Genomic DNA, 144,179 nt, shown 5'->3' with positions numbered 1-144,179 from the left:
GCGTGGTATTATGGAGTATTCTTGGAGGAGGCAGACCCAGCCTTGGCACTGCTCTGTCCAGTAGGCTGGGTCTGCCTCCTCCAAGAATACTCCATAATACCTCCGCGCTTACGTAGACAGGACGTAGTGTTTCAGGACCTCAGATCAGCTCTTTGTCTGTTTTGGTGGGAAGCTGAAAGGGAAGGCTCTCTCAAAGCAAAGGTTGTCTCATTGGATAGTGGACACCATTGTTTTGGCTTACCAGCAGCAGGGGCGCCCATGCCCCCTTGGGGTTAGGGCACACTCCACTCAGAGTGTGGCCTCCTCTTGGGCTTTAACGCATGGCGCTCCGCTGACAGACATCTGTAGAGCTACAGGCTGGTCGACACCAAACACATTCGCCAGATTTTACAATCTCCGAGTGGAGCCTGTATCCGACTATGTACTCGCCTCTACAAGTGGCCGGTAATGGATTGGCTCAGGTGTCTTCACTTGCAAGCCATTCCACTCCACGGACTGGATATGTACGGTATTCTTCTCAGGTGAGCTCCCCGAGAGCCCTGAGCTCCTCCAGCACTGACGACGCCGACGCCAGTATGTCTGCCCTTAGCCCAGACACTCGTGTCCAGCCAGGTGCCCCATGTGCATGGTTCCCCTCCGGCGACCCCCACATGTGTATTTCCATCGTAAGCCTCCCTGAGCGAGTGTTTTTCCTTGACAACCTTGCCACCCAGTGGTTAAAAATCCACCTGCGGCTGGTACCCAGTGTTTTCCGTATGCAGCCCTCAGGTCATATATGTATCCTTAAGTCCTCCCTACGGGTAGGCATTTTGGCGCATATCTTCAACTGGAATATGCCTACCAGTGTACCTTGGTATTCCTGCGTTAAGTAGAGGCCTATGACCGTTCTATCTTGCATCAGGGCACTCATGCTTGCGCAGGGCACTGGAAGACAGCTGAGTGGCATGATTACATTGGGACCCCCATTCGTCAGTCACTGACGTTATGTCAGAGTGACTGAACGTCTCGGTTACGTATATAACCAACGTTCCCTGAAGAGGGAACGGAGACGTAACGTCCTGTTGCCACATCTGTTGTACTGCTGGAACAGAGTTCAACTTGGCTCCTCAGCTGGTAAAACATAATGCGATTATGCCAGCTACTTCCTTATATACCCACGTGGGTAGGCGAAGTTACGCATGCAAATCTCGCATGCCCATGGCATTGGCACTGCCATTGGGCGTTTTCTAGTCTCGGAGATGATAGGCTTCTAAGCGAAACCCCCATTCGTCAGTCACTGACGTTACGTCTCCGTTCCCTCCTCAGGGAACGAGGGTTACATACGTAACCGAGACGTTCTCCTGGCAACCGCCAAACCCAGACTTGTCCATCGGATTGCCCGACAGAAAAGGCTGATTGGTTATTCTAGAGAACACGTCTTCACTGCTCTAGAGTCTGGTGGTGGCATGCTTTACACTATGGCAGCTGATGCTTTGCATTGCACTTGGTGATGTAAGGCTTGGATGCAGCTGCTCGGCCATGGAAACCCATTCCATGAAGCTCTCTGCACACTTGTCTTGACCTAGTCTGGCTTCACAAAGTTTGGAGGTCTGTAACTATTGACTCTGCAAAAACTTGGTGACTTCTGCGCACTGTGCGCCTCAACATGGGCTGACCCAGCTCTGTGAATTTATGTGTTATGTGATTTTAGTTGCTGTTTTTCCCAATTGTTTCCAGTGGATATAATACCACTAGTTACTAGTTATAATACCACACTTGACATCACTGAGCTCCTGAAAGAGACCCATTATTTCACAAATGTTTGTAGAAGCAGTATGCATGCATAGATGCTTGATTGTATACACTTTTGGCCATGAAAGTGATTGGAACACCTGAGTTCAATGATTTGGAAGTGCAGCATCACATGATTCCATGGCTTCCATTCAATGACATGGCATGAAACTAGGACAGAGATCTCAGCAAAATTTGAAAAGACATCAAAGAAAATCAAAAGAAATCTCAGGTCCGAGCTTAAACCAATATCCTGAGCCTCCCCCTGCTCTCTGCGACGCAAACTCACCCCTTTCAAAAACGCTGATTAAATATTTTGATGCAAAAACACATTTAAGCTGATTAGAGATTAGTGTCTCTCCATAAAATACGTCAGGTGGGGGCGGAGGCGATAGCTGGTGATGAGTGACGGAGGAGGTATGTGCGTGAGAGAAAAGAGAGTGAGTAAGAGTGAAAGAGAGATGGGGTTGATGCTGAGGCTGGTTTAGGAATACATAAGCCCTAGAGAAAGAGAAGGATTGGCAGAGAGGAAGCTGTATGTCAGTCTAAAACTGCACATGATGCACTTCCCACACCAAAAACAGCCTTGATCAAATGATTTTGCAGAGTAAACGTTTCAAAATAAAAAGTATTGGGACATTTTTAAAAATTATTCATTAAAATATAAAATCAAATGGTATTATTTTCTACAGAAATAAAATATGATCATACATTCAGTTGTGTGTGTTAGCAGCTGACAAATGAAGGTTAATTGTAAATTGAAATATGCACATTTCTTAATTGTTTTTCTTGAAGAACAAAAAAAAAAGCTTATTTATAACTTAAAGAATTATAAACACTGTAGAGTGAAAATGATTAATGTAATTTTGTACCATTCATTTTTTTTTCTCTCCAAAGGGATTAAAAACAAATCTCAATAAAGAGTTCAATGCTAAAACCAACTGTGAGTGAGATGTATCACAACATAACGCTTTGATTTTAAGCAAAACCAGTACTTATTAAATCAAAGAAAAAGACAACATTAAGAATTTGCATTGATATTGTTTTGATGAAACAAGACAACATAATAAAAAAGGTACAGCATAAAGCAATTGTTTTAATGTCATTGTTTAGTAGTACAACAACAGTGCAACAATACATTAAAAAAAAGAAGTTATTATTAGCCTAATAAATACTCATACTATTTCTCCTGTTTATCTTTTTTTGGGTGCGCTTCCCCTTTTTAGACATACACTCACAAAATTCCCTAATCAAGTGAGTACCACTTTGTCAAGTATAGACGAGGGAAGTTTATGTGGGCTAGACCCTTGTCCTCTCGTTTAAATTTTATACATCATATCTTCTTGTGTTGTGGCTTGATTTATTCATGTTGTAACTTGATTTTGTTGTGTTTGACCGCAACACGTTTGTAAGTGATGAGGTTGTGATGTAACTTGATTTTGTTGTGTTTTGAGTTGATTTCTTTGTGTTGGGACGATTTTGTTGTGTTGTGACTTGATTTCTTTGTGTTGTGTTGTGATTTGATTTTGTTGTGTTTTGACTTGATTTTGTTGTGGCTTGATTTTGTTTTGTTGTGACTTAATACTGTTGGTGCTCGATTTCTTTGTGTTTTGACTTGTTTTTGTTTTGTTTTGAGCTGATTTCTTTGTGTTTTGACTTGTTTTTGTTTTGTTTTGACCTGATGTATTTGTGTTTTGACTTGTTTTTGTTTTGTTTTGACCTGATTTCTTTGTGTTTTTACTTGTTTTTGTTTTGTTTTGACCTGATATCTTTGTGTTTTATCTTGTTTTTCTTTTATTTTGACCTGGTTTCTTTGTGTTGCGACTTGATTTTGTTGTGTTGTGGATTGATTTTGTTGTGTTTTGACTCGATTTCTTTGTGTTGTGACTTGATTTTGTTGTGTTGTGGATTGATTTTGTTGTGTTTTGACTTAATTTCTTTGTGTTGTGGCTTGATTTTGTTGTGTTGTGAAATGAAAGCTTTAGCATAAATTCTGCTGGGAAGACTCAATTACTACGTCACTTATTGCCTTCACTCTAATCCAATGATGTTCTCATGCTCACGGTATAAAAGCTCTGTACTTAGATGTTTGAATTCGCAGATACTCAAGCGACGATTACCCCCATCCTCCCCACCACCACCAGGATGGCCCTGTCCATACCCTGCCAGGGGGTCGGCTGCGCCCCTCCCCTCGTCTACAGGCAGGTATTAGAGATCCGATACCCTCAGATTATGCTCTACGGACGTGGCCTACGCCAAATGACTTTGTACATTATCAGCTTGCTGAGCTATTAATAAATGCACTATTGTCAAAATATTTCTCCCAAGTCTTTCTGGTAGAAGTAATGTTTTCTTTTTAAATTTTGTTGTGTTGTACAGTACTGGGCCATCGTAGCATACGCATTTAATAATAATAATAATAATAATAATAATAATAATAATAATAATAATAATAATAATAATAAATTTTATTTATAATGCACTTTATATTAAACAAAATCTCAAAGTGCTACAGTATTAAAAAAACAAAAAAACAATGAACAACACTAAATAAATAAAACCGAAAAATAAATTTAAAATAAATTAAACAAGTAGCAAGTCAATTAAAAGCTCTGCTAAAAAGGTGGGTTTTAAGACCACGCTTAAAAGTATCTATAGTCTGTGGAGTCCGCAGGTGGTCAGGGAGAGCATTCCACAGACTGGGGGCTGCAGAGCAGAAGGCCCGATCCCCCATAGTACGGAGATTGGCTGTGGGAGTTTTGAGGCGATACAGCGAAACAGAGCGGAGGTTACGAGTGGCTGTTTGTGTGGTGAGGAGTTCCTTAAGATAGGAGGGAGCATCACCATGGATGCACTGGTGGGTAAGGAGAGAGATCTTGTACTCGATCCTGAGTGACACAGGAAGCCAGTGGAGTGATTTTAGAATGGGGGTGATATGGTCGTATTTGTGCACCCTCATGAGGATCCTAGCAGCGCTGTTCTGAATACACTGCAGCCTCTGGAGATTTTTGCTAGGGATGCCAATAAGGAGCGCATTGCAGTAGTCCAGCCTGGAGGAGATAAAGGCATGGACAAGCTTCTCCGCATCAGCCAGTGATAGAATGGGACAAAGTTTGGCAATGTTTCTGAGGTGGAAGAAGGAGGTCTTACACAGGTGTTTGATGTGCGCTTCAAAAGTAAGCTGTGATTCCATTCTGACCCCCAGATTCGTGACTGAAGTGGAAAGAGGAATGACCTGATCAGAGAAAGCAATGCTGGTGATAACGGACTTCTGGACCTGAAGTGGAGTGCCGACTAGGATAGCTTCAGTTTTGGAGCTGTTTAGCTGCAGAAAGTTTTGCTTCATCCACGCCTTTATCTCATCCAGGCAAGTGATCAAAGTGGATGGTGTGAGGTCAGCAGAGGGAGATGAACTTGTCCTAAAGTAAAGTTGAGTGTCATCAGCATAGCAGTGGAAAGAAATCCCATGCCGGTTGATGAGACGGCCAAGGGGGAGCATGTAGAGTATGAACAGGGTGGGTCCGAGCACAGAGCCTTGAGGGACACCACAGGTGACATTGTGTGACAGGGATGTAGCTTCTCCTAACGCAACATATTCAGTTCTCCCAGTGAGATAAGAAGAAAACCAGTTGTGGACCGAGTCAGAGAGACCAATGGTGGAATGTAAACGGTGAAGGAGGATGTTATGGTCAACTGTATCGAAAGCTGCAGTTAAGTCCAGGAGGATGAGAAGGGATGGGGAACCAGCATCTGCCGCCATCAAAAGATCGTTTGTGACCCTGACCAAAGCTGTTTCTGTGCTGTGTCCTGAGCGGAAACCAGACTGAAATTTCTCATAAAGATGGTTATGCTCCAAATGGACCTGAAGCTGTGCAGCAACAACTTTTTCCAGCACCTTAGAGAGGTATGGGAGGTTGGAGATGGGCCTGTAGTTGTCATTAACATCTGGGTCTAAAGTAGGTTTTTTCAGAAGTGGTCTGATGATAGCAGTTTTAAGAGATGAAGGAACATGGCCAGCCTGGAGGGGATTATTAATAATCTTGATAATGAATGGACTTAAGACACTGAGGCTGTAGGAAAAGGATCCAGTGCACAGGTGGATGGTTTCATTTTTCTGATGATGTCCTCAACCTCGAGCTGGGGGATGATGGAGAAGCAGCAGAGATGTTGGAAGGTCCCTGGCTGTGGATCAACAGACGGGACAGGCAGAGCGGAGGTGCTAGATAGGAGCAAGTGGATGTTGTCTACTTTGTTCCTAAAAAAGGTCATGAACTTATTGCACCTCTCTTCTGTGGCTTTTGAAAAAGAGTGAGTTTGCGGTTTGAGGATGTGATTTATAGTGGAGAAAAGCTTCTTGGAGTTTCCAGGGTTATTGTTGATGATGCTAGAGTAGAACTGTGACTGAGCATCTCTTAAAGACCTTGCGTAGGCCTTCTGATGAACTCTATATGCTTGCCTATGAACAGTGAGTCCTGAGAGCTTGAGACGCCTCTCAAGTACGCGCCCAACCGTCTTCATCTTCCGCAGTTCGCTGGTGTACCAGGGTGCTGAGCGCGAGAAGGTGACCATTCTAGTTATGACAGGTGCGTGAAGATCTAGAAGGCTGCTCAGAGACTTGTTGTAGAAGTCAACCGACTCAGAGACTGAGGAGAGATCAACAGAGGAGAATTGCTGAAGGTCTGTAGTTAAAGAGTCTTGGTTAATCTTTTTCAGGTTCCTGAAGCAAATTTGACAGGAATCTTTGGTAAGGGAAGAGGGGCGTGGCAGCTCCAATGAGATGGCCTGGTGGTCAGACACACCCAGATCATACACCAAGAGGTTTCTAATATGAGGAGAGTTGGAAATGACCAAGTCCAGAGTGTGCCCCCTAGAATGAGTGGGTCCATCCACATGCTGTTGGAGATTGAGGCAGTCCAATAATTGCAGAAACTCAGCTTCCAGGTGGCAGGAATTTACCAGAAATGCATGAGTTAACCAGGTTAACTTATTCCACAGTCCTTGATGAGTCAGACATCAGCTCAAGTCACCTAGCAAAAAGAACAAAAAAAAAAACAAAAAACAGATGCATTTACAGGTAGGCCACACAGCTGCTCACTCATATGAAGGCATAGACTGAGGGAGTCCCTCCTGCTGCAGCAATTTCATTTTAAAACTGCTCTTTCCTCACATGAAAGAGAAAATCACAGGTTTCATTTCTTTAATTTGCATTTTTTCACTCCCCGAACCATTTTTAATCACTCCCTTGTGCGCACGATAATTAATGTATTCATTCAGTGACACCCCCTCATCCTGTCCTCTCCTCACCTTGCCTTTCAAAAAAATGTCATGCAGTTCTGGTCTGCAAAAGAGTCTGCCACAGTACTTTACCTGAGCACGGACCCCCGATAGTTTTCACGCTTCCAAAGTTATCCAGTTACCTGAAAGAACCCGCTAAAAAAATAATAGACGCCCTCAGACCTGTGGATGTTTTCCATTACAGTAAACGAAATTAATCACAGCATGACAATCACAAACCTACGAGCCGGCCCACCCCATCTCTTTTCTTCTGTTTATTGTGTTCATCCCTTGCTTTACTTTATGTATGCAAGAAATTGGATGTTAAGATAAACATTTACAGACCTACTGTGGCCGGATATGGTGGTTTGTCAGTTGCAGATGACCTCACCTTGACCTGATAAATAGCATGACGCAATAGTCAATACAATGTATTTGTATATGAATGACAGTGCATAAATTAAATATGAGAAAAACAATGACATATACACTGTCACCTGTATACATCCTCCTACGCTCTTCAAAACGGCAAAAACTGCAGTTAGAATATAACCCTTAGCTGTCACCTTTCCACAGGTGGTACGCTTGGTGCTTTTTTGTGATGTTGTTTTGTTTCGTATCCTATATTTTAGTTATCATCATAAATAAGGTATCATTCGAATGCTCACAAACTCAAAATTCATCCTATAAAAAACGTTTTGAAATTGGGTGTTACGTTACCATGGAAACGGTACTCAAATATCTTCTAGCAGGCTCCTCCCCTAGTGGGTGGTGTCAGGTTTCATTTTACAACATTTATTTTAGCTACTTTATAATCAAAATCTTTTCTAATCTCGACCTAAAACGTCGTCGGAAAGAGTCTCACGTTTCTATATTTGGTGATTGTTTTGTGATGGAAGTGATATTTGGACAGAAATTTACAGGAAAATGCATCAAAAAAAAAAAAAAAAAAAAACAATCAATGAAATGTGGATGACACCCGGTGGCTATTTTTGGTATAGTGCCTAAACACAATTTTGATGGGGACTTCAATTTTTGTGATATCAACTTAAAATTTGGAACACAACTTGGCTTTGATTAAATAGCAATTTTATAGTAAACTTGTTTTGTAAAATATATATTCTATATAAAATAAAAAATAGTACAGTATTTTCCATTTACAGTTAATTTAAACTTCCATAACTTTGTCATACTTTCATATTTTAAATTGGTTTTGAATTGCTCATGTCAGCAATACTCTGCTGAGTGTTTTATTTAAAACAAAACCAAACTGAGGTTTATATTCCAATGCATTCTTGAATTACAGCCATTTTAGTTTGATTAGTGCATTTTTATGTCTATTCTAAAAAAAGGAGGTGGGGTGTGTGTGGTGTGTGTGGGGGGTAGGCATGTGCCGATATCAAATTTTCATGTTGCGATTAATTGCTGAAGCTTTTATCACTGTATACGATATTATCAAGATATTATAATAAGCTGCAAAAAAAGTGTTGTCATAGCTTTAAGAACTATTTTTGTAATAACAAAAATAACTGAAGGTTTAAATACAATAATACAGTGCACCAAAAATATATACAGCTCTGGAAAAAATTAAGAGACCACTTAACATTGAGAAATCAATATTAAGTGGTCTCTTAATTTTTTCCAGAGCTGTAAAAGTACAATTTGGAATAAAATAATTAGGCTATAAAGAACAACAGGTAACATTACAATAATGACTCATTATTTAATGCATTTACTAAGATTGAGCAATAGCTACATTGGTTACATAACGTATAATGTTTTTGGTAATGTTAGTTAAGAAATACTAATCATTGTTAGTTTTATCTTAGGTCCATTAAAAAGTTATTTTGATTTTAATGTTATTAAACAGTAACTAAGAAATTAACATTACTTACAATAATTATTTCTTTATAAGTATTTTTCATTGTCAGTTTGGTAAAAAAATGAATTAACATGTTAACTAATGAAGTCGTATGTCTCAAATTTTTACATAATCAAAAAATTCTAATCATTTAGACATGTTGTAGTCCAGATTAAAACATAAAAATGTTTAAGTTTGATAATAAATAGCCTATTAAGTCTTTGAGTATTAAATTTGGTGCTGTGATGAACAAAATAGAGATTACAAAAAACGAATGGCTGTTTTAAAAACTTCACTAGCGGGTTGCTTTTGTTGCGGGTTTCCGGGGTAAAGGCTGCATTCTGCAGTTCATCAGCGCCCTCTGCTGTCATTGAGCGGCACTTCAGCAGCGTGTCTCCTTCACCTGTTCATGTGCTTCTCATTTACATCTGAGCGCGTCCCTTTGATGCAGATTACAGCGGTGTTGAGCATTTATACGGTTGATGGGCAACGTATTCTTGAGTGCATTATAAAAAAATTAATAATTGTTACTAAATTATTATTTACGATATTTTGTGCCAATGATAACAATATTGTGCATATTCATTATTGTAATATGGGGGGGGGGGGGTCACAGTTATAGGTTTAAAAAAAATAGTCCAAGTGAAAAGAAAAAAAACTGAGAAAAAAGAAAAATGATTGATCTTTGCCACTGTTGCTGCTTGTTTCCTATAAATTATTTTGACTAGTTAATAAAATGAACAAAACAATTGCACAGTATTTCATTTATAATGGAAGTTGAACAGGCAAGCAAACCGTAGGGCAGGCATTTGAAACCCTGGTCCTTGAGAGCAACTGTCCTGCAGAGTTAGGGCGTTTTCACACCTGAAAGTCCGCACCAAGGTCCGAACCAAAGTTTGTGTTTGGACATTTGGTTCTTTTTGGTTTGCTTTCACATTGCAGTTATCTCAGCGCACCAAAGAACTTTACATGACGCACTGGCGTCCTGTCGTCATCATCTATGTGGGCTGCATCTTAACATTGATTGGTTTGTTAGCGGACGTGCGTCTGACGTCAGTGTGTTGTCAATTCAGCGGCTAACTTTGACAAGAATGAATGAACAGACGCATCGTTGCCAATACTGTTAATATTATGGCATTACTATCTGCAGCACCAACTATACTCGAGGCAAATTCACCAAATGAACGTCCTCGTTATGCAAACATTTTATCGGCGCCGACATGAAAGGAGAAGCTCCTAGAAGATAGGCTTTTTAGCCAAACAATGTGTTTTATTTTATAGTTATGTTTAAATATTATAATGTTATTTTTAAATTTCATCCAGGCTATATTGATTATGAAACGTGCACAGATGTGCAATATATGTCAAAGACATCGAGTCAGAAATAATTTTGACCACTTCATTAAGATTTGTTTTGTAGAAAGCTTTATTTTATATCTTAATTTTAATAAATGTTTCATCGTTTGCCTGAATTTAATAAATAAGCTTAAATAAATAATATAAAATCCCGTGACGGAGTGATCATTTGCGTTGCACATGAACTGGAGCGGTCTCATAAATAAACCGAAACTCATATAGTCAGAGCACGCTGTTCACGCGAGCTGACATGAGTAGCCTACACAAGCGGTTCTGGATAAAATGCTGCGCGATCACTGCTGCTTACATGTGCTGTGAGTTTAATCTGTGTTTTTTCCACTAATCCTACACCAGAACTTCCTGTGAATGGTCTGAAAGTCCGAACTATATAGAAAATGCTTTCACACAAGAAACGAACCGAACCTTTGTTCTGTTTGGTCCGGACCGAGACTACCTCTTTTCGTCGGACCAAATTTCGTCTGTTTGGTCCGGACCATGGTCCGAGGGAGGTTTCACACCTGTAATTTTGGTTCGTACCAAACTGAAAAGGTAGGTGTGAAAGCACCCTTAAGCTCCAACCCTAACCAAATACACCTGAACCAGCTAATTAAGCCTTTCAGCACTACTAGAAAGCTACAGGCAGGGGAGTTTGATCAAGTTTGGATCTTAGCCCTGCAGGACAGTGGCCCTCGAGGACCAGGGTTGAGAACCACTGCCGAAGGAGTTTACAGTGGAAATGAAAATCTACATATGAACAAGTAACCAGTTTTAAGTTTTACCTGGTTTGCAAATTATTTATGGGATATACATAAGAGGGTTAGCAAATGATTCAACCACTTTCATGCTAATACAAGCTAAAGCAACAAGGTTGTACATTTGCATTGTATTTAATGTTTATCTATTAGACTTCCAATACCTCTTGGTTTTTGCTACTGAGCCCCTAAAGGGACATGGTGAAGAAAAAAGAAAAGGAAGATGAACTGGGAGGAAAAAGTAGGTGGCAATGCTTTTGTATTCTCTCACAAATGTTCCCCAAAGGAACGTTGCGTTCACTCGTTCACTTAAAAGTTTTGCGAGGGAACGCAAACGGTTTTGCATAGGAATGCAAAGATTTTGCACGCAAAATATTTGTCCCACCACCATGTTCCTTTAGGGCAGTATAAACAGATATTGTCAACAAAACTTAAAGATGCGTGTGATTTTTAACCACTAGTCTCAAGAAGTATAATAATAAAAAAAGGTAACACTACAAAATAAAGGTTCCACTTGTTAACATTTGTTAACCCCTAAATGCAAACCTCAGGTCGTTAGTGACATGAGGCCTGTTGCACGAAGCTTGCTGAACAAACTCTGAGTTTCAGAGTAGGTTTAGAGTTGACAAATACAGAGAAATCCAACCTGGTTTAGATCAAGTTCAATCGTTTCTCAAAGCTTAGTATAAACTTTCTCTGTCAACTCAGGTTTAATCCAGAGTTAGCGTTCATCTCTAAAGAGCATGCACCTCAAAATTCATCATTTTGAAAATTACTATGAAAATAAATGTGTTTACAAGGCAGTAATAAACACTGCTGCTGCATAGGGTCGCTAATGACCCGAGGTGTGTAGGATTGTACGTTTATTTATTTATTTTGCACAATGATAAATTAATCTATAATGACGAAATAGGGCGCAGTTCACCTTTATTCCACAAGGTGGCAATGTCTGATACACAATGATGAAGTGACGTTTCACTCATAGATACATCTGACAGAAAACAAAACAATAATAGTCATAATCTACAAAACTTGAAATGGCTCAGTGATTTACAGCAGAGAGCAAGTACTAAACACAATCAAATATTAGTGTCACTGTCTCTTGATGATGGATGTTGTCAAGAAGCTGTCAGTGATCAAAATATTAATTTTGAAGACCTTGAAAATGAGTTTGGAGAATACGTATGCTCGAGATCGCGAATATGAGGCAGATACTGAATATACTGGTAAACAAACTCTGACGAGGACAGTGATATCGGTATTAAACATCTGCTCAAACTGAATCCTTCCAAGCTCCAAAAGGTAACGAAATAGGAGTTTTATATATTATCGCGACAGGTAGAGGTCAGTCAATGTTAAATATAGATCCGGGTCGCTAACGACCCGAATATGTAAGAATGTTTGGCGAAACAGTCATGCATTTAAGGGTTAAAAGGACATTTATTTTCTCTTAATAAGGACAGTGGCATAACTTTAACCTAGTAATGACGGAGCCCGGTGCAACCACAAATAATATATAGGCCTACTGTAATTAAGACATATATTCAAGAAATGTATTAAAGCAGAAAGAGCTATAGCTTCAGCCTTACTCAAAGGCCTAATTGATGAAATATCGATTAAAATAGAAAATACAATTTATACAAAACTAAATAATTTTTTTAAGAAAGACTTTCTAGAAAATAAAACTCGAAGTGGTCAAAATCATATGACTCCCCATCTCAAACATATTGCTAAATCTTATATCTTACTCTGCTCACTTTTCATAATCAACATATAAATTAAAATAATAATATTACAAGCTAATGTTTAGGCCTTAACATAGCCTATTTAGTTTCGTAGTAAGGCTGTTTTGTTTAACCCACCGCCAATAAAAGCGCTGACGTTTTCTAATTTTTTCCTTCCTCCTTTAAGACAGCGAAAGAACTTGCTATACTCTGTCATTTTTAGCTATACAGATAAGTTCAAGACATAATTATAAACTATAAACTGTCTACTTTTATTTGTGGACTCAGGAAACTAATTATTTTGCATGCACTCACTCCAAATGCTGTCTTCATTTAAAAAAAAAAAAAAAAAAAAAAAAAAAAAAAAAAAGTTTATTAAATGCCAATTTTTTATTTTCCATTTTTTTTTAAATTCAGTTAATATGTACAACAAATGAAATGCCCAGCCAAAATAACGAAAGTAGTAAAAAAAAAAAAAACATTTGAGTTACCATGCAAATTCCAACATTTCGCTCTTCTCTATATGCGTCAACCTTGCGCACGTAAAAGTCGATCATTCTTTACAGATGACGGTTTGTTTGGAGAGAAGACGGGAAAGAATTCTTTATTAAACTCATAAAAGACAATAGAATTACAGGAATACTGGATTCTAAACACAGAAATGCCACATTATCATGAAGACCTTCAAGCAGATCTGACACACACACACACACACACACACACACACACACACACACACACACACACACACACACACACAGACCTCTGTGCCGCTAAGTAACAAGGGGCTTTCCTTGCCATAAATGCTTGGATAACACACACGTCTCCTTCCAATAAAAATAATGGCTAGTGCGGTGGATGGGATATACAAACCTACCAAGTGCCATCATTTTGGAATGACATATCACGAGAGGAAAATAAGACGTTTTAGTCCCATAACTGCAGCTATGGAAACGCTGTCATTTCGCAATAGTTTTTTATCGACATTTAAGAAATATCGCAAAAGTTTTTCGCAAATCTGTAATGGAAACGCAGCTAGTGTCACTCCATGGTGTCTCTGGTGAAGAAGCAGTCAGAGATCAAAACTTTGATTTTGAAAATGCTGAAAATGATAGTTTTGAGAATATGTTTAAGATCCTGAATATGAGCCAGATGCTGAATGTACTGAGAAATGAGATCTGATGAGGACAGTGACGGTGGTATAAAACGTCTACTCAAACTAAACACTTCCAAGCTACAAAAGGAAACAAAATATGCTTTATGTTATTCTTCTGCAATAGTTACTCTAATATTAGGAGAGTTTTATATTATTGCAACAAGCAGAGGTCCATCTGTGTTAGATATAGATCCGGGTCTATATAATAATGATTGGTGAAACATTCTTGATTTTAAGGGTTAACTTAAAAAATAAAAAAAATACTAATAACAATACTTTGCTAATACTTTAACAAATGTACTGCTCATTATTGTTAATTAACATATTAACTAATGTTATTTAACCAAAATAACAACATTTTAGTCACTACCATGATGTTGGAGTGGTTGCTTAGGACATTGCAACCAACATCACTTCTATAACTGTCTGGTTTGGATCAGCTAACAAATCAGACATAAGAAGTCTACAACGGACAGTCTGGAATGCTGAGAGGATAATTGGTGCTCCTCTTCCCACCCTCCAAGACCTGTAACTCCTCCAGAGTGAGGAAGAGGGCAGGTAAAATAATCACGGTCTCCACCCAATTTGGACACCACCTGTTTGAACGGATTCAGGTCACTGGGCGCTAGAACATTTAGGCACAGGAACAGTTTCTTCCCACAAGGCTGCTACCCTCTTGTACAGTTAAATGCCTTCCAGTGCATATGTCTGTGAGTGAAATATGTGAAATTACTATGCCTCTTGTTGTTGTATTTTTGCAGTGGACACTTCAGTGCCAAGAAAATTAATTGTATCACACTTTCACACTTGGCAATAAAGCTATTTCTGATATTAACTTCTAACTAAACTTGATGTTGAGTTTGGAACAAAACAAGGAACTTTAGAACCATTTTTGAGGAAAGCTGAGTGCAGTTTATCACTTGTATTTTTCACTTGAGATATTTTATATAATATATTTTTTAATCATGTATGGCGAAACCAGAGTAAAAACAGATATTTAAATTTGACATTTAAACATAAAAGAGCCATATAATTAAGGGCAAATGAACAGACAAAGTCAAAAAATTATGTTTGGCTGCTGAACCATTTTAGCATTAAAAATGACACAATTAAGTCAATTAGAAATATCCATGTATTGTAATGTACTACCACCATCTCTGAATCAGCATCCCTTAATACTCTGAAACACTCGTGCGAGTGTGTGGGAAGGCAGTTATGGGCGATAATCTTTCTTACAGCTGGCAGTGGCACGCCGCCTCTCGAGCGCAACAAAACCCTCTCATCAACCCAATCATACGGGTCCTCCAGCAAGACCCCCAAGCGCTCAACGCTGCCCTGCAAATGATGAGGTGCGCGGCCCGCCGAGGAGGACTCTCTCCTCTCCACTTCCACAATCACTGCCTACACTCCTCCTCCTTGATTACCAGCCATTTCTCCTCTACCTTCTTCTTCCTAGGACGAGTTCCTTGAGAATGCAGGAATTCTGCTTATAATCCATGCATTATCTCTTCTGTCAATGTATGTGTGTGCTTGCAAATGTGTGACCTCCATCCTGCGTGTTACAGCACATGCGTGTTTGCTAATGGGTTTAATGAAGTGCAGATCAGAGTCAATCAATGGAAGTGCACAGCTTATACGGATGCCTCATCTCATGAGATGATCAATATATGGAACACAAGAAGACCTACAAGGTTCATATCATAATTTGTCATAATCAAAAACATAATTTAGGGTTTCAAGGCCATCTTACTTTCTCTCTCTAACCTGTTCATTATGCAAGGAAAACAACATTACTTCACAATACAATAAAACTACGCTTAATGTGATCTACATTTTTGTGAGTTTTAGCCCATGTCATGGGGTACTTTTTATCCCTGTTTGCACCTAACCCATCTGGTGGGTTTGCTGCTAATAAGTTCTTTTTTTAGTTTTATCTGAGCACAGAAACCTTTAGAGGTCAGAAAGCCTAAAGAAATGTTGTATCAGTTTGTACTGATACAAAGTCATGCTAAATTGCTGAAGTAACTCTTTAGGACAATATATCCTCGTCCAGGCAGATTCGTTATATCTTCAGTTGATTGGAACTTCTTAATTATTGCCATCATGGTGAAAATGGGGATTTTCAATGCTTTAACTATTCTTTTTATATACTTCTTACATCCACTTTGTATTTTGTGAAGCTCAACAATCCCCCAGTGGGGTCTTCTGCTGTTGTAGCCCATCCACCTCAAGGTTGTGCGTGTTGTGGCTTGTTCGTGTTGTGGCTTCACAAATGCATACCTCAGTTGTAATGAGTGGTTATTTCAGTCAAAGTTGCTCTTCTATCAGATTGATCAGTCGACCCATTCTCCTCTGGCCTCTAGCATCAAAAAGGCATTTTTGCCCACAGGACTGCTGCATACTGGATGTTTTTCCCTTTTCAGAAATCCTTTTCTTTGTAAACCCTAGAAATGGTTGTGCATGAAAATCCAGGAAACTGAGCAGAATGTGAAATACTGAGACCGGCCCGTCTGGCACCAACAACCATGCCACACTCAAAATTGCTTAAATCACCTTTCTTTCCCATTCTGACATTCAGTTTGGAGTACAGGAGATTGTCTTGACCAGGACCACACCCCCAAATGCATTGAAGCAACTGCCATGTGATTGGTTGATTTGATAACTGCTTCTCAGCATTCACTTCTTGCAAAAACAGATTCACAAACGAGTTGAGTAAAAAACAACAGGCCGGAACCATAATATTTTAAAACAGATAGTTCTGACTCTAAATTCAGAATGATTGAGCCACCTTAGAAAACATTCTAAGTTGTAAAGCTGCTTGACTGCCACAAACAACTTAACACCGCTCGTTTTGCATTTTGCCAAAAAACAACCCCTTAATATTTTTTTCTCTTCTTGCTCTGTGTACTCTGTAAAAAAATAAAACAAATAATGTAGTGCTACCCAATCCACAGCTGTGTAAATATATCGACTATAGTTGCAGAATTACTAATGGTTGATACCATCATACCAACCAATCTATGTATGCAGCTCCTTTGGCCTAGTTTTGGCCTACAGCTCTTTCTCTCTAATACAACATTCATATGCTTTAGAAATCAGAAAATGAGAGACAGAGAGAGAGAGAGAGAGAGAGAGAGAGAGAGAGAGAGAGAGAGAGAGAGAGAGAGAGAGAGAGAGAGAGAGAGAGAGAGAGAGAGAGAGAGAGAGAGAGAGAGAAATAGTAAAAGACACAGTGTCAGGCCAAGAGGCAGACAAACAGAAAGAAAAAAGTAAACCGAGCCGGAGAGAGTTATAAGACACCCACTCATACATAGGGGAATGCCGCATGAATTAATCTCCCTACGTACACAAAAGCAATAACATTTGCTGTACCAATTCAAACAATTATCACCAAGTGAAGAACAGACAATGAATGAATAAATACATGAGCTTAGAGAATTGCCACAAGTTGTTCAATGTACCTTAAACAATCACATTAGAGTCCTCCTGATTTCTTTTTCTCCAGCGCCATATGTTTCCACATCCCAGCTTGGCTGAAGCTGAAGATAAACCCGTCGCTTTCTCTCGGCTGATGTGTATCTTTCATTTGATGTGACATTGAATGGCCCGTGACAGTGGAGGTCAGCTTTTAATGTATGTTGCCATGGCATTTCTGCAGTATTTTCTTTTCCTGCTTTTTTCTGATACATCTTGATGTCTGTGCAATGGATTGTCGGGTTCATGGGTGAGGAAAGCTCTCCTTTGGCTTGGAAAAACCTCAGACAGCATGAAGAGCCTCTCACAAAAGCAAACGGAAGTCATGCATTTTCAATGAGAGACAGTGATTTGGGGCAACATAAGTGGCAGTTGGCGGTCTGACAGACCACTAACCTTAACCATAATCCTTCAGAAATCCTTCTAATATGCTGATTTGGTGCTCATTTTTAAAGAGGTCATGAATTGCGATCTAAATATTTTATTCAGCCTTTTATATATAAAAGTTCATCGTGATATAAGAATATCCTGTAAGTTTCAGAGTTGAAAACTTCCTTGTTAGTCAAATAGAAGCTTTTATAGATCAACGCCTACTTCATCACTGCCTGTTTAGCCCCACCCATCGATTTGCAAATGTTACATAGGCCTAGTGTTAAACCAGATCGAGCTACCAAGCAATATACATATACTATTGAGGATTGCGAAATATTGTGCAGTGCCTGGGCTCGACAGTAATGCAACATAATTAACTTTTTGAATTCTAATGCCTGATCGGAAATGTAATGATTCATGTACTGTCAGATTTTCTTTGTCTGTGAGTCAGTAAATCCAACCAGTGACTAAATGTCAACTTGTTTCTCTTAGTAGGATAAGATAATAAAATAAGTTAATAAATGATGATTCAATTCTATAAAGAAAGTGATCAAAGAAAGCTCCCTTTGCAATCGTTGTAGCAGCTCACGCTGAAGCAGTCAATCAAACAGCGAGAGTTTAACAGTGACTCCCATTTTATTTAATGAATCTCTTATCTATATCATGTTTGCACTATTAGTGGAGATGAAAGCATTCGTTAGTGTACAGAAACTGAGTTGCAATGAAAGGATCACTGCTTTCATGTGCTCAACCTGTGTCTGTAATCGGCTACAATGATCATCACTGCAACCTTTCATGCCAATATATAAATATAACGCCATAGATCTAAATAGAGCCAGACTGATAAAGGATGATTAAGGTCGATACCAAAAACAAATATTTGGTAATTATTTACTTATTTACTTATGTAACCCTCATTTCCTGAAGGAGGGAACAGAGACATACGTCGGAACTGACAGACGAATTGGGATCTGATTTTAGAGACCAATCCTACTTCGAGTGTGTAAAAACGAGCCAATGAAATTTGGCATGCAATCCACACATTCCACGCTCCGCCCCGCAGCGGGTATAAATAGGAAGTGGAATGGTAGATCAGCGTTTTTTTCTGCTGAGGAGCCGACTAGTGACTCTGCCTCCTAGCGGAAGCACAGCGCCTGGCGATGGGACGTACGTCTTCGTTCCCTCCTTCAGGGAACGAGGGTTACATACGTAACCGAGACGTTCCCTTTCAGTCAGTCACGTTCGACGTACGTCGGAACTGACCGATGAATTGGGATCCCTATTGAAAATGCCAGGAGGACAGTCACTGCTGTTTCTGCAAGACCCACTCAGTATGACTATTGGATAACACAGGGAAAGCGTACCCATCTCGGGAGATGGAACGCTGTGGAGCCACGGCCCACGGAGGGCATGGTGGTGGAATATAGTGTAACATATGGCAGTCTCTGGGGTGGTTCCCACCTAATTGTAGGGGGGAAAGAACACGCCCAGAGACGATAGAACGAGCTCTGTCCAGGGAAAGACACAGGGCTAGCCGGTTAGGGTAGCTGGTACCGTGGAAGAATACACATATGGGGCTGCCAAGAGGGAACCGCTACATATGGAACCCAGCCTACAACTACGTTCCACAAGCATACGGGTGCAGGCCTAGCGTCAGATGGAGGGGTGTCAGAGGAGCTCACAGGGTTAGCCATTTCCGGGGAACACAACTGGAGACAATAGACGCACGTATGCGGCCCAGAGGGCGGGAGTGGCGTTTGCAAGCCAACACTAGAACGGGTACTTAGCGCTACTGGCCACTGGGGGCAAGGATGCGGGAAGATACCAGCTCTACACGGAGGCTATAAAATCCAGCGAACGTGTTAGGTGTCGCCCAGCCAGCAGCTCTACATATGTCTGTCAGCGAGGCGCCTTGAGCCAGCGCCCAGGAAGAAGCAACACTCCTTGTGGAGTGTGCTCTTACCCCGAACGGGCAAGGTACGTCTTGGGACTGGTAAGCCAAGACTATGGCATCCACTATCCAGTGGGCTTACCTCTGCTTGGAGACAGCCTTTCCCTTCTGCTGGCCTCCGTAACAGACAAAGAGTTGCTCTGAGGTCCGAAAGCTTTCAGTCCGGTTAATGTAAGCGCGAAGAGCGCGAACCGGACACAATAAAGCTAGGGCTGGGAAGGGAGTGGTAGGAACCTTGGGCACGTATCCAGGCCGGGGTCTCAGGACAACGTGAGAGTTACCGGGGCCAAATTCTAGGCACGATTCGTTGACCAAAAGTGCGTGCAGGTCCCCTACCCTCTTAATAGAGGCCAATGCGGTCAGGAGCACTGTCTTCATTGACAAAATTTTTACTTTTTTCTTGGGCGGCCTGCGAGCAAACTGAATCGCGTAGCCGAGTCTGATGGTACGGATGAGCCAGCGAGATGGCCTGGGGAGACCTAGCCAGGCTCACAGGAATCGAGCAAGCAGGACCAACGGCACCACAGATGTGCCCGGGGTGGGCAACGAAGTGGAGTGCTCTGGCCCGACTCGGGAGGCCCGGAGGCGGCCCGAAGTGGTGCGCGAGCACTCCTGGTTTGGACAGAGCATGAGTGAGAAGGCCCAGGGGCGTCCTCGAAGCCCTCTCTGCTGCCCACTGCCCGGAGGCAGGGAAGTGGAGTACTCAGCCCCGACTCCGGAGGCCCGGATTGTTGACTGAGTAGTCCAGTGTGAGGCAGCGTGTGGGGGAGAAGGCCCGGAGGCGTCCTCGAGACCCACACTGCTGCCCCCTGGTGAAGGGAGGGGAGGAAAGGAGTGAAAAGGCCCACGGACGTCGCACACTGCCAACCTAAACCTCTTGGGGCCCAGAGAGAGAGGAAACTGCTCTTTTTGTGAGAATGTGGGTATCACCAGTCGGTCAGTCCTCCTCCGAGGGGTGGGGGAGGGATGCGGACATCATCTCCCTCAGAGCAGCTCCTCTTCTCTCTGGGCTGTCCGTCTCAGGGCCGCTTCCCCTTGCGCTTGCCAGCCGGCTAAGCAGGACCCTGGACGGGTTGGGCAGCCCCCTTGCGTCCGGCACCGCGGGTGGAGGCTGCTGCTTTTGCTTGGCAGGTGACGAGCAGACTGGGGTGCTGCCACCGGCAGCTGGGTGGAGGCAGCAGCGGGTCGCTGGGGCAGGATGTTCTTGATAGCCTCAGTCTGCTTCTTGGCCACCGAGAACTGCTGGGCAAAGTCCTCGATGGCGTCGCCAAAGAGGCCAGCCTGACAGACAGGGCACTTGTCCGAATCACGCATGTCTGTCAGGTTTAGCCACAGGTGGCGTTAGGTTTAGCCACCAAGGTGGACATCGGCCGACCCAGGGAGCGTGCAGTGACTTTCGTTGCCCAGAGGGCGAGGTCCGTCGCCGCACACAGTTCCTGCATAACGCCCTGGTCGGAACTCCCCTCGTGCACTTCCATGAGCACTTTGGCCTGGTGGACCTGCAGGAGCGCCATGGCATGCAAAGCTGATGCGGCTTCTCAGCAGGCTGTGTAAGCCTTGCCCGTTAGACCGGACGAGAACTTACACGCCTGGGAGGGGAGATGTGATGAGATACAGTAATCAAAAATTAACACGATGGGAAAGTTATCCAGTAATCCAGTAACAGTGGCTCTGGGAGTGGCCTTGTAGGGCAGCGAAGCAAGTGCATTCTGGGAGTTGTTGTCTTTCATCCCTATGAGACAAAAACACATTTTATGCCTTTTCTTAGTGTAGAAGGCACCAAATTAAAAAATAAATAAAAAAAGTTCCAATTTCTACTATGGCCCAGTATAAATACAAAGCTTAATGCTAAAAAGGGGTCACTAAAGTAACCCTATACGGCCTTTTTACGAAGATCTTAAGTTTTCTCTGAAGAGCCTGTCCCTAGTGGCTTACACATTTCGACGTTTTACCGTGAAACAGGAAGTTGCTGTAACTCAGGCAAACAATTTCTAATCTGCCTTAAACTTCATATTTGTGATGAGACTTCTGTCATGAACACATGTCCATGTACACATTCAGTAATAGTCATAGAAGCACCTGTCGGCAACAGGAAGTGACATATTTAACACCTTTATGGACCCCTAGAATAATTTTAAAAAATATCAGCAAGTGTAAAAGCATGCCATTTATGCAATTAAACAGTAAGGCTGTAACTCAGGCTAGCAATGTCCAATCCGCCCCAAAATTAAAAATGTTTGATAGGAGTCCTGCCCACATCTACATATTAATATTTTGTTACAGTAATAGAGACAAAGGCCACACCCATCCAGGCCACACCCATCCGGGGGGGAAACCCAACACTCTCCATTGTCTTTGTATTGCGTGAAGTGGTCGCCTTGTCTTTTCTTATAACAAAAAAGAACAATGTCTAAAAGCTGCTATGTGACAAGGTGTACTGCAAACAAGCTAAAAAACGCAGACCTTTTTATAAGCTGTCGACCGCAGAAAAACGAGCATTTAAGGAGACAAAAGTGGATATAGGCAATAAGACATGAAGCTTTAGCAGGAAGAATGGGTCAATTTTGGAATCCTGACACTCAGTATGCCTATGTGTGCACTAAACATTTTGTCAAATATCCAAATGTCAGTTTTATATATTATATTTCCTGTCGCAGACAGTCGTTCCCCTCCAGTGGGCGTAGTTCTCAGTGTAATGTAAATATAACATGTCGCACTCTCTAAATTGCCTGTATCCACTTTTGTGGCCTTAAACGTTTTTTGGGTCAACAGCTTATACAAACTTCTGGGTTTTTGTTTCTGGGTTTTTGGCTCGTTTTCTGTACACCTTGTCACAAATTTCACAATTTCAGTGGTGGTCCCGAGTGAAAGGGCCCTTTCATCACTGCTTGCAGCGTTAATTGTTTACTGTAATTTAAATACATGCAGCCTTCTTTCAAAAACATAACATCTTAATTATTCCAAACATTTTTACTGGTAGTGTATATCAAAAAGAACCTATAGAGACATTTTTACAGGGAGTCATTCACTAAATTAGTTTCTTCACCAGGTCCAAAGCTCGACCTAATTGCTGGTGGGTTCTCCAGAGACATGTTTAGAACAAAACGGGAGGGGGGAAAAACTCCATCCTAATCCATTCCCTCTTTGGATTGCAATTAACACTGTAATTAGAAACACAGCAGTGGTTTTGTCCGTATTGTGTGGTGCTGGGTCTCTGTGGAAATCTGCAAACACAACGTGCTTCTGCTCCAAGGGTGGGAGATGCAGGTGTGTGTATGTTTGTGACTGATCAGATGGAGGAAATGCGCTCAGGAGAATCATGAACATATTGACCTAATGAAGATCATAACACTTTTCTCATTATTATAATCGGGTTCAAAAATTAAGTGTAAATTACAATAAAAATTGGCTCACCAATTGGTCGGTGAATTCAAAAATGATTGTAAACTATATATTGAAGACTGTAAATCAGAACTGTGCCGATGAAAGAATCACAAGTGTTTCAAATGACACATAAACACAAATTAAATCCGGGATAATATCTATATATATACTCTGTGATTAATTAATCTAAATTAATCACATACATAATTTTTACTGTGAAAGTATATTAAATATTTAAATTCAAATGAATCAAGGAATTATTAACATTAGTAACATTAAAGTTAAAAAAATATTTTATTATTATTTTCACTGTTCAAATCATAGCCATACCAATCAAAAAAATATGACCTAGTATGCTGAGGAAATAAATTCAAAAGTGCTTCCCTGTAACTTACACACAAGAAAACTGGTCTGCAGGACATTGCGATCCATTTAGCAAGGGAATTGCTCAGTCAGTCACATCCAGATCTGCTAAACGTTTGCATTTCAGTAGATGCATTTACATGTAGCACTGTAATCTGTTTAAAAGTCCAATCCAAATGAAAATGCTTCATATAAACACCTCAATCAAAAAAAAAAAAAAAAAAAAAAATGCCCAAACCGAAATTGTAATTGGCTTGAGAGAGGTTGGATGGGATAAATCTTTCCATGACCCGATCAGACAAAATATTCAACCATATAAACGACCTGGTCCGTTTACTGTGTACGTCCTTCTGTAATGTGATCATAGACCATAATATATGCATAGACAGTAATATATAAAATATATACGGCGCAATAGTGATATTAGTAATATACAGTAATATATAAGTTAGTAATATACAGTGCGCACCGCGCTAACACTAGGCTAATTAACAAGAGAGGAAAGTTCATTTTTTGATGTGTCAAAATTTTTATTCCGTAAAAAGACATGAAGATAATGTTGGCATAATGACACAGACATAGCCCGGCAACATCTCATCTTGACAGCGTTTGTCACAGGCAGTTTTTACTTACACTTTGTTATTGAAGATGATGTTGACTGCTAGAGATGTTATCCCGGGACGGTAGGTCGTATCTCTGGATTAACGTTAACTCCTTGATGCGTTGCATTGGGTACTTTTATCAACACTTCCATCAAGCCGTTTTTTTTTTCTTCTATAAGTAAATGTTCCAATCAATGATCCAGACAGCACCTTCTCATCTCCTTCCTTCATTTTACAGTTGAATGCTAGGGAGAACTGTTCAGGGTTAAAGTTCAATACGGAATGGATTAATCTGTTTCTAATAATGTTTGGCAAAACATTCATGCACTGGGTTACAACAGGTATAACATGCATTTTAGGCTATGTTAACATGACAAAGATATGCTTAAAACAAAATACGTTTTTCCCTTCCTCCATTCAGACCACACATTGTCAAAACGATCCCCATTCACGAGGATCCACAAAAAAGACCAAGGCAGGTTTTACTCCGCACACATTAGCAGAGTGTAAGCACCGCATCTTTTTTTCGTCATCCATGTTAAGAGATTAGAGCATTCACACTGCACACAGAGGCAGTGCGTAGCAGGAGCCGAGTCAATTTTTGCTGTGCTGCTCGCGCCGCAGTGCATTGTTCTTCATGAAAATTGACCTGATTAACATGAAAAATAATGCATTTTACCACCTAGCACTGTAAAAAATAACATAAAATACAAAAATATTTCTATATCCTTTGTCCAAACTTCAAAGGCCTGTTTACATTTTTTAAACTAGAGGCATATCTTAACTTAAAAGTTACTTTTATCATGCAATCTACTAGGGGTGACACATAATAGTCGAAGATTCGGTGCATCAATATGCAGGACCGGATTCGATCACTGATCTCATGGTCGAATCTTCATGGGTGTTATGAAACGAGGATCATACCATTTTGGCAATATGGGGGTGCTCAATATTAGTGTTATAAAGACGTGTTGCGACGCTGAGTGATCGCCCCTTTAAGGGCACTGAGCTTCGCACTGGACGCGCTGCGCCTTTAAAATTCGAACACATATACACCGACGGCGGCATTCGGCGCCTCTCCGCGGCGATTAAATGTATATTTCCCTCAAATCGTGAATGTACGTGCTGATTTCACCCTGTGCTACAAGATACACTCATTGTGCAGCTCTTCTGTCAGAAGTCGATTCAAAATTGAGCTTGCGTGTATATAATGTTCACGTCTGCCTGAAGTGAGATAACGTTACCTGAGAGACGGCGCTGAGCTTCAGTCCGGTGTGAGACCCCCTTCAGACACAATCGGCTTAAGAACGTGCATATAAACACACTCAAACTTTTCTTTTCCTCTCTAGGCAGGTATTTTTCTAGGTTTATTTATCAAAATGTTCTTTTATATATTTGTGTGATGTTCTGTGTTTCGATCGCGGCTTGAGAGAATGTTATGAGATGTTATGAGAGAATGGTTAATTTTACGAATGTGTAGTGTAGCCTAGTTTTGATCACTTTATTAAAAGTGGTGGCTGTGTGCCGTGTGTAAAGTAAAATAAAAATAGTCTTAGCCTCCTAATGACTAGTGTCCCGCCTTTCCCAACCCGTTTATACCATTTTTTTTTTTCAGTCTATGGTTAACACACACGTAGATGATTCGACTATTGGTCGACTATAGAGTGATTTGAAAATTCTGATTCGAATGTGTAAATCCCTTAGTCGGGGATACCCCTACAATCTACTTACAGCATGTTATATGCATATGTGCGTGGGACAGAGGGAAACGCGGCCGTATTAAAAGCAGATAAATACTGACCATCATGAATCAAACCACGACACATACAGGGGTCGGAGGAGAGCACCTGAAAAGGTGACAGAATGGACGATACTCATCTGTATTTGCAATACACAAGCCGTGGTCCAGCTGCGCACAACAATCGCAGCCAGTGAGAAATGCTGTGAACTGCTTGCGCGTGCGTGCATGATGCTATTGTTTTCACAGATTTGGGATTTTGCTGTTTACAGAGGCCGCTTTCAAAAACTTGCACTTTGAAAAAAGTGTGCGTTTCATAAGGCACCCAAAACACTGTCACCATATAAATGAACAAGCAAATCCCATAAAAACGTTTTAGTTCAACGGTGTGTTGTGTAAATGATCCCTAGTCTGGGACTAGGCTGAAGCCTTGTAAACTAGGGATATAAATTTACAATAAAATAATCCTGGCAGAATTTAATTGTCAGCCAACTGGTCTTAATCAACATTTCCTTTTTTTAAAATATATTACACATTTTAACACTTGTCACTTGCGTAACAAAACAACATTTCCATAATTTGCTGTGGTAACGCGGAAATGATAAAACACTAAGATAAAACATAAATTTTACATCTAATGCATCCTTTGCTCTTCATTCTGTCGCACTAGTGCTAACAATCTTGCTTTCTTTGTCAGGAAGTGAAAAAAGGAGAAATACTGCATGAAATGTTCCAAAGTGTGCATTTTACTCAAATTAAAATCACTTGAAAGCATGTCACATCATAATAACTCCGAACCTGTAACTAGGAACTTCCCCAGAGAACAGGAAGGCACATGAGTGTTCGCTGAATCTCTTCAACACTTCTCATAAGTAGTGTTAATTGTGTGGCACAAGAGTGACAGTAACTGGAGTTCCTGATCATGAAGACTTTTTCAAATTGGTCACTTCCATCAGGACATAGCCTTAGAAGACAGCAGACTATGTAGAAAGCGAGTGGTGAGGCACATCACAAGGGTTTGGAACAGAATACATTCCTACAAGTATCTATCTAGACAACCTCTGACAAAATGCTTAAGTCTCAACAAGTCTGCTAAATATCACCCGTGCTTTTCATAATCTTCAAAATAGTGTCCCACTATTGAGAACGCTGTTCCTTTTTTTTTTTTTTTAAATGCCAAATATTTTCAGCACTTGCTAATAGGACACAGTGCTTTTTTTGTCTTGATTTGGGAACTCTTTGGAACCAAATGCTTTAGAAAAGGTCAGTCAAGTAGCGTCTTTAAATGATTAGTGCATAAATGAAAAACGATGGCATTTAAGATCCCAAACTCCATCTGCTCGACTGTTAAACCCTCAGCGCTATACACGCCAAACGCTTGTGGCTTCTTCATATTATCTGCAGGAAGGGTGAGTTCAAGGACACACAGCAAAAATACAAACTAGCAATGGCTCACACGCCGCACAACACAAAACGACGTGATCAGATTAGTTTGTTTCATAAGTACACACATTTATTTCAGCACTGTGATCTTTGAATAATCAGACAGTGAGAAGTGACACTTGATGTGAGTGCTGATGTCACAATAGCTCTGCGGGCACATCAAAATACAATCTGCAACTAGAAGTGAAGGTTTCTTTGCAAACTTTAAGCTGGCTTGGCAAAAACGTCAGCTTGGTGATCAAGGGGGATCAAAAAGGAAAAAGAGGAAGAGGCTTTTAAGAGCAGGGACAATAGATGAAACTCCATTGAAGGTTTGGTGGTTGGTTGGAGTAGGAGTTTAACTGTAACTAGGCCAATATAGGGCAGAAGAAGAAAAAATAGGAACAAAAACTAAAAATGTGATGTTGGAATTGACTACTTCCAGCAATTGAGAAATGTGCATCTAAAATGTCTTCATCTCAATTTCAATATGTCTTGCACATATATTTAACTGAATATAATGCAGAACAAATATACTGACCCGCCACTTTATTAGGTACACTTGTTTTTGCTCATTCATGCACATAATCAGCCAATCGCATGACAGAAAATCAATGCATATGGGCATGTTCACATGTTCAAGACAATCTGGTGAAGTTTAAACTGAGCATCAGAATGGGAAACTGATAATGAGCCTGTATTTCAAAAACTTTTTTAAAATTTTAAAATTTCTGTTTTATCCAATGAGCGGCAGTCTTGTGGACGCAAATGCTTTGTTGCTGCCAGATAATGGCCAGACATGTTTGAGCTGATTACAACCAGCACTTTTTACCACCAAGGTCTGTAGAAGAGCAACCCGTTCTCACTCCCAAGACGTTGAAATCTGAAGCATGGTACTGAAGCAGGGTACTCCCTTCATTTCATCTGTTTACCCAATGCCTCAGATCAAGACGTATTTAATTATTTGTATTTGTAAAAGCAGACATGATTTTACTAGTATTTAAAGGCTATTGTTTTATATTTTGGAGAAAGTAACCCAACTCCTACCCTAAACCTACCCATTTCTAAACAATATAAACACATAACAGACAAAAAAAAGTATAGTGGCAGAGTTTCATTGCAAAAACCAGTGGTGGAGGAATACTGAATCTCAGTACTTAAGTAAAAGTACAAATAACCAGAGCCATATTTACTTAAGTAAATGTAGAAGTACTACAACGACAATCCTACTTAAGTAAAAGTAAAAAAGTAGTTGATTTTAAAATAAAAGTACTTGTATGACAATTTATTCTCTTAATTTCTATATTCTAATAATTAAAAAGAAGAAAACAGTATGGGCTGTGGCGTTTTATTTAAGGTAGTTTTGGGTTAATGTCGGCTAATTGTGCATATCATCTGTTGCTCAGTTTACATTCTGACTCACACTATCAGGGCGATCTGCAGAGTTAAATATCAATATTCAGAAGAACATTTTCATCAGCTTTGATGTATTTAAATCTTCATATTTATGAGGATTAAACTTAAATATAGGATATGCTTCAGCTTTCCTTTTATATTCTTAAATTTGATCAATAAATTAAATTAGAATAATGCTATATGGTTGTTAAATTAAATAATTTAAACTGATAAATTACAACTGCATTAAATAATGTTATGAGATTGTTTTAACTATATATTTTTAATACAATAAGAAACGTTGGAAAGAATGTTTAAACATGAAACTAAACTACCAGTAGGTGGCGGCAGGTCTTACTGAGTGAGTCATTGAGTCGGTTTGCTCAAACGGCTGATTCATGAATGAGGCAGTCATTTAAGAACAGGTCGTTTAATCTTTGATTCAACCGATTCATTCAAACGCTGAATCATTCATTAACACACTACAGTATTGCTGTGAGATGCGTTGTGGTTCTGATGTGGAAATATGATCTGATCTTGGAAATATTTTCGCTACTGTAATAGACCAAAAGCAGTTTATATTGCATCTAAAATGTAAGTGACTAATTTTAATGAATTGTTTATGGAACTGTCATGAAATCAGTGTCACATTTTCAGTCGTGATGGTATTCAGGAAAACAGCACTCTTGGTCATGTCATGTGATTTTTTTTAACTGTATTATGCGTTATGAAATATAAAAACCTTCACATTTTGAATATTTACTGTAATCTGTTACTGAGTTTCTCTATACGAGTGGCGTTGTTTTTGTTTTTTTCCATTTCTCCTCGAGAGGCTGTGCGATTGTCAACAGCGCAACCATCAGTTCATAAATTAGCCTATTATTATCCATTAATTATCTAAACAAACCTTAATCTTTAGCCCTGAAATTGATCAGAAAATGTAACGAAAATGTAAAGAAACGTTGTAGAAATGTAGTGGAGTAGAAAGTTAAATATTTGCTGTAAAATGTAATGAAGTAAAAGTAGAAAGTATGCACTATTGATTCTACTTATGTACTTAATTAAAGTAACAAAGTATTTGTACTTCGTTACATTCAACCACTGGCAAAAACTGACCAAAACAGTATCAAAGTATTAACTCATGTTGCGTTCCAAGTCTTCTGAAGTCATGATATGTTCATGCACTGTAAAAAAAAAAAAAAAAGTTGTTTAACTTAAAAAAGTAAGTAACCTGGTTGCCTTAAAATGTTGTGTTTATTGAACTTAAAAATTTGAGTTAATACAATGAAGGAAATTTGTTTAATAAATAGAAACTCAAAATATTTGTGTATCTGAACCACATTAAAAAATTATAAATCAGGAAAATAGCACTATTTGGCATGTTTCACTGTGTCATTAGAAATAACACACACACACAATTACCCAATATGCTTACAAAATCTTTTAATAATATTTTAATAAAGGTTGTAGAATCTCAAAAAAAATGTTCATTGTATTAACTAAAAATTTTAATTTCAATGAACTCAAAATTTTAAGGCAACCAGGTAACTTTTTTTCGAAATAATTTTTTTACAGTGCGTAAAGAACAGAGTTGATCTTGAAAGGGTAAATAATTGAGAAATCAACTTTTGATATATAAAATGTCATGGTAATATAAGAATATCTTGTAAGTTTTGGAGCTGAAAACTTCCTTGTTAGTAACAGAACAGCTTTTATAGACGCCAGGCCCAGAAAATGAGGATCGCTAATCAATGACGTATAGAAGTGGGAAACACCGCCTCTTCAGATAAATGTGTACGCTGCTTCTGTAGCCTCACCCATCGACTCATGGAGCTGAACGAGGAATAAACATGGTGAAGATAGCGAGATTATCGTTTGTAAACAAGACACACAGGTCAACACTGGATTTGCAGACATATTGAGATTAAAACACAATGCTGTGCCTTCAATATTGGATACAACAGGAATGGTGCAACACACTTAAGAGTAAAACATGTTTTGCTTTTTTTTTGCTTTTTTATGCGATAGTATTGCATTGTTACAGATTGTATTGATTATGTGTACGTGTCTAACAGAGTATACCAGCACGCTGTCACAGGCTAGAGAATCCCTTATTTGTTGGTTCATTGCGATTCGGGATCAGACTCCTAGGGCTCACAAAGCCCAACGTCCCAGGGCTATGTGTGTTCCAGACGGGCTACCAAAACGTAACTACGTCCGCAGGCCGGTGAATCTTAAATAGTGAAATAACATTAATTTCTTGATCTTCGTTGTTCACTCTCTTGACTTGATGTTTGAAGAGCATGCGCAAGTGTGTGTGTGTGTGTGTGTGTGTGTGTGTGTGTGTGTGTGTGTGTGTGTGTGTGAGCCTGTTTATGTGGTTTATGAGAACACAAATTTGTATAACTACATGGGTATTAAACTGGTTTTACACTATAAATGTGGTTTATGAGGACATATCAAATGTCCTCATAATTCAAATGGCCTTAAAAACATACTAAATGATGTTTTTTTGAGAAAGTAAAAATGCAGAATGTTTCCTGTGATGGGTAGGTTTAGGGGCAGGGGCAGTGTAAGGGGATAGACAATACGGTTTGTACAGTATAAAAACCATTACGCCTATGGAGAGTCCCTGTAAACCAAATAGACCAACATGTGTGTGTGTGTGTGTCTGTGTGTGTGTGTGTGTGTTGTTCGCACTTATATCCACCGATCGAGCAAGCCAAGTAATAAAAAAAAAAATCAATCACAGGTGGATGAGAAATATATCATTGTGTTTGTTTGATAAATATATTTTGAGACTGAGCCGAGTCAGAGAATTATTCTGGTTACTTTCAAAACAATCCCCCTCTCATGTGAACTGACAAGGGAGCGGAAGCTCATTAAATATGCAAATCTCCAATCCTAGCTGTGGGCATTTACTTAAAAGTATTCAGTGCATCACACCTATCAAAACCCAGCATTTTGGAAAGAGCCTCATAACCTGTGTAAAAAATAGCCTATTACTTATTATTCATGATGTTTTTGAATGTAAAAACATGCAAACATCATAAGTTGACCTCAGACAACAGTATAACATTTAATTAAAAAAGCCAGTTCATGGTACCTTAAATGTTTTAATCGCTGAAATTCTAATCCTACCACTCTGAGAACTAACTCATTTATATTTCATTCAAGTGATACACACGACTCTTAAGCATGGCGAGTCACGAGACATACGAGAGCCAATGCAATTTCACTATGAAATCTGACGTAATGGGCGACAATATTTGAAATGTGATGCATGCATGATCTTCCAACTATCTCATATGTCATAGTGGCAAAATCATAAACCAATAAAATTTCATCATGACGATAACGTTCCCATGCCCAACATGTCTGTGTATGAATGAATGGAGCTCCTTACATGTCGAAACAGGACTCCTAGTGGTACCTTTAGCGTATTCATTGTGGAAGGCACTTGACCATGCTTCGTATTTTGACGCCTTGGGAGTCAGAACGGGTTGCGAAGAGCATCTCTGAAAGCACAGAAGCATATGAGATACAGCAGCAGAAGAACAAACTTGTGACACTCCTGTCAGGTAAGAACAGCAAACTGAGGCTACAATATGCACAGGCTCACCAAAATTGAATAGAAGATTGGGATAAAACATGGCCTGGTCTGCTGAGTCTCGATTTCTGCTGCAACATTCATATCAGAATTTGGCGTGAACGACATGAAGGCATGGATCCATCCTGCCTTGCATCAATGGTTCAGGCCTGTACGGTGGGGTAGTGGTGTAAGGGATATTTTTCTTGGCACACTTAGTATTTGAGCATCGTTCAAATGCCACAGCTTACCTCAGTATTGTTGATGGTCATGTCCATCCATTTATGACCCCAGTGTACCCATCCTCTGATGACTACTTCCCTGAGCCATGTCACAATGCTCAACTCTGACTGGTTTGGTAACACTTTGTAATAGGGTTCCATTAGTTAAAGAAGCTGTATGTAAGAAATGTATTTCAATTCATCATAAAATGGTCCTGATATGTCACTAGACATTAAGAAATCATGTTAATTTTAAATACTTATATCACTGACAACAGTAGCCAGGATATTGTCACTTAAAAGTTGTTGCAGCCCTCAACTGATGTTGATGTTGACATGTTGTGTTTTGGCCTTGATCTCCGCCCTCCACCTATCGACCAATCACATAGTCTGTAGTGTTTCCGCATCCGGGTTTCAAGATCTGCTCTAGTTACCGCAGCTGTAGTTACAAATGTTCCTGCTGGATCCTGCAGCCTATCTGGCAACCTCGTGTTGGCGGGAGAGGGAGAGGGGATAGTGATTGCAGTACCAGTTTTGGCCACAATCTTACATAAACTTCCTTTAACTACTTCAGTCAACATAAACTAAGGATAAAAATACTTCTACAACATTTAGCGTAAACGACATCATACCTATTAAGCTCACCAAAATCTATATTGAGACATTTTAGTGCACATGATATTGGTTTGAGTACAATTTATGTTAAAGGTGCCATGTGTAAAAATTGAGGTAAAAATATCCAAAAAATGACCTACAGGCATCAAAAGAATGAGAAGAAATAAGGGCGATGATGTCATTAAAAAAAATTCAAGTTATAGTGCTGCAGAGATATCAGCCTAAATTAGCAGTAGTATTACTAGCCCTGCCCCGTCAGGTATCGTAATACCAATCTCGGCCATGGGAGGCGGTATGCAGGCAACATAATCACCAGCCAACCTGCCGTACTTGAATCTGATGTCAATCGTATGGAAAGTACAGTCCACTACCTCATTTCAGTTCAGGGAAGAGAGTGGACGGATGGTCGAAGCCCTTGGCCCCTTAAATGTGTCTGATATGATAAAAATAGCTGTTTTTACCTGACAGGAAAAAGCGGAAGTGCGTTGGGCCGGCGACTGTGTTCCGTCCCGTCATAATAAAAGTCCCGGTACTCGCGAGCCGTTAGGAATAGGCGCCCTCCAGTGGACGAAAAGTTGCATAGTGCACCTTTAAAGGAACTGTATGTAAGAAATGTATTTCAATGAATCATAAAATGGCCCTGATATGTCACTAGACATTAAGAGATCAAGTTAATTTCAAACACTTATATCACTATCATCAGTGGTCCGGCCAGGATATTGTCATTTAAAAGTTGTTGTTGCAGCCCTCAACTGATGTTGATGTTGACATGTTGTGTTTTGGCCTGAAGCTCCACCCTGCACCTATCGACCAATCAGGAAGTCAGTAGTGTTTCGGCATCCGGGTTGCCAGCTCTGCTCTAGTTACCACAGCTGCAGCTACAAACGTTCCTGCTGGATCCTGCAGCCTATCTGGCAACCTCTAGTCACGGGGAGGGTGAGAGGGGAGAGTGATTGCAGTACCAGTTTTGGCCACAATCTTACATGCACTTCCTTTAAAATAAAATATTTATCTCACACACAATAATATGTTTTTATTATTTTATTTTAAATGACAAAAGCGTTTAAATTAAGATATACATCATTAAAAGCAAGAAGTCTGGCTGTTCTTAATGGGTACATGTTTGAACCCTTTAAGCACACACCTGTTCCCATTAAGCTCACATGTTTTTTTTTTGTGGAAAAATTCTTTTTTATTTTAAACATTTTTAAAGAAAATATTTCTAACGATTAAGTTGAAGTGACAACCCTAATTTAATATTTAAAGTCTGGGCTATTTACATAGACGTTCACTGTGAATGAGCTTAAAGGGAGCACACTGAGCTTTATTCAACCCAGGCTCATTGGAAATGTGCGACTACATTTTTGCAACACCCAAATTATGTACCTCCAGGTACGTTTACCTGCACTCTTTGGATGAACCGTCCACCGGTGGCGCTCCGCAAAGTCATTCCAAGTCTTCTGAAGTCATACGATATCTTCATGTGAAGAACAGAGTTGATCTTAATGTTTTAGTTGTTGAAATGATGATCGCGCTCCTTTGCGAACAGAACACACACACACACACACACTCGTTCATTCATATTTCTAATTCAAATGATACACACGGAAAGTGACGCAATCAGTCACATGACACACGAGAGCCAATGGCATTTTACAATCAAAGCTGACGTAATGACGCAATTGGTCACGAGACACATGACAGCCAATGCTGTCAAAGCTGATGTGACGTTTCTTCCGGCGGCAATATTTGAAATGTATTATTAATATTCGGCGGATGGACTCGACGTTACTGATCGCTTTTAGGGATTTTCTTCACACAAATCAATCGTTTGGCCTCGGAACACTTAGGATATTTGTACTTTCTGAATAAATTGTGCCTGCAGTCGTATCTGCCTGTTATGTCCTGTTTTTGATAATACACAAATGGCGTGACATTGATGACATTGGCATGTCATACATACGCCATTTCATGAGATCAGTCTGTGAATGGAGAAAAAATATTATCACTTAGCGCCTCCGGTTTATGTTTCACCCAAAAAGTGCAGGTAAACGTACCTGAAGGTACATATTTCGGGTGTAGCAAAAATTGTAGGCAGAGTCACGTATTTCCAATGAGCCTGGGTTGGCTTTTTTGGAACAGCAAACTTTTTTTTTAATTAATACATATTAAATGTTTACATTTAGAGGACAATTTTGCTAAATAAATAATCTAACTCATGTATTAAGATCATACATATTTTAATATGAACAGCTATTACAGAAAATATCTATGAAATTATATTTTTTCTTATTGATGTCACACTGAAGCTGTGATTTTCATAGTAGCACACCCTTTAAGCTCACCTTACAATAATATGAAATCCTTAAAAAAAAAATACAGAAGTGTAAAACCACAGAACATCAATAAACTGTACATTTATAATATAATGGATTTAAATGTAAAAGCCAGTAATGCCTGTAAAGTAATATATTCGTGTAGCACACAATCTTATACAGCTAGTAAGCAATGTTCTGTAGCACCTGCGCTATGTTGCAAAAATTTCTGAAACTTTTGGATCTAACTGTAATTATTTTCTACATCCAGGTTCCAGGTTATAATATGCAAAAGCCCAAATATGCATCTATTAACATAAGAAGTTATCAAAAAAGTGCTAAGTGCTACCTGGTAACCATTGTTGGTATTTCAAATCATGAAAAACAAACACGCCTCTACCCCCAAAAGGGTCTCGCCCCTATTTTGATAGCGCCGCCCCACACATATGTAAACCCAGACGCATCAACGGCTATGGCAGATTCTTTGTGTATGTAATCCAGGTCAAATATTCAATGAAAAAGTCATCCCTTCTATCACAAAAACACAAACTGTTCTTGTGAACAACTCGATAGTACACAAGCAAGACAGTTCAACTAACAAACATATTACAATTATGACAAGATTAGAGTTACAGCAATCACAAAAACACACACAAACCGTTCTAATGAACAACTCGATAGTACACAAGCACACAGTCCAGCTAACGACATATTACAATTATGACAAGATTAGAGTCATAGTGATCACAAAATCACAAACTGTTCTCATGAACAACTCTATAGCACGAGCATGACAGTCCAACTCACGACATATTACAATTATGACTGGATTAAGGGTATATAGATCATGAAAAGAGTAAGCAAACATATATTAGATACAAACAATAGCCTCTTTGGCTAATGTACTTTAAAGATGGAGGGGCAACATGGCGACCGGCATTCGAACCCCTCACCCGTATGTATTTTCAATGGCATATCATAAACTTACAAGAATACTTTATCACTTGAAAGAAGTAAATATACATTAATGAGCACATATATTTTTGAAAAAACTAAGTGTTTTTAGCTAAGAATAAACTAAAAAAGTTACACAGTGTAGCTTTGTGATAGATGTGGCCAGTAAACGGATAAAGAACATGGAGGCAGCAGGCTAATACTAGCGTTTAGGGGTTTATTGCAACAGAATAGGATTAACAAAATACAAAGCAAATGTTAACCTAACTGAGCTAAACCAAAATATAAGAGAAAAAAACAACCAAACAAACAACTTATACAATAAACATAAGTCTCTGTATCTGCCTCTAAAAAGAAATACAACAGAGGTCTAAGAACTACAGGACCCGTTCCCTCACAGAACAACACCCATACTTACAAACACCAGACATACCTTTATACATTGGTGGCCAGCACCAATTAACACAAAAAGGGGAAAACAGATACACAAATAATGGCCATTACACAAAATACAAACATATGAAAACATCAAACAAAACTGGAAACAAATACATTAAATAACACTTCGTCACATTACTCCACTTTATGAATTTACTTCCTATATATATCAAAACAAGAGGAAGAGTTCTTGGAGTCCTCCCCCCCAGGCAGAACCAGGAATGGTGCGGCTAGATTACGGGCCGGAACAGTATATATATGTCCAGTGTTTCCGCCCGAACCCCTTTAGACGGCGCACCAGCTCACGGGACTCAGCCATAACAAAACAGACAAACAAAAGAAGGGTAAGAATAAACTCCAACTACTCGTTAAAGAGTGTGCGCACTTAACTCCAAACGAAAGTTTAAATAAAGTCTATTAAACCCAAAATAATATTGTTGTGAGTTTTATTTCCTTACTGCAAACAAAAAACTGATTTAAATTAAAATAGAATACACAAACTAACCTGACTGAGACTCAGCCCCAATCCATCACACACTCCCCCACTTCTGGTTTCACGCCGGCAGGCGGGAAAGAAAGTCCGCCATCACATTGTCTCGGCCTGGGACATGCTGAATGGAAAACCGATATGGCTGGATAGACAGATACCAGCGTGTAATCCTGGCATTCGAATCTTTCATCTGGTTCATCCACTGCAATGCTTTATGGTCAGTCTCAATCACAAACTCACGTCCAAGAAGATAATACTTGAATGTATCAAGGGCCCATTTTACTGCCAAACATTCCTTTTCCACTGTAGAGTACCGCACTTCTCTGGGGAATAACTTGCGACTGATATAAGCTACAGGATGTCGATCTTCTTGCGTCCCCTGAAGAAGAACGGCTCCTACTCCAACATCTGATGCATCAGTTTGCAATACAAAGGACTGATCAAAATCAGGACAACTTAAGACTGGCCCCAGACACAGCGCATTCTTAATATCCTGAAAAGCCCGCTCTGCTTCCTCCGTCCACCGAATCTGGTTCGGACAGTTTTTCCTTGTCAAATCTGTAAGGAGAGCTGCTCTCACAGAGAAGTTGGGTACGAACCGCCTGTACCAATTTGCCATTCCCAGAAAAGATCTTATCTGCGACTTTGTCTGAGGCTTGGGGCAATTCTGTATTGCCTGGATTCTTTGAACTTGAGGTCTCATAACCCCACGGCCAATCACATACCCCAAGTACTCAGTCTCTGCTCTTGCGATGGAACACTTGGAAGGATTGATGGTGAGCCCAGCCGATCGAATCTGGTTAATAACCACTTCCATATGCTGCAGATGCTCTTCCCAAGTTGAACTGTAAACAACAATGTCGTCCAAGTAAGCAGCTGTAAAGTCAGTCAAACCAGCAAGTACCTGATCAATTAGCCGCTGGAAAGTTGCAGCAGCCCCATGAAGACCAAAGGGCATCTTGCAAAAATGATAAAGACCCCAGGGGGTCCGGAATGCCGTGAGTTCCCGGGACCTTGCACTCAACGGGACCTGCCAGTAACCTTTAGCCAAGTCTATAGTGGTTAAATAGTTGGCTTTACCCAAACGGTCAATGAGGTCATCGATTCTTGGGGTCGGATAAGAATCAAACTTTGACACTGAGTTAAGATACCTAAAGTCAATGCAAAACCGTAGGCTGCCATCCTTTTTGGGCACCAACACCACTGGGCTGCACCACTCACTTCTTGAGGGTTCCACAATGTCCATGGCTAGCATTTCATCTAACTCCTTGCGCAAAGCTTCCAAGAGGCGCTCGGGTATTCTATAGCTCAGGCGTTTTGGACTCGCTCCTTCTCGAAGCACAATATCATGCTCAACTAAGCTGGTATGGCCCGGCCTCTTCTGGAACACTTGGGAATCACACAGTCTTTGGATTTCAAACTGTTGACTTTGGGTCAGGTGACTCAGGGATAGACTAGAAGGAGATGGAACTGGTAGCTACTGAGCCTCCACCTCTTCCTCATCTTCTACCTTCCGGATCAGGAACACCCCTGCTGCATCCCTTGGTCTAGCAAACCACTCTTTGAGTAGGTTAACATGTAAAGTCCACTTCGAACGCTTCTGACCAGGGGTGGCAACTTCATATGTAACCGGCCCTAACTTCCTCACCACTTCAAACGGACCACGCCATTTGGCAGTTAACCTGCTCGCATCAGTGGGCAGCATCACCAATACCTGATTGCCTGGCTCAAAGTTCCGTGTTCTGGCTTTCTGGTCATACCAGGTCTTTTGTCGTTTCTGTGCCTCTGCCATATGCTCATGGGCCAACACACTCATGGCTTCCAGCTTCTCCCGCATCTGAACAACATAGTCAACAACATTAGTGTGACTTACACAGTCTTGTTCCCCATTCCACATGTCCTTCAACAGCATCAACGGTCCCCGGACCTCCCGTCCATACAATAATTCAAACGGGGAAAATCCAGTTGAGATCTGGGGAACTTCCCTGTAGGCAAAAAGCAGATATGGGAGCCACTGATCCCAGTCATCACTTTTGTCTGTGACAAACTTGCGCAGCATTTGTTTCAGCGTTTGGTTAAAGCGTTCGGTTAAGCCATCAGTCTGTGGGTGATACGGGGTGGTTCTTATTCCTTTTATACCCAATAGTTTATACACCTGTTTCAACAGTTCTGACATAAAGTTAGACCCTTGGTCTGTAAGAATAGCTTTAGGAAACCCCACTCTGGAGAATAATTGTATGAGGGAACATGCTACTACTCTCGCCTTGATGGATTTGAGGGGGAAAACTTCAGGATATTTTGTGGCGTAGTCTGTAACGACCAACATGTAACGGTTGCCTGCTTTGGTCTTCTCTAAGGGTCCTACAATATCCATGCCCAACTGATCAAAGGGTACCCCTATAATGGGGAGAGGCTCAAGAGGTGCTCTAGGAGGAACCCTTAGGGAGGTCTGTTGACATTGCGGACAAGTTCTACAGTAGACAGCTATGTCCCTTCTCATGCCTGGCCAATAAAAGTGCCGAAGGATACGTGCAGTTGTCTTATGCCTACCTAAATGACCTGACCAAGGTACCGAATGACCCAAAGAAAGGACTAGTTCTCTACCCTCCCTGGGGACTACCAACTGATGCTCTGAACTACGTTTCCGAAACAAAACACCCTTGCAGGAAAAAAAAATTCCCTGACTGACTCTCACCTCTGCCTGTCCAGCCAGTGTTCCCTTCTCTACCAACTTGTACAGGGGACCAATTGTGTCGTCATGTTTCTGCAACTGTACTATGTCTCGAGGTACTTTATATCCCAAAGTATTCTCAGGGGCAGACTCCCTTTCACTCACCACAACCCGTCGAAACTTTTCACACTTCCTCTGACTCCGGGACTTCCGAGACTTTCCTGGCTTTCCTTCAAGGTCTGCCTCAAAAAAAGGTAAGGACCCAAGTACTCCTACCTCCTCCTCACTAGTCTTAGCCATGGCCCGTGTCACAGCTGCATTACAAGCCTGCAAAGGAAGGAGATCACATAAAACCGGAAGATCCTGACCCAGAACCATCGGATAAGACAACTCAGGTGATAGGCCCACTTCCAGCAGATAAGTCTGTCCCTGCACAGTCACATAAACATCAGCTGTAGGATAATACCTTTCATCACCATGAACACACTTAATCGCAACCGGAGATGTGTGTTTCCACAGATGGGCTGGAACTAATTCCGACTTGACCAGTGTCTGCATACTCCCAGTATCCACTAAAGCACTCACTTCCTGCCCATTCAAACACACAGTCACATGATGCAAAGAAACATTCACCCTACAAGTAGGGTCTTCAGGTCTAGGTACCCCACAGAGATTTGCATGCGTTGACGGCTTGTTAGGGCACCTAGGCTTAGTATGTCCCTCCTGCCCACACTGATAGCACACAATAACCTTGGTGTTAAATCTTGGGTTCCCACTAATAAGACCACCATTATCACCCACAGACTTACCTGCCACTGCATTCGTCTTCATTGGTGATACAGATCTCTTACTGGGTCGCTTGGGGTCTTTGAATGCTTTCCATTGGTTGTAAGTCCAGGGTTGACCTCTTCGTCGTGCTGCAACAAACACATCTGCCAGTTCTGCAGCCTTTGCCGCCGAATCCGGGTTATGCTCCTTAACCCATGTTTGCAGCTCTGGGGCAAGCACACGGAGATATTGCTCCATAATGATTACCTCCGTAACTTCCTCCTTACTCCGATCCTGGGGCTGAACCCACTTGTTAAAAGTGTCCTTAAGACGCACATAGAGCTCCTTAGGGGTCTCATCAGCTCCAACATCTGCAGACCGAAACCTCAAACGATAGGTCTCTGGGTTAATGTCATATTTCTTTAGAACTGCTGATTTCACACAATCATAGACAAGAGATTCATTAATATCCATGTTCACATAAGCACTACGAGCTTTGCCAGTAAGCAGCGGTACTAACCTCACGGCCCAATCCGTTCTCGGCCAGCGACATGCTGTGGCTATCCGCTCGAAGGTAGTAAGGAAATGCTCCACGTCATCATCCTCATTAAGTGGCTGTAGACGAGGTTCAGTCATAGCCCTTGCCTGTTCTACAACTTGACTCCCAACGGCTGATGACCCCCGCACATCTCCCTGCTCACTCTCTTGATTCAAAGGGGTGTACTGAAGACCCGGGGGAGAAATTGGTGTCGTTCTTGTGTGCACTTCGTCCTGAAGCTGCCTGAACTGATGTTGCAAAGCCTTCCATCTATTCTCTTGCCGTGCAGTTTCCTGGTCTAGTCGTTCATCTCTATCTCGCTGCATTTTCATATGTGCCCGGAACATGTCTCGTAACTCTTCTACGGTAACATTCTGTGAGTCACCTAAAACTAGCGGAACTTCAGCCTCAACACCTCCCGTTGCGGATACGGCCATCTCGTCGCCCTTCACGGCTTTCTTCGGCCCCATTTTGTCCAATGAAAGGAGAGGGGAAACCCACTTACTGCTGCCCCCTACTGGCACATCCCACCGCTGCCACCAATTGTGATAGATGTGGCCAGTAAACGGATAAAGAACATGGAGGCAGCAGGCTAATACTAGCGTTTAGGGGTTTATTGCAACAGAATAGGATTAACAAAATACAAAGCAAATGTTAACCTAACTGAGCTAAACCAAAATATAAGAGAAAAAAACAACCAAACAAACAACTTATACAATAAACATAAGTCTCTGTATCTGCCTCTAAAAAGAAATACAACAGAGGTCTAAGAACTACAGGACCCGTTCCCTCACAGAACAACACCCATACTTACAAACACCAGACATACCTTTATACATTGGTGGCCAGCACCAATTAACACAAAAAGGGGAAAACAGATACACAAATAATGGCCATTACACAAAATACAAACATATGAAAACATCAAACAAAACTGGAAACAAATACATTAAATAACACTTCGTCACATTACTCCACTTTATGAATTTACTTCCTATATATATCAAAACAAGAGGAAGAGTTCTTGGAGTCCTCCCCCCCAGGCAGAACCAGGAATGGTGCGGCTAGATTACGGGCCGGAACAGTATATATATGTCCAGTGTTTCCGCCCGAACCCCTTTAGACGGCGCACCAGCTCACGGGACTCAGCCATAACAAAACAGACAAACAAAAGAAGGGTAAGAATAAACTCCAACTACTCGTTAAAGAGTGTGCGCACTTAACTCCAAACGAAAGTTTAAATAAAGTCTATTAAACCCAAAATAATATTGTTGTGAGTTTTATTTCCTTACTGCAAACAAAAAACTGATTTAAATTAAAATAGAATACACAAACTAACCTGACTGAGACTCAGCCCCAATCCATCACAAGCTTTAACAAATTAGACCTTTTTTTTTTAAGTGTTGCCACTGGTTTCTTGCGCATGTCAATGAGTTCACTATTCTCAAATGGCCTCCACAATCACACCAGATCCCAATGCCATGAAGAATTAAAGGGATAGTTCACCCAAAGCATTAAATTCTGTCATAATTTACTCAGAAGCCAATTGCTACCGTCGTCAGCTGTCTGGTTAACAAAATTCTTTAAAATATCTGCATTAGTGTTCAGCAAAATAAATAAATTCATTCAAAAATGTTGAATATTCCGATCTAATATGATTTCTGACCTGTAAGGTTGCATGAATAACAATCATACACTGTTTGATAATAGGCCAGAGGAAAACTGGCACCCCGACTGAGTCTGGTTTCTCCCAAGGTTTATTTTTCTCCATCATGACCTGATGGAGTTTTGGTTCCTTACCACTGTCGCCTTTGGCTTGCTCAGTTGGGGACACTGAAATTATGATCCAAATTATTCAACTAAATATACAAATAAAATTAATTAATTAGGTCTTATTTAATTCTATAAACTATAATACTGATCTGCCAACACTGTCGTTATATATTTAAAATAAGCTGATAACATCACAACCAAGCTGATAACGTACAGCCAAATCTAATTTTGTTGCAATATTGTCCTGTTTAACACTGTGAAGCTGCTTTGAAACAATCGTCATTGTAAAAGCGCTATATAAATAAAGTTGATTGATTGATTGATTGATTGCTATACATGTTTGGAACAACTTGAGAGGGGGGCAAATAGAGACATATTTAGGCCACACCCACATCTGGGGGGGGGGGGGGTAACAATCCAATACTCTTCATTGACTTTGTATTGCGTGAGGCTGCCTTCTTGTCATTTCAGGTGTATTACAAAAAACAAAACAATGTCTAAAAGCTGATATGTGACATGGTGTAAAGCAAACAAGCTAAAAACACAGAACTAAGATTTCATAAGCTGTCGACCCCCCAAAAAAAACAAGCGTTTAAGGAGACAAAAGTGGACAAAGGCAATAAGACGTGAAGCTTTAGCAGGAAGATTGGGTTAATTTGGGGATCCTGAGACTCAGTATACTGACGTGTGCAGTAAACATTTTGTCAGATATCCAAATGTCAGTTTTATATATTATATTTCCTGTCGCTGATTACTTTCCCCTCCATTGGGCGTAGGTCTCTGTCTCTATTGCATGTATGCACTTTTATGTCTTTAAACGCTCGTTTTTTGCATCAGCAGCTTATAAACACTTCTTGTTTTCTGTACACCTTGTCACATATCAGCTTTTACACATTTTTCATTTATTTAGTTTTTGTTATAAGTCAGAAATAACAAGGAGTGCGCTTCCCGCAATAGAAAGTCAATGGAGACGGTTGGTTTGTGGGCCTACCTAATAAAGTGGCTGGTGAGTGTATTTTATGGGGGGAAAACATGACAGGGTTTTTGGTTCTGTTTTTTATTTTTAGATAATGCAATGACAATGACCTGCCGCACAATATATTTTTTTTATTATTATCATTATTATTATTATTATTATTATTATTATTTTTGCTTGCACATTTGCGCAGCAGGTCATTGTGTCACAGCATCATACATGAGATGAGTCAGCCTCCGTCAGTGAAAATGCACCCGTCACAACAACCTGATGCCCCATTGTGTTTTGCTTCTCATATTTTTGCTTTGAAAAGCTTAATAAGAGAGATATTTGCCACATGGAGTTTCAGAAAATTGCTTTAGGCATGCCAGATATGCATCTAAATGTAAATTTACACAAGGTAAAAGTCTTGAGAAGACACCTGAGTCACGACAGATGTTTCCTTTAGTAGTCGGAAACCTTAAATAGAGCGTGTCATTTAAATCTGCAAGAGGACGATTATCATTCTTACAATTTATTTCAAAATAAACAATGTATTACTGTATGTTGAAGTTTCCAATAAAGTTATCAACTTGAGTGAGAGTGACATTTTCCAAAGTCTTATAAGAGTTTGGTGAGTGTTCAATTCAAACCCTGGTTAGAGGTAAAATAATATTTGTAGGGTGACAGTTGGAAAATTTAAAGTTATGAGTAGAATGAAAGTAAGATGATTACATTGTGTCATGCCAGCGTATTAACCCTCTGGGGTTCTTCATTTATGGGTCACACTCAGGACCTTCGGGTCTAAAAGGACCCGGAGGTCGGGATTAAAAAAAAAAAAAAATTGAGTAAAATCAATGAAATATATTTTTGTTCAATAATATTTTTTCTTTTCTTTTTTGGTGTTTTGAGATAATTTTATGATTTATAAATAATATTTATGCAATAATTATGACCCATTTTTCCCATTGAATATAATAGAATTTTATTTTATTTTTTTTTCCTTTTTTTATTAAAGCTGTATTTCATTTTACAGTCAAGCCTAGGCCTCATGAAAGCATTTTTTTTTATTTGATTGGTGCCATCTGGTGGACACAGTGAGCATTTTTATCACGCAATAGCACATTTTTACCACTAGAGTGCATTACAGAACCTGTGTGTGTGTGTGTGTGTGTGAGTTTTTGTTTGTCTGTTTTGCACTCTTGATGTTATAGAGATTCACCCCTTCACTGTTGAGTCCTTTTTTTCTGCATCCTGGCTGATTTGTAGATTATATGCACAAAAAACTCTGTATTTTCATATTTTTGCCAATTTCCCATTCATTTCCTATGGGGGTCTTTTTTGACCCGAAGGCCCCGAGTGTGACTATTTTTTTTACGACCACTTAGACTTTTCCAATCCTGTCCCCAATTTTTTTTTCTGTCCATATACCAAGTACCAATACCCTCACCAAGTTTCGTACCATTCAGATGAAGCTACGATTTTTAACATTTCTTTCAAAAAAAAATTCGGGTCAGAAATGACCGAAGAACCCCAGAGGGTTAAAGAAGAAAAAAACAAACAGACAGCCAGTGTCATTAGTAGAGCTCACATCCTCAGTGATAAGTTTCCCCCATAAAACAGAAGCACTGTTTTTAGCATCAACACAGAAACAAAAGGGGAAAAAAAATAAAAATAAAATAAAATTAATAACTGTCTGGGGGCAGTTTTTTTGAGTGATTAATCAAGTAATAGTAGCATCATGTTGTTCAAATAAGAAGAATCTGTATTTGTGTTATAGAATTACTTAAAGCACCACCATAAACACTGCTGTCTATTACTCTTTGAAGTAAAACCTTTGTGTTAAAAACACTCCATTAATCCTCAATTTCATCATAAAAAGCAGAATTTCCACTTTCATTCATATTTAATTCTATATATTCACTCAACTACATTAATTAGAATGGAGCATATTAAAGTTCACAGTTGACAACAAAACAAGGAACAAGCCTCAAGCAAATCATGAAAAAAATATTCCACATTATAAATAGTTTAAAAAAATGGCACTCAGTTACACACATTACCACACCAAATCAAACAGAGTTCATTTTTTGGCCATTAAGGATGTGAATCTCACAACAACAACAACAACAACAACAAAAAACATGTGACGTGTATAATACGTCTGGACCTTTTACCATTGAGGTTGCTATAATGATCATTCCCATTATATATTTTTTCTCAATTAAAACTAGCAGTACAACAAATACTACCATGAACAATTACTGCTTATAAAGAATATTGTTCTTGTGTCAAGCAAAAACACTTAAGCCCCTTTCACACTGCACGTCGGACCCACAATATTCCCGGAACATTGCCGGGTCGCCTTCTGTGTGAAAGCAACCACGTCCCGGAATTGATTACCGAATTCGACACGGGTCGGGGACCTAGTAATATTGTGGTATTCGACCCGGGACGAGCGCTGTGTGAACAAAAGCCGAAACTAATGCCGCAACGTGTACGTAGTTATTGTGCGACTCATAGAGCTTGTTTTTTTCAATAATACAACCCTGCAATGCCAGAAGAGCTAGTCAGTGTTTTAAACGCAGAGAGTGTTCGTATACAAAAGAAACTAAAATTAAACAAGCAGAAATGTGCGCAAACTGGACACAAGTCAAGACCACGGAGCTCCTTACTATCCGCGCTGAAGCTGAGATCGCTCGCCATTATACGTCACATCCGGATGTCACGTGTCAACTCGACCCGGGACCGTTAAGCGTTGTGTGTGAAAGCGCACATATTACGGTATTTCGCTGGCTGTGTGAATCGACCAAATCTAGCGGTCCGGGAACAAATGCCGCGTCGCATTATCCGTGTATTTGCCGGAATCGCAGTGTGAAAGGGGCTTTACTCAAATACTGTGATATGATGGACCCATTTTTGGAGTTCCCAAAATAGCAATTATCTTCCATAAAATGACTTAAAGGGATAGTTCAACCAAAAATGTAAAGTTTAAATTTTACCTGCTTACACCCAGGGCATCTGAGATGTAGGTGACTTTGTTTCTTCAGTAGAACACAAAGATTTTTAACTCCAACCGTTGCAGTCTGTCAGTCATATATAATGCATGTGAATGGTAAAACATGAGAGTATAAGTATAAAACTCAATCTGATGTACATCCGCGCCAGAGAGCACGTGTTTAAACTATGCCAGATCGTGAACACCAGCTGTTGAACATAGTAGCATATTAGAGGTTCAAAAAATTAATCCAAAAATACCGTAAATACTGTTTGGTTTCTTGCACAACCCCATCATTTCATGTCTTAAGACATCAATGTGTCATCTCTAGCCGCAGGGTTCAATATAAACTCCTATGCGCATGCTTTTTTTACTCTCATAATTCTCATACTCATGGGTTACCATTTACATACATTATTCGACTGGCACACTGCAGCGGTTGGAGTTAAAAATCTTCATTTGTGTTCTTTTGAAGAAACAAAGTCACCTATATATTGGATGCCCTGGGGGTATGCAGATAAACATCACATTTTCATTTTTGGGTGAACTATCGCTTTAAGGAGGAAGCAACAAGGCACCATGTTGAGAAGATATAGAATCCACAGAAGCTCTTTCCTCTTTTTATACATATGGGCTCTGGCTTTCTAAAGCTTTCTGAAGTAGTAAAGTGCACTGCATGGGCTGCTTTTGGGGAAATGTAGTCAGACATTAAAGGTTTTCACACTGTTGCTTTTTGACAGAGGCATAGTCGTTAAATTGATTCTTCCAGTCCAGCATGTAAGAAAGCCAGCGGTGGAACTGAGACTTCCACTGGAACTCCACTTCATCAATACTCACTACAGAAGAGAGAGATAGAGAGAGAGAGAGAGAGAGAGAGAGAGAGAGAGAGAGAGAGAGAGAGAGAGAGAGAGAGAGAGAGAGAGAGAGAGAGAGAGAGAGAGAGAGAGAGAGAGAGGCAGGTCAAGTTTGAGATACAAGGATATTGGATTCAAAATGCAAATGAGTGAAGCCATTTAGGCCAGACAAACATTTAGAAGTCCGAAACAGTACCCGCATCATTTGAGTTTTTGCAGGGGTGCATACGTGCATTATCGTGGTGACAGCCCTAATGAGAAAGTTATAAATTGCTTTACATTTTTCTCATCATGAAGCTGTATATTGTACTTCGATTGAGCATAACCAAAACCTCAATCAAACATGCAAAGCTCTGCTCGGTGCTTTGGCCTGTTGAATATATGCACGAGAGCTGCACGATTAATCATTAAGTAATCGAGGGCGACAATATACGAGCTCTGTAAAAAAGGTTTTGCCACAAACTCAACTGACAGGCTTCTATACTCTATGATTTCACACGAGTCTCTTCAGACCTTACTGTACATTAATTATGAGCTTCCAGCACTTCTGTGTGTGACCTCCTAATTAAACTTCTCTCCACAGATTGAACATAGAAATAAAAACAGTATAAATAACAATAAATAAATGTTGTTTTTTTGTTTTGTTTTTAACACAACGTTGTTGTGACGTCTTATTAAGTGCATATAGACTTGAATTGAACGATACACAGAGTACTTAACCAACATAATCATCATTTTTGAGAGAAATTGTGAAGGTTCTCTCCATTTAGGATTCGAACAAATATAATCCAAGCCCCTTTGATGACGTGCATGATAATGTTACTGTTTATCATCTGTACGTCATCGTCTAAAGCCCCGCCCTGATGATCTCATTGGTCCAAACTGTTTCGGTTACTGTTACTGGATAAATTACTCCTCTATGGATCGAGGCCAGACTGAACTGCCCGACCTAAAAATGTTGTTGGCGGGGATAAGTTCGGCTGGCATCCAGGCTAACCCTCATGCCCTGTCATGGTGAAATCGCGAGACAATTTTCATCTCGTCAAGAAATAACGTAAAATTTTAATATCACAAGATACCGTAGCATTAGATCTTGTAACAACTCTACTATTAAACGTTTGACAAAAATCACAGGGGGACATTCATATAAGCAACGCAATGCACTGACACTGATCCAGAGAGAACAGTTGTCATGTATAAGTATGAAACAACTTCACAAACAGTCAAAACAGTCAACCACACAGTATCGTTAGTTCTGTGTTACAAATATTCATATTAAATTATAGAAGAACTGTGATAACGGTTTATAGTTCAGATTTAAACAATGAGATCTACGATAGCGCAGGCCAAAATAACACGATCAAAATCTCCTTTTGAAAGAAACATGCCACTTCAAATGACGATTGTATCGATTACATTGTTACACCTCCAGGTGGTGACAAGTGACTGTTAAAGAATGTATTTGTCATTGAATTATTCAAGATTCGTTCAAAAATTGCAGATTCATCCTGCAATGAAACAAGTGAAGTTGGCTATTGATGAATGCGTCATTGAATCGTTCATTCAAACCATTTTTATTTTATTTTATTAAAGGTGCACTATGTAGTATTTTTGCAAATATCCAAAAAACACTAGGCCAGTGTTATATATTTTGTTCAGTTGAGTACTTACAATTTCCCAAATGTTTCCAACTATTTGTAAATTGTGAGAAAATTGCTATTTTAACCAAGGACCCGGGACGTTTCAGCGTAGCGTTTGAGGGAGTCGCCTGTCAATCGCGTCCTATCTGCGTTACCCTCGGTTTTATTTGGCAGAAGCTCTTTTCTCTTAGCAGTGTGAACATGTCACAGAAGCGCTGAGCGAACACACAGAGTAACGTCATAACATCATTTTAAACACACTTAAATGTATCTAATATGATAAACAGAGCTGCTTGACCTCATGAAAAGCGGAAATACTGCAGGCGCCCGGCGACTGTGTCCCGTCATAATAAAAGTCCCGGTGCTCACGAGCCGTGTCTGCATAACAATTGCTCCAGCGGCCGTGCTCAGCTCCACAACACTCTGTCCTGCTCTGCTTCATACTACAGTAACATTAATAACCGCATCCAAGAACATGATTTCTGCCCGAGTCCTGTTTTCCACCGGCTGTGAGATGAAGACCACATGTCCCAAGATTCTGCGCTCAAACTTGGCGTCATCAAACTACGCCTTTGTTTAGAATAGGCGCCCTCTAGCGGACGGAAAGTTGCATAGTGCACCTTAAATTCACATTCATTAAACATTGTAATTGTAATTAACATTTGTCAGGAACCCTAGTAAATTACGTTTGGGTTTAGCTTGTTCGGAATCATAGGATAATAGTGATCTCTGAAACAAAGCAAAATAATTTTGATTCTCAATTTATCCAGAATTGTGCAGCTCCAATATGCACACTATCAACTGTCCTTAATAACAGAAAACCAAAATAAACAATGTTGGAAATATTCGCTGATGGTGAATACTTCTTCATCTTCAATGTAAAACGTATGACACCATAAAACACAATTTGTATATGTACAATTTTATGGCACATTTTCTCATATATTTACAAAAACCTGTCGTATTGCATCTGAAATGTTCAGATGCAAAATCAAAACAATTGTTGTGTTTCACATCATGCAAAATTTTTAGTAGAACTATCCCTTTAAAGACTAACTTCTCTAAGCAGCATACCACAATAATCATTATTCAAGCAGAATGACATTTTAAATTGAACAGCCTTGATAATTTATTTAAATTGAAATAAAAAAAAATTATTAGCATAAATTACTTATCGCATTTTTACAGATCATTCAGCGCTGCTGAAAATGCTATTAAAAAGTGACTATTTTAGCTTCCTTACTTTCAAGCACAAGTGCTCTACACACACACATATACATATATATATATATATATATATATATATATATATATATATACATATATATATATATATATATATATATATATATATATATATATATATATATATATATATATATATATATATATATATATATAAAGCGTAAGCAACATATAATTCATTCCTGTTATGCAGTAACTGTTCAACTCAATAACTTTAAACAGAAAATAGGGCTTTCATCTTTTATTTATTTCTATAAAAGAGTATACCTGACTTTCAGAAATATGAACTTAAACATTATTACTTGATTATATGCAATGGCAAGAAAACATGAAATCCATTAATACATTTGTGATGTTTTCAATCCAAATGTAATGTCACTTACTAAAGGATGATGTCATTGTGGAATTGGCTTATGTTAATTAAAGGAATTTTACAAAAGACTGACTGACAGGACGGAAAGTGGTTTAGACTCAAAAACAAAAACCAATTATAAAGCGATTAAATGTTTAGTTTTTAACATTTTTATTTACCCTGTCTAGACTTGTTTGTGATATTGTGAAAAAAAAAAAGAAAAAAAAAAACTTAGTTTAATATTTTATCTAATATGCTAAGGCATGATGGGGACATAAAATGTACTGCATATGACCCAAATAACAAGCTGTTTTCAAATACCTGCATTTCCTTCCTGCTATATTGCTAATGTTCAGAGCTGGCTGCCGGTTCAATCCCTGCAAGTGCCGTGCCATGAGCTATCAGCGTTGTGCTCTTGATTAAGACACTTAATCCCAGGATGCTCCAGGGTGATTGTATCTGAAATAAGTTTATGGCGTCGACTTGGCTCAGACTCCATAAATCACTGTTTACTCTCCAGACTAGCGTTTGGTATAAAAGCAGGAGCCAAATGGGGTTTACCATGTAGACCTGATCCCACTCACAGGCCTTTCAGCAAATCAGCTACTACGACTGGATGCTGTGTCACCAATTAATATTCATGAGCTGAGTTGATCAAGTTTCTTCATTTGTATGACATAAAAAAAAAAAAACCTTGTTTGTGCACAAGCGTTGCAGTCTCAAAAGAGTAGGCGAGGTAGCGAATCCTCTGGGAATGGCTTTGCCGTCACAAGCGCCAGGGAGACTGCACACTGCCCGCAGTGACAATAATTCAATTTGCACATATGTGCATTTGTATGCGCAGTCACTGGCGCCTGACCTCTAGTACATAAACAAGACAAGGCTACTTCTTCACCTAGACTCAAATCAGAATCGATTCATTCCATTTCAGTGTCAAATTCAATTCTGCTCCCTACGGTCGCACTACCTGGAACTCCAATTCTCTTCCGTTTTCTACCACCGATGATACTGACAGCCAGCCAGAACTTCGAGAGTTTACAGATGCAAGACTGTTGAGCGTCACCTTGCAAAGACCTCCAAAAAGCAGATTAAAAGCATCAGTCTATATTCATTGCTTTAACCAGTAATGACAGCTGTAAAGGCAGCCCAGGGTTTACAAGATGATTTTAAGTGTGCCAAAAGCTGTTTAAATATACAAACGTACAAGCAACCGCTTCCAGTACATAATGCCGTGACTTGCTCTCCCATCTTATGTTTAGTAACGCACTTAAAAGCACACGTCTCTCACCGCAGGGCTAGACACAGACCACAAGCTACACGTTTGGTTGAAAAAGGTTTAAATGAGCGAGGAACTACAGGGGAACACTCTTCATTTTCTCTTCAAATAGCCTGCCTTCCACTGTTGAACCTTTAGCAGAATACTCACTATAGAATATCAAACCTACTATACCTAAAAACATCCTGAAAGCAGGGACACCTGTATAATGGATAAAATGGATTCACAGCCAAGACTAAAGCATTCAAACCCATTTACACTGAATTTAAATACATAGCGTTTTACATTAGCACCAATTCAGCAACATCTCCATTATCCATGTGTCCTTATGAATACATTCTGAACATGTTAGACACAAGTACTTGCTATCCATGGCGGGGACAAAACAGCTTTTGAGGAAAGCGTACATTTCAGTCTCAAGCTTCTGGATTGTAGGCCAAATCATTCTACTCGTTTTATTTTGTCATGCAAATGGAATGACAAAATAAAAAGAGCAACTATGAAAAACTTAAGATAGTGACAGGCTATTTCTGGTTAGATATAAAGCATTTCTATCAAACCTGGGTATCACAGTTTAGTTCATACAAGCCGAAATAGAATTACTGGTGTGTGCTGAGGGAAAATTTCCCATATTCGGCTTGGCTTGCTGAGGATAGGTTTGTTATTACTTTGCAGGCTTAAGTTTTTCCACCTGACGAATGACAAAACGGGTCCAAAAATGTCAAAAACTCCAGGAGGCGTCAGTGATTTCACCTCTAGAGGCCGTTCTCGTATGGTATAATGATGGCGGATCCTTCTCAGCCATTCCAGCAATGGAGCCAACAGAGAAAATCTATCGGTGCAGATTTTTGCAGATAACCAAATGTTCCAGCAGGTAAGTGCTCACATTTTCTTCATGAAATTTTAAAGGAACTGTATGTAAGAAATGTCTCAATGAATCATAAAATGGCCCTGACATATCACTAGACATTAAGAAATCATGTTAATTTCAAATACTTCTATCACTGACTATAGTCTAGCCAGGATATTGTCCTTTAAAAGTTGTTGTTGCAGCCCTCAACTGATGTTGATGTTTTGGCCTTAAGCTCCACCCTCCACCTATCTACCAATCACAAAGTCAGCAGTGATTCGGTATCCGGGGGGAGGGGTATACATGGCTCAGCAGTCGTTTGAAAGTGATTGCAGTACCAGTTTTGGCCACAATCTTACATACACTTCATTTAAATGTGTACAACAATATAAAAGTACATTAAAATAGTTATCGAAGTATAATAATCTAATTGTATAGTATATTAATCTACTAGCATTCATGTAGCTCAAACCCATGATCTTGGATTTAATGCAATCCAAGTTGCATAGGATAAGTGCATATACCAAATGCAAAAAGGTAAAGGTAAATAATTGCTGTGCTTCTGAAACACTCAAGCAGCTCCAGTCCCACATTTAGCTCCACTAGCTGGCCGGGTCTACACTACAGGTGCCCTCAAGAGACTAGACGATGACACGTGTGCTGGCCAGGCAGAGCTGAAGAGACAAGCAGAAGCGAGCATGTCATGATTTCTTTTGTTTATGTGGTGTGGGTGGACGGTTGTTCTCATTCCGTGACTCTCACCTGTGACATACTGCAGTTTTGGCAGGAAACTGTCCCAGAACTTGCACTGCTGGGCCCTGAGCATCCGGAGTGTTTGTGACAGGCCAGTGTTAAGCGTGACATACTGCTGATGTTCCAGCGTGAATGGCGGCCAATCTGCTCCCTCCACACTCGGATCCCTGAAACATCAAGCCAGGAAAATCAACTGAAAGGCAAGTTTTATGTATAGCGTCAAGTCACATCAATACATTTTTTTCCCCCAAAACAATTCAACAACTGACTTAATAGCTACGACGTTTACACACTCTTGTAAAGAATGCCTTGCAGTCCTTTACCAGAAGTAGCTTTGAATCTTAATGCACAATCCCAGCAAAGCCTTCAAAACAAGCCATTTCAGGAATTGCATCCGATACTTTTCTTAAGCGAATCTGCCCATTTCAGGAAAAGATAAACTTCAGCGTGTTCCACTGTGATCCAGCTTACTGATCATGTTCATTGATATATTAGCATTGTGTCATTCCCCTTGTGAAAAGTGTATGAAGTGTTAACTGAAAGAAACTAAGCTCGCTCCCAGCCACAATTAAGTTTCTGCCTCTCCATAATTTATACCAAACAAATGAGGATGATAATCAACACTAGCCTGCCACCTCCAAGACTTGTTTTGTTTTTTTACACATCAACTGAAAAAGTGTGAGCTGATGAAAGCCCGTCTTATCAAGATATTATGGATTAAACTTCTCCAAATTTACACTGGTTAATACATTTCTCAGAGATACATAGAAACAATTCCCTAATTCTTTATAGTAAATATATACAAATACATATACATCTTGTAAATAAAAATTAGAGTATGCCATTCTTAGTATTAAAAGAATAGGATGTTCAAGAAAGAAAATTTGTCATTTGTCACCTTACAATGTTATATATATATTTTTTTTATGTTCTGTGGCAAACAAATATCCAGAATGTGTACAATGATATTTTTCCAAGAAGTGAAAGACAGAAAACCCTGTCAGATGTTTCAACAGTTTTGACCACCACAACTCATATGATGTTAAGTCACATGAGTGTTTTTTTTTTTTTTTATCAGACCGAAATGTCATAGCTTTCAAGACTAATTCACACTAGGGCTGGAACAATTTTTATTTTATTTTTTCAAACGATTAATCTAGCAATTATTTATTTCCTCCCAGTTAAATAATCTGTATAATCTGTCCCATTTTCTGAATAGTTGATTAATCATTTGGTTAATTTACAGATAAATAATAACCAATAATTCACCAATAAATAATAACCATAACCAATCTATGTATGAACCTTTACCTAATCATGCAGTGTAGGCCTAATTAGGAAAAGTGTTTACTATGGCTGCATTCACGCTCACTTTTTGGGATGTGCAATATTTTTGTTCAGTCAGAAATTAAAGTAGCTGCTTGAATATGTTCATTCAGCTGTATGAACAAACAGCGGAAGTCACAACCGCATTCTAATAAACCACAGAGGTAACAATAGCGCATAATTAAATAAATGAGTCCAATGGATGCAAGTTCATCCATTAGATTTTTAAATAACCAAAAAAAGTGCTTTGTAACCTACAAGTGCTTTGTAACTGGTTGCAGAGAGTATGTTTGAGCTGCACCTTGCAGCCACGGCAGCTCATAAAAAGTAGAATGCTGAATGAACGCAGCTGTATTAAGCAGAAAATATGAAACTGACAATTGTATTCTAGTGCTGTGTACCATTTCACTGTAATAGTCCAAATACTTACTCTGCCATCAAGTCATTTTGATGTAACAGACAGAGTCGCTTTTTTCAGATGCTCCTGCATATAAGTTGTGCTGCTGTGATTTGCCATTTTTTTTAACAGTGTGCAGAGCACCCTTTTATTCTTTCTCTGTTTAAAAGATTCTTCTGTTCTTTTTTTTTTTAAGGGCTAATTTCCAGCATGCCCAGGAGCCACCATCCCTGGCTAACATAAATAGTGCAAAGAATCAACACATTCCATGCAAATAGACACATTTTTGTTCAAGCCCTAATTCACACTTTTGTTATTAGGCATGCAACATGCAAATGGTAGATGTTTGACATTATTGACAACATTAAACTTGGTGTGTTGTTTCTGCATTAGCGATATGTGAATATATGCAACTTCTTTTTATCTTTTATCTTTATCAGAAATCGTGTCCTACAACTGTACCTGTAGCTTGTCACACAGACTGTATGCTTAAAGGGACCTCGTTGTATCTTATTTACCTATAAAAGTATCATAGTAGTACTCTAAATGTAATAAAGGCACAAAATTGTCCATTAAAGAGTTAGTTCACCCCAAAAAATGATTCTGTCATTAATTACTTACCCTCATGTTTTTCGACAACCATAAGACCTTTGTTCATCTTTGTAACTCAAATAAAGATACCTTTGTTGAACTGTGATGGCTCAGAAAGGCCTCCATTGACTCCAATGTAATTTTCTCTCTCAAGACCAATAAAAGACACTAAAGACATAGTTACAAAGCCCATCTCACTACAATGGTTCTACAATAATTTTATGAAGCGACCAGAATAGTTTTTGTGTGGTCACAATTACATTGTGGCCGTTGAGAGAGAAAATTACATTGTGGCCATTTTGGCTTTTCTGAGCCATCGGAGTTCTTACGGGTGTCGAATGACATGAGGGTAAGTAATTGATTATATTTTTGGGTGAACTAACCTTTTTAAGGCTACTGCTATAGTGACAAGCTGTTGTACACCGAAAAAGTAAAAAAAAAAAAAAATTCACTTTTTTTTCTGACAGTGAATGGAGGAGAAAAAAAACCTTATTTGTAACGACATGAGAGTGAGTAAATAAAGACAGATTTAACACTGTGAATTAGGATAGAAGCTCATGCAGTAGATTGTGTCAGATTTACACTTACCCACTTCGAGCAAAGTTGCCCCAATGCTCCATTATCCTCCTACTCATGGATGACTCCTCATTTGAGAATGCAAAAGTGTGGTTTAGAGGAATTCCAAAAACAAATGGGATCTCATCCCCGTGCATTACACCCATCCATCTAGGCCAGGGGTTGACGCTGGAGCGATGGTTAAAGAGGAACAATCGGGCACTGCCACCACTCTCAACATACCTACGAGCAAAATCCAGTAAGGGGCATGAAAAATAGTGGTCGCCCACCAACCAGCCTAGGGCTTCTCTGTTTTTTGACTTGCACTGCTCATCTGTCCAATCAGTATACTGAAAAGCAGCTGCTTCTCTGGCTATGTCACTGAAACCAGGGAGACCTAAGGTTATACCTGTGAGGAACTGGTCTTGATTGATAAGACTCTGGTTATGGATGCCAAATCCAGGTGCACCATATACAAGGAAGTATGTCCCTTCATCTCTGTTCAATCCTAAAAGAACATCTGTCTTCAGAAAACGTCCTGACTGGATTAAGACACTAGGCATGTCTATTAGAAATTCTCCATCCACTGTTGGCGGAAAGGGTACGCTTATTATCATGGGATCAGGAACGACATTGAATTGAAGACTGACTATCTTCTCAGGTTCAACTGCTCTTAAGCAAGCCTCCATTTCATCAACAGCCAGTCCAAGTGGGCAGTTCAGAAGCTGAGCCAGAGTCAAAGAACGGTTCCAGGCCTGAGCTGGCTCCACAGTCGCCCACACGGCATTGGGACTGCCACTCTGGAGAATTGCACGGGTGAACAGGCCATGGCTGCCCTGCGAAAGCAAATGGTGTCCCACAGAGCAAGCACCAGCACTCTCCCCAAATAAAGTTACAGAGGATGGATCCCCCCCAAAAGCAGCAATGTTTTTTGACACCCAGCTTAGAGCCAGGCGTTGGTCAAATAGACCAGCATTACCTTTAATACTCTTACTTTCAGGTAGAGCTAGGAAACCCAATGCTCCTACCCTGTAGTTCATGGACACCACCACAACTTGTTGCGACTGGCTGAGAAAACGGCCATCGTACACATCCAGGGAAGCAGTACCTGTGGTAAAGCCTCCACCATAGATCCACACCATAACTGGGACCAAGGGTTTGGCTTGGTTCTGGAAGTTTATTGAGGGAGTCCATACATTGAGGTACAGACAGTCTTCACTAATCCTTGTGTTGTAATTCCACATCTCAGCTCCAGGGAATCCTGGGTACAGTGTATCCAGTTCCTGGACACAGGAATTGGAGTACTGGGCGGCACCTCGTATCCCATTCCACACCTCAGCAGGCTCTGGTCGTTTGAATCGAAGCAGGTCTAATGGAGGCTTGGCATAGGGGATCCCAAGGAAGGCATCCACGTACTCTGAACCTCCTGGCACAGGAAGCCTTAGTCCTCTGACTTTGCCTTTGTCAGTGGAGATGATCAGTTCATCTTGCCCTGCTACCGGTTGGACGAACAAAAAAGCCAGAACTGGCAAAGTAGATCTAATGTGAATGCCCATCATTGTGTCTTCAAGGCTGATGAATAAAATCAAAAGGAGATCAAAATCAGCTTCAGCAATCAAAATGTTGTTTCAGAGACTATATTAAAAAACAGCATGTTTAAAACTGAAGCATTTGTTTGAAACTTACAAGAACAGATTATAACCAAATTGATAGCACATTTTTTTAAAGCACATTTCTACTTGAAAAAAAAAAACAGCAACAAAAAACAAAACAAAACAAAAAATACAGTTTCTATGTCATTTTTAAATTAAGTTAAATTAAATTACTGGAATAATAATATGATGGGAAAATTAAGTTAATGTCAAAATGTGTACACATACCTCTTGAGTCTCCAGGACCCCAAATACATAATAACAAAGCATGATGATGTCACAACATTATATTTTTGGTTGGATAAAGGTTGGCTCTCCCCTATTACAAAACAGCATATTGTGACATTACATGGCTACACGAGTAAGGCAGGAGTCAGCAGAGACAGTCAGACAGCTATTAATGACACCTCGGTTTCAGCTTACTCCAGATGGAGAGGAAAGCTCAGACAATCAAAATGCTCTCTATGACTCATTCAGTATGATGAGACACCCAACAACCCCTTCAACCCTTCTACAGATTACTCTGCTCCAAGTGCAAAAAAAATCCCACAATTTCTAAAATTAGACACCCTGATTGCTTGTTGTGATAGTGGGTAAATCCTGCTTGATTAATATGGCCTGCCTGAACTAGACAGATTGACCCAGAAGACTGAGCTTCCACGTTATTGAGAAGAACTACTTTCCTTAAGTAGAAAATGCCCCATACAGAGCAGCTTCAAGAGTGACAGGACAGCTTCAGGGCTGGCACATCGGGACTGTTGTTGATGATGTGGTAAATTAATTTACAAAAGTGTTTGTTTCCTCAAAACCAAGCAGTTTTTCTGTCTCTTAACAGTGGTGCGAATTTCTACTTCTGCCTCCTCTTTGATGCTGTGATGAAATGAGATCTCCTAATCTCACACAAACATTAGAAATCCTTTTTTTATCTCATAAAAAGCAATATGAGCATCTGAAAATGTATTAGTCTGTCTGGACTAGCATGTGAAATGTTGAATACTTAATTGACAAAGACTGAGAAACTTTTTTTAAATTTTCTGAAGCTAATGTTCAAAGAAGCCCACTTCGAAAGTCTCTATGGTACTATGGTCCCTAGATGTGCTAATTTATGGGATCCATGGGATTTTTTTGTCCAGGTGAAAATTGAAAGTCTGATGGTTTAGAAAAGTAATCGCACACCTCTCTTCAAACAGTGCAGTACATGTTCGGGATTAGTAGGTTTTTTGTTGTTCTTGTTGTTTTTAATACATTACTACTTGTATTCTGTAAGACATTAAATTGATTAAAAGTCACAGAGGTCTTTAAAGGTGCCCTAGATGGAACAAGAGTTCAGTACAAGGAAATTACATACAGTGAGTCTTAAACACCGTTGCTTCATCCTTCATGTGTAAATCTCATGCATGAAAAACACCATGGACAAATAGGTAAATCTCAACAGTCAGGATCATTAATATGTACACCCCCAACATTTGCATATGCCAGCTCATGTTCAAGGCTAGGCGGAACTGCACACCCGAATTATCGGAAGTTCTGCAAGTATTGTGAAAAACAAGCGGCAAGCGAGAATAGGGGAAATGGCAGATCATGGGAATAAATGTTACTTTTCATACCCTTCCCAGAGAACAAAACTGTCAACAGGCCCGGTTGGTGTTCATCTACAGTGCCTCCAGAAATGATTCACAGAGCTTCACTTTTTCCACATTTTGTTATGGTACAGCCTTATTCCTAAATGGATTAAATCTATATTTTTCCCCTCAACTCTACAAACAATACCCCATAATAACAACATGAAAGATGTTTGTTTAAAATCTTTGCAAATTTATAAAATAAAAAAACAACAATAAAAAACGAGAGAAAAATCACATGTACATAAGTATTTGCCATGACACTCAAAAATGAGCTCAGGTGCTCTTGATTCCACTGATAATCCTTGAGATATTTCTTCAGCTTGATTGGAGACCACTTGTGGTAAATTCAGTCGATTGGAAATGATTTGGAAAGGCACACACCTGTCTACATAAGGCCTCAGAGTTAACAGTGCATGCTCCCTCGGAGAACAGCCTTAAGCTGGGCATACACTGTGCGATTTTCTTTCTGATTTCGAGCTGAATTCTGAATCTGACTCTGACTCTGACTCTTTTTTTTGGGTCGTGCCGATTTTCACGTTTATCGTGGTTCGTTTGTCGTGAAGTGTGCAGTTTAGAGGGGGAAACGAGAGGCAACAAACCTCTCACGATCGGGAATCGGATGGTCAGATGAAATTACGGTCGCCCCTCGTGAGGTTATCGTGCAGCTGAAGCAAAACCACAAACTGATTGCCTTATTTTTCCTCACTGCGCCTACGTGAAAACAGAAGTTTAATCTTTTTTTTTAATTTTTTTTTTTATTTAGGGCTAGCCTAAATTTACGTTCACACTTTATTTATTTATTTATTTATTAGCCTACTTAATCTTATTATGATGGGAAATGGGAACCATTGTCCATCTTGACACAATGTCATGTTGTCCTTTTTTTCTTCTTTCTTTTTCTTTTCCCGTTTTAATTAATGAACGCGAGTCAGTAGTCTCAAACCCAGTCAATTATTCCCAACAGAAAGTGAAATCTGACAAGCAATTTCGGCGCATATTCTCAGACAACGAGAGATTAATCTTATTCAACATGCTGATAATGTAGCCTATTGTCTTAATTTATTTTCTTTATATTTCTTTTGGTCCATATTGTGAGAAAAAAAAAAATAGAAGAGAAGTAGGCCCATTCCGTGTCAAACAAGTTGTTTTTAGATACATCTGCTCTTACTTTTCATTGAGACTGACATTATTGCAGTGTCCGGACATTAATTATAGACCAATAGTTCCTTGTTTAATCGGGCTAAATGTTTTTAAATAGTGAGGAGTAATCTATTATTATATTATGCAGTGTGTCGGTTATGCATTATGAAATTGTTGGTGGGGGGGGGGTGCAAATTAATGTAATATCAATTTAATAATAAAAGTAGGCCTAGGCTACTCTAATAATAATAATAATAATAATAATAATAATAATTTTATACATAAATTCTAAATCCTCTTGATATCGATAGGTGATGCATTTTATAGGCTATCTCTATAATACAGGATGTTCTATCGTCGCATCAAGGCATGGGGGTTTTATTGCGCATTTTTCACCCGTACAGTGTGAGCAGACAAGTCGCGCTCGACGGTCAGTTGTGACCTTTGGCTTTGCATCGCATGCGATCTACAGTGTGAGTAGGTAACCTTGCTGAAACACAGAAATCGCACAGTGTATGCCCAGCTTTAGCCAGAGAGTTGACCAAGAACCCAAAGGTCAGTCTGAAAGAGCTCCAGCGTTTCTCTGTGGACAGAGGTTAACCTTTCAGAAGAACAACCATCTCCGCAGCACTCCATCAATCAGGCCTGCATGGTTGAGTGGCCAGATGGCACAGGACAGCCAGCCCTGGAGTTTGCCAAACGTCTCCTGAAGGACTCTCATACCATGAGAAACAAAATTATATGGTCTGATGAAACAAAGATTGAACTATTTGGACTGAATGGCAAGTGTCATGACTGGATGAAACCAGGCACAGCTCATCATCACCTGGCCAATTCCTGGCATGGTGGGGGCAGCATCAAGCTGTGGGGATGTTTTTTAGCAACAGGAACTATGCAAGAAAGATGAATGCAGCAATAAAGACATCCTTGATGAAAACCTGCTCCAGAGAGCTCTGGAACTCAAACTGGGGCGAAGTTTTGTCTTCCAACAGGACATTGACCCTAAGCATACAGCTAAGATAACAAAGGACTGGCTATGAGACAACTCTGTGAATGTCCTTGAGTGGCCCAGCCAGAGCCCAGACTTGAACCCGATTGAACATCTCTGGAGAGATCTGAAAATGGCTGTGCACCAATGCTCCCCATCCAACCTGATATAGCTTGAGAGGTCCTGCAAAGAAGAATGGGAGAAACTGATCAAAAAGAGGTGTGCCAAACTTGAAGCTTCATACTCAAAAAGACTCAAGGCTCTAATTGTTGCCAAAGGAGCTTCAACAAAGTATCAAGCAAAGGCTGTGATTTTACTTGTTTAATTTTTTTTTTATAGATTTACAAAGATTTCAAACAAACTTTTCACATTGTCATTAGGGGTATTGTTTGTAGAATTGAGGAAAATAAATGTGAATTTAATCCATTTTGGAATAAGGGTGTAACATAAAAAAAAAAAATGTGGAAAAAGTGAAGCGCTGTGAACACTTTATGGAAGCACTGTATTATCAGATTTAATTCAAAGTAATAGTTAGTTTGCTCAGTCCATTTCACCATGGACAGTTTTCTAACCTGGGACAATGTCAAGCAGGCTTTGCTCAGTGTCTGATACCAACTATATTCCCACAAAAAGTAAGTGGTGATATTATCCACTTCTTGACTTTCAAAAACAATTATTGATTACATTTAAAGCTTCTTAGTGAAACAAACTTAACAATCATTTACCCTATGTTGTTTAGATCAAATGCAAGATTCTAGTACAGTAACAATAGGAAACTATTTAATTAATTGCTAATGCTAAGTAACTAGCATACATAACTTAATAGTATGACAAATATCAAATGACAAAGGTTAATATTATTTCCTGCCATTGTTATCATATAAATATACAAAATACACCCGTAGATACGCCAATCCCTACAAACAACACATTTACACGCTACTCAGTTCGCTGTTTAGAGTTTGTGATTCAAAGTCAAGAATCTATCATTGTAAAATCATATGGTGATGCATTACAATAATTAAAATGTTTTCACAATGCGTAAAACAAAGTTGTAACTTCTGACGTTATGGGTTAATGCTATAAGCTAGTTATTGTTTATGCTGAAGTTCTAGTATTAATGTAACAGTTACGCTTTGCAGGTTCTTACTGAAAATAAACTTACCACTCAGAAGCGTCCATGTTCAATCTCAAAACAATTGGTTGTTACTCAAAATCTGCATTTTCGCCAGAAACAGGCTCAAACATATAAGTTTGGATGTCATATCTCTCTATTATCATGGTGGACAGTAGAGATGTGTTAGCTGTCATTGTGAACTACTGAAATGAGCAGCAGTGAAACGCCACATCAGAGCAGAACTCCACATTACTATTCATGACTGTGGCAAGGTGGACGAGCGAGAGACATGGGAGGAGCGAGCGAGACTGGGGACGTGATTGCGAAAGTATCACCTGCGAGACACAACGGTCTCGAGTCCACTCATGAGGGAGCTCGGAGGCATAAGGAGCGCTACACCAGTAAAGGATGAGAGAGGACCAGGCCTGGAATTTACGTTGAGTTTTGTTCATGTTTTGTTGTGTGTGTGCGTTACGTTTGTTTTGTCTATTTATTTTGGATTAAAGTTGTTGAATGTTTGCTGGTTCCCATCTCCTTCCTTCCCATCTACGAACCCCGTTACATTGGTGCCGAAACCCGAGAGGAAGGGGGATTGCAGTGCTGAGGAGGTCGGGCAGCACAGATAGATGAAGACCGCCGCGAGTGGCTGCCGAAGCGGTGTGGAGCGAGTAAAGAGGTGGGACGGAGAGCTCGCTGCTGTGCCCCTGGGTCGAGGTGGGGTGGTTGCCGTCTGGGAGGGAGTGGAGGAGTTGCTGGCGATTGCAGTGAGCCGGAGTCTCCTGCCATCCGCCGTGATGGGGACGAGCAGGGAACGCGGAACTCGCTGCCGACTGCCCTCGGCAGGAGGAGCCACCTCCAGCCACCAGGGGGTGGAGGAGGATCGAGCCAACCACCAGGTGTCCTGTACCACTGTATAGCACCACAAGGAAGAATCTCTCGGCTGGCTGAGGGCCGAATGGCAGTGTGTCGGGGAACCGGACCATAATTTTTTATTTTTTTTTCCTCTCTCCCCTTTCTCGTTCTGTAGCTCCTCGTGCTCCTGGCTCCGTTTCTCTTGCCTCTTTGTCCTTACACCAGGTGCCGCGGTCGCAGTGATCACCCCCGCACAGAGTCTCAGGAGTACCCCCCGGCCTGCAAGGGCCGATGGGGGTATGTGGCAAGCAGTGAGGCAAGGAGCCATGAGAGCGGGCCGGTGGCGAGTGTTAAACTACTTAAACTCCAAGGCGTTTTTTTTGGGATTTCCGCCTGGATTTGGCCTACCCAAATTGAAAAGCTTCCCATATACAAATACAGTGGACTAAATTCAACATGTTAAGGGTAATTTTACAGGAAACCCTTTAAAGTTACATAAAACACTGCTAAAAGCCATAAACATGTAAGTTGTCTAAGCTGTAATAATCCCCCCCCCCCCCCCCCCCGGAAAAAAAATAAGTTTGTCTGTGTCATGTTGTATGCAAGATTTATTCAAATGATCTAAAGGGATAAAGGGACTTTTAGCAGTGTTTTATATAACTTTAAAGGGTTTCCTATAAAATGACACCAACATTTTGAACCTAGACCTCTGTATGTGTGTATGGGAGGCTTTTCAATTTGGGTAGGCCAAATCCAGGCGGAAATGGCACCAGAGTAATTTAGTGTAAATACATTACTTTGTGTAAAACAAATGCCAAAATGATGCATATCTCTAGAAAGTAGAGACTCTAAGATGTCAAATTATACCACATATAACATCATAGCTCCTCCACACACATTTAAAATTGAAAGTATATACAGGACAATGTCATTCCCGACCATGTACAGCAGGGCTATTCAAATCTTACCCTGGAGGGCCAATGTAGAGCAGAGTTTAGCTCCAACCCTGATCAAACACACCCACCTGTGATTTTCTAATGATCTTGAAGACATTGATTAGCAAGTTCAGGTGTGTTTGATTAGGGTTGGAGCTAAACTCTGCACCGCATTGGCCCTCCAGGGTAAGATTTGAATAGCCCTGATGTACAGGGTCCATGGAGTTTAAGTGGTTAAACTTAAAAGGAGGCGCGACGACTGTGGAAGACGAGAGACGACCAGGCCTGGACTTTGTTATGTTTTGTTTACGTTTTGTTGTGTGTGTGAGGAGCTGCCCGCTTTTTATTATGTGTGCGCGGGCAGTCGTCCGTGAGGGGCTGCCCACGTTACTTTCGTTTTGTTTATTTATTTTGAATTTAAGTTGTTGAACGTTCGCCGGTTCCCGCATCCTTCTTTCCTATCTACGAACCCCTTTACAATGACCCGTCAAAATAAGGCAAAACAGACAATTTCATTAGGGATAATTCTCTCTCTCTCTCTCTCTCTCTCTCTCTCTCTCTCTCTCTCTCTCTCTCTATATATATATATATATATATATCCAAAACTGAAGCTATCCTAGTCGGCACTCCACTTCAGGTCCAGAAGTCCGTTATCACCAGCATTGCTTTCTCTGATCAGGTCATTCCTCTTTCCACTTCAGTCACGAATCTGGGGGTCAGAATGGAATCACAGCTTACTTTTGAAGCGCACATCAAACACCTGTGTAAGACCTCCTTCTTCCACCTCAGAAACATTGCCAAACTTCGTCCCATTCTATCGCTGGCTGATGCGGAGAAGCTTGTCCATGCCTTTATCTCCTCCAGGCTGGACTACTGCAATGCGCTCCTTATTGGCATCCCTAGCAAAAATCTCCAGAGGCTGCAGTGTATTCAGAACAGCGCTGCTAGGATCCTCATGAGGGTGCGCAAATACGACCATATCACCCCCATTCTAAAATCACTCCACTGGCTTCCTGTGTCGTTCAGGATCGAGTACAAGATCTCTCTCCTTACCCACCAGTGCATCCATGGTGATGCTCCCTCCTATCTCAAGGAACTCCTCACCACACAAACAGCCACTCGTAACCTCCGCTCTGTTTCGCTGTATCGCCTCAAAACTCCAACAGCCAATCTCCGTACTATGGGGGATCGGGCCTTCTGCTCTGCAGCCCCCAGTCTGTGGAATGCTCTCCCTGACCACCTGCGGACTCCACAGACTATAGATACTTTTAAGCGTGGTCTTAAAACCCACCTTTTTAGCAGAGCTTTTAATTGACTTTTAATTGACTTGCTACTTGTTTAATTTATTTTATTTTATTTTTCGGTTTTATTTATTTATTGTTGTTGATTGTTTTGTTTTTGTTTTTAAATTCTGTAGCACTTTGAGATTTTGTTTAATATAAAGTGCATTATAAATAAAATTTATTATTATTATTATATATATATATATATTCTATTGAAAGAAACCTGGAAAAAAAATTGTATCATGGTATCCACAGAAATATGAAACAGCACAACACTTTCAACACTGATTACTGATTATAAGAAATGTTTCTTGAGCACCAAATCAGCATATTCAAATGATTTTTGAAGGACCATTTGGCACTGAAGACCGGAGAAATGATGCTCAAAAATTCAGCTTTGCATCACAGGAATACATTACATTTTAAAATATATTAAAATAGAAAACAGTTATTTTAAGATTTAATAGCATTTTGCAATATTACTATTTTAATTACTGATCAAATAAATGCAGCCTTTGCCCTTGGTGAGTATAAAATAATTATTTAAAAAATCTTACCATTTAAAAGTTTAGGGCTGTAGTGTAAATATTTAAGTTTAGGAGATACTGGTAGTTATAATAATAATAATAATAATAATAATAATAATAATGACAGGCACCAATAACGATTTCATTTTACTTGTAGATTAATAAGATTGGTTTGATTGAACTTTGATTAATGTATGAACATTAATGGTTCACAGTAGATTTCTAAATCAAAGAAAACAGTAGGGTTTCGCCGTAGGAGGTCTATCCCTAATGAGGAGCCAAACCGAACAAAGGGACAAATGACTATACCTCAATTTAGTCAATGACAGAACTCACAGAATGTTAGTAATGTTAGGATTTTTTTTATGCTTGACTGATCTAACAAATCAAACTAAAATAATGTGAAAAACAATGCATTAGAGACAGAAAATCTTTGGCAAGAAATGGTGCCTTTTCAATGAACATTTAGAATATAATTTTCCAAAATGTCTTCATAAGAATGTCTTAGTTTTCATTTGGCTTTTTCTTTTTATATACCTTAAGGTCTCGGAAGAAAATAACCGGAAAAAGACTGCAATAGAGATAAAGAGAGGAGCAGAGGTCAAAGCACAAAAAGCATGAGGTGGCTTGTGGGAGATATCAGTGAGGGAACTAATGATGGTTTTATCCATCCGACAGCAGCATCATAACACTGGCGCCAGGTTCATGTAAATGGCATGTTTAATGTCAGGAGATCCCCAAAGATCCACAGCACTTTATCCGACTGACAATGCAGAAAGACAACAGCAAATCTCTTGTGCCTGCAGGTTGAATTGAGAAGATAAGACTCTCTCCTTCTCTTTTTCCATTTTGTCCCTTTAGACCAAACCTTCAGACAAGTTTGTTTCCCTCTTCACTCATATCTTTGTCTCATCTTACACAGCTTTTCTACTTCTTTTTTTAACCTTTGTCAGAGAGAAATCAGACATTTGGGTTGAGTTGTCAGAATCCTCTGAAGCGGATCTCAATGAGACCCAAGAGGACAACGTGTGGGATTTTGTTGCAGTTCTTAAGACAAGAACTATACCTTTGCAAAGGCCAATCCGAACATTTGGACATTTATCTTAAAGTAAAAATGAAATGGCATTCAAAACCCATTTTACTTCCATAATGAAACATTTTGAAGTGCAAAAAGATATTCAACACGGGGGAAAAAAAACAAGAAAAAAAAGTAGGGCCAAATTGTACACAACTGGAAATTGATTGGATCATGATACATGGGCTTTTCATCTGGGATAGATGTTCCGCCTAAAGTACTGCGGCCATAAAAATAAGAAGCGTGAATCAAAAATTAAAACAATAAAAGTTATTTTGCTCACATTTAAACTTATGTTTGTGTTCTTAAAAATAGTTTTCCAAGGTTTTATTACTCTGTATTTTGCGCCCTCTTGCATTTTCTGCTCATATTTTATTTGTACGCTTGTGCAGTTTTTCTCTTTGCTCTTCCTCCACGTTCTTTGCTTGTTTTTCCAAACGTTGCAGTTAAAGTTTGTGGCAAGCAGTCGAGGCAGAGGGTCCTTGAGAACGGGGCGAGGCCGGTGGCGTGAGAGATAATGGACGCGATCTTTGTGACGCACCGGTACTGGAAACAGGAATCTCATTGGCTGGTGCTCATCGATTAACTTAAATTTCAGCAAATCAGATGGAGCGAACGTGACTTCAAAGGGTTTCCTGTAAAATGACACCAACATTTTGAACTTAGACCACTGTATGTGTGTATGGGAAGCTTTTCAATTTGGGTAGGCCAAATCCTGGCGGAAATCCCTTAAAATGGTCTTGGAGTTTAAGTAGGTGTTAAAAGTTCATGTTAAATATAAGAAAATCCTGTTTTCCAGAGCTGAAAACTTCCTTGTTAGTCAAAAGCCGCGTTTCCACCGCAGGAACTTTTAAAGTTAGAGCTGCCCGCTTTTTATTATGTGTGTGCGGGCAGTTGTCCATGAGGGGCTGCCGCGTTTCCACCGCAGGAACTTTACCCAGGAACCAGGAACTTTGGGTTGGTACTCTGTGTTTTGACCACAGGAACCAGGGTCTAAATGAAGTTCTGGGTAAATATTTCCCCTTCCAAACGGCCCTGCTCGCGAGGTATACTTTTTCAAAGTTCAGGAACATTCGAGGGTGGGACTTGGGCGCTGAACATGCTGACTGGATTAGCATTTTATTTCAACCGGCATTTTTAAAAGTCTTTTGCGAGGTTCGTTCTGCGTTCAGTAAATATCCCTCTTGCTCTCTGTCTGATGGCGCGCGTTCGTCTCAGCCATCTCACGTTCAATGTCCGTAATAGCCGATAATAATATACATTGTCATTTTAAATCTAGCTTTACAAGCTGTCTGAATATGCTGCTTTTTTCTGTCGCTGTTAATTACCTCTTTAGTAAACCTATACATAACCAGCATAAGCAGCACAGCTTGAATCTCTTCCATACTCGTTATTAATTTTTTTTCAGTCTATTTTTCACCATGTAAACGACCTGACCGATTACTTTTAAGTGTGCGTCCTTACATGGCGTGACAGCACGCGCCGCGCTCATTTTGACAAGAGAGGAAAGTTCATTTTTCTGAGGGGTAAACTTTTTATTTCGTAAGCTATGAAGATAATGTTGCAATAATGACACAGCTAATATTGCCCCAGGCAGTTTTTACTTTAACTGCGCCTGATTATTATTTTTTTTTCTGAGATGATTATTACACTTTACAACAAATAAATAGCTTATATAATACTGTATTAGTCCTGGTGGCCGTTAAGAGTTGAAAAATGATTACTGTCCGTCACTGACTTGAGGAGCACTCGCGCGCAGTCCTACATCACGGGACTAATTTGCCTAATCTTCACGGAACTTTAGATCGCGGTGGAAACGCAGACGGTTGCAGGTCTGGGGGGAGAAAATTTCCTGTAAAAAAAGTTCCTGGTACAAATTGTTCCTGGTAATTTTGGTGGAAACGGGGCTAAAGAAACACGTTTATAGACACGAGACCCAGCAAATGATATTTAGATCATTCATTCATATATATATATATATATATATATATATATATATATATATATATATATATATATATATATATATATATATATATATATATATATATATTTAGATCATTCATATATATATTTTTTTTTTTTGATCTGCGACTGCTTTACTTTAGGTGGAAAATTGATCCCAAAATGATAGATAATTTAATTAAAAAAAAGTCAATTAAATTGTGTGTGGGCCTTTTTAAACTAAGGCCAGGTAGCAGTTTAGCTTTATTACTCCTCTGCATGATATGGTTTAAAACAAAACAAAAAAGAGAAGAGAAAAAAAAAGAAAAGAAAAATCACCGGGCAGGAATCCATCAGTCTACATGTTTTCCTCCTAAATCAATATCAGTTCAGCAAGGGCTGCAGAAGACTGAAAATATCCACCCACATGCACATTGCACACATCTTCAACAGACAGACGGTTTAACGAACACTTTTAATAAAGGAAACTCCCAAAATATTTCCCTTGCCGAAAGCCGCAGCTGTGACGTCTGCCTTCAGTAATAATAGGTAATTGCGTCATACCTGCGTCTGTTTGTGACTCTTCCACAATCCCTCACCACAAATGCCCCCTACTGCCACTCTCAAAGGCCTGCCAAATAAGCCCTAAGATCCATGCTGGGCAGTTTTGCATACGATCGAGCACATTTCTACACCCTGAATCACACCATCTGCAATTATTCATCTAGATCAGAGTGAGGAGCACACAAACTTCCTGAGTGAGTCAGAAGAGCATGATGCGATGGATGCTGCAGCACTTTTTTTCCTTGTGCTTCACAACCTTTTTAGGAAAACAAGGATAGAGGAGGCTTCCTGCAATAGTCAGTTTTACACATGGGGTTTTATTCAGCTGCAAAACTGGTTACATCACTTACCCACTTATAGTAATAAAAACATTTCGTTCAGTTAGAGAACTGTTCTGTTGTTGTGTTATTCATTAAGAATAATAATGAACACACCATTCAAACAATTGCCACCCCCGAATTTCTGCTAAATCGAAAAAGTAAAACACAGAATGTGTGTGTGTCTACTGGTGCAAAGCGAGCGGAGCTCTGGAAATTGAGCTTCCAGCTAAAAATAAATTGAAAATGCTCGCTCTGTGAGTGGACACACATCGTAAGCGAAAAAAAGAAACAGGGTAAAACTCTCAACTCCAAACAAAAACTCTCCTCAGCCTTAATTAAATGACTTGCTCATAAATACTTCACTTGTTTTATTACTGGATGAATGAGCTTTTTTGAACACATCTCTCGAATGAATGATTCAATGACAAATACATTTCCTAACAGTCACTTGTCGCCACCTGGTGGTGTAACAATGTAATTGATACAAATTTTTTTTTTTATGCCAAGTTACTTTCAAAGGGTTATTTGCGCTACAGTAAACATCAGAATTTATACTATAAGCATTTATCCCAGTACTTCTGTGATCACTTAAATATGTGTAAAATACCATTTCTGTTTCATACCTATACATGACAACTGCTCTCTCTCACATTTTTTAAATATATTTGTAATGAAGTTCGTTCATGGGAAGGAAGGAGGCGGGAACCGGCGAACGCTCAACAAACATTTATTTAAAGTAAAGAAACAAAATGAAAGTAAAACCGCGGACAGCCCCTCACGGACGACTGCCCGCAAAGACACACAAAATAAAACGTGGGCAGCCCCTCACGGACGACTGCCCACAAACACATAAACAAAACGTAACATAAAATTCCAGGCCTGGTCCTCTCTCGTCTTCCGCAGCTCTTGCTCCTCCTTATATGCTCCCGTCACATGGCCGCGAGACGAGACCGGTGTGCCACGCAGCTGGCACTCGTGAACGTTAATCACCGGCCCGCTCTCGCGGTCCCTCGCCCCGCTGCCTGTCACACCACATACCCCCATCGCCCCTCGCAGGCCGGGGGGCACTCCCGAGACTGCGCTCTACCCCCCCCCCCCCCCCCCCTCTCTCCCGGGGGGGCCGATCACGGCGGCCGCGGCACCTGGGGGTAAGGACAGAGAGGCGAGAGAAATGTAGACGGGAGCACGAGGAGCCCACGGAGCCCGCGGACGAGAGAGGGGAGAGAGGGAAAAAAAAAAGAAAGGGAAAAAAAAAAATCTGGCCCGGTTCCCAGACACACTGCCGTTCGGCCCTCCGCCCGCCGAGAGGCTCTTCCTCGCGGTGCTGTGCGATGGCACTGGACGCCTGGTGGGCAGCTCGATCCTCCTCCGCCCCCTGGCGGCCGGCGGTGACTCCTCCTTCCGAGGGACCCGGCAGCGAGCCCCGCGCTCCCTGCTCCTCCCCTGTCAGGCGGATGGCAGCAGGCTCCGGCCCCCGGCAAGCGCGGCGACTCCTCCGCTCCCTCTCGGACGGCAACCACCCCACCTCGACCCAGGGGCACGGCAGCGAGGTCTCTGTCCCACCTTTCCCGCTCCAGCACCATCGCCTCGGGCAGCCCTCGCGGTCTTTCATCATCCGCGCTGCCCGAACTCCTCAGCACCGCGATCCCCCTCAGCAGCGAGGGCTCTCCGACAGCGCGTCCCTCCTTCCTCCCGGGCTTCAGCACCAACGTAATGAAGTTCGTTCATGGGAAGGAAGGAGGCGGGAACCGGCGAACGCTCAACAAACATTTATTTAAAGTAAAGAAACAAAATGAAAGTAAAACCACGGACAGCCCCTCACGGACGACTGCCCGCAAACACACACAAAATAAAACGTGGGCAGCCCCTCACGGACGACTGCCCACAAACACATAAACAAAACGTAACATAAAATTCCAGGCCTGGTCCTCTCTCGTCTTCCGCAGCTCTTGCTCCTCCTTATATGCTCCCGTCACATGGCCGCGAGACGAGACCGGTGTGCCACGCAGCTGGCACTCGTGAACGTTAATCACCGGCCCGCTCTCGCGGTCCCTCGCCCCGCTGCCTGTCACACCACAATATTCAAATAGAAATTAGTTTTCATCTTATTAGGGGCCAAGCCACTTTTCTATAACTTTTGAACCCTTTATTCTATAAAAAATAAAATGTAGTTCACCTGATTCCTCTCTTCATACTGATCACATTCATGTTGAATACACACATTAAGACTCTGCCCATTACAGTAGTGATTTTTGAAAAGTACATTATTCCGTTTTTTGTTTTTTTTTTATACTCTAATACTCTAAAATTTGATTCTCTACTCAAAATTTAAACAGACACTCTTTGGACAGCGCCAGCTAGTGTTCCAGTGATATAAGGATTTTTGCATAAACGCTTACAACTTTTGAAAACATAGTTCAAAATGTGATTTTTGTGACATTCCTTCGTTTATGCCGAATATGACTGTCCACCATATTGAAGCAAAATAAGTTTTTTTTTTGTTTGTTTTGTTTTTTTTGTTACTCCTCCGACAAATTTTACCCAATTTTGTCCAGAATTATCTCAGATGGTTTTGAACCGAGTCTCACTGGGATGACTGAACAGATGTTTGATATTTGCTAACACTTCCAGGAAATTCCTCTGATGTTGACCTTGCCTGTGCTAAGCATGCTAACCAGTTGCCATCCTTTATAATGTGGCTCTTCAGCAATCAGGTTAACTATAAGCTACATTAGCATACATTTAGCTTAGCATGCTAACATGGTTAACATGCTTTTGTGTGCTCATTTTCATTCTCACACTGAAAGCTCTCTTTAGCAGCATAGTTAATCAACAGGAACTGAGTGGTGCAATCTGTTAAGACACCTGCCCCAAACCTGTGTGGGTCCTAACACCCCAGTATAGTGATAGGGATACTGTACTGTCAAAAGAGCACAATCTTTCAGATGGGACATTAAACCAAGGTCCTGACTCTCTGTTGTCGTTAAAAATCCCAGGATGTCCTCCGATAAAGAGTAGGGGTGTAACCCAGGCATCCTGGCCAAATTTGCCCATTGGCCCTCTCCTCTCCACCTTAAGCTGGTGTGTGGTGAGCGTTCTGGTGCAATATATATGCCGTCGCATCATCGTCGTGGATGCTGCACATTGGTGGTGGTTGAGGAGATTTCCCCTTCAATGTAAAACATTTTTTGAGTGCCTAGAAAAGCGCTATATAAATTAAATGAATGTATTAATATTATTATAATGTGTTGTGCATATATATATATATATATATATATATATATATATATATATATATATATATATATATATATATATATATATATATATATATATATATATATATCTGGGTTGCACACACCCCTACTACGTTGTACTTTTTTTTTCTTCTTAGAAATAAATGTTTTTGTTCATTCATTTTGAGTTCATTCTCATCTATATTTCTGAACCAGCTGTTTTTTTTTTTGTATGTTCAACTTCTGCTGTTTTTGCTATTCCTGCTCTGCATTGCACTACAGCCCCTTTAGGACATGGCCCTGTATCACTGTTTGCAGCTATATTTTTAATTGTAATATTGTGAAATATTACTACACCTTTCCAGTATTTTTGAACAAATAAATGTAGCCTTGATACGAGACTTCTTTCTAAACACTTACTGACCCCAAATTTTTGAACGGAAGCGTAACATTTTACTCAATAATAATAATAATAATAATAATAATAATAATAATAATAATAATAATAATAATAATTTATTTATAACACACTTTTCATTCCAAAGAATCTCAAAGTGCAACAATGGAAAAGGGGAAAAATAACAAAAATGAATAAAAAGTTAAAATATAGAAAAATAAAAATAATGAACACATTTCTGAACAGAAAAGTCTTCAGATCAGCTTTAAATTTGTCCAGGCTCTGTACTGCTCTTAGCTCACTGGGAAGGTGGTTCCAAAGCCGCGGCGCAGCCAAGCAGATAGCTTGGTCCCCCATGGTACGAAGCCTGTTGATGGGGACGTGAAGAAGCAGGCGGCCTGATGATCTGAGGGTGCAGGTGGAGGATTTCAAAGCGATGAGTTCCTGTAGATATGGAGGTGCATGTATGGTGATGCATTTATGTGCGAGCAGGACGATTTTGTAGTCAATCCGGGGTGAAACGGAGAGACAGTGCTGTGACTGTGGGTCAAACCAAACCCCTAGATTTGTGACTTAAGGAGGAGAAAGTGATGACCTGCCCATCAAAGATGAGCTGGCAAGGGAGAGGAGTGGATCTGATGAGGGGTGCCAACCAGTAGTGCCTTCAGATCAGCGCCTCAGTTTTACTGGAGTTCAGCTGGAGGAAGTTAGTTCCCATCCATGCCTTAATCTCCTCAAGACATGTATCAATACTATATCAACTTAAATACTTGAAGTTGTCCAAATAAAACATTAGAAGAACTTCGTGTTTACAAAAACTGCAGTGGCAACTACAATCCCAAAGATTTACCCGGATCGATACTCCAGACTCCGCTGGACACACACAGCTCCCTGTGCCAGCACTTACAATGGGGCCATTAGAAAATGTGCTGTCAGACACGGCTGTTTTTGCCAGTCAGCCTGCAAATACTGCCATAAAACACCCAAGGTGCCACATTTATGACTCAAGTGCTGTCAGACGTCACATACTTAATCTGTCACAAAAGTGATCCGTCTACCATAACAAAACTGATCAGGTTTCATAGAAGTGATTTAAAAACATGATTGTTTTATTGTGTTCTGATGATATAATTCTAAAGCCTTCTGAAGGTCCACAGCTCAGTGTTAGTCTAACAACAAAGAGGATTGTAACTAGCAACGAGTAAAAAGAATTGAATGTCTGATAATAAACAAATCAACTTAAATAATAAGCAAATCACTTAGGGCTGACACAGTAATTATTTGATGAATGAGAAATGTCTAAAAATAACAAGAAACATCTGTTGCCTTTAAAAGGCTGTGTAACAACTCATGATAACTGCAATGTAAAATGATTTGTTTTACAGATAATGACTTGCTTAGCATAAAATAAAGAGAGATATACAAAAGGGGCTGTGATTTAAAAATAAGCACTGAAAATATATCTGTGCACGACTTTTCCCAACCTTAATAGTTTTCTTCTTAATGTTTTATGGATCAATATTAAAATAAATATACAAACAAAATAAAACCTCAATACAGCTTTAATAATGTATCAGTTATTTTAAGGGGATGAATGTATTGTAGACCAAATCTCTCAGAGTGATCTGCAGGCATGCTAAACTAACCCTAGCGGTTTACTTTTTAGGCATGCTAAAACATCTCTAAACTCTCTAAAACACAGCAAAACTGTGTAATATATAAGCATGGATATGTCTTTATAACAATGAATTCATAAAACATAATAACATCTAAAAAAGCAATTCTAAATTGTGTATAATATACAAAATGTAAACATGCTGAACATACAATGTTTGGACAGCATCTAAAATGTATTATATATGCACAGCAGAGTTGTGATTGTTAACTAATAAAATGGTTTGGAGTAATTAAAATAAAGCTGAAATAAAAGGAAATATAATTAAAAACGTGTTTTTAATAAAAATTAGAAAAGTTGTCTTTATAGACATTCATATACTGTTTTAATCCCCTAAAGCCATCCCTATCCATCTTATACATACTTCTTAATGTTGAACCAAAAATAATTAAGAAATGCTTTATGAAAAAATCTTATTTTAGGTAAACAGAGCACCATAAATCAGACAGAACAGAATAAACTTTTAAATTGATTATAACATTGAGCTATGAAATTATTCTCATTGATTATGCTAAATACAACCAAATTAATGTCACACATTCAATATTCTATGAACCTAAACATAATTTCATAAACAACATTCATAAACATCACCACATCTCTAAATTTCACTTCAAACATTCTACTTACTTATTATTTTTACTTTACAACTATGTCAACTACCAGTCATAAGTGTTGGGGAAAGTTACTTTGAAAAGTAATGCATATTTAGTAATGCAACTTGTGTTACTTGGTTACTTTTTAAGACAATTAATGCATTAGTTACTTTTGCTGTACTTTTTCTGAACTGACCTGGGATCTCATTTATAAAGCGTGCGTACGCACAAAACGGGGCTGGAAACGTACATACGCCAGTTCCCACACAAAGGTTGTGATCTATAAAAAAACAAGCTTGACGGGATAATGTGCGCACCTTTAAGCAAACTTTGAGCCATGCGTACACACATTCTGGAGACAAAGGGAATTGGCGACACAGATGGTGAGGTTGTGAACTAAAGTTAGATTGCAGAAAATAAATGTGAGAAGAACAATTATAAGAATAATTCATAATTCAATACAGTTATGAAGCACAATGTTTTTTTTAATTCTTTTCTCACCTGTCAACCATTATTCAAAGTAACATAAATACACGTTTTCACTTTCTTGGATTAATTAATTGGCGGGCCACATGCCAGTTCTCCAGATATATATAGGATTCCACTCTCATTTAAATGCCGATCAGTATTCATGAGGTGATTTGTGTGGACTATTAATGGTTAAAAATGGGCATGTACAGGGCGGGATATGAGGCTGGTTCACATACGAGCCGGATCTCACGAAAATGCGTATAAATAGTACGAGTTTGCAATCTCGTGGAATGTATACGCCAAAATGAGTTTTGGCGTGCTTATGGTACGCGGCTTTTCGCGTGCATATGACACGCACTTTATGGCGTATTATACATACGAACCCCCCACCTCACCACCCTAAACCTACCCAAGAGCGTGTCATATGCACGCCATAAAGTGCGTTTCATATGGACGCGAAAAACCGCGTACCATACGGACGCCAAAACTCATTTTGGCGTATACATTCCAGAAGATTGCAAACTCGTACTATATATACGCATGACCATGAGATCGTGTTGCACATACGCACATCTGTGGGTGATCTGTGATTTATAAAGGGAACATTGCTTACAGGTGTTTTATAAATCAGAATTTTTTGGCACATAAACAAACTTTTAGTAGGGATTCTACGCACAGTTTTATTAATGAGGCCCCTGGGCTGGGATTTTTTTGTTTGTTTGTTTTTTGAAAAATGTGACACTGTACAAATTGTGAATAAAAAGGAATGCAATAATTTACAAATCTCATAAACTTATATTTTATTCAAAATTTAATATAGATAACATATCAAATGTTGAAAGTGAAACTTTTTCCAAATATTTGCTCATTTTGGATTTCATGAGAGCTACACATTACAAAAAAGTTGGGACAGATAGCAATAAGGCTTGCTGCGTGTGTTGCCTGTGTTCAGACTCAACATTGGTTACATCACTTGCTCAACGTGGCACCGCCCCCACCGTTGCTTAGAATAAAAAATAAAAAAATAAAAAAAAACGAATTATAGTCATAAAATAATTTAGTTCAGTTAGAGAACAGATAATACAAATAAAACTGAACGTGTCTGCTTAATAAAGCATGATCCAAACGAGTGTTGCAGCACAAACGCAGCAGAAGTCAGATTTCATTCATCTGAGAGTGGAGCTGAAGATGATCGCGGAAGATGTGGTTTCAAAGTGAAACGTAAAAGTGCCTATTCAAGTGAGTTTGTCATTGTACTGTGTTGTTGTGTTTTTAAGAATAGGCTATTGAACCCATAAGTTAAGCATACCGCCCCAAAATTGGTGCTAATTCAAAACAGTAACTAAAATGTGCACGGCTGCACAGAGGGCACATTTACTGACCAACTGTCATTCAGGGTATGTGTGTGTGGGTGCACTGGTGCATTTTCACTTCATGCATATGGAAGCTTAACTTTCATAGTAATTCATTGAAACTACTCATTTTGCTCTGCTCCAATATTAATGCTCGAGCAGCCGTGTGTGTGTGTGTGTGTTACTTTCTGCTATATAGAATTAATGATTTAAAAGCCTAGTCGGTGATACTGGTATTATTGGTGTTGTCACACATCGATTAACCGGTGGGAAACTGTCCTCATTGTCACATCCCTGGTAGCAATAAGAGGACAAACAAGTAAAATGTACATATAAGGAACAGCTGGAGGACCAATTAGCAACTTATTAGGTCATTTGGCAACATGATTGGGTATAAAAAGAGCCTCTCAGAGTGTCAGTGGGTGCGTTCACATGCACGTTCTTAAGCTGATTATGCCCAATAAGCCGACAATGAACATGGTCATGTAAACACGGTAACCCGTTTTCTTTTATCGGAGTAAGGTCATAAACGGCGTAAGAATAAACCGGTCGACACAGGTAGTTTTTTTGCCTCTTACCTCGATTTCGCGCTGCATGTAAACGCATTAACCTGCTTTCTGTCGGCTTATTGAAGTGCGCATGTGTGATAGGTAATAAAAACGCAAACTTACAGCAGATTTAAATGCATCCAGACAGAGCGAGCTAGCGTTTTGCATGAAATAAGGACATATATCACAAACACAGACTTGTTTAAGAGCCAGAAAATTGTAAAGAGGTGTTCTCTTTTCTCATGCAGCAGAAGTAGCCTAGAAGAGGTTCAGTTAAAACGCTTCATAACTGCATAAGGGATAATATGAGCCGTAAATCTCCCGCTGACAAGGTGCACGCTTTATTTAACATCACAACTGACGTAACATTTGAAAAACTCATAGTCAGATATACGGACATTATTATTTTTGACGGCACTACAAGGAATAACCGGGTTTATAAATCGTCATGTAAACGTGGTTTACTTGAGTTGTCCGTTTACTGGTTTGCATGTAAATGGGGAAAACTGGTTATTTCAATAAGCTGATTTTTTTCTGGAGTTATCAGCTTACTGGTGTGCATGTAAACGCACTCAATGTCTCTTAAAAGTCAAGATGATCAGAGGACCACCAATTTCCCCAATGCTGCGGCGACAAATAGTGGAGCAATATCAGAAAGGAGTTTCTCAGACAAAAAACGCTAAGAGTTTGAAGTTATCATTATCTACAGTGCATAATATCATCCAAAGATTCCGAGAATCTGGAACAATCTCTGTGCGCAAGGGTCAAGGCCGGAAAACCATACTGGATGCCCGTGATCTTCGGGCCCTTAGACAGCACTGCATCACATACAGGAATGCTACTATAATGGAAATCACAACATGGGCTCAGGAATACTTCCAGAAAACTTCCCGTGCCATTCGCCGTTGCTGGCTAAAACTCTATAGGTCAAAAAAGAAACCATACCTAAACATGATCCAGAAGTTCAGGCGTAATCTCTGGGCCAAGGCTCATTTAAAAAGGACTGTAGCAAAGTGGAAAACTGTTCTGTGGTCAGACACATCAAAATGTGAAGTTCTTTTTGGAAAACTTGGACACCATGTAATCCAGACTAAAGAGGACAAGGACAACCCAAGTTGTTATCGGCGCTCAGTTCAGAAGCCTGCATTACTGATGGTATGAATGGGGTTGCATGAGTGCGTGTGGCATGGGCAGCTTAAACATCTGGAAAGGCACCATCAATACTGAAAGATATATCCAACATATGCTCCCATCCAGACATTACATTTTCCAACATGACAATGCCAGACCACATACTGCATCAATTACAACATCATGGCAGTGTAAAAGAAAGATCTGGGTTCTGATATGGTCAGTCTGCAGTCCAGATCTTTCACCCATAGAAAACATGAAGGAAGCAACAAAGAAGACCTAAGACAGTTGAGCAACTAGAAGCCTGTATTAGATAAGAATGGGACAACATTCCTAGTCCTAAACTTGCAACTTGTCTCCTCAGTCCCCAGACTTTTACAGACTGTTATAAAAATAAAAGGGGATGCCACACAGTGATAAACATGGCCTTGTCCCAACTTTTTTGAGATGTATTGATGCCTTGAAATTTTAAATCAACTTATTCTTTCTTTAAAATTATACATTTTCTCAGTTTAAACATTTGATATGTCATCTTGTTGTATTCTGAAAAAAATACTGAAATGTGAAACTTCCACATCATTGCACTTTGTATTTATTCACAATTTGTACAGTGTCCCAATTTTTTTTTTTTTGAAATCGGGTTTGTCAGAAAAAGTTATATTTTGGGGCAAATTTTAAAGCCCTTTCACACACAAGGGAAGGAAAATGCAATTGCATATTATGCAGAATAGAAGATGCAGGGGAAGAAAGTTTAACTAACTTCACCAATAACAAAATAAAAAATAAAAATAAAGTAATTTTTGCTTAAGGGATAACCTAATCATTGAAGAACAGCAGAAGTACATTGGTCAATAAAGTGAGATTACATGCATTCATGTTTTATTTAACATATAAATTATTGGATTAATTATAACAGATTTTATACATTTTGAGGAATAATAATTCTTTTTTTGTGCAAGTGAGAACAGTAAATGCATGCTTACATTTAGTCTGGAACTACAGAGAGCTGCCAGTCAATAAATGGGAAAACAAAGTTACTTAGTTGAAAAAAGTAAAACAAAGTAACTATAAATTTAAAAGTAATGTATTACTTTACTAGATACTTAGTCTGATTACATAACTCAAGTTACTTGTTATGGGTTACCCCCAACAATGAAAGGTGCATTTACACGACAACAGTGTAATAAAAAACTAGGGCCGGGACTCGATTAAAAAAATTAATCTAATTAATTAGAGGCTTTGTAATTAATTAATCGAAATTAATCACATTTTAATTGCATATAAATATTTGACCTGAGAACTATGAGAAGTAATTTTTCACATGTATTTTTAGTATACCATTGAATAATGACTGAATACATTAGCTTAATCAACAAAATATTGTTTATTTATTTCAGTCCAGCAGGCCAGTGCAATGTTTGCCATTAAGTTTAGCAAAAGCATATTTGTGATATTTGAGGCGTGATGTGCTGCGGTGATACGCTAATTCCTTGTTGTATAGCTTGCACACAACCATGCTCTTGACAATGCTTCCATTCTTTCGTTTTTTAAAACAAAATTTCCCATCCACGGGGCAAGGCAAAGCAGTCTCATCAGCTTCTTCGTTCATGTTCACTCTTGCCCTGCGTCTCAATCAGCTCCCTAGTTCCCTAGTCAGGGCACTGATCAATAAATAAGTCAATGGGCTGACTCCCTGATCAGTGCCCTGACTACTGAACTAGTGTAGCGACTCAGGCGAATCAAACACACAATCGCCAGTTACATTTAACAAATCTGTTGTGAAAGCTGTGTGCTGGATGGCAGACCTTCCCCCAACACAACAGAGGGAGATTCTTCAGTCACCCTGGAAACCATCTGATAAGACTGTTTTATGGCCCCCAAAAGAATTCGGCCACATGAGGTCTTATACACAAAGAGTTTAAGACACAGAGCTTTTGCCTCAAATTATAGACAAACCATCTATAGATGAACATGCACCCCAGGACATTATATGTAAACACATAACTGTTTTGTAAAATGTTTCTTCTGTATGGTATTTTGCATCTTTTTGTCTGTGTCTTAACAAAGTACTAGTTCAGATAACCTCATATATGTCATGTCTCCTATCAAATTAATGCTCACTTCACGACTTACACTTCCATGTATATCACTTATTCAGAAAATGCAGTGTGTGTTTGTTGCATTAATTATAGTATGAAGACTCAGAGACCCACTGAGTCGAACCTTCAAACAAAGAGCTATAAATTCTGCTGAGGAATTTCCCGCCGGGAAATCCCAACACTCTCATTGGTTAAGTCTAACCCTGGAGGGTGGGACTATTTCCAGACTTTAAAAGACCAGTGAAGACAAGCTCTTCCGCTCTTCTTGTTCTCTTACTCCGCTCTGTTCACTTCTCCTCTCTCTCCTGTGGGAGCCAACACCCACGGGGGGGGGGGGGGGGGGGGGGGGGGGGGCTGGCACTCAAGCCAGGCCACCAATGCAGGCCCTCCAAGCAGGCCTCATCTCTTCCAAAAATCTTCTCTTCTACAATCCGATCTTCAAGAACACGAAGCATCGCTAAAGCAAACAGCCGCTTCCCTCCCAACCTCGGAAAGGACCGCCGGACCGCCGGACCGCCGGACCGCCGGACACGCAGACACACATGCACACAAGCGAGAAGCCAAAACGAAACCAAAAAGAATGCAAGTATTCTATTTCTTACTGCTGTAAAGAGGGTGTGTTATTCTCCCGTTGGGATAAATTAACTCCGTGAAGGTCGTATTTGGTTGAACTGAAGGAAAGCTGTTTCTTACCCTCCCCCACTCTCTTTGTCTCTCTCTCTCACTCTCTTTGTCTCTCTCTCTCTCTCTTTTATCTCTCTCTAACTTCAGTCTATTCATTATTCTCTTTTATGTATTCTTTCGTTAATATCTATACTTCTACTCTCTTGATGCATATTTAGTATGTACTTTCTGTGTGAATTGTAGTGTTATTTTTAGTCTGTGTTTATTAAACCTCCGAAAGACATTTAATGAGTTGAATCTGTTATTCTGCCACATACACAAAGTCAATGAAACTTGCGATCTAAACGTTACCTAACTGCTTATGCTACTATGTTAGTAAAGTAAACTGTATGACCATTTGAAATATTGAACTTATCCTGATCAGTAAAGTTAATGTTTCTTATGCGCTTGTAAAGCAGTAATCCCTTTATTGAGAATTGATTTGAAAAGTCTATAACTAATTTGCAGGACAAACTTAGTAGGATAATTTCAAGCAATTCCGTAAAGGGTTACTTGTATTTAATTAAACAATTTTCCCTATCGGAAAATTTTAATACGTAATGAACAACTGGCAAATCATATTCATAAATTCATGAATATTGAATATTAAATCCCTTTTGAGTTAATTATTCCCCGAGACATTAAACTCATTAGTCGTTGTTGTTACACTAGGGAGCTGATTGAGACGCACCTATGGTTTGTTTTTGCCGTGACTCCGGAGCGAGCGCTAGTTGGTGTTCCAGTATAATCGGTCCGTCGAAACTCATTCATTGAAAAACGTTCTGCGGTGCAAAAATAAGTGTGGTTAAATTATTTATTTTTTTCCGTAATTAATTAACGCGTTAAAGTCATGTAATTAATTAATCTTAATTAAAGCGTTAAAGTCCCAGCCCTAATAAAAACAGAAACTTTTTTTTTTTCCTTTATCTTTTTAAACGTTTTTTTGTATTATGCATGCCAGCCCATTATTTGGAGATCTCAATTTGTAAAGAAATATTATGCACCTGCGCACATACGTATTCTTCTACAGAACGATGTACAAACAAATCTATATGGCGAAAGCATTAAGGATTTTTTTCTGGATGGACGGTGAGGTTTATTTATTATTACAGATAACACAACTATAAAGAGGCAACATGTCAGGAAAATGAAAAACCCAGAATATCAAATCTCAATCTCAAATCTCAAAAAATTTGCATATCATGAAAAGGTTCTCTAAACAAGCTATTAAGCTAATCATCTGAATCAACTAATTAACTCTAAACACCTGCAAAAGATTCCCGAGGCTTTTAAAAACTCCCAGCCTGGATCATTACTCAAAACTGCAATCATGGGTAAGACTGCCGACCTGACTGCTGTCCAGAAGGCCATCATTGACACCCTCAAGTGAGAGGGTAAGACACAGAAAGAACTTTCTGAACGAATAGGCTGTTCCCAGAGTGCTGTACAACGAGAAGAGGTGACCGGACCCTGAGGAAGATTGTGGAGAAGGGCCGATTCCAGACCTTGGGGACCTGCGGAAGCAGTGGACTGAGTCTGGAGTAGAAACATCCAGAGCCACCGTGCACAGGCGTGTGCAGGAAATGGGCTACAGGTGCCGCATTCCCCAGGTCAAGCCACTTTTGGGCTACAGAGAAGCAGCACTGGACTGTTGCTCAAATTTTGCATGTCATTCGGAAATCAAGGTGCCAGAGTCTGGAGGAAGACTGGGGAGAAGGAAATGCCAAAATGCCTGAAGTCCAGTGTCAAGTACCCACTGTCAGTGATGGTCTGGGGTGTCATGTCAGCTGCTGGTGTTGGTCCACTGTTTTTTATCAAGGGCAGGGTCAATGCAGCTAGCTATCAGGAGATTTTGGAGCACTTCATGCTTCCATCTGCTGAAAAGCTTTATGGAGATGAAGATTTTTCAGCACGACCTGGCACCTGCTCACAGTGCCAAAACCACTGGTAAATGGTTTACTGACCATGGTATTACTGTGCTCAATTGGCCTGCCAACTCTCCTGACCTGAACCCCATAGAGAATCTGTGAGATATTGTGAAGAGAAAGTTGAGAGACGCAAGACCCAACACTCTGGATGAGCTTAAGGCCACTATCGAAGCATCCTGGGCCTCCATAACACCTCAGCAGTGCCACAGGCTGAGTGCCTCCGTGCCACGCCGCATTGAAGCAGTCATTTCTGCGACAGGATTCCCAACCAAGTATTGAGTATATAACTGAACATAATTATTTAAAGGTTGACTTTTTTGTATTAAAAACACTTTTCTTTTATTGGTCAGATGAAATATGCTAATTTTTTTTGATTAATTTTGAATTTTGGGTTTTCATGATCTGTATGCCAAAATCATCAGTATTAAAACAATAAAAGACCTGAAATATTTCAGTTGGTGTGCAATGCATCTAAAATATATGAAAGTTTATTTTTTATCATTACATTATGGAAAATAATTAACTTTATCACAATATGCTATTTTTTTTGAAGGACCTTTATACGTGGTCTCTCAGCTTGCCGTTCACATAAACCAGTCACATTTTTATGACGCAAAAGACAAGCTTGCTCACACCAGCCCAGCTGTGAGAGGTGCTGCAAAGATGAAAAGATCAGCAGGGGCTGTCTCCGGACTAGAGTACAATAATAATGCAGTGAAAAGTTCCTCAGGGTTTCTTAAATGTAAGGAGATTACATTTCTTCTTGCTTCTTTGAAGTGAACACATAATACACATAACATGTGCATGACATCACCGTTCGCGCTACACCAACCAGAGCAACGAAGGTAAAGCAGAGCTCGCTGACTGATTAAACATTCGCCATATCCGGTCGGCTAAACTACGAACACATCTTCCCTTTTTAAGAATGACTTCAGTGCCGTTCTTTGTTCTTTTCTCAGAGAAAAGCTTAACTTCAAGTCTTCCAGAGTCGCGGTCAAAGCTGATTCGAAAGACCGCCGCCGTTCGCCAGTTTCTGTTTACTAGAAGCACGCATAAGCAACTCGGCCGTCGTCATTAAGGCCCCGCCCGCCGACTCTATACATGATGTGATTGGGCCGTCCAGATTTTGAGGAACACAGCTCAGAATGGTATTGAGAGTTCCTAGACGACACTTGCGGGCAAATTAAATTTGCTGCCGCTAGGGTGCGTCTAGATTTCTAGGCTACCCCTTAGTAAATTGTCTGATTAATATCTGCTAACCCTTAATTCTGATGGTACTCCATTAGGCATTTTACTGACTATAAGTAAGTAACTGCAACTTTGTCAACTTATTCTACTTATTCAAACAAGCCTTAAAGGGGTAGTGCTTCAGCGCTGGGAAGATAAATCTGTATTTGAACTGGGTCATTAATGTAGTAGAAATGGGAAATTATTTTTTGAATGTGGTGCTTTCTAGACTGAGAAAAGACAGAACATGAATTTTTGGGATGAAAGACAAAAATTCCCGGAACGCTTCGCTGCCCTGTGAGGCCACTCCCAAAGCCACCACTACTGAATCACACTTTCCCATTGCGTTCATTTTCTTAAAATAAGATCAGTAGAGGGCAAACGCTACAATTAAAAACTGAATGTGTCTGTCCAATATAATGTGATTTAGGTACTATCAAAGCACAAACGCAGCAGGAGTCAGATTACATTCATCGTGATGAATGAGCTGAATGAGTTCTCGTGATGAGAGCTGAGGTAAGCACAACCGCGCTCTGGTGCATTTTCAGTTCATGCCTTTGGAAGCTTAACTTTTAATAGGGATTCATTTGAGAAGTTGAAACGCTCACTTTGCTCTGCCGGCCGTTCCGTTTACATAAATGCCAGCAGCTGCAAGCTGAGATGTGAGTGCGATCTTCCACCCCCCATGCCCGGCTTGAAAACATGCGGCAATAGCTCCCTCTGCTGGCTGTAGACTTTAGTCATTCAAATATACTCCAGGATTTCTACAGATAGAAAGCCATATGCTAATTGCTGAAGTAACCCTTAAACCTTACAGTTTACTAATATGCTATTAAGAATTATCTGCCATGTAGTTGCAATAATGAGAGTTAAGTTACTTATAGTACTAGAAAGTCTAAAGGGTAACTGACCAAAACCAAACCAGCAGTGACAGGAACATATCAGTCGGCCTTGGAGTAGCATGAATCTGGTCTTAGAAAAAAATGTGGCAATTTTAGTTTCCTCGCCAGGGACATCATGACTCACATATTCCTGACCCGAACTGACACACTGCCCTTACTACCGCATCCGAAAGTGCTACTGCAATGCCTCACGGGTCTGAAGGGGCCAAACCTGGGCACGACATACACTCTATTAGCATACTATTATCTATTCAGAGCAGGGCGAGTGGGCAGGCTGGCAATTAAGCTATGATACGAGAGAACTTCAGCCACAGCGTGTGATCTGACCTAATCTCTGGTTTCGTTTGCAGGGCGTTCTCCAGACTCAATGATTTACAAAGAGGAGCCGGTAATGAGGAACTGGACCATGTAATCAGAGCTCTGGAGGGACATGAGAGAAATATAAATGTAAATCCACATGGACAACAGTGGCAGATGTCACACAGTCTTTACTGAAGCCACAACGTGCTGCAGTTTCACTTTACTGATCTCCTGATTAACAGAAATCATTATTGGATCAATCAGAAGCAACCATGAGAAAAGTAAACTTAAAACTAGTTTCCCAAAATAACTTCTAAAAAGTTTCTGCAAAGTTTTTAGCTTACTTGTCTGAACAAATAAATTGAGAAACAAAATGCTAAAGGCACATTAATGTACTTGTAGTGCTGGTCCCAGACTTCAGGGGGTCATAAGCAAAACTTTGTAAGGGGGCCCCCATTGATGGGTGAAAAAACCCAAAATGACCCAAACTCCTTGATATGTTCTTTTAGAGCTGGGGAATTCCAGAAAGCAGGTTGTGTGACATTAGGCCTGTCACAATAACATTTTTTTCTGGACAATAAATGGGCCAAGAAATTATTTCGATAAATGATAATATTGTTGTTCTGTCATTTTCATCTAAAATAATGATAATGGTATAATAATGCAGGTACACCTTTTCAAAGATCAATAAACTTTTATTTCTAAAGACTATTTAACACTAGGGCTGTGCATTAATGAAAAAAAAAAACTTCTTAATAGCAAACAAAGTCAAGCCACTATGTAAGTATGAGATGTATTGTTGACAACTGCATTTTTATAACGAAACTTTGTGAGATCACGATGAACTGACAAAGCAACAGCATTGTAGTGATCATAGCGATCTTGGCTCTCTTTCGAGGCATTCATTGGGTGCGTTTACATGCACACCAGTAAGATGATAACTCCAAAAAATCAGCTTATTGAAATAACCAGTTTTCCCCGTTTACATGCAAACCAGTAAATGGGCAACGCAAGTAAACCACATTTACATGACTATTGATAAACCGGGTTATTTCCTTGTAGTGCCGTCAAAAATAATAATGTCCATATATCTGACTCTGAGTTTTTCAAATGTTACGTCAGTTGTGATGTTAAATAAAGCGTGCGCCGTGTCAGCGGGAGATTTACGGCTCATATTATCCCTTATGCAGTTATGAAGCGTTTTGACTGAACCTCTTCTAGGCTTCTTCTGCTGCATGAAAAAAGAGAACACCGCTTTACAATTTTCTGGGACTTAAACGAGTCTGTGTTTGTGATCATATGTCTTTATTTAATGCAAAACGCTAGCTCGCTCTGTCTGGATGCATTTAAATCTAGTTTGCGTTTTTGTCACCTATCATTACACACGATTACATGACCATGTTCTTTCTCGACTTTTGGGGCATAATCGGCTTAAGAATGTGCATGTAAACGCATCCATTGATAAAATCGGCGGCGAATATTGCATACTGCAAAGTATCGGAATTGACGTCTAAATATAAATGGCACTCTGCACGAGACAGAAATATCCCCCTGAGACCCAGAATAGAGGTTTAGCATCAGTAGAGGACATTATTTCACGAATTTCTTTAAAAACATACAATTTTAAGTCTGTACTATATTCTTATAGAATATAAGACATTCCTATGAAAATATTACTACATGTCTTTTTACATTACATATAGTCCCAAAACACATAAAAAATGCAAATTAGAAAGGAAATGGCATTTATGGCCATGTTTACACATATTGCATTAAGTAAAATGGTAGCCTATATCAAATTATTCTGTATCTTTCATAACATTGAGAATCATCTTTATACAAAGTTTGGGTAAAAAACATGGATTGGTGAATGAAGAAATATATATATATATATATATATATATATATATATATATATATATATATATATATATATATATATATATATATATATATATATATTTGTTATGCTCCAAACAATGACCGGAGGGAAAAAAAAAATCTAAATACACAAATACTTTTTTTTTCGGCTTCTCATGAAGATGACATGTTAAAATACTAGTAACGCATTGAAGCAATGTAAAGGCAGACTAATAGATTAACTCACAATTTGTAGCAACATATTTTAGAAATACCAATTATTGGTAGATTACCTGCAAATAAATAATCATACATTTCTCACTCTACACTGCTATGATAGAGCTGTTTCTTAGCCCCCTCAGTAATTCCAGAAGCACCCTCAGTGATTTGATTCTGAAACCGGGCCTGCACGTAACAAGAATAATGTATATTCACTGGAAATGTCCATGATTTGAATTATTTTTATTATTATTATTATTATTATTATTATTATTATTAATAATAATAATAATAATTAGGCTATTATAATCATTATTATTAACCTGCGATCTTTTAAACTGTTCTTGAAGTGAGGGAGCACTGCTGATAATAAAAGGTTAGCAGAATCTTAAAATAGGTTAAATAAAAATTGCAGTGCTGCAGGGAAATGACAGAATCCAGTGACGCGCCTCAAAGAATCCAATGCTATGCAGGAGCCCGGCGTCGCGTAAAACCGCTATATAGGAGCGCAACTTTGAACCAGAACCTATAATCCAGCCTGCGCTGAAACGCACACTCTTAAGATATCAACGGTATATGTAAACAAACACACATCCGCCATTTAAGATGCAGAAACAAATCACATAACCTCCAAAACGCGTCCAGGAGCCTGGAAACGGAGACACTTTGCCGGCATGCAGTTCCTACCCTATCAGGCTGTGCTTTCCCGTCTCTGTTCTTCCACGAGCAAGTGAAGGAGAGGTGTTTGGGTTTTCGCGGTTAACTCTCCAGCGTCTGATCCACCTCTTGCGAGCAGTGCGTTCGGCGAGTCCAACATCAAACCTCGCGAGATTGACGATATATTGACTGGACATTTGTTTACATTACTTTTACATTTAATTACTTAGCAAAGGCTTTTATTCAAAGCAACTCTCGAATGAAAGCAATCCATAAATCAAAGTGGGCACTTGTCATAATGAATTTCTACTTTAAACTAATAATTCTTGGAGCTTGCTTAACAACTCTGGGTATTGATGATGATTATAAATCAGTCCAGTCAATCACAGATGGAGGTCATTGCTGGGCATTATCTAGTTTTGCTTAATTCTACTTTCATTTGCCATGTGCTGCTGTATTTTGCTTAAAAGATATGATTTCAGCTGAATTTGTGAGTTTAATGTTGTCACAGGGTATACGGGACACAAATCTGAGTCATTGGCTTGTGGGCTCAGTTCTGTTGTTCATTGTTTAACTCAGTTTTCCCTGCCAAATGGGAAAAATGCCTAGTTTGGTAGGCTGCTTCAGTTCAGGTTAATGTTCATCTGATTTGACTGTGTGTCATGTATGCCTTTGGTCTGGATGAATTCGCTTTGACATTATTTTATGTGATATTATTAAGCTACATGACATTATATTCATGTGGCAGATCTCTCAAATAAGGCGAAGCCCCCTCTCCAAATTCCGCTTCTATTTGATTCCATGTACATGGAACAGAGTCTAAAAATATAATAATAGTAATAACAACAACACTATTTTTTTTAATGTGTATACTTTTTATTAAAATCAACATTTTAATCAAAAACGTTTTGTTTTGTTCTACTAGCAATTTTCTAGCCATTTTTTTCTATCATTTTTTATTAACAGACACTCTTTTAAGAGACCTTTAGCCCACTGTAAACACTGCAGCTACTGAAGTGCATCTTTCATTTAATTGACCTAAGAGGTCAGTAAAAAACAGCTCATGGACAGATCATCATTTCAAGTTCAATTCGCTTCGGTCAGGAGTTAACGCGATGATGTCCGAGTGGGTGAGTTTTTAATTCTGTAATTAATCCATCCAGTTTCACCATTTTGACCTCTCATGTGGATTTGTCTCCATCTGAATCACTATCTGCTGGTGTCTATTTGGAGAAATACATGTTGCACAATGTGATATTATATTTCTTCTTGTATTATTGTAGTGTCATTCATTTTCTCTACTTTTTTTTTCCTGAGGACACCCCCCCCCCCCCCCCCCCCAACCCTGATTATGTTATGGCAGAAGTTTTGCACAAAAGTTTTTAAAATGCAAGGGTTAGATAAAATTATCTTCCTCCATGCACTCTCCGTTTAGCTAAAAGCCATTTTGTTATCTTTCTTTGCTTCCTGTGGCCTGTATGGTTTGCTACTACACATATCAGATAACACTCTTATTTCCCAGAACATTCATACCGGAGTCAAATATAACACATTATGATGTTGTGGGTTTATTTCTACCTGGCAGTTCATTTTCATGTGTAAATGACTGACACACACACACACACACACACACACACACACACACACACACAGAGAGACACACACACATACACACACACACTACCAAGAAAAAACTGGAAGTAATTTTGCTAGTCTTCTTTAATAGTGTCTTCTTCCCACCACATTACGTTCATTTCCAGTTTATTTGATTTGTTCAGTCCCAGAGCGGGAATTTAGAAGTTCATTCAAATAAGATTTGTGAAATGAGTGGAACATACACTATGCGTGCCAATTTCATGCTGATGTATTTTTTTTAATTTATATTCCTAATGACTATGATTGACTTAAGTTCTGTTTGATTCTCTCCTTAGCAGGAATACAAAAAAATAAATAAAATAATGTGTGTGCAGCTCATCACTCTTAATGTCTTAACGAATCTATGAAGATGAACCCAGAGACTTCCTGTAGTTTAAGTTGTTTTAGGCTGTTTGTTTTTCTCATCTGCAGAGCTGTCATGATTAATAAAATATGTTTGAATAACAAGTTTATTCGTGATCTCTTTATCTGACTATTGCTTTTTGTTCATAAGTCAGACTCATGAAAATTAAAAGAACTATTGCTGTTGGCAGTTTTCTGAAATAGGCAACATTTTAATAAACACATTATGAGTCTTTATGAGAACAGCAGCTGTTGACATGCTGTGACATTTTATACATATACTTTTACCATCATTTACTCCCTAATATTCAAAAGTAAAGGTGCATATATATATATATATATATATATATATATATATATATATATATATATATATATATATATATATATATATATATATATATATAAAACCAATCACATGGTGAAATTTTGGCTTGTCTGAAACAAAAGTTATGGTTATCTGAAGTTGGGTGGTTACTGTGATGGTTAGGAACGGAATTTTGAGAAAAACAGGTTTAAAAAACGAACTATTTTTTGCATAGAGATGAAAATGCACTATACAATCTTAAATGGCTGTTCAAGAATGCTTTGGAATATAGACCTCAGGTTGGTCTCGTTTTAAAGAAGACACTTGGCAGATTATTGTGTCAAATATAAGTATAAGTCAAATAAATTATGAAAATAAAATAGAAACAAGTTATACAAGTTTAGATTTATAAACATGTAAAAATATATATTTTGTATTCATATTTTGTATAATATTTTATAATAATATGTATTTTACAAAACATGCTTTACTCTTAAACCACAAGACAATCAAAGCCAGAAATATGAACAAGTTGTGTTCCAAGTTTTAGGTTGATAAATCAAAAAATTTGCTTTCAGTGAGATTTTGTTTGGGCTCAGTACCAAACTTTTTCACTAAATGACACCCAAGCTCTACTGACCATATAAGAGCACCTCCATTTCCATATGGTTTGAGTGATCTAAATAATTTATTTCCATAATTTTCATACATTTTATGAAGTACACATCCAATTCAGAAGTAGTATAGGCAGTTTGGCATTATTTGAATTCAACCTCTAATAAAAAAGAAGAGGTGAATTATAGCTAACTTCTAGCCTGGATGCCAGCCGAACTTAGCCACGCCCACAATAGTTTTAGGTCGGGCAGTTCGGCCTCACTCCATAGAGGAGTGATTATCTCCGAACAGGAACTGTTCGGACCAATGAAATCAATGAAATCATCCTGTACAATTTCTCTCAGAAATGATGATCATGTTGGGTAAGTGCTCTGTGTATCATTAAATTGTATATTTTACAACACCGCAAAGATCATTTATTTCAGCTTGCGTTCAGTCAGTTTTTACCTCAAAACCCGCCAACTAATAGCCCAAAACAATAGCTTCTCTGGGGGTTCTCCGGAAAAAAAATGTGTGTTTTGGGGGGTAAAATGTGTGTTATTTTGGCAAAGTTGCCTGCTAAAATTCGCACTCATGGGTCTATATATCACATAATAGTCGCTTCAACCTGCAGACATAAAAAACAACCCACGGGAAAAAAAACGCAGACTTGGCAACACAGTGCAGTTGAGCTCTGTTGACATTGCTTAGTTGCTCTTATTGGTTGTAGGTCTATCCAATTGAAGTCTTTCCTGGTTCGGTTGAAACACGCCCCATAATCACAACGTAATCGAGCAGTTTCAGACTCATATTCTGACTAGAATTGAGTATGACCACGTCAGGCTAGCTAACTGCATCACAAATGGCAAATCTATATATATTTTTTCCTTTACTTAAATCATTTTACAAATTTTGTTATCGGGAAATATTGACTGGATGTTATATTTTGAAATATTGGCATGAAAACAAATTGTCTGTCTACCAATCTCTATTTATTTTTCTGTGTTCATCGCTATTTCAAAATAACGGTCTTTTACTGAATATTAAAATATGAAAACTAGAATTTAGAAGCTACATTGCACAAGTGGGTTAACGTTACCATGAAGAGGACAGCAACTTAGTAAGTAGTGAAATACATTTTCTATTGTTTATCATGACATGGGCAGTCTCTGAACTTTGATCACCCTTTGTAAGTTTAGATCGCATTGCAGTGCTCTAGTGTAATGTATGAGAATAGCAAATACAGCGCACCAGAAACATAGCTAAACTAACTCATCTTTAGTAACTTCATCATCTGATCCTTCATCTTTGGATGTGAAATAAACCATTAAATGATCGTTTAGGGCACTGACATCAGGATTAAGTAGATTAAGGCGAACGAGATCATAAAAGCGATCGGTTACTTCAGACTGTGTTGTTCTCTTGTGCTCCGAGTCCGCCATCTCGCCATACGATAACGTAGTATTAAATAAATAACTTTGCACCTCAGCCGCCGGGCGTATGAAAACAGAGAAAGACACAGTCTTTTCAGCTTGCCACTATACATTGCAATTTTTCTGCACTAAACAACTGAATTTTGCTAAGCTATTTTTTAGAAATGATAGACACAATGTTATAGAATAATAATTACAGGCGGGGTGAAACCCTCAGTTTCAGTCAATCTCATGTCAATCTTGAGTACCTATAGAGTAGTATTGCATCCTTCATATCTCCAAAAAGTCTGTCGTTTTATTATATTTATAAAAGAAAGATAGGCTGTACCGAGTCTTTCCGGAAAAAAAAACGAGCGGCTGGAGGCGTATCGTGTGGGCGGAGCTAAAGAATGACGAGTGCACACAATGCGGTGACATCCTCAAGCGTGGAGAAGAAAACGCTACCCTATACCAGATTCAACTAATACATATATGATCCAGAATCAGATCCGAGGCTGAAATAAATTGAACAGGGGAAGCAACAACATATATATATCGCATCATCAGATCGCATCATATATATATATTGCACCTTTACTTTTGTATATATATTGTCAGGATACATTCACTGGACAAGGTTCTGGTGAACACATAAGTAGGTTTATTGAACCACAGGGCTGTGAATGGAGCGTGAATTGAATGGTGAATGAGGATCAGTCTCACAGGATGCGTGGAGAGAATGGCAGGATACACGAAGGCAAAAGGGTCAATGGGGAGAGACTATGAACACGTAGAATACACAGGAGATTGGTAATCGCTGGAGAACAGGTAAGTAGGTCTTTCCTAGTTCGAGGTGAGATGCTGACTGAGGGTGATTGCTGGGGCTATATGGGGAGCGGTGATGAGGTGACGAGATGCAGGTGTGGGTGATTAGTATTCTGGTGACTGTGATCGCTGTGTGCAGGAGGTGAGCGAGTCTGACAGACCTGTGACATTACCCCCCTCTCCGCGGGGAAGAGGAGCAGGTCGACTAGGATGACTACGATGGAACTCGTGAGCAACGAAGGGTCAAGGATGTCGTCCTTGGGAACCCACCACCTCTCCTCAGGTCCATAGCCTTCCCAATCCACCAGATATTTAAGGCAACCACCTTGACGTCGGGAGTCCAGGATTTCATGGAACACTGGATGGATACGGTAGTGAGGAGGTAAAACAAGCTTATACGTGACTGCGGTGACCTGTCTTTCGACCTGGCAGTTTCTTGCAGGGCAGTCGCAGACGGATCTCCTGGGTGGAGAGCCAGACAAGTTGTCCCGGATGGTAGGTGGGAGCCTCTTGTCATTGTCTGTCCACAAACTGAGTGTGTCTGCACACTGCCCGCTGGAGATGGTGGTGAGCCTCGTCCCAGACCCTCTCACTTTCCCGGAACCATTGGTTAACTGAGGGAACATCGGAAGGTTCACCGGACCAAGGAATCAGAGGGGGTTGAAAACCAAGGATACATTGGAAGGGCATAAGACCGGTGGTGGTTTGACGGAGGGAGTTTTGGCCATATTTGGCCCAGGCGATGAACTGGTTCCAGGTGTTCTGGTCTCCGTCTTTCCATTGGCTTAGGGGTGATAACCGGACGTCAGACTGACGGTGACCTCCAGGAGGTTGAAGAACGCCTTCCATACACGGGAGATAAACTAGGGTCCACGATCAGAGACGATGTCTTCAGGGATACCAAAGTTATGGAAAACTTGAGTAAACAATGCTTCGGCCGTCTCCATGGTCCTTTTAGGGGAATCAATTTACATGCCTTGGAGAATCTATCAACTTGCGATGAGAATTAGGGACGGGTACCGAAACCCGGTATTAAACGGGCCCCGGGGCTGAATTTTGAAAGACCGTTGTATCGAAAAACTCGGCCGTTATCGGTTCTGCTTTCGGTACTTTTGAAAATACACGTGACGAGAGAGAGAGAGAGAGAGAGAGAGAGAGAGAGAGAGAGAGAGATAGAGAGAGAGAGAGAGAGAGAGAGAGAGAGAGAAAGCGCAAAACGACAGCCCTAATGAGTGATGACGGAGGACAGAACTAAACATTCAAACATCGCCTGGTTACACTTTACACTAGATTGTGATAATGTGATTTTATTTTAGATTTTAGCTTCTTTGGCAAATATTTTGGCAAAGAATATAATTGTAATATTTATGTCTAGCGCAACTTAATTCCCTTTGCAGCAGTAGCCTACGCTGTCATTTCTCCCTATAACTCAAACGTAATGACAGAATCAGCACGATCGGTGATTGTTGTAAAATACAGTCTAGCAACTGCTGGTAAATTGTGGGATGTGTTTAATAATAAAAGAGCGATTAAAAGCACAAATGTGCACAATAGAATGTTCCCAAGTCGGCGCGCGCTCCGAAACAGCCGCAACGAAACGAGCAAATGTCAAAATGACCGGCTTGGAGAGTCGTTGTTATTGCCAACGAATACTGAATACTGCCTTGCTAAAATGGACGTTGTTATTATGGATAGTTGGGAGAAAATGTAGTGCATCTGCCTATTATCAGTCACCTATAGATCTGCACATCTGTCTTAAAGACGCAGAAGTGTAAATAAACATGCTGATGAATTACTGCAAATTAAACAACCAAATGCAAAGAGAAAATACCTCACAGCTCTTGAATGAATAACTTCAGCTTTAATAAGCATTAATTTATCCTATCTATGATAAACTATGCAGTGTTATTTTACATTTGATTACTAGAATTCTTCCTGAAATTAAAGCACTGTGTAGGCCTATATAATGTGTATCTTTGTTAATTGTGTGTGTGTGTGTGTGTGTGTGTGTGTGTGTGTGTGTGTGTGTGTGTGTGGGTGTGTGTGTGTGTGTGTGTGTGTGTATGGGGTATATATATATATATATATATATATATATATATATATATATATATATATATATATATATATATATATTAAATCTCAAAAAGTACCGATAAGAATATCGTTAAAGTACCGGACCGATAAGCAGTATTGTTAAGAGTAGTAATACCGTTAAAACCTTAACGATACCCATCCCTAATGAGAATACATGCATTACCGTCAGAGGAAGGAAGGTCAGTGATGAAGTCCTGCCCCAAGTGGGACCAAGGTCGACGAGGAATCGGGAGAGGAAGGAGCTTGCCAGATGGTAAATGGTGGGTAACCTTGGATACAGCACACATTTGGCATTCTCGGACGAACCGCGTTGCATCTGCACCAGAACTGATTTTGCACGAGTGAGAGAGTCTTGGCGGTCCCCGGGTGGCCAGTACCCACAGATGAGTGGACAGATTCCAGAAGTTTATTGCAGAGAGTTTGAGGAACATACCAACGGTCGGTGGGGCACCCCGGCGGAGCAGGTTTGAGGCGAGTGGCCTCAGCCAACTGATTGTGAAAATCCCATTGGATGGGATTGAGGAAGACACTGGAAGGAAGGAGGTGCTCGGAACTTTCAACTGTGTCTGAGGGAGCGTAGAGTCAAGATAGTGCATCAGCGTGTATATTCTTGGAGCTTGGATGATAGGAGATATGGAAATTGAATCGAGTGAAGAACAAAGCCCACTGGGCTTGACAAGGATTGAATCTCTTAGCCTCTTTGAGATACTGCAGATTCTTGTGGTTGGTGAGCACTACAAATGGATGATATGCCCCCCCCCCCCCCCCCCAACCAGTGTCTCCATTCTTCCAGCACTAGTTTGATGGCCAGTAGCTCCTGTTTGTCGATGTCATAGTTCTGCTCCGCCGTGGATAACTTTCTGGAAAAGAAGGCACATGGAAGAGGCTTGGTTACGTTCTCCTGCTGCTGTGATAGGATGGCTCCAACCTTGGTGATTGACGCATCAACTTTGACCCAGAACACCTGACCCAGCAACCCGAGACATGGTGACGATGTTTGGCCATATTGCGAGAATAAATGAGGATGTCATCGATGTAAATGAGTACGAATTATATGGAAGGTTGAATACTGCCTTGCTTGAGAGCCTCAGCGATGTACTCTTCCATGGCCTTCTTTTCAGGGATGGAGAGGGTATACATGACCACGGGGTACTGGTTCACCCGGTTCCAGGTTGATGGCGCAGTCTCATGGTCGGTGTGGGGGTAACTCTGAGGCTTGCTTCAGGCAGAAGACGTCTGAGTAGGGCTTGTAACAGACAGGAATGTTGACGGACCACTTCTCGAGGGCACTTTCATTAGTCGAATTCACAGAAATGGACTTGGGAGAAGAACGTGGAGGTCATGGTAATCAAGTAAAACAGGAAGGAAAAGGGCTGGAGCCCCACTTCAGAATATCTCCTTTTGCGCCAGGAGACCTCAGGATGGTGTTGGTTTAGCCATGGGATCCCCAGGATGACCGCCGCTGTAGGGCCGTCCAGAACCAGAGGAGTGAATATTTCTTCATGCAGGCAGCCTACTCGCAGAATTACCGATTTCATTTGACAGTTGACATAGCTGCGGTTCAAGGTCTTCCCAGTAATGGATTTAACTTTGTACAGTGTCAGAGAGTGGACAGTTGTGAGTTTGAGCTGCCTGTAGAGGTCGCTGGAGATGAAGTTACCGACTGACCCAGAGTCAATGAGAGCCATGACTGTTACAGAGAATTCATTAGCAATCAATGTCACATTGGTAGACATTGGAGAAAAAGTAACAGTGGGACTTATCACAGAACTCACCAAGAGACGTGGAGGACGAATGGAGCAAGCCTTGATGTAATTATCATTTGCTCCACAATACAGACAGAGGTTCTGTACTTGGCCACATTCATCTTTCCCCACAATTGCAACCAGCAACCAGCTGAAAAACACCCCCACAGCATTATGCTGAATAGATCACTAAACACACCTCTAAAAGAGCAGTAATGACATGTGGTATGATAATAAAATGAACAGTGAACCATTGAAACGTTTGCTTATATCGCGGGGCCTCAACACAAAACACGTGAACAATAACAACCCAAATTCAGCTTCCTTTTTATCAAAAAATATTGAGAAAAAAAAAACAGCAAAAAATGTGCCATGCTTCGTCTCGTGGTGCCGTCTGGTATTATATTATTCACAAATAGTGACAAATTCGTTGCAGATTAGACACACCAGCTTTGCATTCAGAAAACCAGGTAGGATGCATGCACAGATGTCTCCCCATTCTTCTTTGTATACCCTCTTTTCACAGTTAACTTTCCTCTTTAGACTCTTTGATAGTGCCATCTTAAATGTTAACACTCTGCACTCAATGTAATAATTGTTAACTTCCAGCATTTAAATGATTTAAAAAAAAATGAAGGTTAGTATGTGAGGATGTCAAATAATAATTCTGACTGTAAAAGTATGCTACATGATGTCAAATAATTATTACAATAATTACACAGTTCCACGTGTAACAAGCAAATTAAAACACATTTATTATTCACAATATGTAAAGTAGTATTTATTTTTTTTATACAACATTTAGTTTGTTAAGAGCATGACTCAAACGTGCAATTAATGGGCTTATACAAATCCACTTTTATTTTTTGACTTATTTTTATGCTTTCTGCATCTTCCACATGTTTGTTTTAGCACGGGGGTCTGTGTTACAAGTTGGTGAATAAAATACTTGGCAGGATACATGTTACTAGCCGAATGCTTTATTAATTTATACTATTTTTGATAAGCACACTACGAGTTACAAAGGACACTTAAAATTTGTCAAGCAATTCTAGTTGTATTTTTAATGTACTTATTTCTTATATTATCCCTTGACTATATTCTGGCCCGCCATCTAGTGGCAAAACATTTTTTTGGCCTGTGGCCAAATATACTTGCTGGCCCCTGATGTACACCCTTGAAACGGTATTCCCTGGTGGCTGTGGTCTCTTTCAGCAGGATAATGTGCCCTGCCACAAAGCAAAAATAGTTCAGGAATGGTTTGTTCGATCAAACTGCGCCGCTTCGCAACTTACAGGACTTAAAGGGAATATGTGTGTGTGTGTGTCATTTTAAATATTGATTTAATATGATTATATATATGATAATATTTAAGTAATTGCTAAATAATAATGATATAAAATGTTATTATTCTAGAAGTCTAGATTCTGTTGCTAAATCTACTGTTTTTAAATCTCTGTTTTTATAGCTTATTCTGTCAAAAATAGGCTGTTTGTTTGTTCTAAATTGAGATGATTTGTAACATGCTTTAATTGTACAGTGTGTGTACGAATGTTTCATGTTATGTTAGCTGGTGGAAAAGAGAGAGAATCCAGGTACGAGAATAACTCAGTTTATTATACTCAAGTTCAGTAAGAAAACAAACAGTTCACTGGAAGACGCGAGACGAATACTCAGGAACACAATAGGGTAGGCAGGCTGAAGATCAGGCACCAGCAGCGTGGGCAGGCAAAGATTGCACGCCGGGGTGTGACGCAGGGCTGAATGGGCTATCAGAGTCGGCGGGAGACGGGACTCCTTCACTCCTGAGCGACGAGTAGAACATCTAAGACACACGGGGAAACAGGAACACCATGCAAACAGGACCCAGACAAACTGCAAAAATCAGACAGCAAAGGAGAGTGAGAACCTCGTATAAATAGCCCCGGTGATGAGTGCAGCAGGTGTCCGTGATCAGAGTGAGAGTAATCAGAAACCACGCCTCCAACAAACCCACACACAGAAAAGGTGAGATGATGCATTCACCCAGCGTGACAGTACCCCTCCCTCCAGGAGCGCCTCTTGGTGCTCCCAGAAGGACCTACCTGTCGATTTTAATCATAGATAAGAGAGTGATCCAGTATGTCCCTGGCAGGAACCCAACTTCTCTCCTCCGGACCGTAACCTTTTAGTAACCCAGTCCACAAAGTACTGAAATCCGCATCCCCTCCATCTAGAGTCTAGAATCTGATTTACCGAATAAGTAGTTTCCCCATCTACGAGACGCGGCGGTGGGGAAAGCGGGACAGGCGGGTTATGTGGGAATAAAAAAAACACGGGCTTTAATTTGGAAACATGAAATGCGGGATGTAGCCTCCTGTATGCAGGAGGCAGTTTAAGGTGAACAGTCACCGGACTAATAATCTTGGTGACTGTGAATGGGCCAATAAATTTGGGGGCTAATTTATTACTCACGGACAGCAAAGGAATGTTCTTAGTAGAAATCCACACTTTTGACCCACGACATAGACGGGAGGCTTAGACCGGTGGCGATCGGCTTGGGCCTTGGTGCGTTCTCCCACCCGGAGTAGAGTCTCACAGACTCTACTCCAGGTCTGGCGACACCTCTGGACAAATGCATGAGCGGAGGGGACCGCGACCTTGGATTCCAGACAGGGAAAAATGGGTGGCTGGTACCCTAAACTACACTTAAATGGAGATAGGCCCGTGGCCGACACTGGTAACGAGTTGTGCGTACTCAACCCAAGAAATCTGACTCCAGGAGGAAGGGTTCTTGGAGACCAAACATCGCAACACTCTCTCAAGATCCTGGTTGCCGCGCTCTGTCTGACCATTGCTTTGGGGATGGAAACCCGAAGACAGACTCACAGTGGCCCCCAGTAGTCTACAAAACTCCTGCCAAAATTTGGACACAAATTGGGGCCCCCTGTCAGAAACCATCTGTCTGTCGGAAGGCCATGTAAACGAAAGACGTGATCTACGACAGCCACCGCTGTCTCCTTGGCAGAAAGTAATTTGGCCAAGGGAATGAAATGAACCAGTTTCAAAAACTGGTCCACGATGGTTAAAAATCACCATCTTGCCCTGGGAGGGCGGTAATAAAATCTAGAGCGATATGGGACCAGGGTCTCGAAGGGACAGACAGCAGCCTGAGTAACCCATCTGGAGAGCGATTGGAAGTCTTACCCACGGCTCACACAGAGCACGCCAAAACAAATTCCCGAATATCGCGAGCCATCCCCGGCCACCAGAACCGTTATTTGACTAGAAATCTAGTTCTATTAACCCCTGGGTGACAAGCTACATTGGAACAATGACCCCACCGAACCGGACCCCCTCAGGCACAAACAAACGACTCGGTGGACAACCGGGCGGAGTCATTACCTCTTCTAAGGCCGTCTTGACCTTTGACTCAATCTCCCATGTGAGTGTTGAGATAAGTTTCTCTGGAAAAATACACTCGGGAGTAGACAGGCGTTCGGAACGATCAAAAACGTGTGATAAAGCATCGGGTTTGATGTTCATAGAACCCGGACGATACGAAAGAGAAAAATCAAAATGTCCGGAAAAAGTGCCCACTGAGCCTGCCTAGAGTTAAGTCTTTTGGCAGATCTGATGTACTCCAGATTCTTATGATCGGTCCATACGATAAAGGGAACCCCCGAGCCTTCTAACCAGCGACGCCATTCCTCCAATGCAAGCTTGACTGCCAACAATTTCTTGTTACCTATGTTGTAGTTACTCTCGGCTGGCGATAAACGATGGGAAAAAATAAGCGCAGGGATGCATCTTATCGTCTGAAGCAGAGCGCTGTGACAGCACCGCTCGTACCCCCACCTCTGACGCATCCACCTCCACCACAAACTGACGTGAAGAATCAGGGGCCATGAGAATGGGAGCCGAAACGAAGCGCTCTTAAGTTTGGAAAATGTAGCTTCGGCTACACCAGACCACCTGAACGCCGTCTTGTAGGAGGTCAATGCTGTCAGAGGCACGGCTAGTTGGCTGTAATTACGAATAAAATGTCTGTAAAAATTGGCGAACCCCAGAGACCTCTGCAGGGCCTTACGGGAATCTGGCGTTGGCCAATCCACCACAGCCTTAATCTTATCGCGGTCCATGCGCACCTCCTCGGACGACACAATGAAACCCAGAAAAGGGACCGACTGTGCATGAAACAAATTTCTCCGCCTTGACAAAAAGCCCATTCGCCATCAACCTTTGGAGCACTAGTCTGACGTCCTGAACATGTTCCTGGAGAGAAGATGAAAATAGCAATGTCATCCAGGTAGACAAATGAGTCTGGAAGCCAACGAATCAGAAATATATTTCTCCATGGCCTCCCTCTTGGGATTAGAAAGAGAGTATAACTTGCCTTTAGGCGGAGACGTACCTGGTATAAGATCTATAGCACAGTCATAGGGACGATGCAGAGGAAGAGAAGCAGCCCGGGACTTACTGAACAGTTCCTTCAGGTTAAGGTACTCCGCCGGCACGCTAGATAAATCCACCGTCTCCTCCTGAAACACAGAACTAGACACAGACACAAGACAAGAGTCATAGCACTGACTATTCCAAGTGGAAATCGATCCTTGACCCCAGTCCACTCTGGGATTGTGCTTCTTTAACCAGGGGTGACCAAGGACGATGGGGTTGAGGGGGGAATCAGTAATAAAAAACTTAAGTGTCTCTGTGTGATTGCCTGCAACAGTCAAAGTGATGGTGTCCGTGGTGTGTCTGATCGTGGGTAGTGTCTGACCATTGAGTCCGTGAACTGCAATGGGTTTGTGGAGGTTGGTGGTGGGGATGCGGAGGTGACTGGCAAACTTAAAGTCCATAAAAGTACCCACCGCTCCGGAATCCACCAGGGCGTGACAGACGTGGGATCCGGTAGCCCATTGCAGTCTACCCAGGAGGAGAGTGGCAGGCGAGGATTTCCCCAATGCTGCTCTATCCAACAGTAACCCCCGCTCTACTGTCGGGCTTGATCTTTTAACGGGCAGCGATTGAGGAAATGCCCCGCCGCGCGACAGTAGAGGCATAACCCTTCCACTCTACGACGCTCCCTCTCCTCCCGAGTGGACTGACCGGATCCCCCGCGATGAAATCCATCGTCTCAGGTTGCCTTCGGCCGCGATCATGTCACTCCAGCCTGGAATCGACCCGTTGCACCAACTCCATTAATCCATTGAGGCTTTAAGGAAGATCAAGCACGTAGATCTCTCTTTGGATGCGGTCAGCCAGCCCATGCAGGAATCGGTCCCACTGCGCCTCCTCATTCCAGCGGCACACCTGGCAGCCAAGGTGCAGAACTGGATCATGTAGTCAGAGACGGAATGCTTGCCTTGATAGAGATCGGACAGTTTCCGGGCCACCTTCACTCCGGAGCGACGAGTAGAACATCCAAGACACACGGGAAACCAGGAACACCACAGGAAACCAGGAACACCATGCAGACTGGACCCAGACGAACTCCAATAATCTGACAGCAAAGGAGAGTGAGAACCTCGTATAAATAGCCCCGGGGATGAGTGCAGCAGGTGTCCGTGATCAGAGTGAGAGTAATCAGAAACCACGCCTCCAACAAACCCACACACACAGAAAAGGTGAGACGATGCATTCACCCAGCGTGACATGCAATATCTGAAATCTTTGTCTGTTTAGGACATTTTTGTTATTTTTATAAATATCTTACTAAATATATATATTTTCTGTGATGGGTAAGTTTAGGGGACAGAATATACAGTTTGTACAGTATTAAAATTATTTTGTCTATGGAACGTCCCCATAAAACATGAAAACACAACGTTTGTGTGTGTGTGTGTGTGTGTGTGTGTGTGTGTGTGTGTGTGTGTGTGTGTGTGTGTGTGTGTGTGTGTGTGTGTGTGTGTGTGTGTGTGTGTGTGTTTGTGTGTAATGTGCTGATGAGGGTTTCTGAAGACTACTGTTGTCTTCTCAGTCATACTCCCAGTATGACTGAGAAGACAACAACAGTCTTCAAGCTGTGTAAAAGAGAACTGAATGTCGTTTGATTAAAGCTTCTATTTAAACGCACCCTCGTCTTCTAATCGTGTCAAACCAAGGCTGGGACTCGAGGGAATATTTCATTCAGTCTAATTTTGGAGACATATTTGTCCCTGGACATCTCAAGTTATCTGTTTCATCTTGTGTATAAAGAGCTACAAATTATGTTCTTTAAACTTTTAGGTTCTCAGCTATCAGAGCACAAGTTCAGGCAATGTGTGTGTGAGAGATAAAAGAAAAACAGACAGCCTGCATCGTGAATGCGCAGGTACAGAACTGGACCACTATAGAAAGTGGAGTGTCAATCCTACTGCAATCGGCCACATTCTCAAAAAACTAGGTTAAGACCCAGAGCGCCATGCCACTGATTCTCACAGGGGCTTCTGGCCCCCTGAAATACTAATAAAACGTCAATTCAGCATTGCGAGAATAATTTCTTCTCTACTTAGTACTCGTAAGGGTCACCAGGGCATGTCTCCATGGAGCCACCACAGACAAGGAGAGCAGCAAAATCAACACCTCCAAGGACATAAAACTTCCAAAACATTGATATATGTTCAACAAAGTGGTTTAAGCCTGTTTCACAGTATAAAATGATTGTGACAGAAGTACATGGAGTGTGATTGTTCAATGTTTAGCATGACCTAGTTAGCCCCTGCTGGTAGATGTTGTAAAATATAATCAGGTCTCTAAAAGCATCATTCTTCATTAACTATTTAATTTTAGAGGTTCTTAAAAGCATGAAATGTATGTATTCCCAGTTTCTGGAAAAAAGGGTTTGGCCCAGTGTGCATTTTTTCTTGGGTTTATAGGATTGCATTTTTGATTATGAATGTAAATGAGGATTTCTGAACAGACGTGGACCGGTGACTTAAAGCAGTAACCCAAGATTTCACTAGCCTCATATCACACAATATGACAAGCAACCATCATCTAGGACAGAAAAACGCAGTGTACACCAGGCTTTAATTGAGTATACTGGGAATAAACAACCTTCACATGGGCTGGGCCTGCAGAAATGTGAGCTTAATGCATTGATATAGCATAAAAGCATTTCTTGAAGCAAGATTCTTGTGGAAAGTGGCTGGCTGAGAAAAAAAAAAAACATATATTTATAATGTTTATAAATATTTAGCACATGTAAGATCAGCAACCAGATGTGAAATGTGTTTTGCACTCTCTTTTATGCATGATTTATTTGTGATGTAGAAAAATAACATCAAAATAGTTTGGTCTAAATAAGTAGAAATTTTTTAACAATACATATAGGGACCTTCCAATTAATTAAAAAAATAATTTTAAATTCAAAAGTTCTCATCTTTACTGTTGTTTGATAATATAACTGGTAACATCATAGAATCAAATAAGTTATATATATATATTATATATAAGTAGATATATGTATATGTGTGTGTATATATATATATATATATATATATATAGAGAGAGAGAGAGAGAGAGAGAGAGAGAGAGAGAGAGAGAGAAATATAGTGTATATATATATATATATATATATATATATATATATATATATATATATATATATATATATATATATATATATATATATATATATATATATATATATATATATATAACCTATTTTTTGCAGCTATAACAGCTTCAACTTTTCTAGGAAGGCTATCCACATGGTTTAGGGGTGTGTTTTTGGGAATTGTTGCCCAGTCTTCTAGAAACACATTTTTGAGGTCACAAGAAGGCCTGGCTCGCAGTCTCCGCTCTAATTCACCTAAAAGGTGTTCTATCGGGTTGAGGTCAGGACTCTGTGCAGGCCAGTCAAGTTCCTCCACACCAAACTCGCTCATCCATGTCTTTATGGACCTTGCTTTGTGCTCTAGTGCCCATGTCATGTTGGAACAGGAATGGGCCATCCCAAAACCGTTCTCAAAAGTTGGGAGCATTAAATTGTCCAAAATGTCTTTGTATTCTGAAGCATTAAGAGTTGTTTTCACTGGAACTAAGGGGCCAAGCCCAATTCCATGAAAAAAACAAAACAAATCATAACCCCCCCATCCACCAAACTTAACACTTGGAACAATAGAGTCAGACAAGTACCGTTCTCCTGGCAACTGCCAAACCCAGACTCGTACATTGGATTGCCAGACACAAGAAGCATGATAGAGTCCAGTGGTGGCATGCTTTACACCTCTGCATCTGACACTTTACATTACACTAGGTTGTTTAAGGCTTAAATGCATGGAAACCCATTGCATGAAGCAATCTATACACTGTTATTGAGCTAATCTGAAGGTCCACAGAAAGTTTGGAGGTCTGTAGCTACTGACTCTGCAGAAAGTTGATGACTTCTGCACACTGTGCATTTCAGCATGCACTGACCCCACTCTGTGATTTTACATGGCCTACCACTTCATGGCTGAGTTGCTGTTGTCCCTAATTGCTTCCACTTTGTTATAATACAACTAACAGTTGATTGTAGAATATTTAGTAGTGAGGAAATTTCACAAATGGACTTATTGCACAGATGGCAACCTGTCACGTTTGAAATCACTGAGCCATTCTTTCACAAATGTTGGGGGGTGTCGCAATAGAGTGTGTAGCCCTGGAAAAAGAGACTTTAAATTAAGATTTCTCAATGTTAAATGTTCTCTTAATTTTTTCAGAGCTGTAAGCATCATAAAATTATGTGACACAGGACAGTGACCAAATGCTTTTAATATATATATATATATATATATATATATATATATATATATATATATATATATATATATATATATATATATATATATATATATATAATAAACATAATAATTAATTATATGACATTATTTTGTTTAATTAAGAATTATGGAAGAATCACAATCTCTGTTTTAAACAAACACACAAAATAAATAAATCGTGAATCTCTTTTTCTCCAGAATCATGCAGCTCTAATATATAGGTAGTTATAAATGCTTCTTGTCCCCCTAATAGTGTAGTTAAGGCATCTACCACCAGGGGCTAACCAGGTCATACTATTCTAACTTTATCTTTTGTTCTACACTGAAAGAAAAAATTCTGGGCCACACTTCACAATCCATAAATATGCTTAAATATAATGTAAGTTCTCTAAATAGTGTTACCTGCTCCAACATTATGCATAATGGCATTTTTTTTTATCAAGTTTTCCTCTTGCTTTCTATTTTAAACAGCAGAACAAATGCTGAACACGCAATTTCAAGAACAAATCATGTGACGTGCTCCACCTTTCTGTAGCACACAATGAGATTCTCATGTGAATAGCACACCACAATGATGAACCGGGAACACGCTTGTATTAATCCTGAAAGTGGGTCACAGTCCTATTTTCCTTTAACACATTCCTCAGAAAGTTTTGAGTTATGAAAATGAATTTAAGCATAGCTGTGTGGCTTTGTTGTGCCTTGACTAATACCTTTTCAGCCCATAAAGACATCCTCATAAGCTGCTCTTACATTATGGTCCGGCTTGAGCTTCTTTTTAGCTGGATATACTGTTAAAGCATCTTTTCAAAGAAGAATAAGCGTTATATATTTGCCAATCTTAAGCCTTCTGACCTTTTTGCACTTTTACTTCTCAGAAAGACAGCTGGAAAAATTGGCTGAAATGTGCAGTAAGTCTGTGATATCCCATTTAAAAGTCAATAGAAATGAAATTGTTAGATCTAACGGTGTTTTACACACACACACACACACACACACACACACACACACACACACACACACACACACACACACACACTCACTCACTGGACTGTATCGCTGCTCTGGGTCTGAGCCGTATTGATTGAACAACCTTATGCAATGTGCTTTGGAAACAAGAGAGCTTTGACTGCATTGCGTTCAGTTTCTGTGTTCTGGTTGGTATGTACGTGAATCAATGAAACATCACACCCTTTCTCCTCCCTTATCTCTGATGCAACACTTACTATGGCATAATCTTTTTAAGGCAAGTTCGCTCAGTTCACTCAGTGGTCATCTTGACATCACCCCCAGAGAGCTATTTTTTGTCTTGCATGTTATTGCATCTTCTGACTATTTAAATCTGGAAAGACCTAAATCCCAACTTTTGCTGAAAGATAGTGAATATATTTAAACATAATTTAAAAACTGAAAATAAAATAACCAACATACGTTTCACTTTTTGTGAGAAGAAAGTTTGCCTATAAAACTTCTGTAAGGGAACAGCAGTGTTTTCCACACATAGTAAACGTTAGAAACAAACACACAGCACACAAATATCCTGATTTCTTTACACCTGGCCCTCGGATTAGTTCTGCCCGACACCTTTGGTTCGGGAGAGCCCTCAGTTTAGGTGTCCCGCGACCCCTAAGGTCACAAACCTGTCTCTGTGTCTGTTCAGCTTAGTGATGTTAGCTCCTGTGTAAACTCAAACTCATATAATGATTCTTTGCTATATGCAGATTAATTAAATCAATAACTTCTCATGCATGTATGATTCATCTTTTCCTGTGATTAAAATTGTCCCTTACTATATATGGGTGTTTCTGCAACTATGGGCACACTTAAGTCCCAGCAGTGAAATTTAGATTTATGTTCAAATTTGTCATATGATGCTTTATGATGGGGGAAGCTAATTGAATTAAAATTTGATATTATTTCAAATGGACTTGTTTAATATTCAGATTCATTTAAATCATCTTAAATTTCTTTGTATTATTTACTGATCATTTTTATGATTTTTTTAACTAAATGTGCCTGTCCCACACTTTTGAGTCCTTACCGCAAACAATGAAAAAAAACTTTTATTATGAAATGTCATCAAACACAAACAAGTCTAGTTTTTATGGAAACAGAAATTATCACTTGAGCACATTGCTGACAGACTGGGCCACCATATATATATAGCGAACACCTAGACTGGATGCCAGATGAACTTAGCCCCGCCCACAACATTTGATGTTTGGAAGTTCAGTCTGGACTTGATCCGTTGTGGAGCAAATATGCTCGAACAAGAGCTGTTTGGACCAATCAAACTGTCAGGGCGGGCTTTATACGATGATGGACATCGCTTGGGTTGAATTCTTTCTAATCCTAAACGGAGAACTTGTTTGTAATGCATTCACCTTTACCTCTCAAAAATGATGATTGTGTTGGTAAGTACGTGTAACCTTTAATTTTTTTTCACAACACCGCCTAAGATTGTTTCCATTCATCTTCTTCTTCACATACTCCAATGCTCTGATCGTTTGTAGGTCTATTCAATTGAGTACAGAGGCATTTTTTTCCTGGTTTGGTTGAAACGCCCCATAATCACAGCCCAATGGAGCAGTATCAGAATTATATTCTGACTCTGAAGATGATGAAGTCAGGCTAGGGCACACCCTAAGGAAAATGTGCTTTTCTTTAATCCCATGTATAATTGCATAAACAATAAATGTTTGTATTGAACATTGATAGAGAAACAGATTGTGTGTGAAAACAAACATATAGATGTGTGTTTGTGTTTAAAAATCTTGTAAATTTATACAAATAGTTTAGCTAAAACAATTATAAAGTTAATGCTTTCTTTAGCAAAGTTGCAGAGCGCAGTTTTCATTTGATAAATAAAATAGTTTTTTTTTTCAATAATTATACTTATACTTAAAATTATATTTGTTTTGTTGTTTGTGTGAGACGGAAGCAGATTTATTAGGCTGCTGTCACTTTCTACATGTATCCAATATATATATATATGTCACAGGGTGTTTTGGTGTTGTTGGCAGTGGTGGAGGAAGTACTGAATCTCAGTACTTAAGTAAAAGTACAAATAACCAGAGCCATATTTACTTAAGTAAAAGTAGAAGTACTACAACGACAATCCTACTTAAGTAAAAATAAAAAAGTACTTGATTTTAAATGTACTTTAAGTATTAAAAGTAAAAGTACTTGTATAACAATTTATTCTCTTAATGTCTATATTCTAATAATTAAAAAGAAGAAAACAGTATGGGCTGTGGCGTTTTATTTAAGTTAGTTTTGGGTTAATGTCAGCTAATTGTGCATATCATCTGTTGCCCAGTTTACATTCTGACTCACACTATCAGGGCGATCTGCAGAGTTAAATATCAATATTCAGAAGTAACATTTTCATCAGCTTTGATGTATTTAAATCTTCATATTTATGAGGATGAATCTTAAATATAGGATATGCTATAGCTTTCCTTTAATATTCTTAAATTTGATCAATAAATTTGATTAGAATAATGCTATATGGTTGTTAAATTAAATAATTTAAACTGATAAATTACAACTGCATTAAATAATGTTATGAGATTGTTTTAACTATATATTTTTAATACAATAAGAAACGTTGGAAAGAATGTTTAAACATGAAACTAAACTACCAGTAGGTGTCGGCAGGTCTTAATGAGTGAGTCATTGAGTCGGTTCGTTCAAACGGCTGACTCGTTCATGAATGAGGCAGTCGTTTATGAACAGGTCATTGAATCTTTGATTCAACCGATTTATTCAAGCGCTGAATCATTCATTAACACACTATTGCTGTGAGATGCGTTGTGCATTACATAAAGAAAGTGAAAGCAGCCTAATAAATCTGCTTCCGTCTCACACAAACAACAAAACAAATATAACAGCGCAACCGTCAGTTCATACATTAGCCTATTATTATCCATTAATTATCCAAACAAACCTTAATCGCGAGCCCTGACACTGATCAGAAAATGTAACGAAAATGTAAGGAAACGTTGTAGAAATGTAGTGGAGTAGAAAGTAAAATATTTGCTGTAAAATGTAACGAAGTAAAAGTAAAAAGTATGCATATTGATTCTACTTAAGTAAAGTAAAGATACGTGAAAAATTGACGTAAGTAAAGTAACAAAGTATTTGTACTTTGTTATATTCCACCACTGGTTGTTGGGTTTATGTTTCTTGTTTTAAGGTTTTCATGTTCATTGTCATGTTTTGTCATGCACTTCGTCATGTGGTCTATTGTCATGTGACTCCATGCCCTCATGTGTTCCTACCTCGTGTTCCTGTGTCATGTTGTCATTGGTTTATGAGTTGATCATTATTCACAGGTGTCCCTTGTCTTGCCATTAGCCCTTGTGTATTTAAGCCCTCATGTTTTCTATTGTCTCGGTCTTATTGTCAATGTAACCTGCTGTTGGTGAGTGTTTGTCAAAGTCAAGTCCAAAGTCTTTTGTTTGTTTTTGCCAAGTCTATGTTTATGAGTGTGAGTTATGTTAAGTTTGAATTAAATAAAAGAAACTGCACTTGGGTTCATCCAAACCTTGCAGTGGACACTTGTTACAGAATAACAGACCGAGTACAAATGCTTGATAAACAGGTCTTTCGAATGGAAAAAATAACAAAAATGTTGGGTGTCTTGTTCATAAAATTTATTTTCATATAAAAGCAACCGAACTTAAATTACATCCAGATTATCAGCAACAGAGTGCACGAGTGTGAATCCCACGATATCCGCAACTGATCTCGCAGGTGCCTGATCCACTATGAGAAGAGAGAACTGTCTGGCTTGCCTGCACTTTTTTCACTCCTCCCCTCACTGCAGCTGCCTAGTCTCACCTTTATTTCAGGCGAGGCAAGGCGCATCTCAAAAAAGCCTAATGCTGCATTCACATGCTTGGAATTATCGTAAATACGAGTTTCCTAGGTAAAAATTGCACGAACGCCCTCCCATTTCAAAATTTGAATGTGATAAGCTCGTAATCACGACTTCAGAAGTGGGAATTATCAAATTTCCAATAGCACATGAAGGCAGCATTAAGCCCTCATGTTGCCATAGTCTTTGGTTTGATATTGTGTTTGTAACCTGCTGAAAGTGAGTTTGTTTGTTTGTTCAAGTCTTTGTTTTATTTTTTTTTTATTTTGATTCATGTTTAGTTTAAATAAATTGCACTTGGGTTCTCAACCTCGCCTCTTCAATGGGATATTACAATATTGTCATACGATATCTGTCAATCATGCTTAACCTGAAAAGCATCTGTTGTGTACAAACATCTTTGTAAAAGCACAAACATTCTAAATCATAGACATCGTAAAGACTTTTCCTAAATGTCTCAACTCTTTCCCCACCAGTACTTTTAAAAAACGTTGCCAGTCATCACCATTTTCACAAAAATGTAATAGCCCATAGAATATTTTGTTTTATGAAGATCTGAGCATGCAATACATCAAAAGAAAGAGCTGACCCTCTTCTCTTAAAGTAAAAAAAAATGCTCTTTTATGCATTTCTTTTTTTATCAACACTTGAATATGGGTACGTTTCATAAAAATAAAAACATTTTGAACAAAAAGCTGAGATTCACATTTATGTAAGACTATCCAGATCATAATCAGAGCGATGATCAAACACAGATGGAGGTGATCGAGTCCATCAACACCCCTAATGCTTCACAGTCCTCTAGCTCGTCCTGGGTCGACATTTCATTCAGAAACATTATGCAGTTTTGATTTATGATGTTTAATGTTGATGATCATGTTATTTTGCATATGCATCTGTTTACATACAATCGCTTTGTTGTCTGTGTTGACCTTTTCGTAATCTACATCTGCAATGTACATTTGCTAGCCTGACAAGCCAGACCCACATCAAGATGTTTGGTCTGGAAACTCACCATTGACAGGGCTCAATCCGAGGGGCGGGATAAACGGTTGTCTTTCAAACTCCCTCTGCACGCGATAGGATAGCGCTACAACCAACCAGAGCAACGAAGGTGAAAAAGAGCTTGTTGATAGATTAAACATTCGCCGTATCCGGTCGGCTAAACTCCGAACACATCTTCCTTTTTTAAGAATTCTTTTCTCAGAGAAAAGCTTAACTCCAAGTATTCCAGAATCGCAGTCAAAGCTGATTCGAAAGACCGCCGCCGTTCGCCAGTTTCTGTTTCACGCAAACGCAACTCGGCCGTCGTCATTATGGCCCCGCCCACCGACTCTATTCACGATGTGATTGGCCCATCCAGATTGTGAGGAATACAGCTCAGAAGGGTTTTGAGAGTTTCTAGACGACCCTTGTGGGCAAATTAAATTTGCTGGCGCTAGGCTGCGTCTAGATTTCTAGGCTATACATTTGCGATATTTTGATATATAGTGCAGAACTAAAATGTTAGCAGATAATAAGCAGACATCCTAGCTCGAATGACAGGAAGCTGACATGTTATTTATTAGAAGGTATTTATTTTTAACAGAATGTCTGGTGTGGACAATCAAAATAAAGTGTTACCCAGCATAGGACATGAGCAAATACCTTCAGTGTAAATACAATTAACCGCAGTTTCATTCTGAAATAAGCACTAGATGTAGTAAAATGGCAACAACTTGTATTCCTTTTCACACAGATTATGATTACAAGGGCAGATTATCGATTATTAATGGCATATTCAGTGCACATATGACCTCAAAACTACTTTACATTTTGTCATTAGCATCATAGCAGGTATGTTTTTTTCTACCCACTTCTAAACAATATAAAACATGCAACAGGCAAATAATAGTACATTCACAGTATTTATTTCCAAAATCGATCAAAAACAGTATAAAAGTATTAACTCATGTTGCATTTCCAAGTCTTCTAAAGTCATAAGATATCTTCCTGTAAAGAAGAGAGTTGATCTTGTGTTTTAATTGCTGAAATGATGAACCCGCCGCTGCTAGAATGTAATGCAAGCATGACGCAGTCGGTCCACAAGACACATAAGAGCCAATGACATTTTAGAATCAAAGCTGACGTATTGACGCATTTGGTCATGAGACATACGACAGCCAATGAAATGTCACTATCAAAGCTGACGTAACATTTTTTTTATGTGTGCATGATCTTCGGCGGATGAGGATGATGATCGCTTTTTCTGGATTTTCTTAACACAAATCAGTTGTTTGGTTCGAAACAAAAATAAATTGTGCCTGTAGTTGTTTCTGCCTGTTCTATAATGTGTTTATATCCTATAATAGGATATATAATAATATACAAATGGGTAGGTTTATGGATGGCGTTGAGTTACATGTTCAAATGTGTCTAAATAGAGTAAAATAAAAAATAAAAAAAGGAAATAAAAGTATGCTAGCTAATTAAATTGAGAATCCAAAATGTCATAATGGCAAAATCATAACCCAATATATCATTTTAAAATGATGATAAAATGTCCATGCCCATTGGTGTCTGTGAATGAAACTAAAGGTTTCTCATTGAAATCATTGGAGCACCCTACACGTCTAAAAATGATACTAAAGGCGTATGTGAATTCAGTATGTGACGAGTTGGGAGTGAAAACGTGTTAATTCACTATCCCAGAATGTTATGATTTAGTGAGCAATAGTGGCTCTGCCTAAACCGTCAATAGGGAAGGGAGTGCACTGATCTGCTGATCTCAGGTCAGATTTTCCCATCATGCATCAGTGTATATGGCTGCAGCAGCTTCGTAGTGATGACCCAGGATCCGTGGGAGGGGAAAACCTCGTCTGGCTATCTCCTAATAACACACTTAAACAACTAACATGCTGTTTAGTGTCCTGTCATGTATACACTTGTGCAGGTTTTATTGCCAATGTGCATTTGAAGTGTTGTGGGATTTTTATTGAGGCCATATTTCATTTTGGCCTACTTTTCCTAAATTGCCTGTGGGACTCGGTGAGGGGAGTGAAGCGTAGCTGCTTCTAAATGAGATGGGAGGAAGAAAGACAAAAGACAGGGAGGGAGAGAGAGGGCCCGACCATTTCTTGCGGTTGTGACTCATCGAAAAAGACATTGAGAGAGAGAGATGAAGAAGAGAAGTGAAGGATGCTTGGATGAGCAGGGTCAAGTCCTAACTAAATGAGGAAATTGTGCTGTCTTGGTTATTACTGATCAGTAATGGTCGTTATTTGGGAAGAATTCAGCCATGGTGATTAGAGGTAATAGTGGAGTTGTGTTAAAGGCTGCAGAACCCAACAACATGTTCAACAGTACATTGGAGAAGATTGTCTGAGTCATCGCCGGAACTTTTATACATGTCTTATTTTATTCTCATTTCCACATATTCAAGATCTCATAGATGCATCTTAAGAATAGTTAAATGACTAAAGTGTCACCAGAGCTGTTCTCGCCAAGCATGATCATGAGCACTTAAAAATAATTGAGGATATTGCCTGAAATGTCATTTACACAATATGTAGAAAGCGACAAACAGGCAAATTAGGGAGAGGGAAGAAGCTGTGAACCTCAACAAACAATCCCCCTACAAAAAAGATGATTGTTCAAGTGTGCTATTAGTATACTTCTTTCAAACTTAAAAAAAAGAAAGTATACTTTCAGTCTACTTGTACTTCTCTGAAATATAATGTATTTCTCAGAAATATACTTAGAATATCACACTAGACTTATGCTGACAGAAAAGTTTAAGCATATTTGGTCTATACTTGTAATCAACCTTTTGATCATTATATACTGTACTTAATTAGAAATGAGAGCCACTAATAGGTCTGGCCAATCACTGCTGGACACCTAGAGTACATAAACACTGAACTCTTTGACGTTTCACGTTCACGTTCGCAGTTATGGCGCTAAGGTTCACCTCCTTCCACCCATCCACCGCCAGGTTGGCCCATGTCCATTGATCAGGGGCAGGCTCCGCCCCTGGCTTTTTTCTTAGGCAGGATCAGCCGAGACTAAGGACATAATCTACACCAAATAACTGTTTTATACAACTAAACAGAAATAATTATAGCTCAATACCATCTGATATTACAGAATAAGAATGATGCAAACATTGACCTGCCCTCTGAGTCTTTCTACTAGAATTAGTATTCTAAGGGTGTGTTCACACTTGTCATGTTTGGTTCGATTTTAAACGAACCCTGGTGCGGTTGCTCGGTTACTGCGGGTCATTTGAACATATGTGAACGCTGCCATCCGAACCCTGGTGCGCACCAAACAAGCGTACCGAGACCGCTAAAAAGATGGGTCTCGGTCCGCTTCCAAACGAACTCTGGTGCGGTTCGATTGATATATGAACGCAACACGGACCAAAGACATGTAAACGGACCAAAAACCGGATGTATAATGTCACAAGATGTGACGCATAGTCAGCTGATTTGATGACGCGGAAAGATCGGTGTATCCAAAATGAGTAACTGAAACGTTAGAGGGCAAACGTGGAGCAACGAGGAAGTGCCTAATCAATATTTTGTCAGACGAGCATGTTTCGAAAATGCTAGAAAAAACACACAAAAAGCATACCTGGCTCTTCTCATCAAAGTTCCTGTGTTGCCCATTATTAGCAGGTACAGTACAGGACAGAACGGCCGTCTCTTTTGCATAAGAGTCGCCCGTCAATCCTGCGGCTGTTTTGAATGTTTTGAACATTTTATGAGCTCTTCATGAGTTCTCAGCGGGTAAAAATAATGCCACATGTACACGCATAAAATGATTGTGTTTAATACAGCACACAGCGTTGTTTTAAATTTGTGATGAACATTTCATGAGCTCTTCATGAGTTCGCTGGTAAAAAATAATGCCATATGTACACGCATAATTGCCCGTGCGTGTAATCCGCACACCGCATTGTTTTGAATGTTCGGTAAACGAGCTCCTACGTCATATAAGCCGACCAATCAGGTTGTGACCGTCTCCCTGTGCCTTTGGTTCGGTAACTTTAGGTTCGCTGTTAAAAATGCCCGTGTGAACGCTAAGCGGACCAGGACTATTATGTTTTGTTTTTGTTTTTTGGTCCGGACCAAACGAACCAAACTAACCGAACTAAGTACACTTTGCTTGTAGTTGTGTTTACTCGTTTTAATGAGTAGCCTATTAAATACGTTCTACACATTGTTTTATATACTGTCTTATAAACGTGCATTGTTTGAAAATATTGATTAATAAAGAAAACATAAGGTATGTTCCTAATTCTTAATATGTAAATTTATGTGTGGTCCACTGGTAGTGTACATAGGAATTTATTTCAAATCTATACTCTTTCCCCGTCATTGACAGACTTTTCTGCGTTTTCAGTATTAAGGCCAATTTTTTTTTTTTATGCATTCAAGAATATCAGTGTACAGAGTATAGAGGTATACTTTACAAGAATGTGCATTCGACTGTGCGCATACGCCCACATATCCACGTTATCCATGGCTCTGAATTGTCAAAACACTATATATATATATATATATATATGATGGTGGAAAGTTTCTTCGGAGGCAGTGGGTAAATGAGGTTTGTTACAATGTGAGGTCGTAAAAATTTTTATAAATTTTTTTTTGCATGCTAAAATTTCAGAAGAGGATTTCAGACTTTAATAGTACAAAGACACTGGTATATGGTAGGGGCGCAATTACACATCTTCTGAAAGAGTACAGAATCTCAGAATCAAAACACAGGCAGAAACAAACAATAGAAGCATTGCTCAGGCACATGTAAAATAACACAAATATCAAACATTAGACAGCATTTTATTTTTTTATTTTTTTATTTAGCATATAAATTAAAACTACCTCAATTTATCAAGTGAAATGTTGACCTTGCAAAGAACTTGCAATAACTGAGCAAATCTGGCTCAGTCAATTAGGATGAGATGCACTTTAGTACATAAAGCAACTGGTTCCACTCCAGATACAGACTGCTATACTTTCGAAAATTGTATTCAATTGAATTCGTCTTGTTTACGTCTAAGTTATTGAATATTTTTATTTTCATACAAATATTTACTAGTGATGTCAATCAATAAAAAACGTCTCAGGTTACGTATGTAACCCTAGTTCCCTGAGGGAACGAGACGCTGCGTCAAAACGCTGTGAGAACGCCTCTGTTAAATGCGTCGTGAAGCGCCTGTAGAACCATTCCATCGGAAAAAAGATCGATCGTCGGCGTGATGACGTCATCGACCGGAAGCTATAAAACGTCCGTGAAAACAAACAGGAACTAACTTCTGATAAAGCCTGAAGTAAGTGATCACGGACACGCCGGGAGTATGGCAAAGCGACGCAGCGTCTCGTTCCCTCAGGGAACTAGGGTTACATACGTAACCTGAGACGTTCCCTTTCGGGGAACTCGAGCTGCGTCGAAACGCTGTGAGAACGCTTATACCCACATCGCCATAGGACCAAGTGTCTCGTATGTGTGAAGCCGAAGCGCACACGGTTACGAGAGTACCTGTGCCCCTACTGTAGATGCCAGGTCTAGTTCGTAGAACCTGACGAAGGTAGAAGGAGACGACCAACCGGCCGCGTTACAGATATCATGGAGGGAAGCCCCCGACAAAAGTGCTTTAGAAGCAGCCATACCCCTGGTTGAGTGCGCCCGGACAGCCAGTGGAGATGGCTGCCCGGTAGCTTCGTAAGCAAGTGAGATGGCCTCGACCACCCACTTGCTCATCCTCTGCTTGGATACTGGGGCCCCCTTCTTAGGGGGTCCAAAGCAAACAAACAATTGTTCAGTTTTTCTCCACAGGGCAGCTCTGTGGACATAAGTATCCAGTGCCCTCACAGGACACAGCAGATTTAATCTTTCCTGGTCTGACGTCATAAATGGAGGAGGACAGAAGGCTTGTAGAGTGATGGGGCCCCGTGGGCTCGTAGGAACCTTGGGGACATAACCCGGCCTGGGATGCAGAAATGCTTTCACCATCCCTGGCGCAAACTCTAGACATGAGGGCTCTACCGACAGGGACTGAATATCTCCTATCCTTTTAAGAGATGATATGGCCAAAAGGAAGATGGTTTTTAGGGTGAGGAACTTATCCGAAACCTCCTCCAGAGGTTCGAACGGAGGTCCGGACAAGCCCCTCAAAACAATGGCCAAGTCCCATGCCGGGACCCTCGAGTGCATAACTGGCCTCAACCTTAATGTGCCACGAAGGAAGCGTGTAATTAGAGGGTGTCTTCCCAAAGACACTCCACTGCAAGGGACGTGGACAGCACCCAAGGCCGCCACGTACACCTTAAGTGTGGAGGGGGTCAACCCTGCAGAGAACCTCTCCTGCAGGAACTCCAGCACTGTACCAACCGGGCAGTTAACTGGATCCCACTGGCGTTCTCTGCACCATGCTGAGAAAAGTCTCCATTTCAAAGCGTACAGCTTCCTTGTGGACGGAGCTCTGGAGTGTAGGATGGTCTCTACGACCTCGGCCGAGAGACCCTCCTCTATGAGCCTAGCCCCCTCAGAGGCCAGGCCCACAGTTTCCACATCTCTGGGCGTGGGTGCAGGAATCTCCCGCCCGCCTGAGAGAGTAGATCCCTCCTGGTCGGAATCTCCATCGGAGAGCCTTCCAGGAGAGATATCAGGTCCGAAAACCATACTCGGGTCGGCCAGTTCGGAGCCACTAGAAGTACCTGGGCCCCGTCCCGGCGTACCCTCTCCAGAACTCCTGGAAGCAGGACAATCGGGGGGAAGGCGTACAGAGGCAGCCTCGGCCACTCCTGTACCATGGCATCCAGCCCCAGCGGGGCCGGATGGGTCAGAGAAAACCACTGCGGGCAGTGAGAATTCTCCGCCGAAGCGAACAGGTCTATCTCTGCCTTCCCATAAACCTTCCAAAGGAGCTCCACCACCTCTGGGTGGAGTCTCCATTCCCCGGGCCTCGGCCCCTGTCTCGACAGGCTGTCTGCTTCCTGATTCAGGGCCCCCGGGATATATACTGCCCTGACTGACAGCAATTTCCCTTGGGCCCACAGGAGGATCCGATGTGCCAATTTGTCCAACGGACGAGACTTCAGACCCCCCTGGTGGTTTATGTAGGCCACCACGGACGTGTTGTCTGTTCTGACTAGTACATGGTGGCCCCTGAGGTCGGGCAGGAACTGTTTCAATGCAAGAAACACTGCGAGCATCTCTAGCCGATTTATGTGCCAGTGCCGCTGATGCTCCTGCCATAGACCCTGGGACGAGCGACCACTCATGGTCGCCCCCCAGCCCGTGAGAGAGGCGTCTGTCGTTAGCGTTACGCGACGAACATGAGCCCCCAACACGGGACCCTGAGATAAAAACCCCGGGTTTTTCCACATGACCAGAGCACGTAGGCATCGCCGCGTGACTTTGATCGTGCGGAGCGGATTTCCCCTCGGGGAGAACCCTTTTGTCTTGAGCCACCACTGCAGTGGCCTCATGTACAGTAGGCCAAAAGGTATCACGTTGGACGCTGCTGCCATGAGACCTAACAGTTTCTGGAACTGTTTCACAGTGACGGCTCGGCCCAGCTTCTGTTCTTTGGCGGCTGCCAGGATCGATGCTATGCGTGTTGGCGATAATTGCGCCCGCATAATTACCGAGTCCCAGTTCACACCCAGAAAAGTGGTTCTCTGAGCCGGAGAAAGCACACTCTTCTTGGCGTTCAGCCTCAACCCCAGCTTCGACATATGGGCGAGAACAGCATCTCGATGCTGAACCGCCCTCTGCTCTGTATTCGCTAGAATCAGCCAGTCGTCGATATAGTTCAGTATGCGGATGCCCTGTAGACGCAGCGGCGCCAGAGCTGCATCCACACACTTGGTGAACGTGCGGGGTGACAGTGCTAGACCGAAGGGAAGTACACGATATTGGTATGCCTCTCCCCCGAAGGCAAACCTCAGGAACTTCCTGTGATGTGGAAGGATGGAGACATGAAAATACGCATCTTTGAGGTCTATGGTGACAAACCAATCCTCCGATTTGACCTGCGCTACAATCTGTCTGAGTGTAAGCATCTTGAATTTTAGCTTGGCCACCGAGCGATTCAATAGCCGCAGATCTAATATCGGGCGTAAGCCCCCATCCTTCTTCGGCACGATGAAGTAACGGCTGTAAAAGCCAGACTCCCTGCTGGGAGGGGGAACCCTCTCTATAGCCCCTTTTTGCAGGAGTGTCTCTACTTCCTGTGCCATTACCAGAGCCTGCTCCGGGCCCACCTCTGTAGGTAGGACACCGCAGAAAGGAGGTGGCCGACTTCTGAATTGAATGGCGTACCCCTTTTCTATTATCTGCAGGACCCAACGAGATATATTTGGTAGACGTTTCCACTCGTCTAGAAAATCTACTAAGGGAACCAGCCTCTCGAGGCTGGCCTCTGGTGTACTTTGAGCAACAAGCGCAGTGCCCTGAAGCGGCGGACCGGCAGGGAACAACTGACTTGACTGCTCGGGGACCCCCCGAAGGGGGTGCGGACCACCCTCGGGTGGCCCGCGGAGACCGACTGCGCCCCGGCATTGCGGCAGGGTTGGCAGCGCGGCCCCCCGAGGGTGCCGTAGGGAAACGGGTACCGTAGGCAGGGGTAAGCACCGTTTCCCTACGGGGGGAACCACCCTCAGCGTCCTGACGCTTCTGGCGTCAGGAACGCTTCGACGAGGCCTTCTTGGCGATCAGGACTGTCCGCAGATCAGCCCTGCCCCTCGAAGGCCTCGTCTGAGAGCGCCGCCCCTCGTCCCCACGCTGAGGGAGAGCTCGGGCAGCGACGCTCTGTTTCTGCTGAGCCCTGTAGGAGGAGCTCGTACTCGGCCTGGGCTGCTTGGTGGTATCAGCAGCAGCCCCAGGGACCTGGACCCGGAGAGGGAGGAACTGCTTGAGCGCCGCAGCTTGCTTTTTCGACTCCTGGAACCTCTCGGTGACAGTGTGAACTGCGTCACCGAAGAGGCCTCCAGGAGAAAGCGGCGCATCAAGCAGAAAGGCTTTCTCCCTCTCCTTGATGTCTGTGGGGTTTAACCATAAATGCCTCTCCGTAGCCACCAATGCTGCCATGGAGCGGCCAACACATCTGGCCGTCTCCTTGGTGGCCCGGAGAGCTAGATCGGCTGATGATCTTAATTCAGCGATAATATCACCCCCCACAGCATCACTACCGTCCAAATCCCTTAGCAGGTCAGCCTGGTATGCCTGCACGATAGCCATCGTGTGCAGGCATGCAGCCGCTTGACCCGCCGCCGAGTACGCTTTACCCACCATCGCCGACGTTGTTTTTAGAGGTCTGGTGGGTAAAGTCGGGGCCTTCAGGGACGATGCCGAGGAAGGCGAGAGATGGCTCGCAAGCGTCTCTTCAACCTTTGGCATCGCCCCATAACCATACTGTCTCAGCCCGCAAATGTTGCTGTAGACCGAAGTCTGCGGGCTGAAGACACGATATGAAGCCGGTCTCTTCCACGATCTTGCCACCTCGGTGTGCAAATCGTGGAAGAACGGCAGGCCCCGTCGCTGAGGTTCTGAAGCGCGAGACGGCAGGAAGCGTTCGTCTAGCTTACTATGACGTTTTCTTCCTGCCTCAGATATTTCAGTGGGCCAGTCGATGTTTAATCTGGCCACTGCTCGCGTCAAAACCTCAACTAGCTCCTCACTAGCAGGGGACTGAAGTGGCGAATCTTCAGTATCGATACTTTCAACGTCCACCTCCTCAGAGCTGGACAGATGAAGTACCGGCGGCTCTCTCGGGGGGGAAGAAACCGCCATGCGTGCTTCCATGCCCCGAGAAGAACCGCTGGATGGAGCAGGTGAGGGCAGAGATAAGGCAGCGCCCGTCTCTAACCCCTCTGCAACATCCAATTGTGATCCCCACGACTGCAGCCTCCGCTCCGCCTCGGCGGCAGCGGGACCAGAGCCGCGGGGAACACGAGCCGAGGCACCCTCCTCGAAGAGTGCCCGGCGGGAGCGCAGCGTTCTCAGTGGCATACGCTCACAGTGCTCGCAAGCAGCCCCCTCGAGGGCTGCCTGGGCATGCTGCGCTCCCAAGCATGCAACACAGAGAAGATGTGTGTCCCCGCCCGTGATGTAGCGTGGGCAGGGAGGAACACACTTTCTGAAATTGCTGCTTTCACTCGCCATTTCTATCTATTTTATTTTCTCTTTTTTCTGTTAATATATGGAATATTTAACAAAAAGGGTGGAAAATCTCTGCTTTTTTATATAATAGACAGACAAAAACACCAAATAGACAGACAGGTTCACACAGATCGCTTGCTGAAGGCTCAGAAGCTAGTTCCTGTTTGTTTTCACGGACGTTTTATAGCTTCCGGTCGATGACGTCATCACGCCGACGATCGATCTTTTTTCCGATGGAATGGTTCTACAGGCGCTTCACGACGCATTTAACAGAGGCGTTCTCACAGCGTTTCGACGCAGCTCGAGTTCCCCGAAAGGGAACTATATATTTTAACTAATTAACTGCCACATTTTTTTTTGTAATTGCGTGAATCACACCTTAAATATACATATTTTTAATATTGTAATAATATCCAATTGAATCTCCAAATTAATGAAACAACATAGAGACAGTATCACTGATAACAACACATGTTGCTAGGCAACGTGGGGGCGAGGATGCTGGCGTTGTCTGTTCGCCACTTCTCCACCCACAAATCATGTTACTGTACTAATAGATTTAGATTTTATTTTATTTTATTTTATATTATGTTTGTGACTAGTGTAACAGTCAGAGCTGCAATTGGGACTGTTGCTGATTGTTGGCAGCCACTGAGAGGACGTTGTTCGTTGTTCGTTGTTCGCCGTTTTCCAATGCGTCTCTGATGTTTTTTTTGGAATTGCTGCGGTTGGTTTTGGTTTGAAGGACATTTGATGTTGCTCGCTGCGGCTGCTCTCTCTTCTGGGTGTCGGCTGCTCACTGGTGGTCTCCCTCGGGCTTAAGCTGCATGGTGGCTGAAATTTGCACCGGGCCAGCATCATCAGCGTCCGGCATGATGTTGGGATGTTCAGCTTCTCGGCTGTGCCGCTGTTCCATCTTGCATTGCAGGTCACTGCCCAATTGGGAATGTGGCAATAGAGCCGCTAGCGCTGGGAGAAATGAAAAACATGGAGTGGATCACAGTGTACTGGAGCTTACAGAGACTTCCATCATCAGCTCTGTTTTCTGCTCACCATCAGCTCTGTTTCTGTTCACCATCAGCTCTGTTTCTGTTCACAATCAGCTCTGTTTTCTGTTCACCATCAGTTCTGTTTCTGTTCACCATCAGCTCTGTTTTCTGTTCACCATAAGCTCTGTTTTCTGTTCACAATCAGCTCTGTTTTCTGTTCACCATCAGCTCTGTTTTCTGTTCACCATCAGCTCTGTTTTCTGTTCACCATCAGCTCTGTTTTCTGTTCACCATCAGCTCTTTTTTCTGTTCACCATCAGCTCTGTTTTCTGTTCACCATTAGCTTTGTTTTCTGTTCACCATTAGCTCTGTTTTCTGTTCACCATCAGCTCTGTTTCTGTTCACCATCAGCTCTGTTTTCTGTTCACCATCAGCTCTGTTTTCTGTTCACCATCAGCTCTGTTTTCTGTTCACCATCAGCTCTGTTTCTGTTCACAATCAGCTCTGTTTTCTGTTCACCATCAGCTCTGTTTTCTGTTCACCATCAGCTCTGTTTTCTGTTCACCATCAGCTGTTTCTGTTCACAATCAGCTGTTTTGTGTTCACCATCAGCTCTGTTTTCTGTTCACCATCAGCTCTGTTTCTGTTCACCATCAGCTCTGTTTTCTGTTCACCATCAGCTCTGTTTTCTGTTCACCATCAGCTCTGTTTTCTGTTCACCATTAGCTCTGTTTTCTGTTCACCATTAGCTCTTTTTTCTGTTCACCATCAGCTCTGTTTTCTGTTCACCATCAGCTCTGTTTCTGTTCACAATCAGCTGTTTTGTGTTCACCATCAGCTCTGTTTTCTGTTCACCATCAGCTCTGTTTCTGTTCACCATCAGCTCTGTTTTCTGTTCACCATCAGCTCTGTTTTCTGTTCACCATCAGCTCTGTTTTCTGTTCACCATCAGCTCTGTTTTCTGTTCACCATTAGCTTTGTTTTCTGTTCACCATTAGCTCTGTTTTCTGTTCACCATCAGCTCTGTTTCTGTTCACCATCAGCTCTGTTTTCTGTTCACCATCAGCTCTGTTTCTGTTCACCATCAGCTCTGTTTTCTGTTCACCATCAGCTCTGTTTTCTGTTCACCATCAGCTCTGTTTTCTGTTCACCATCAGCTCTGTTTTCTGTTCACCATTAGCTTTGTTTTCTGTTCACCATTAGCTCTGTTTTCTGTTCACCATCAGCTCTGTTTCTGTTCACCATCAGCTCTGTTTTCTGTTCACCATCAGCTCTGTTTTCTGTTCACCATCAGCTCTGTTTTCTGTTCACCATCAGCTCTGTTTCTGTTCACCATCAGCTCTGTTTCTGTTCACCATCAGCTCTGTTTTCTGTTCACCATCAGCTCTGTTTTCTGTTCACCATCAGCTCTGTTTCTGTTCACCATCAGCTCTGTTTCTGTTCACCATCAGCTCTGTTTTCTGTTCACCATCAGCTCTGTTTCTGTTCACAATCAGCTCTGTTTTCTGTTCACCATCAGCTCTGTTTTCTGTTCACCATCAGCTCTGTTTTCTGTTCACCATCAGCTCTGTTTTCTGTTCACCATCAGCTCTGTTTCTGTTCACCATCAGCTCTGTTTTCTGTTCACCATCAGCTCTTTTTTCTGTTCACCATCAGCTGTTTTCTGTTCACCATCAGCTCTGTTTCTGTTCACCATCAGCTCTGTTTTCTGTTCACCATAAGCTCTGTTCTGTTCACCATCAGCTCTGTTTTCTGTTCACCATCAGCTCTGTTTCTGTTTACCATCAGCTCTGTTTTCTGTTCACCATCAGCTCTGTTTTCTGTTCACCATCAGCTCTGTTTCTGTTCACCATCAGCTCTGTTTTCTGTTCACCATCAGCTCTTTTTTCTGTTCACCATCAGCTGTTTTCTGTTCACCATCAGCTCTGTTTCTGTTCACCATCAGCTCTGCTTCTGTTCACCATCAGCTCTGTTTCTGTTCACCATCAGCTCTGTTTTCTGTTCACCATCAGCTCTGTTTCTGTTCACCATCAGCTCTGTTTCTGTTCACCATCAGCTCTGTTTTCTGTTCACCATCAGCTCTGTTTCTGTTCACCATCAGCTCTGTTTCTGTTCACCATCAGCTCTGTTTTCTGTTCATCACCAGCTCTGTTTCTGTTTACCATCAGCTCTGTTTTCTGTTCAACATCAGCTCTGTTTCTGTTCACCATAAGCTCTGTTTCTGTTCAGTTTTCTGTGTTAGTTTATTGTTTGTAGTATTCTATATTTTTACTTGTTATTCTTTTTTTGTTTTTTTTGTTTGTTATTTTTTCCCTTTGTTGCACTGAGAATGAAAAGTGTGTTATAAATAAAACCTATTATTATTATTATTATTATTATTATTATTATTATTATTATTATTATTATTATTATTATTATTATTATTTTTATTAATTTCTCTAGGAAATTTATTTTCTCAATTTTAGCAATTAATTTTAGCCAGTCAATATTTACAGTATAATTAAAAGCTATTAGTTGTAAAAGGCTTTAAATATAACAATTGTGTGTGAACAACAAGTGAACCTATAACAATCTTAACATAAACCCATTGTAATAAATGTCACAATTAGCTGTGCCTTTAATATGCAGTATGCTATGCATTTTATTAGACATGTGAGCCACTGTTTGGATGCTTTTAGAATTAAATACATTGTGAATTGATCAAACATTACTCTAACAAAGTTTAAGTTCAGGGACAAAGGAGGTGGACGTTACACTTCATTGCTTCCTTCCTTTAACTAGAAAACATACTTAAAGAACAACAAGCATAGTACAAAAGCAATGTAAAATGTCCCAGGCTCTCTGCCCTGGCCTGTACAAAACTTTAATATATTAGGTCACCGATGATGAACATGATTTCTGTTGAGTCCTGTCAGATTGCTTTCCATCTGTTGTAGAGGTGAAGACGACAACTCCCATGATTCCACGCTCATCCACGGCGTCACCAAGCTATGCCTTTGTTATTGTTTTGAAAAGCGACATCTGGTGGTGATCTTGCCTTTAAAAAAAAAAAAAAAATCAATTACTTACAATAAGGACACACTTTTAACTGCAAACATATGCATAGTAAAGAACATCCGTTTTGATTACATGTTAACTCTCATATGATGAAATACTTGCTCATTTGTTTTTAGAGAAAATTGCCTTAGCCTCACTGTTTTGTGAATGATTCTTGAGTGACTGTGATTGTGTCTAATTTCCAAATTATAGAGAAGGAAACACAAACTTCTCCATTGATCCTGGAACAATGGCAGCCTGCTTGTGTCATAATGGCAAGGGCGGATGTGGGCATGGCTAACAATTGTCTTAATTGTACGGTTAAGATGTGGAAAGTAAACAACTCTTCTACTGATGGTGGATTAATGACAGTGTTCCATCAGCACATCATTCTGTAGTTTGACGTAAAAGTCAACCCCCCCCCCCCCCCCAAAAAAAAAAAACATGATTGCGCTACCGCAGATGGATTAATTCTGATATTTCCAAATTTACCTCAATTTCATTTCAGTGCCATCCCATCTCATATTCCATAACAGTGCTGAAAAAAGTAAAGATATTACATCCACACAGTGAAATGAAATTACTTAGCTCCGGCATTTTTAATGCATTCTTTTTTATTTTCTTATTTATTACAGTGAAGCTTTCCAATATTTGCCCCAGGCCTTCCTCACAGCGCACAAAGCTTCCGTCAGGGTTGCAAATCATTTGCAAATAATGAAGCTGCTCAGACTCATAGCTGTTGATTGGTTTGTACTATGTGTGTGTGTATTTGATTAAACCTGAACTGATTTATTCATGCTGTGTGTCAGCTATGTAGTCATTCAGAGTCATTTGAGGTCATGCAAGCCAAAATCAACTGATCTGTGTACAAGACATGCACCAAGTAATTTTGCGGTTTATGTTGTTATGACACCACAGTTGTTGTGACTTCAGCTACAGCACTATTCAAAAGTTTTGGTTCGGTATTATTTGTATTATTATTGTTTATGTTGATATTTGAATAATACATGTTGATTAATTTACCAAGGTCACATTTATCAAAAGTGACAGCAAAGACATTTATAAAGTTATAATACACACATATACACACACACACACATATATATATATATATATATATATATATATATATATATATATATATATATATATATATATATATATATATATATATTAAACAAATGCTGTTCTTTGAACTTTCTATTTATAAAAGATTCCTACAATGTATCCCCATTTCCACAAACAAATATTAAGAGCAAAACTGTTTTCAACATTGATAAAGCACATATAGCTTACTGCGTTGAAGCGAGCACTCCGACGATGAGTGTGGCGACGAGACGTAGTGTGTCGTTCCCTCTTAGGAAACATAGGTTATAGTCATAACACGAGACGTTCCCTTCTTGAGGGAACTAGCACTGCATCATCAAGATGACAGTTTGGAAAACGAGTACCCAATGTGCCACACCAATCACAACCACCTAGTGTGAAGCTGAAAACAGGCACACTCAGGAGGCGAGCACTCTGGCGCCTGGCATCGCCGGGAAGTGCAGACCATAGTATCTAATGGAGGTGTGCAGAGTGGCCCACCCGGCTGCTTCGCAGATCTCCTGCAAAGAGGCTCCAGAAAGGAGGGCCACCGAGGAGACCATGCCCCTGGTGGAATGAGCCCTCACGTGGAATCGGCTATCGTTGAAGGCAAATTGTGCATCTGATAAGCCGTGGCTATACCATGGACAATCCAGTTATTGATTGTCTGTTTTGAAGCAGGCAGCCCTTTCTTAGGTGGACCAAAACACACCAACAATTGATCTGACTCCATTGCGCAGACTTCTCCAGATAAATCCTCAATGCCCAAACTGGACAGAGGAGGTGAAGTTTGCCCTCTTCCGCCGTCACATGATGTGGTGAATGGAAGGCCTGAAGAACCACTGACCATGCCACATTAGTTGGCACCTTAGGCACGTATCCCGGAGTCGGGTCCAAGATGGCCTTAACTCAGCCTGGGGCAAACTCCAAGAAAATTGCCGTAATTGTCAAAGCCTGGAGGTCTCCCATTCTCCTCAGAGAAGTGATGGCAACGAGAAAGGCACCTTGAGGGTCAGGTTCTTGGCCTTGGCCGACTCCAGCGGCTCTAAAGAGGCCTCGGCCAGCCCCTCGAGCACTACTACCAGGTCCCAGGTTGGGATTTTGGAATGAGCCACAGGCCTCATCCTCTAAGCACCACAGAGGAACCATACAAACAAATGGTGCCTCCCCAGCTGTACATCTCTTATAGGTGAGTGGAAAGCCCCAATGGCATCTACGTATACCTTAAAGGGGTGATGAATTGAGGTATCGACTTTCCCTTAAGCTTTTGATATATAAAAAGGTAATGGTAATATAAGATTATCCTTTAAGTTTCAGAGCTAAAAACGTCCTTGTTAGTTAAAGAAAAGCTTTTATAGACACCAGGCTCAGCAAACTGTCCTGTGCTTCATATTGACGTCAGTGCACGACGAAACACCGCCTCTACAAAATATACAGCACGTCTAATCCAGTAGTCCCGCCCACCGACTCATGGACGGCTCATACTAGCTGGTCAACAACAATACACATGCAGAGGAAGATTAAGATATTGCGCTATTCCTGGTTGTGGAAGAACACAGTCGCTGCATAAGCTTCCTTCTGATCCTAATATTAGGAATGAGTGGTTGAACTTTATTTTAAATGAAGTTCCAGCTCACATGGGGAAGACATATTCACTTCAGTTCACTGTGGAATCATTTGTAAACAAATCTCCGGTCGATGCTGAATTTGGATCCGACAGGAATGGTGCAACACACATGTAAGAAAAACGTGTTTTTATATGTAATAGTACTGTATTGTTATACAGTAGATTGTTTTGCTTATGTGTATGTGTCTAACAGAACATACCTCAGCACACTGAACTCAGATACGTATGGGCCAGGGCTCGCAAAGCCTGACAGTCTGATGAATCTCATTATATTCCGTTCTTTTTACCTTTTAATAAAACAAATGACGTTTACGAAGCCTTTTGATCAAGATAATCATTCTGGTTGCTGCTTCTCCCTCATTCTCTCCTCTCCCTGAACTGACAGGGGAGCTGAAGCTCATTAAATATGATTTTTTTTTCCAATCCTAGCTGTGGGCGTTTACTGTCAAGTGTCCAGTGCTCAACGCCCACCAAAACACAGCGTTTTGGAAAGAGCCTCAAAACCAGTGTAGAAAATAGCCTATTACTTGTTTGATGTTGAGTTATGATGTTTTTGAATGTAAAACACACATCATCAGTAGTTGACCTCAGACAACAGTATAAAAAAAAGCCAGTTCATGACACATTTAAATGTGGACGGGGTGAGCCCGGCAGAGAAGCGATCTTGGAGGAACTCCAGCACTGAAGCCACCGGGCAGTTAACTTGGTTCACTTCACGCTCTCTACACAGAGTGAAAAACACATTCCACTTCAGGCTGTGCAGTCTCCTGGTGGAAGGAGCTCTGGAGCTGAGTAAGGTCTCCACAACACCTGCTGACAAGCCTTCTCCTAGGTTCAGGGGCCAGACCCATAGGTTCCACAACTCTGGTCGGGTCTGAGATATTGTGCCCTCCGCCTGAGACAGCAGATCCCACCTCAAAGGAATCTGCCATGGGAGGCCGTCTAGCAGGTCGATGATGTCGGAGAACCAAACTCGAGTCGGCCACTGGGATGCTACTAGGAGAAGGCTGACACCCTCCCGGCGGACCCACTCCAGAACTCCCGGGAGCAGAGCAATCGGGGGAAATGCATACAGCCGCAGCCTCAGCCATGTTAGTGTCATGCAATCCAAACCCAACGGGGCTGGATGCCTGAGGGAGAACCACAGTGGACAGTAGGACACAGAGGTCCGAGAAGAAGCTCCTCAGAGCTTTGTAGACCAGAATGCTGGGTCCCCCATGGACCTCTCGCAAAGCAGCCTTCCATGACCGCGCCCCAGCCAGTGAGGGAGGCATCTGTTGAAACGGTTTTCCGGCAACATGATGCAGCATCCCTTTGAACCTTCCTGGTATGCCGTCACATACTATGTCATGACGCAACACCAATCAGGATTGTACTTTTTTCATTCACGCTTCAGATGTGTCACTCTGGGGGCGTACCCAAACTGTCATCTCGATGACGCAGTGCAAATTCCCTCGAGAAGGGAACAGCATATTAGAATAATTTCTGAAAGATCATCTGACACAGAAGACATAAGTAGTATTCAATCAAACTTTGTGTATAATCTATAATGAATCTAAAATCTGAAACATTTTCTCATTATTGATTTAAGACTTTTTTAATAAAGATGGCAACACTGTAAACCCTATCGCTTAAACTATTTAACTGGTTTAAGTAGAGCTAACTCAAACTAGGGCTGTTCATTAACGCACAATGCAGCACGCATTTTCTGTTTGATCCGTTGCCTCTTTTATTAGACTCTAGTTCAATTTTATAAGGCGTTTGCTGTAGTCCAAGTCCGAGCGCGAAAGTTCTCGGTTCCCCCACAGCTCTTGTCAACTTAATTCTGTTGAACCCTGGTGCATTTGCATGCATCTTACATAATCACAAACATCCACAGGGTAAGATAGAAAACAGAATGCAGGTCAATATATTGGATGATGTGGGCTTTTTTTGCATGCTTGTAAAGGGACTCTGAGGAGACTGCATGTGTGATGCACGAATACACTGCAAGCTCACTCTCGCTCATATCTGAGGTAAATCATTAACACCATCACTCTTATGTGTTTTATTGAACTATACATTGCAGTCGGCTAAAACGAATGCACAGGTTACTTCTCTGAACAAGAGCGCTCCCAAGTCGGTGTTTCTCACACTTTTGAATCGTGGCACAGTTCAAGTACATCCGAACTGGGACTGCCTCCTCCAGAATTTGGTCTTGCGCTCTGAGTATGGTTTCACTAATTATAATCCTACATTAAAAACTTGTATAACATTAATTCAAGGTACATTTAGAACTGATAAAAATGTGTGATTAAGTTGTGATTAGTCACAAGTTAACTCACGACAATCGTGATTAATCGTGATTCAATATTTTAATCGATTGACAGCCTAAACACTTTTTTAGTTTAAGACATTTAAAGTTTAAGTATTTCAGGTTTACAGTGAATTGAAATGAAAAAGGAAGTTTGCAAACCGTAATATTGATGCACTATGGCTTCTGTACTGCATTATGGTGGGCTTGTGATGTATATGCATCTATAATACGATCTACTGCGTGTCAGGAACAAAAGCAAGGTCATGACAAAATTACGGTTATCATCAATAATATATTTATAGACAATGTATATACTTATATTCGCATCTCCTTTTTATTGCTTGAGTCAGCTTTTTAATCGAAACACTGCACACCCAAAACAGATATCAACCATCAACAAATCACAGCATGTCCTGAAGTCAGATTTAATGGGTTTTCACGGGAAAAACAGACGGAGAACAGCGGGAGAAATGACAGCAGACTGGGGAGAGTGAGGAGAGGTGTTGTCTATGGATGATAGAGATTCAAAGTGTTCGTTCACCCAAAAAATACAAATTCATTTACTCACCCTCATGTCGTTCAAAACCCATCTGATGTTCTTTCCTCTGTGGAATCAAGAAACTGAACTGAAACACTTAAAAATTAATGGCAAATAATCTGAGCTATATTTTTATACCTCTAGTCTATACTCCTATTGTATGTTTGCAATTGTCTTATTTGTGTTGAATTTTCTTCTATACACGCTGAAAAACACAAATGCCAGAACATAAAAAATGTCCTGAAAAAAAAAAAGAACTTCTACTTTGTTACTTTGATGTTACTTTGACACATACCACCTACCTAAGTATTGGTGCAGACAATGTACACCCTTTTATGGAAACAGTATTCCCCTATTCAACTTACAGGACTTGAATGATATGCTGCTAACATCTTAATGCCAGATATCACAGCACACCTTCAGGGGACTAATGAATTCCTAGTGGAGCAGCAAATAAGGGACCAACACAATATTATGTCATAATGATAAAATAAAAACAGCGGCCTCTCAGCCAAGTGACCTTGTCATTAGCAATCTTCGAAAGAGAATACTTGTTCAAAAAGCTCCAATTCATTTTTTTAAAAAAATTTTTTTAATGTATTTAATTGTGCATGTCCTTAGTGTAACAGACTCTCTTACTTAAAGTGGATAGGTTTTGAGGAGAGATGTTGTCTATGAATGATAGAGATTTAAAGTGTTCGTTCACCCAAAAATTACAAATGATGTCATAATTTACTCATCCTCATGTCTTTCCAAACCCAACTGATGTTCTTTCCTCTGTGGAACCAAGAAACTAAACTAAACACTTAATAATTAATGGCAAATAATCTGAGCTATATGTTTATACCTCTAGTCTATACTCCTATTGTATGTTTGCAATTGTCTAATTTGTGTTGAATTTTCTTCTATACACGCTGAAAAACATAAATGCCAGAATATAAAAGTGTCCTGAAAAAAAAAAAAAGTCCATTCTGGTGCTCGTTTTTATGTGATTGACAAAATGTACAAATTTGGACCATGTCAGTTACTTGATTCAGCGACACATAGACTAAATAGTCTTGCATGATTGCATCAGGGAAATTTGCTTAAACCATCATATTGATCTACAACAAATCAAGATGACATATATTTCTGGAGCTTTCGGAAGTAATAAACAGAAAAACATCCCTGTAATTTCTTTTCCTGAGTGCTGGAAATTATTTTTTACATTCAGATATTTTAGATTATAGACTAGGGATAATCTCGATGGTTGACGAGTTGTTTGTTGGTGCTTTAAAGGAGATTCATGTTCTCGCAACTTCTCAGATGAGATTGTAGAAAAGTATTCTACACCAGTTAGATGCCTGGCAATGGGATACAATTCATGTTAAAAGTAAGATGCACCTCCTCACACTTAATACATTCATTATATAGCCTTTAAAGGACAAAAAATAGTATTGATTTATAACTTACATGTGTGGCTTAACTATTTGTATGCAAATGTGATTTCTACATATGCATATATGGGTAAGTCCCATGTAAACATGACCTGGCCACATTTCACCCCAAAATAAAGCTCTAAATTCTTATTACAGTAACAAATACTTTATATATTTATTAATAATTATTACATAACTTACAGTATGCTTAGTATTGCGATACATAATTTAATACAATCCACATTAAAGTCAGCACAAAAACAATAAATAAACATAGGCACAATATGACGTGAATAACACTGATTATCTCTTCATAAAGGAACCATTCGCAGTCTGTTGTATGTGTGGGGTTGCATAGCTCCACTGCTGAAAGCGCCAACAGTGGGCACGTGAGCATCAGAACTGAACCACGGAGTAATGGCAGAAGGTGGCCTAGTCTGATGAATCACGTGGATGGCCGGGTGAGTGTGTGTCACTTACATTGGGAACACATGGCACCAGGATGCACTATGGGAAGAAGGCAAGCCTGTGGAGCCACTGTGATGCTTTGGGCAATGTTCTGCTGGGAAACCTTGGGTCCTGCCATCCATGTGGATGTTACTTTGACACGTACCGCCTACATAAGTGTTGTTGCAGACAATGTACACCCTTGGTGGAAACAGTATTCCCCTATTCAACTTACAAGACTTGAATGATATGCTGCTAACATCTTAATGCCAGATATCACAGCACACCTTCAGGAGACTAATGAATTCCTAGTGGAGCAGCAAATAAGGACCAACACAATAGTGTCAAATACAGCTTCCTTTCAGCCAAGTTACCTTGTCATTAGCCATCTTCGAAAGAGACTACTGGAGCTTTTTGGAGGCACTTTTTTTATTTAAATGTGCATGTCCTTAGTGTAACAGACTCTTTTACTTAAAGGGGATAGGTTTTCAACATTTGTAAAAGATTAATAATGACCTGATCCAACAGCCTATTTCCTTCATTTGTTCTATAAATGTTTCTCTATCATCTGCTGAGTTATCACTTTTGGGAGTGTGAGGCCTGATGGAACACCCTCATATCATATGCTTCATTTTAATTATCTCTCTGTGTGCAAAAGCTCAGACGGCAAACAAAACTTAACCTTATAAACATTTTTTTTTCTTCTCAAGAAGCTGATTCTTCCATTTGTTTTTTTGTTTGTCTTCTTTTTTTTTTCTTGGTTTGGTTTGGTTTTTCCCTCAATGCAGAAACTCATTAACCTTTCGCAGGCTCAATTACAACGAAAAGTAATGCCGATAAAACATCCCACCACTCTTCTCTCAAACAAATGCATAAGCATCCAATTACACTGGCCCCTGTTCGACGCATCCCAGTCGAGCGTCAGATGATGAAGTTTCTGATTACACAATTAACCTCTCCCCAATGAACCGGCAGAGCTTCAACAACAATATATCTTCACCCAAACGGAGGCTTTATGATAATTACCTCTGTTTGGGGTGAATTCAAAAGAATTCCAGGAGAAAAGTGCTGTGAGGTAAAGCAGAAGGGACCTGGCCACCCATAAAAGAACGAGCAAAGGGTCCCAGGTCACGCATATAGTAGTACTGACCTCCAGACACAGCGGGCATACCAATTAAAAAGTTAATGAAGATCATATCAAGAAACATTTCCAGCAGGGGACTCTATTCTACAGAGAAGAGGTCGTGGCTGTGCTGTTAGTGCACAGCAGGAGCAAATAACTGACACAGATAAGATCAAAACACAGCTTATGTCTGCAAAATTAGAACAACTTTATAGTTCAATTGGCTGGAAATTTGCATAAAGCCTCAGTTATATTGAATATATATGTATCGTGACTTAGACATATTGTTTAAGAACCTCTGCCATTAGAGATAAAGTGCATTATCCATAAATCTTTGGCATACAGCTCTGGAAAAAAATTAAGAGACCACTTAACATTAAGAAATCAATGTTTTAAGAACTCTTATCTGCAGAGATCTTTACTAGCTGGCCTCTGTACAGTTCTTTACTAGCTGTCCCTGTCCTTAAGAGGTGTATTAGTGACTGATGCTAGAGGCTGTGGTCTTTAGCATGCTTGTTAGCTCTGCCTCCCATGCCACAGACGCTGATTCAAAACCCAGTGGGAGTGGCTGTAGGACAAGTCACATTGGTGCAGGGACGTGGATGGGTGTGAAGTTTCGGAAGATCAGTGTAATAGAGACCAGCTACTACTGATTTATTGCCGGTGACACTGATTCAAACTTCACTCAGAGCAGTGTGAGTAGGAGCTGTCACACTGGCATAAGAATTATAGTGATTTCTGTGCAAATTGTTCATTTGGGATCTTTTCAAAGAATCAGTCAAACACTTTCAATAATAGCCTAAATACTCTGTGTATCAATCTGAATATGCTGTAATCACAAATGACTGAAAAGGTTATGGGACATTTTAACCTTACACCCCTAAAAAGCATATGGATCTAAACCAAACCAGTGTTGTTAATCAAACTAATTAAAATTAACTAACTAAATTAATAGCCTCCTAAATGTCATAGCCCCCAGAGTATTTTGTTTGAATATCTGAAAATGCAATATATTAAAAAAAAGATCAGACATTCTGCTTAAACAAAAACAAAAACAAAAACAGTAACACTTTACATTACGGGTGCACTAATATGCATTAATTCATGCTTAACTAATGCACAGATAATGATGAGTTAATGTATTACTAATGGTGAACTAAACCATTTAATAATGATTACTGCATGCTAATGAAGATTCTACATCATTATCGAAGTTGAAATGCATGGCTGTGGTAATTAACACGTTAATTTACATTATTAGTTAATATAATATGTTATTAAGGAATTAATACATTATGACACGTTTAATTTAATGATTACTTAATCTATTAATCATGTAGAATCTCCATTAGTTACTTATGCAGTAATCATTAATAAATGGGTTAGTTTACCATTAGTAATACATTAACTCATGATTATCTGTACATTAGTTAAGCATGAATTAATGCATATTAGTGCACCCGTATTGTAAAGTGTTACCAAAAAAACTTGTATTCTAGCTTCATACTTTCTTTAATTTTTTGTATCAACACTTGAATGTGGGTAAGTTTCATAAAACAAAAGCAACATTTTGAGAAAAAGCTGAGAAAATCAGGTTTTTGTAAAAGACTACATCTAGGTCAAATTCAGAACGATGATTAAAACACAGATTTAGTAGACCATCAACACCCCAATGCTTGCACAGTCCTATACCTTGTCTTGGGTTGACATTTCATTCAGAAACATTAGGCAGTTTTGACTTGTATACTGTTTAAATTTGATGAGCACGTTATCTTACATTTGCATATGATTTCATAGGAGATTGCTTGTTACTGCATCTTCTTTGCTTGTGTTTTGATCCAGAAAGGCATTACTCTTTCAGAAGATGTTATATGGTGGGCCCCCTTACCGTATAACAGTGAAAACACAGAAAGACGTATAACAGTGAAAACACAGAAAGACGAAATTCTGTCAATGGTGGGGAAGCGTTTTCTCACAAATGGCGAAAATGTCCACATTTGCACTGCACGTATTGGAATAATTTTTATGGAGGGAGCTAACTTTGATGGAGGAATTTCAGCTTTGCAAACTACAAATTATGTTACTCAATAAGGAGATAACCAGGACCATTATAAACCTAAATATACTTGATTTAATTGAAAGTGTATCCAAGTAGTACTAATTTGGTGTTTGTTGACAGTAGCGCACAGCTTTTCTGTGCTCTGGTGCGGTTAGCGCTTACACTGCTTGTGAACTGTGCTCAAGCCCAACCGAACTCCGCTCCAAATGGCCGGCCAAACGAACCATGCCAGCACTCAAGCTGATGATACACAGGGCAACTTTTTGAGCAATGTTGCCTGGCAATGTTGCTGAAAGATGTTGCTGTGGGCTTTTTCCCATTTGGAATGGGAAACAAATTTCTCATTAATGAACAAATAAACCTGAGCCTTGAGCTGAGACACGAACGCGGGTCTTCTTGTGCACAGGACAGCTAGCATATGACACAGCACTGCTCATAATGTTATTGGTCCTACATAACAGCTTTTGTATCAGTTATTTTGTCTTATTGTCTTATATTTCTCACAGATTTTTGCCCGTTTTGAATAAGATACAGATAAAGTAGCACAATAAAGATTACATGTATATGACAACCTGGTCTCACAGAATTCTGTGAAATGAACAACGGACCCTTAACTCAAAAATCCGTGGTAGTTTCACGGAATCGCCAAAAATTCTGTGATGGGTCCACGGAAGTGATGCCTATGTAAGTCAATGACAGGCAGCATCCGTGGTCCACACACGGATTCCCAACACACATTTAATTATTTGCATTTGTAAAAGGCACAACATTGTGTCTGCAAATCCAGCACCTGAGACTTGTTTACAAATGATTCCGCAGTGAAATGAAGCGAACACACGTACATGTCTTCCCTTGGAGCTCGAACTTCTTTAAAAATAAATGAATGAAGTATCACACATTCCTAATATTAAGATCCGAAGGAAGTTTATGCAGCGGTGTCCTTCCACAATATCTTGCTATCTTCTTTGGCATGTTAATTGATACTGGCTAGTGATCCAAACAGCTCCATGAGTCGGTGGGCGGGGCTACTGAATTAGATGTGCTTATTATTCTATAGAGACGTTTCGTTGCGTGATGACTTATAGATGTGCACACAATCATTGTCTAGGCCTGGTGTCTATAAAAGCTTTTCTTTGACTAACACTGAAGATTTCATCTCTGAAACTTACAGGATATTCTTATATTACCATGACCTTTTATACATCAAAAGCTCAAGGGAAGGTTGATTTCTCAATGCATCACCCCTTTAAAATATATTCTTTTGTGTTCAGCAGAAGAAAGAAACTTTGCATGGCACATATATTTTTATACAAAAATGGTATTGAAAATGCTATCACACCCTCAAGTCAAAAAGTCTGCAGCTAATATCACTTACGGTTCATTCGTCACACTGGAAATTTTGAGTCAACGTGGCGGGACAGTTGCTGACCTCCTCTCCATAGGTTTCCACACCTATCTCTCTTGCATTTTCTAATGAAATGGTGAGAACAGGCCCATGCAGGAATGTAGGGGTGTCCTCAACTCAGGATTTACACATTCGAATCAGAATTGTCGAATCATCTATGTGTGTGTGAATGGGTTGGGAGGGGCACGATACTAGTCTACTAATAAACTAAACATAATAAACCTAAAAAAATGTACCTACCTAGAGAGGAAAAGAGAACTTTGAGTGCGTTTACATGCATGTTCCTAAGCCGATTGTGCGTAAAGGCACACCGAAGATCAGCGCCGTGTCTCAGGATCTCACACCAGATGCGAACATTATATATGCGCAAGCTCAATTTTGAATCGACTTCTGACAGAAGAGCTGCACAATCTTGTAGCACATGGTGAAATCAGTATAACCAGTGTGTGTATGTACACTCATTGAATGTGTTCAAATTTTAAAGGCGCGGCCCGGCCCAGCGGCCTTAAAGGGGTCACACACCGGACATGAAGCTCCGCGCTGCGCCTGTTTAACACTGAACACTAACTCTAAGAACACTAAGAATTGAACACTAACCTCTTGTGAAACCGCAATGCTCTCTGATACACTCTCATCTGTGTCTTTTTAAAGAGAAAAGCCAGAAAGAAAGGTTCTCCCTGTTTATTTGAATAGTTGCTTATTAAATAATTGTTGAGTTTTGTGCCGTTATGATCTTCTACGATACCCAGTGGAGCAGCTTCATATTGCAGTGTGAAATCGCAAATCCATCTCAGTTTGTCAGCCTCAAGCGACTAAGAAAGTAGGATCCACATTGTTTGGGTGTAAATTTAGTGTCAGAAGATATAAAGCACAACGATCTCCGTGTTTCTGGATGCTTTACTGTGCCCAAGGCCAATTTTTTTACGCACTTGAATCTTAGGTGAACATTTGTTCAGGTGAGTGAAATGAATGCTTTAGCCACAAAACATTACCACACAATTATGAGTCACAGAGTACTTTTCACATACACAAACAAAACTCTTTCTACATACGTCATCGCATTCACTGTAGCATTTTCTGGCATAAACTGAGGGCTTCGGGAAATATTAGACTCCAGGCTGCAGTTACAGCAGTTTCTGCTCACAATAAAGATCCTAAAAGTGCCAAAGCATCTAACTGAAGGCGGAGGGTTTGGAGCATTAAGGAGGAAAATATTGTGCATAAAATAGCTGTTTTGAGCAAATTAGCTTTCAGAACTTGGGGAGCAGTCTACTTTATTGCTTTTGAACATTTTTGTCTTTCTAGCTTTTTGTTTCTGAATGCTTTCTTTTAATAATCACAATTGGAGATAGTTCACAGTTTATTAAGTTACATTTTGTCCTTGAACCCTTAGGCTTAGAAGTACGACAGCTTCTACAATAAACGAGTGTCTGCTGTAAAATGACTGAATGATGAATTTGAGGTCAGTAAGGAATTAATACTTTCATTCAGCGAGGACACATTCAATTAATTAAAAATGACAATAATGTTGCAAAAGATTTCTATTTCAAATTAATGAGATCTTTCTATTCATCAAAGATTGATTAAAATGTGACATTGACATTTATATTGTTTCAAATAAAGACTCTTTTGAACTTTCTATTCTTCCAATAGTAATGAAAATAAAATATATCAGTTTTTCATAAAAATATGAAGTAGCACAGCTGTTTTCTTGAGCAGCAAATCAGCATGTTAGAATAATTTCTGTAGGATTATGTGACACTGAAGACTAGATGAATGATGCTGAAAATTCAGTTTTCCATCACATAAATAAATTATATTTTAAAATATATTCAGATATATTCAGTTTTATTTTTTTATTCAATAAATGCACTCTTAATTTGCATTAGAGACTTATTTAAAAGAAAAACAGAGTGTCTATTCACACCAAGTGCAAATAGCATGCCTTGTTGGCAAGTGTTATTCGCACTAGCTCCACCTAATGTCTGTTTGGGGCAAACAAGATCTAAGAGGGCCAAAAAAGAAGAAGAAAATTATTTATTGTCTTTAGTGGTGCAACCAGTAAAGCATAAGGCTTAAGGATTTTGGTTTTGACACGATCGACCTGGGTTTCGAATCTGCTTGTATCCCTTTTTTAATTTTCTCATCACAAATCACAGTGGAAAGGCATTTACTTTCACTAAAAATTAAGAAAATGTTCTAATTATGGAAATAAAGTTCCTAACAAAATGTTTAGAAATAATAAATGTATTTATTGGGTAGGTGTAGGGAGGGCTTTTATTGTCCCATTAAGGCTGCGTCTTTGATACAATTTTTAATACGTTTAATAAATATAATAATTTACACTCTGTTATTATTGCATCCTGTTAATGTACAACAATACTGAGGAGCAAATATTCAAAATAAAGTGTAAAATTGCATAGGCTATTTACACATATTGCAAATAACTCCTACTTTTCATGATGTAAACAGAATATATCACTATTTTCACTAAGTAAATTGCATCTACACACTGTAAAAAAAAAAAAAAAAAAAAAAAGTCACTAGAAAAGTGTCAATTGGAGACATTATTTTTTTATTCTTTACAGTGCAGCTTTTGCACTTATAAAATAACATCTATCGTTAAGAAAATATTTTACATTCACTTAGTGTAAATAGATTGGAGTTGCTATTTACACTTGGTGTGCATAGCATCTATCACTATTTACGCTTGGTGTGAATAGCATCTATCACTATTTGCACTTGGTGTGAATAGCATCTATCACTATTTGCACTTGGTGTGAATAGCATCTATCACTATTTACACTTAGTGTAAATAGATTGTAGTTGCTATTTACACTTGGTGTGAATAGCATCTATCACTATTTACACTTGGTGTGAATAGCATCTATCACTATTTACACTTGGTGTGAATAGCATCTATCACTATTTACACTTGGTGTGAATAGCATCTATCACTATTTGCACTTGGTGTGAATAGCATCTATCACTATTTACACTTGGTGTAAATAGCATCTATCACTATTTGCACTTGGTGTGAATAGCATCTATCACTATTTGCACTTGGTGTGAATAGCATCTACTATTTACAATTAGCAATTACTATTTACACTTGGTGTGAATAGCATCTATCACTATTTACACTTGCTGTGAATAGCATATCACTATTTACACTTGGTGTGAAAAGCATATCACTATTTACACTTGGTGTGAAAACTATTTGCACTTGGTGTGAATAGCATCTACTATTTACAATTAGCAATTACTATTTACACTTGGTGTGAATAGCATCTATCACTATTTACACTTGGTGTGAATAGCATCTATCACTATTTACACTTGGTGTGAAAAGCATATCACTATTTACAAATTGGTGTGAAAAGCATATCACTATTTACACTTGGTGTGAAAAGCATCTATCACTATTTACACTTGCTGTGAATAGCATATCACTATTTACACTTGGTGTGAAAAGCATATCACTATTTACACTTGGTGTGAAAACTATTTGCACTTGGTGTGAATAGCATCTACTATTTACAATTAGCAATTACTATTTACACTTGGTGTGAATAGCATCTATCACTATTTACACTTGGTGTGAATAGCATCTATCACTATTTACACTTGGTGTGAAAAGCATATCACTATTTACAAATTGGTGTGAAAAGCATATCACTATTTACACTTGGTGTGAAAAGCATCTATCACTATTTGCACTTGGTGTAAATAGCAAGTATTGCCAATATTTTCACTTAGTGTAAATATAATCTGCACTGTAAAAAATAAATAAATAAAAATGAGGTCTCCAATTGAAAATTTTCTAGTGACTGATCACATCTACATTTTTCAGTTGGCCAAATTGAATTCAATTGTACCAATTCACAGATATTCAAATTCACACTAAGTAAAAGTAACATATTTTCTTAGCGAATGAGGTTATTTTGTATGTGCAAATATCTGTAGATGCAATTTTCTAAGTGAAAATAGTGATTTTTGTTCTTACTAATCTTACTGATCCCACAATTGTACCCCTAGCAACCACCCCAACACCCAACAACAACAACAACAAAATATGTCACTGTTAGTATAATACCCTGCATAGTTAATTGAGCATTTTAGCCATAACCACCTGCTTGTATCGACCACATGACAACATAAATTTGAACAGCTCCATTATTAGTTTAAAAACAGTTTTGTAAAATGTTCACACTTCACGTCATTTGAACTCAATTTGCAGCATTACACAAGTAATGTTCTATTTCAAATTAAGCCCACCAGGAAGAGAATAATGACATTTCACATCAATACATTTCTCAGTAATATTCCCCTATTTACTGAAAGACAGATGAGATAGTTTGAAGACAGCTGACCTAG

The 144,179-nt window shown here is 40.1% G+C and overlaps 1 protein-coding gene across 2 annotated transcripts; it reads right to left on the bottom strand.

Moving 5' to 3' along the window:
* Positions 1-47,418: 47,418 nt before the first annotated feature.
* LOC137043336 (cholinesterase-like) lies at positions 47,419-90,169 on the bottom strand. 2 transcript variants are annotated; one of them, XM_067419593.1, is made up of 4 exons: positions 90,072-90,169; positions 56,792-58,330; positions 53,899-54,056; positions 47,419-47,755 (listed from the first exon to the last, which is right to left on the bottom strand). In XM_067419593.1, the coding sequence occupies exons 2-4, from the start codon at positions 58,315-58,317 to the stop codon at positions 47,628-47,630; spliced, it is 1,812 nt and encodes a 603-aa protein (XP_067275694.1). In that variant the 5' UTR covers positions 58,318-58,330; positions 90,072-90,169; the 3' UTR covers positions 47,419-47,627. The 2 variants fall into 2 exon arrangements, with proteins under 2 accessions (XP_067275694.1, XP_067275693.1); XM_067419592.1 differs by lacking the exon at positions 90,072-90,169 and adding an exon at positions 58,639-58,991.
* Between the last annotated feature and the right edge of the window lie 54,010 nt (positions 90,170-144,179).

This window comes from Pseudorasbora parva, chromosome 16 (genome assembly GCF_024679245.1).
Source record: "Pseudorasbora parva isolate DD20220531a chromosome 16, ASM2467924v1, whole genome shotgun sequence".
Lineage (NCBI taxonomy): Eukaryota > Metazoa > Chordata > Actinopteri > Cypriniformes > Gobionidae > Pseudorasbora > Pseudorasbora parva.
The sequence above is the reverse complement of the archived record's forward strand: the minus strand, read 5'-3'. Positions and strand labels throughout refer to the sequence as shown.

Excerpts from the sequence above, each read along its gene's own strand:
- LOC137043336 (XM_067419592.1), bottom strand. The coding sequence starts at position 58,667 with ATGTATTTGGGGTCCTGGAGACTCAAGAG. Across the intron at positions 54,057-56,791 it reads GGCAACTTTGCTCGAAGTGG|GGATCCGAGTGTGGAGGGAG; the intron begins GTAAGTGTAAAT and ends TTGATGTTTCAG. Across the intron at positions 47,756-53,898 it reads AAAACTGCAGTATGTCACAG|TGAGTATTGATGAAGTGGAG; the intron begins GTGAGAGTCACG and ends TCTCTTCTGTAG.